Genomic DNA, 133,393 nt, shown 5'->3' on the forward strand with positions numbered 1-133,393 from the left:
ACAAGCACTTTTCCGGAGACTGGAATTTCCCCCGGTACAGAGAGGGGAACTCCAGCTGTCCCGGGAAAGGTCACCTCGGGGTCTGATATGCTCTCGGGCTCTGGAGGAGATACTGTGCAATAGCCAGATTTTCAGATGTGCCTGGGAAGCAAAATTCAGTCCCCATCCCCCTCACCCAGGATGCAAGCGGACTCCTGCTGCTCATCCTGCTGCTGCCTGAGCCAGAAACACGAAGTAGGACGGAGCCACCCGCAGGGCAGGACCCCCAGCCCCAGGCATGTCTTTGATAAAGGTGCCTGGGGTCCTGCTTCGGCTGCTCTGTGCCCTCCTCACTGCAGACCTGCCCTGGATTTCAAATTTCAATTTGCGTGACTTTATCTTTCAGCCCCAGTTCTCATTATTCCTCCCTCTGCCAAGTTAAAGAGCTCTTTAATACCCAGCAGTTTTCTCCCCAGGAAGATACTTGCATGCTGTAATCAAGTCACATCTCAGGCTCCTTCCTGATAAGTCGAACAGGCTGAGTGCTAAGTCCCACTAAACACCAGCCTGGGGAAAGGGCTGACCTGAGGCACTGCCAGGTGGAGGAGCCGGAGGTTTTCCAGCTGGTGCCTTGAGAGGGGAATCAGTGCTTTCTGACTGATCTGCACTGATGACAAATGAAATGAGCTGTGAAAAAATAAATTGCTGCATTGTCCTGACTCTGAGCACACCCGGCTGCCGGGGGGGTTCTGGGGCAGGAGGCCACAGGCACTCCTGGGCTGTGTGGAGGCAAACCCCTCCATGGTGTTTGTGCCAGCAGAACTTGCTGCAGCAGCTGTTTGCTGCGGGGCTAACGGTGCCCATCTCTGCTTACAGGCAGCGAGTCGTGATGGCCGGAGCATAAATGCTTTGTGGAGCTGAGATAAGCAAAGGTGCTTCGAGCCACGGACTTCTTCCAGCCTGGGGATTTGGCCACTGGAGGCCAGCTCTGAAGGATGCCAGTCCTGAAGGATGCTGGCTCAGAAGGATGCAGGCTCAGAAGGATGCCAGCCCTGAAGGACACCAACCAAGGTCGCAGCACCGATCACTGCAGCTCGGCTGCTCCCTGCCGCCAGGCCCAAGGTGACCGAGCCCCTGGGAAGGAGAAATCAGATGCAGCTGACGTTAAAGCAGGGAGGCAGAGGGAAGAACCAGCAGAGGCTGGATACAGACCCACTTGCAAAACCCACAGAGACTCACAGTGCTGTCCTGGTCCCATATCCCATAAAATCAGCTGCACCCCTCAAAAAGGGGCAAGTTTTGTTATAGAAATTCTAGTTTGGGGCACCCAAGCAGACAAAGAGATCTACCAGGGCTGGTGAGAGATTGCACCACCCAGTGCTGTGAGCACCCGCTGGGCTAACTCACAACGTGAATTCTCCGAGCATAAATCAGGGCAATTTGAGCTGAACAAAACCGTCTGGGGTCCCTGCGGGAGGGATCCTGCCTAGGGAGTGGGAGGAGAGGCCATCCCAGCCCACAAGGAGCTACAAATAACTCAAATAGCCTCATTACCCAGTTTCTGATGAACAGGAGTTTGGTTTCCCCGGGGCCTTCTCTACCTAAAAGTGTGCCTGACACTGCGGGAGCCTCTGGTACCAAAGTCAGGCAGGAGCAGGACTCTGGTCCCCTGTACGTGTCCTTGGCCTTCTGCAGCTCCCTGCCACTCACGGAGTCACTCGTTAGCCGCTGAGCATCCGCGCTGCTCACTGGTACGGGGGGTTCCCGGGCCAGCTCCAACTTGTGTGGCAGGATCCCGAGGGAAAGGGACACGCGTGGAGCAGCAGGTGCGAGTGCTGCATCCCCCTGTGCTGGCCAGATCCTCCCCCCGTTCTCCGGGCATCCTCGGCTCCCCCCGGATCATCCCCCGGTTCCTCGGGCATCCCCCGGTCCCCCCGGCTCGTTTCCCGATTTCCAGACATCCCCCGGTCCCCCGGATGGTTTCCCGATTTCCCGAACATCCCCCGGCTCCCCGAACATCCCCCGGTCCCCCCGGATCGGTTCCCGATTTCCTGAACATCCCCCGGTTCCCCGGGCATCCCCCGGTCCCCCCGGATCGTTTCCCGAACATCCCCCGGTTCCCCGGGCATTCCCCGGTCCCCCCGGATCCTTTCCCGATTTCCCGAACATCCCCCGGTTCCCCGGGCATCCCCCGGTTCCCCGGCTCGTTTCCCGAACATCTCCCGGTTCCCCGGGCATCCCCCGGTCCCCCCGGCTCGGTTCCCGGTTCCCGGAGCTCCCTCCAGCGGCCGCCGCCGGGGCAGCACGGGCAGACGCGCGGTCCGGGCCGCGCTCCCGGTACCGAACCCCCCGCCCCAAACCCGGCCCGATCCTGCCGCAAGCCCCGCGGCTGCCCCGCAGCTCGGACGCAAAAAATCCTTCCCAGAGCGCTCCCAGGTGGGACCGAGGGGATGCCTGGAGCCCCGTAGGGATCGCTGGGGCTGCCCCAGAGGGGTTCAGGCTCGTTCTGTGCCCCAGAAGGTGAGATGGGGTAAGGCTGGGGTAGCCTCACAGACTCCACTGCCCCCTGGAAAACCCCTGTTCTGCTGGCACAGGGTACAGTAGATTCTGCCTCCTGTGCCCAGCCAGCTCTTGCCACGAGTGACGCAGCCACCCTTCAGTCTAGCATGTATGTTTTTAATGGAGACCCATCGACTTCATGAATCGGAGTGGAGAAGCACTGGGCTATGTCCTGGACCCACAGAAACAGATGGTTCGCCTGGCAGGGTTGTGGAGGAGAAAGCAGCAGCATGGGGAGCAAGTTTAAGTGGTTTTCAATCCCAGCATTTCATCCTTTCTATGTGGGTGCAGCAAAGCTCTTTCAGCTTTGGGCTCCAGCTTGGGACATGCTGCTGGGGCTCAGAACAGCGAGGAAAAGAGGAGTGAGCTGCAGCTCTCTGTCCAAGGGTTGAGGAAGCCTCCCCTTTTTATGTAGCACCTTGAAAGTGTCCTGTGAATAGTTCTCTTCTGAACAGCGCCTGTGCTAGAAGGACAGGCCGTAAGTGTCAGAGCAGTACTCCACATAGTCAAACGCCTTGATAGGGAATGTCACAGAGCCCCACTTCTTGAATCTCCTCTTCTCTGATGGTGTCTCCACCACAAAGTTTTTGATGCAGAGGATAGGCAGCTTCACCTGCTGGTACAGCATCTCCATCCCCCAGTCCTGTGTGGGCAGAGGGGACAGTTACCCAACACACACACAGCGTCCCCAGGCTGCAGGGCACACACAGGGATGGGGCAGCTCCCAAGGCGTGTCCCTCCTTTGGAGACAGCCCACTCCATGTCCTGCAGCACACACATGACACAGGCATGTGCAGCTATGAGCTGGGGCACACGGCCCAGCCTTTCCTGTCCCTTCAGCTCTGACTGAGGGAATTGTGGTGCTCACCTGCCTGCAGGCTTTGCAGGAGATACGGCAGCCAGGCTCCCAGTCCTTGAAAGTCCGCGGGAACTGCATTTTCCCAGAAGAAACTCTGTAATACGACCTGCAAGGGACCACCAGACAGACAGTAAGGATGCTGATCCAGGGGACACCAACAGGGCAGCACAGGCGCTCCCATATTCAAAGTCCTTACAATCTCCCTGTACCAAGGCCCCTGAGAAAGAGCTGGCAACAGGCTGGCTCCACCCTTACCCAGCCCTGCCCCTGTGAGCCCCCTACCCAAACTCAGGGTTGATGTTGACGTGGTGCATGCCCTCCACGGTGCGGATGTCGCTGCCGCGGCACACGGCCGCGTTGTAGTTGACGCAAGTAGAGGCGAACGGCGGCCGGGTCGTGCAGCTGCCGCCGCTCGCTGATCCTGGTCTCCTTCATCAGCCAGCTGGTTACAGCCGCCTGCTGCAGCTCCTGGATCTGGGGGGGACATGGGTCAGCATAGGACTTCAGGCAAGGATGTTGGAAAAGATAAGGATTTGATAGGAAGGTCTCACTGATATGTATAACAGAAAGATCTTTGAATGTAGAAGCTGAAGAAGGAATAGAAATGACAGCAAGTTTTGATATAGAGGAAAAGAATTGCTGAGCCAGTCTTACTGGATAACTAAGAAGCCAATGAGCAACCGAGTTGGAAGGGGTTTTATGACTCTGAGCAAAGGATAAATCCACCTCAAACAAAAGATGTTTTTACCAAACAAAAAGATTTTCACAGGCAAAGAAAAATGCCATGTTGCAAGTGGAAAGAAAGATCTCAAAATTTTTCACTGGAAGAAAACTGAAAAACAATTTCTAGCTTAAACTGTAACATATAACTTTTTGTGATTGGAAAATAGTAACATGATTATGTTAATGTTAGTAGTTATGACATACTGTAGGTAATAGCAAAGGTACTGATTGGTTGTTATGCCTTAAGACTGAAAAGTATATATGCACTGTAACCAGAACTAGAGTTGGCTTCAGATGAACCTACAGCTGATGCTGAAAAAGCTGTGGTTTTGGCTTTGGTTACCCATGGCCAGTGTATTGCTGTATCATCTGGACACAACAAACAGCATTTTAAAGAGCCACCTGGAGCCCTGCATCCCTCATTTTGGCTCTTACACAAGGACAGATGGCAGATATGGCAAGATCCATGGCTACTGAGGGATGCATCATCCCAGGAGCACTAGCCACAGGGCAGGACAGGCAGGGCAGGATGGGCACATGCTGCCCCATGCCCCTCACACGACCCCAGCCCAGGATCCAGTGCTTCCCTGAGATGCCAAATGCAGGGTGCAGAGGGAGCCAAGAGCTGCCTGGCCCCGCCAGTGCCCACAGCAGCACCCAGTACCCACCTTTTGGCAGTACTCCTGCTCAGGCATGGCTTGCACTGCCTGAATCGCCCTCTTCATGAGGTCTACCAGGTCCTCATTGAGCAGCTCTCGGGTCACCTCTCTGCTGTTGGCTTTGGCAAGGACAGAGTAGACACTGTTCTCAGCACGGGCACGGCCCCGGGCCTGCAGGGCAAGGTCCAAATGTTGCAGTCAGTAGAGGAGGGACACAGCCAACCTTTCTGTGCTACCCTTTGAGGACAGAGCCACCTCCATCCTCCCCCACACCTTGCCAAGGGATGTTCTGCCAGGGGCTGGGCTCATCCCCAAGGAGCTGCCTGCAGGGAATGCAAGAGTCCCCATGTCCCACCCCCGTGGCTTTGGGGGATGCTGACAGGGCCAGAGGGAGCCTGGGCAGCACCTGCATCATGGAGATCTCATTGGTCATCAGCCCATAGCGCACCACGATGTTGCACTCAGGGATGTCCAGGCCCTCCTCGGCCACACTGGTGGAGAAGAGAAGGTTGAGGGCTCCCTCACGGAACTGCTTGATCACATTCTGCTGCTCGTTCTGGGTAGACAGGGGGGTGATGCTTCAGCAGCTTTGCAGGTCTCTGAGACCTGGGCAACAAAATGTGCAGAGTGGGGTTGATCCAGTTGCTGCCCACCCTCCACTCACCTGTGTCATGTGCCTGGTCTGGTTGCTGTAGCCAGCACCAGTGAGGACAGCAGCTCTGATGCGCTGCCTGCGGTGCGTGGCCGTGGTCTGCAGCCAGCTGAGCAGGCTGTGGGCACTCTGCCTTGTCTTGGTGAAGACAATGCCACGAGAAGTGCCCAGGGACTGAAAGTGCTCACGCAGGATCTCCTCCAGCTTGCCCAGCTTGGGGTTCTCATAGCGCTGGTCCTCAGCAAGCGCCTGCAGGCTCTCCCTGTTCTCTGCACAGGTGAGTGGGGTGTCAGGGACGCTCCCTGCACCCAAAATGCAGCCAGCATCACCCCCCTCTAGGCCCCTCTGTTACCCTCAAACGTGGCAGTGAGGAACTGTTCGGTGGGGTCCTTCTCATCCCTCTCAGTGCTGTAGAACTGCTGGAGGCACTGGAAGGCGTCCACCATCCGCACGGTGTCGTTGATCAGCAAAGCGTCGTTGTACTTGCGCAGGTGCAGGGCGCACACCCGTGTCTTGCGACAAAACATCTCTGTAGCTGGTGGGGCGAGGGGACAGCGCAGTCACAGCCTGTCCCTGTGGCTCAGCCCTGCCACACCCACACTGCTGCACCCTCACCTCTATTCTCCAGCTCCACAATGCGCTGCTCGTAAATCTGCGTGCCGAAGTCTCGCGGGAGATCTGGCTCGTCCATGAACTGCTGGATCTGCGCCATCATCTTCTTCAGTTGCTCACCAAAGGGGTCCTGGGAGCAGGGAGGGGCTCAGGACCCGGGAATTGTAGCTGCTTGCATGGTAGGACCCAGACAGTTGCAGGACCCCCCAGCACCAAAGCTCTGGGTCAACTGATTTTTCACTGACCTGAGCAAAAGGATGAAGGGACACAGCCCCTCACCCAGCAGGCCTTGGGGGTCTCATCTTCCACCCAGTGAGCAGCCCCATAGCTCCAAGGAGCCCTCCCTCACCTGCACTCTCTCCTGGCACAGGTCATATTGCTTCTTGGGTTGGGGGACATGGCTCTGCAGGTGCTGCACCTCGTCCTGCATCGATGTGATCTTCTCAGTGTCCAGGTTGGCACAGATCTGAGAGATAAAAACCCTGCTTCCACCCTGAGCCCAGCTGCCCAGGACAGTGGAGCACATGGTGCTCACTGGCAACCTCGAGAGGTTGGGGATGACTCCTCTGGGCTATCCAGCACCCACACATCTGGGCATCGACCCCCATCCCAAGGGAGACCCTGATGAACCCCAGGGGAAGCTGTGAGAAGCAGGACAGGGGCACAGGACGCACCTGCAGGATGTGCTCTACGGCCCTCTCAAAGGATGTTGCCCTCCCAGTGCCAGGGGATGCCGTCAGCCCCAGGACTTGTGGCAGGTTCTGCTTCCCACTGAGCTTGTGTTGAAGGTATCTCAGCATGATCTTGTTGTAGACGGCATCTTTGTGCGTGTGGTGGCACTCGTCTATCACCAGCAGTGAGAAATCTGCTCTGGGCAGGGAGGGGAGCAGGGTGAGATGGTTGCTTAGCTGGGGGCTCAGCAGCAGCTCTGGGGCCAGCAGGATATGCAGTCTAGTGCTCACCTGTCAGGTCCACGTGCATGTCCTCCTCCGTGCTGACCAGGGCGTTCTGCAGAATCTGCGCTGTGCAGATAACAACGTCGTTCTTCTTCACCAGGTCAGCGAAGAAAGTTTTGTGGCTGGTGTCCCCACTGATGGACGTCACCTTGAAAGCGTCCTGCAGTTGGTGGAACTCCTTCTCGGTGTGCTGGTCCACCAGGTGCACCTGCGCCCACAGGACCACACTCAGCACCGGCCGGGACCACCACCCGCGGCTCCTGCGGTCCTGGGGCAGGGCAGCACCTTGTTGACAAGCACGGCCACCTTTCCGCCCCGCCGGCTCTCCAGGTGCCGCCGGCACACGTGGACGGCCACGCGGGTTTTCCCGGCTCCCGTGGGCAGCCAGACGATGCTGTTGAGGCCGCGCAGGGCCGGGGCCGCCGCCTCCCGCTGGTACTCCCGGAGCTCCATTCCTCGTCGCTCGGGTCCCGAGGACGCAGCAAGCGGGAAACGAAACTGGAAGCGGCGCGACGGGACGGGACCGGCCCCGGCGGGCGGGGCATGGGGAGGGCCCAGCGAGGGGAGCCCAGCCGAGCCGAGCCGAGCCGAGCCGAGCCACCCGGGATACCCCGGCAACCCCGGCTGGGAATTGGAACCGAAACCTAAACGGAATGGAGCTCCCGCAGAACCCCTCCGTTCCCAGACGGCCCCGGCACCCCGATCTCTCCGGGACTCAGCGCAGCATCGTGCACCCCAACCAACCCTGCACCCCAGTTCTGCCCAGCGCACCCCAGCCCATCCACGGCGATCTTCACACTCTCCCCATCCCTGTTCCCGTCCCCAACAACCTCCCAGGTTGTCCTGCTGCCCACCACGCTGGGGTGAGCCCCAAGAAAGGAGCTGGGGCTGCACAAGGACATTTATTAAAAAACAAACCAAAACAAACAAACCAAACCAATGAAAACACCAGTAAGTGGAATGGGGGAGTGGGGAGCAGGGAAAGGGGTGGGGTGCACAAAGAGTGGGGAGCAAAGGGGGAAATGAGCAGAGGTGGCTGCCAGCCAGAGTGGAGCAGGGAGCAGACGCCAGCACAACACCGGGCAGCCACCCTCCCTGGCACTCAGAGGGGCAGGATGGGGCTGGCAGCCCCCCACCCCACAGCTGGCAGCAGAGGCAGGCAGGGAGGATGTACAGGCAGGGAAGGCAGACCTGCCCCGGAGGGAGGGAAGAGCTGACAGAGGCAGCAGGAGCTGGGTGTGCGGGGCAGAGCCCCCCACCCAGCAGGACCCCGGCCCAGGAGCAGCACCGCTGCGGGCAGCACAGGGCTGACCCCGCCGTACATTCAGAGTGAGGGGCAGGGGCTGCCTGCTTTTGGACGGAGCAGAAACCAAAGCACTTGTGTGCCCCTGCCCTGTCACAAGGAGTCAGGGCAGAAGGCACAATCCCAGGTAGGGGGGATGCACAGGGGGGTCAGGGGGCTCCCCCTCCCCAGGCAGAGGCAGGAGCTCAGTGCTGTCCCTGCTCTGGGCAGATCCTGATGAGGCAGCTCCAGCTTCACCCCCATTCCCTAGGAGAGGCAGCCACAGCACCTCAGGGATAAAAGCACCAGCCCTCCAGTCCCTGTGGCTTCCCAAGAAGGAAAGCCCAGCTCCCCAGGCTGCTCAGCAGCACCAATCCCTCCAGCAGCTCCTACCAACAGAGAGAGTGGGGCTGGATTCCACAGGAGCCCTGTCCCTCCCATGAGAGGCCACAGCAGGGTCTAGGCCAGCCCCCTCTACTTGTCGATGAGACCCCCCTCCTTGAGCTTGAAGTAGAAGAACTTCTCGAGGGTGTTGGCACACTTGCAGTAGTCACTGTCGGGCGGGTTGTACTCGCGGCAGTTGGTGATGATGCGCTGCAGGTCGGCGATGAAAAGCTTCTTGGTGACATAGTAGCGGTTCTTCAGCCGCTCCGTCATGGTCTTCAGGTCTGCAGGTGGGGAAGGGTCAGACCCTCCCCAGGCCTCTGCTTCCCCCAGCCACTGAGCTGGACACCAACCACAGGTCCCAACTCATCCCTCTCACACTCTGGGCTATGCTGAGGCTCCCACCACCCCAAACATGAGTCTCCAACACAGACCCCACCATTAATGTGGGGTCCTCAGCCCCCCATTCTGCAATCTTGTCCTGGGGGGCTGGACACAGCAACCTACCAATGGGGAAGCGGATGATTTCATAGTAGTCCGGTGCTTCTGACTTCTTCACTGGCTCCATGAAGGGCCACGCACTGGGGTGGGTCTGGGGAGATGTGGGGGCAGTTGGAGCAATGAACACACAACCCTTGTTCACTCCAGCACCCCGGGGTCCTGCTCCCCCCACACCTGGGTCACCCCAGCAGTCCCCAAGGGCAAAGCCCTGTACAGCCCGTCCCAAGGGAGGCAGCTCTGAGGGTTGTCAGGCAGACAAGCCCAGAGGGTCCTTTCCTTCCCACACCTTGATCTGGGCCAGGAGGTTCTTCAGCATGTTGTAGAGCTGGTCTGGGTCCTTCAGCTCCTTCCTGCAGGACAAAACCAGTGCCCATCAGCCTCTCTGCATTCCAGGGCCAGGAAAATGCCCAAGCTGAGCCCCCAGCCCTGCTGCTGCAGGCCTACCCCTACCCCCATGCAGCACTCACCCCTTCTCCTTCCCCAGTGGTTTCCATCCCGTTTCTCCTGGAAAACAAGTGTCATTGTCACCATGTCTGCGCTGCAGCCATGGGGAGGGAGGACAGAGCCTTTCTGCTAGATCCCCTGCCAGGACTCACGGATGCCAGGGACGCTCTCAATGGGGATCTGCCGCACACCCTCCTTGAAGCACGTCAGGCCTGGGTAGACTTTGCGGATCTGCGCCTGTTTCCTCTCAATCAGCTTCTTGATGATCTGCAGGGAAGGGGGTTGGAAGGGAGCAGATGAGTAGGACTGCAGGATGCTCCAGGGAGCCACACTGTGATGTGGGACCCCACAAACTCACTATGCAGGGCCAGAGACAACCCCAGCCAGTGTCAATGTCCTCTCGCTGCCCTGCAAGGCTGCTCTCAGGACCAGCACAGTCCCACACCTCTCCCCTACCTTCAGGGAGTGCTGGCAGCACTCACCTACTCTCCTGCCCACCCCTGGGCCTTACCTCCTTCTGCTTCTTGATGATGTGTGAAAGTTCAGTGTAGGGGATTCGGGGGTTCAGCTCACACTCCATCAGGGTTGCCCCCTCGTAGTCCTTGATGTATCCCAGGTAGCGGCTCTTGGGGACCTTGATGTCCTTGGAAAAGCCCTAGGAGAGAGGAGCAGGTGGGAGGGGATAGGTGGGAGGGGATAGGTGTGCAGCAGAGCTGGGGGCAGCTCCCAGGGAAAGGAGCCCACCTGCTTTTTGAAGTAGCCAATGGCGTACTCGTCTGCATAGGTGAGGAAGTAGAGGATGTTGTGCTTGATGTGGTACTCCTTCAGGTGGTTCATCAGGTGCGTCCCATAGCCCTTGGGGAAGTACCATAAGACAGGGATGCCCCCAGGCACCCACAGCTGGGATATAAACTCCCTCCCACCCATGGAAAGGGCAGCTGGAAGATGTCCTGGAGCAATTAACACTGCTTGGGCTGGCCAGTGCTAAGCAGGTCTGGCTACAGAAACCATCCTGCCCACGTCCTGCACACGTGTGCCTATCTCCCTTCTCCCTGCTCTCACCTTCACTTGCTCATTGGAGGTGACAGCACAGAAGACAATCTCCGTGAAGCCTTGGGTAGGGAACATGCGGAAGCAGATGCCCCCAATCACTCGTCCATCCTTGATCAGCGCCAGGGTCTTGTGCTTCCTGTGGGCAGCATGGCCGAGGGTGAGGGGAGCTCCCCACACCGGCCCCCCCACACCCCCCAGCCACGCACGGGTCAAAGACGAGGCGAGTGATGTACTCCTTGGGCATGCGGGGCAGCTGGTGCGAGAAGACATTCTGCAGCCCCACCAGCCACATCAGGATCTTCTTGTTGGATTTCTGTGAGAGCGAGTTGCCGATAACGTGGAACTCGATGATGCCGCGGCGCTCCTCCAGCCGCGCCGTCTCATCCCGCGCCGCGTTGGCCGACAGCAGGCTGGTCTGGGGGCATGGGGGGGTCACTGGCCCTGCACACCCTCTGTTGGGGGAGCTCCCCTCCACCCTGCCACACTGGGGAAGCAGCTCTGGAGAGGACCAGAGCCACCCCAGCATCTGCAGCCCATACCTCGGGGCCCAGCATGGCAGCAGGGTCGGTGATGGTCAGCATGACCTCGTTCACCAGCTCCATGGGGATGTCTCCCATGACACGGATCCGCTTGGCATCCTCCAGCGTCAGGCTCTCAGGGAGCTTCCGCTTCTCTCCTGGGATGGGAGCAGAGCACCACGTCCAGTGCTGGGAGGGACCATGGACAGTTCCAGCTTTCTGGCTGGGCTCATGTGACCTTACCTGGCAGGGGCTCTGGGGTGGTGGCATCCAGGCTGGCAGCTGAGCTGCTGCTGCTGAGCTTCTTGCTGAAGAGAGGAGTGGTGGGCACAGCAACAGTGCTGACTGCAGCTGCAACAGACCCATGGTGCCCATGACTGCTGGAAAATGCCTTGTCATGCCATGGCAGCCCAGCCACTGCCACTGCTCAGCCACACCTTGACCCTTTATCCCACAGCCTCCAAACAGGGGGAGCTGCTTCCTGAAATACCTGGGCGAGACACCAGTTGGGCACCCTCTGCAGCTGGCACTGTGAAATCAGCCTCCCAGATTGGAGAGTTCTCACCGTAGATCTCCTCCTCCAGCATGGAGAGGAACCTGGAAGGGAGCGGCACATCAGCATGCAAGCATCCCAAAGGAGGAGTCCCCTCAGTGCTCCAGCAGCCATCTCCACACTGGACACCTACTTGGGGAAGTGGGTGAGGATCAGTGTCCGTTTCTCTGGCACCAGCTTGTCCTTCTCCACACGGAACTTCTCCAGCAGCTGCCGGCGGGTCACCGTGAAGATGGACTTGAGGAGGCTGCGCCCGAAGACGTGGGTGGTCTCATAGCGGGGCAGGCTGTCACAGCTCTGGGGCACATGGCAGTAGCACAGCCACCTGTGGGACAGGAAAGGGCTCTGGTGACAGAGCTGGAAACAGAGATCCCAGAGAAACCATATCCTTCCTGGCACAATGCTACTGGGAGCAGAGGCAAGAAGAGCAAGTGGATGAAGAGCATGGCTGACATTTATAACATTAACCCCACTGGGTGCCTGCTCTCCTAGTGGACTGACAGTCTGGGAGAGCTGGGGTGAGTCCCAGGAGTTAGACCCCAGGGTGGCTGGCTCAGGAGCCCCCTGCCCTCACCTGGTGTAGTTGACCTTGTAAGTGGCCACATCGTCATTCTGGGAGCGCTGACGGAACTGGGACGGTGTCTCCAGCTTCCAGTAGTTGAGGCACAGCAGGAACATCTTGGAGAGCTCATACATGGTCTGGCGCTCCTTGGGCGGCAAGTGGCTGAACTTGTACTGCACAAAATTCAGGACTCCCTGGGGAGAGGATGGGACAGTGGGAGGGTGCCAGGGGCTGCTTTGGGTTCTTCCATGCTGCCTCATGGAGAGTGAGGGGACCATGAAAGAGCAGCAGAACACAGGACAAGTGATCAGGGCAGTGCATGAGCCTGACAGCAGCCTCACCTGCTCAATGTTTGGTTTCTCAAAGGGAGGGCTCCCCAGTGACCCCTCGACCACAGGCTGGCTCATCTGCAGGATGCACTTCCGCAGCAGCTACAAAGACACCATCAGACATGGTCAATACAGTCCCAGGAACTGGATGCTCCAGGAATGGTGGAGGTGGCTGAATGCTGCCATGGGGCTGCTCCAATTTCTGCAGCCAGGATGGCACCGGTGTTGCTGTGGGAGCACACCCATTCATCCCCTAGAAACTGCACCCCTAAGGAATTCAAAACCAGGAGAGCAGTCACTCCAGAAGAGGGTCAGCATTCCAGGTCTCTGGGCTGTGGGATGGTTCACAGCCCCAGCTGCAGTGTCAACTCCAACAGAGCATGAACAGTGGGACAGCAGCCCCCGCTCCCCCACGAAGACCAAAGACTCTGCACAAGTCCCCCCATGAGTGGGGCAGTGAGACATGCACAGCCCCAGACGCACCTTGAACAGGTAGAAATACACCTGCTTGGTGTCTGTGTCCTCCTCCTTGTGCACTGACATGAAGAGGTTCTCCACATCCACCACCATGCCCAGCAGACGGTTGATCTCTTCCTCCGAGACATTCTCCAGGTGGGACACATGGTCCGCTGTGCCAGAGAGAAAGCCACGGTGAGACTGTGGGATCAGCACCACTCACCCTGCCCAGAGGGTCCCACAGGAGTTACCCAGTGCATGGCCACAGCTCCGGCACGGCTCGCTCAGGTTGGTCACCGGCTGCTGCAGGTCCATTCGAGGGGCTGTGGGGGGGTTGGGGTTCTTCCAGCCATTGCACTTGCAGGCGTCGTTGGCCTGGGACAAGGGACAGGAGAGCTCGTTGCAGTAGCCCATACGCTGCCACATGCTGAGGCTTCTGCCTTGTGCGGTCAAAGGATTTCCCTGGCTCCCATCTACCCCTTTTCACCACGCCCAGCTTTTCTCAGCCCTCACCCTGCATCACCCACCATCCCAACACTCCCCCGTGCAGCCCCAAGACTGCAGCCCCTGCCCAGTGACATCCCTGCACCTTCCTTGGATAACTCAGCACTCTCCTCCTGCACAGAGCCCACCACCCCAGTCCTGCAACCATGTACATCCCAGCACCCAATCCTGCATCCTTTGTCCGTGTATTCCTTGCACTCACCCTCCTGCAGTTCCTAAATTCCTCTCGTGCACCCATAAATGTCCTTGCAGCTCCCTCCTGCATCTCCCACTCAGGTCAGCACCCTCGTCCTTCATCCCCCACCCTTGCTTAGCGCTAAACCCCCATTCCTGCATCCCCTGCACCGCCACCTGCACCCCACCCATGCCCGTCCTTGCATCTCCCATTTATGCACAGCCCTGAACCCCACCTCCTGCCCTCCCTGCCCCACTGCTCCCCACCTTGCAAGCCGAGAAGACCCCCAGCTTCTCCAGCTTCTTCCCGCGGGGGAACCCCCGCACCTGCGCCTTGCGCTGGCTCGCCCGCTGCTGCTGGCTCAGCCCGGGCCGTGCCGGGTCGCTGGATCCCGCTCCTCCAGCCGCTCCCCCGCTCGCTCCCGCTGCCCCCGCCGTTCCCGTCCCCGGGGCCGGCGGGGGCCGCCCGGGCTGCGCGGCCTCCGGCTCCGCCATGCCGGGCCCGGCGTGCGCCCCGCGCTCACTGCGCCTGCGCGCAGGGAATGCCGGGATCTGTAGTTCGCAGCGGCGGGGGAGGCGGGGCCGGCGCTCCCGGTGCGGCGCTCCCGGCGCGGCGCTCCCGGGGCCGGTTCACCTCACCCGCTGTCCCGAACGCGAGCAGAGCTCCCACTCGGGACTGCGGGTGGCGTGAACCGTCCAGAAAGGATTGAGGCCCGGTCATGACGCCCCACCGCGACCACCCCTCACGGGGCGATGCCGAGCCGTCGGTGCCCGGAGGAGCCCTCCCAACCCTCCGGTAACCGGTACCGCTCCCGGTCCGGCGGCGCACGGCGTGCTCCGCGGACTCCCGCAAATATGGAGCATGGCCACGCCTTCTTCTCCAAATGCGGTGTGTGACCACCCTCCGCCCTCCCGCAGCCGGCACGGGGCGCGGCCAAGCGCCCGGCGTGGAGCGTGGCCGCGCCTCCGGACCGGTACCAATGAACCGGCACCAATGAACCGGCACCAATGAACCGGCTCCGCCCGCACGGCCTTTGCTGAGAGGCCGCGCCCACTGTCACCGTGGGAGGCGGGCTTAGCGTCGGGCTGGTGCTCGGAGCTGCGGGAAGCGCCTGGAACGGGTCAGCAGTGGCGGGGCGGGGCGCGGGCACCGCACGGGAGAATTCCAGCACCATCCCAAAGATGGGAGCCAATTGTCCGAAGGCTACCCAGGGGGATGCTCCCGGGGATTCTCAGTGCTGCACATGGCCTGGAGCCCCTCGCCCAACCTCCTCTGCCAGGGCAGGTGCCAGGGACATGCCCGGTGCAAGCATAGCCCCGTTCCCCACCCTGCCATCGCGCTGCGTGGGCACGGGCAGGAGCAAAAGCAAAGGGCTGGGCAAGACCAGAAACACCGAAACCACACAAGTAAAAGTTAAGAATATTTATTACATATCAAAAAAGCCGCATGGTTTGGGCAGACACCACCCCCGGGCCATCGCGCAGTCCCAGCGCGGTCCCGCTCTGCGGCCAGCAGCTGCCCCCGTAGCCAGGCTCAGCCTGGTCCCTGTTGCTCCTCTTCACGCCTTGGCCCTCTCGGCTCCCTCCTCAGTGCTGCCAGCTGGCTGTGCCACCGCTGGCCCCATCTGGATGGGCACGTTCCTCTCGGGAGCGGCCGGCAGTGCCAGCTTGGGGGCCTCGATGCGGAGCTGCCCATCCTTGGACAGGGAGCAGGTCAGCGCTTCGGCATCCACCTCCTCAGGCACGTCCCACTCCCGCTTCAGCACCTCGTACTTGTAGGAGAACGAGCCCTTCTCGTCTGTGCTCTGCGTCTCCTTCTGCCCCACCAGCACCACCTTCCTGCCCACCACCTTCACCGACAGCTGCTCGGGCGCAAAGTCCTTCACGTCCTGGCAGACAGAGAAGCCGTCCCCGGAGCCCTGGGTCAGGGCTGCGCTGGTGCTGGACGCGCGGTCCGTGGTGATGCCGAGCCTCCCGGGGATGCTCCCACTGGTCAGGTACTGCTCCACGCTGCTCATGAACTCCCGAGCCCTCTCCATTTCCAGCCGCATCTCCCGCTCCAGCTCTGCGAAGAGGGTGCCTGGATGTGGCCAGAGGGTGCGGACGGGTCCCAGCCACGGGAACAGCGAGCTGGACATGGGCGGCATAAAGTGCAGGCGGCAAAGCATCTCTGCTCCCAGCGAGTGCTCCTGGCTGTGCTGCAGCTCTGCTCGGTGCTGGGCTGGGGCAGGGGAGCAGCGGATTTTATTCTCCCCTGTCCAGGGGTGTGTCCCTTCCAGAACGCTCTCTCCCCACGCACCCTCCTGGAGCCATCGCCTATTTTTGAGAGGCTGATTATCCACCAGCCAAAATAGCAGCGCCTGTTTCTGGGGACAAGTCACATGCCACAAATAGGGAGCCGCAGTCAGTGCTGGGAGCTCAGGTTTCTGCAGAGCCATCGTGATGCAGCAGGGCCCATGGGGCCATGGCCAGGGGGCTGCACAGCCCTTCCCTGGTCCCCCCTTCCGGGGGCTCAGTTGTGCCAGGAGCTCATCAATTCTGCCAGTACACGGACTAGTCCCACCCCTAAAGCACACGTCCCATTCAGCTGCTGCCAGGCACTTCCTGCACTTTCTGGAGCCCCTCTCCCTGTTGGCCACCTCCAGCCTGTCCTGACCCCTCAGCACCCCACCTGGGCACGGTGATTTCTGGTCTCACCTGAGGAGACCTCCCTGGGCACAGATGGGGGGAAATGGACCACAGCTGAGGGTGGGGGGAACCAGGGAGGAGACGAGCCCACACTCACTCCATGCCTGGGAAATGCAAAGGGCACAGATTTTTGGCAAGGGTGGCTCAGACATCCCGCTCGGAGGCTGAGGTGATGCTGCTAATTATAAGCCAGGAGAGCAGAGCTGTAAGAGTCAGGGCGAAGGTATGCCGGGCACGACGTCAGCCCTGCCGCTCCTCACGGGTGAGTAACAAGAATGAGCTGGAACGGGCTGGAAAGAGCTGAGCGCTTCTCCCGAGGGTGACGTAATGTGCGGGACAAGGCCACGCCTCCAGAGAACGGCTATAAAAACCTCCTTGGGCAGCGGCGGGGCAGAACGCTTCCAACCCACTGGAAACGGGATACAGCAGCAGCAGCAGCAGCAGCACCAACAACAACAGCCGCAGCGATGCTTTGCCGGATGCACCTCGCACCATTCGCCTCCAGCTCCCTGGCCAGCCGGCTGGGCACAGTGAGGACCCTCTGGCCACACGCAGAGACCATCTTCACCGAGCTGCAGCAGGAGATGGAGAAAGCTCGGGAGTTCATGAGCAGCTTCGAGCAGCTCCTGAGCAACCACGGGGCCATCACTGCAGAGACAACCCCGAGCACCAGCATGACCCTGGCCCAGAACTCCGGGGACGGCTTCTCTGTCTGCCAGGACGTGAAGAACTTCGCTCCCGAGCAGCTGTCGGTGAAGGTGGTGGGCAGGAAGGTGGTGCTGGTGGGGCAGAAGGAGACGCAGAATGTCGATGAGAAGGGCTCGTTCTCCTACAAGTACGAGGTGCTGAAGCGGGAGTGGGACGTGCCTGAGGAGGTGGATGCCGAAGCGCTGACCTGCTCCCTGTCCAAGGATGGGCAGCTCCGCATCGAGGCCCCCAAGCTGGCACTGCCAGCCGCTCCCGAGAGGAACGTGCCCATCCAGGTCAGCCCTGCTGCCCCACAGACCGGACCAGCCTCTGAAGATGGAGCCACCAACAAAGCCCAGGTGTAACAGGATGGGACCAGATGGCCACGGCAGGACCGGAGCAGAGAGGAGCAAGTCCCGGGTTTAAGCCCAGACAAGCTTCGTCAACAATGATGTCATTTTTTTCACTAAACTGGAATGTTTTTGTATCCAATAAAAATACTTTTGCATTGAATCTTCTTGTGTTCTCTGGGTGGTGATTGATGGGGAGGCTGCGCCCTACTCTTGGTGCCAGAGGAATGGGGTGCACAGAGAGGGAAGAACCTCTCTTGCTTCTCAGGGCAGTACAAAATGGGGCCAGACAGCAGACCCAGAGGATTCTGAGAGGGAGGGGATTTGGGAGCACTGTGCTGCTAAGGGAGGGGAGGCAGGCAGGAAGGGCAATCCCACTCACCTGTACAGGACCAGCAATTGTGCCCTGGCCCCTTCCTCACACTGCTGTCAGCAACATCCCCAGCTCCTCATCCTCAGCCAAAACCCATCCCCACAGAATAGGGAGGGAACCACATTGGGCTGTCTGGCTGGGTGGGGTGTGGGGCTGTTGTACCCACTCTTCCCCCTTCCCAGCTTGGCAAGGGTCTGCTGGAGTCCACCCTGAGCTCCCAGCAGCAGGGAGGGAAAAGCCCAACCCCGGGTGCGGTGCGTAACCACCACAAATACCCGTGCTCAGGCCCAGGCAGGCAGCAGGTGTGTGGGCAAGCAGCAGGTATGCAGGCAGGCACGCCTGTTTGTGCTAAAGCTGCCCTGAGATCAGACAGCCCATTGCCCAGACACACCAGGAACAGCAGCAGGGCCCCAGCCTCAATACTGAGCACCTGCTCTGGCAAGCAGCAAGACCCTTCTTAGGGTATCACAGATGACTTCAGAGACTCCAAGAAAGAAAGAAAGAAACCAGGCACCCAGGGAGAGGAGCCAGCAGATGGCAACAGCAGTGCACACAGTGCCCACTGAATTATTCTGAGTGGGATCAGGGAATCTCTACTCCAAACTGGTCCAGCTCTGGCTGCCTGGGGAAACCCCCAGCATCAGTCCACCCCACACTGTGAGCACTGGCTGGTCCCACAGAGATCCTGGGCACCTCCAGCAGCTAAGTAGTGCAGGCACAAACAGCATCACACAAATGAGGCCACTGAAGCCCACACCCTACAGGCAGCCCAGGCTCAAGCATGATCCCAGGCACTCCATCAACAAACCACTCCAGACCCTTCCTGCTTCCAGGATTTTAAGGAAATCCACCATGAGGAAGAGGCACTGAGACCTTGGATAGCAGATGAAGGACACACAAGCCAAGGCTGTTCATACAACTCTATTCACAGCTCTCCTGTGACTGAGCCTCTCACAGCTCCTCAGCTGAGGGCAGCAGTGGGTTCCAAACGCAGCACATCTCCATCCTCAGCCTCTCCTGAGCATGAATGGTGCTGCCAGCAGCACACATGGTAGGATGGAGCTGCAAGGGGCTGCTCCTTCTTCCCAAGGGTGTTGGGGTTCCATGCAGCAATGACAGGAGAGCAGCAGCATCTTCCAAGGCCATCGTGCTCCACAGAAAGAAGCACCGTGTTCATGAATTCTGGAGCACCATCCCAAGCCTATCCCAATGTATCCCCACCTCTGCCCAACTTGTTACTTCTACCATGCAAGTAACAATTCCCACAATTTCCCTCAAGCTTTCTTGAGCACACTGGAGCCAAGTGAACACCAGCAGCATCACTGTGAGGAGAGCAGCCGTGCAGGAGCAGCCCCACAGCCCAAGCTCAGGAGCCCCATTTCTCCCTCCTCAGGAAGAGCAGGCCCCATTTCCCTACCAAGGTGTGGGATATACCAGAAGCAGCCCTGCACAGCTCAGCCTCCACCAGAACTGCTGTGCTCGGGTCCAGTCCCTGCTGCATTAAGAAACATGAACATTGTTGTTATGATAGGTTTATAAAAATTTTGTTTTAATCACACAAAACTGAAGTTTGTGATGAAGACTAAGTCAACAGTTCCTCTTAAATACCAGGATGCATAAGACACTGCATTAGGCACTAGGCAGCAGCCAACATCAGTTAGAGTCTGGCAACAGAAGCCATTTAATACCTCCCTTCATTCTTTGTGAAATTACAGGCTTTTGCAATACATGTAATTCCCACCGACAGGTTACCCAAGGCTTCCCCCACCCCACCTCTGTACATCAGTAAACCTTGTGTATTCCCACCAGAGCAGGGTTAACAATATTAGTGGCATCACAACCATCAAGAAAAGGACAAATTTCTATACAAGATTTTTTTTGCAAAAGTTGCAACAGGATTAGTGCATTACGACAGAACCAAGAGAAAAGAAGAGTTGGCATGCTGGAGTCCAACACAAAGAAAGACAACAGGCAGCTCGTTGGATGTACTATATTGACAAGATACTGATTGGTTACATGGAGAAACATACAATACAAAATACAGAAGAAACCAGTTTTGCTTCCCTCTGCCCCACCCCAAATACTCATCATTGATTTGGTCAATAAGTGGCTCAAGAGCCGGAGTTTGTCTCTAATGCTACAGTTTAGTGGTTGTTCTGGGCACATCGTACGGGATCAGCCTCAGCTCTTACAGACAGGGAACTTTAAACACGTGTCCCAATATCCCTTTGTTTCCCATAGTGAACTACAGTGCTGTGGGACCTGGGTGCTGCTGGCCTCACCCGCGGGACGGCCACGCTGGCTGGGCAGACACCAGGTCCTGCATCCACCACCACCAGGAAGAGGGAAGAGCAGAAGTTCATATATTAAAAAAGTGACTTAAGACTTAGAATTGAATTAGTATTTGTACAGAAAGGTGCAGGTGGAAGAACTCCCTCCAGCCTATGATCAGAAAGGGATGGAGAATCACAGCGGCGCCGGCAGCAGCCGCCCTACGGTAAGTGCGATCGTTAGCGTGGGTTCCAGTCACGTCCTCCAAGGGCTCGCGGGCCGCAGCAGCTGCTCAGTTGCTGCAGCACTGGCTTCTGCTGGGCTGGCTGCTCTCCTGAAGGTCCACCACCCGATTCCTGCCTGGGCCACCAGGAGCACTCTGGGGTTCATTTTTTGGCAGTTTCTTGGCTAGAAAGAAACAGGGTGTTAGCAGGGTCCTCCAGAGAGGCCGACCTCCTCCCACTGCACAGCCCAGGCTGGGGTCAGCCTGCTCCAGCCTGAGTCCTCACCAACAACAGAGCTTGGGACAGGACAAATATGCAGTTTGCACTGCATGCCAAACCAACCCCTCCTCAGCTCTGGCTGGCATCAGACCTGCTCCCATCTCCATCACCACCCCAGACACAGGGAACCAGCTTTGCAAGGCTAAGGCTCCACACACTCAGGGAATGACCAATCACACCAGTGTAGCAAACTGGACACCTGTCCCAGTAGGAGCCACCAGCCCTGGCTGACACAGGACCCTCTTGGGCTGCAGTGTTGCCACTCAGAGCTCCCCCAGCCCTATACACAGGCTGTACCTATTGCCATGAAGATTTCATTCACATTCATCGCTGTCTTCGCTGACGTCTCCATGAACAGCAAGCTGTTGTCATCTGCATATGTTTGTGCATCCTACAAACAATCACATCAGTGTGCTAAGGGCAGCCTGCCAGGAGGCCCAAGCAGACTTCATGCACTTCACTTGTCAACGCACTAACGGTTGGAGAAACACTCTGTCCCACCTTGGGCCAGAAACTCCCTTCCCTGTCCCTGCCCCCACCTGGAGGGGGTCTGGACAATCCAGGGACGGCCAGTGTCCCACAGCTGAGCTGGGGCACAGCCTGAGACACACACACACAGAGCATATGGGATCTGGGTCAGCTGGGAGTGTGTCACCCGTTAAAAGGGCACCACAAGCAATCCTGTGCGAGGGCTGGGTAAGAACCTCTCCTGAGCACTCGCCTCAGATGAGGTAAGAGCTGTGAAGAGCAGAGAACAAGCTAGGAATGATTCCTCATGTGTCTCGTACCCAGAAGATGCTGTTTCACACCCTGCAGACATCCCACGTGAGTAAGGCAGCAAAAAGGAGGTTGAGGACAGAAGCTTATGCTCTGTGGGCCTCCTCCACATTCACCAGGACTTTCACCAGCCAGGGCAACATGTGCTATGACAGAAGCAAGGGAAGGGCAGGGCACAATGGCATCCTGCAGTCCTCAGCACAAAACCTCACTTTCATTCTCCCTCAAAGCATATTTTACATAGCTGCCATCTCTCTCACTTAAGCACAAAGATGCTTTTCTGACCTGTTTGGGTAACAATGTCTCTGGATTCCCACTCACCTGGAAGTCCACAGCTCTCTTGTTAGCAAGGTCTGCCTTGTTTCCTGCTAGTGCAATTACAATATTGGGGCTAGCCTGCCTCTGCAACTCTTTCACCCAGTTCTTGGCTCGTACAAATGTGTCCTGGAAGCAAACAGGAGGCAGCAGTCAGGAAGGGCAGCCATGTAGGAATCCACAGGGCAGATATGATTAGAACAAGGCTTTCCTGTGAGAAGCATTCTGCCTCTGCAGCACTTGGCAGCAGGATCCTTTATCAGCTCACAGCCTTGGCCAGAGCCGAGGAAGAGGCCATGAGCAGTTCTCAAGAACTTGGCACCCACAGCCAGGTACCTGCAAGGCTCTGACCCAGACATGCTCCCAAGGGCACTGGGAGCCTCCTGGCAGCCCCCCAGCCCTGCCCACACTCACTGTGTTGGTGATGTCGTAGACCACGATGGCTGCCTGAGCCCCCCGGTAGTACATGGGGGCCAGGCTGTGGTATCGCTCCTGCCCCGCCGTGTCCCAGATCTCAAACTTCACTGTTGTGTCATCCAGACACACTGTCTGTGTTAGGAAGGCAGCTGCAAGAGAAGGGGGTTTGCCTCAGCTCCAGCACGACAGGGCCCAGAGCCAGCACACAGGAGCTGCTCCACATGGGAGCAGGCTGAGCCCTGGAGAGCCCAGTGCCACTTGCTGTGGCAGCTGCAGCTCTGCTGTACCACATTCCTCTGCTCACAGGAACCATCACACAGCGACAGGAAGGCGGCCCAGACAGCAGCTGGCCCCAGACCATCACACTGCCAGACCCTCCCAGCAGCCCCTGACAGGATCACACAGTTCAACTGTGGCACCACCACGATCAGACCTGGGGAGCACCAATAACAGCACCAAACTCAGCCCACTTACACCACACTCCTCAGTTTAGTAACTGGTTGTTTTCTTGTCCCAGTGGGTCTAACACTCTGTGTTACACCCAGCACAAAGGCACAAGTGTCAGATACAGACTGAGGCAGAGCACAGTCCCTACAGAGGAGCATTAGGCCCTGATGGCCAGTAAGCCTGCACAGGTCACAGAGGAACAACTCAACCCTATTCTCAGGAAATTCCCCACTATTGCTGCTCAGACACTCATGTGCCAATCAGCCTTTGGTAGATTAGTGACACCATACTAACAACTTCAAGCTAATAAACTACCAGACCTGAAAGCACTGTGAAAATAGTTAGCAGTATCAGACTAGAAACAGCCCAAAAATCCCAGGTCATGGTCTGAAAAGATAATTAAGGGCTATAAACCAAGCTGAAGGCCTCAGTTCCAATTAGAAGCTGGAGCTGAGGCACTGGAAACAAAGCCTCAGAGGCAAAGTGCAGGGTTGCCATAGTGTTATTCTCTGCTGTGCTGATCACTGCACCAACAAATTGTGAACCAAGAGTTAAAGCATTAACTGTTTGCCTCTATTTATAGCAAAAATCCCAGACCAGACCAAAATAGCCAGTCTTGCCTCTGACACCCCAGCAAGGTCAGCACCTCCTGGCCACAGGCATCTGGAGCTGGCACTCACCTCCAATTGTGCTCTCCTGGTACTCGTGGAACTGCCCCTTCACAAAGCGCAGGACCAGGCTGGACTTCCCCACCGCGGACTCGCCCAAGAGAACAAGTTTAAACTGGCAGATTTTGTTCCCAGCAGCTGGTCCATTCGGTCGGGCAGCTCCACCTCGACCTGCCATTGTGGTCTAAGTGCAGGAGTGCCGAGAGTTAAGGATGCTGCAGGTTCTGTACTGGGATCCACCTGTAGGCAGGTTGCAACTGGAAGAGGAGGTCAGAGTTAGTGACATGCTCAGGGACCAGCTGTACCAGTTCTAGAGGGTGGTTTGATCTGCAGCCACCATCAGCACAGACCGGTGGTGGTTCCTTCCACAGTGGAAAGTTATCAGCTGTGAGCACCACAGAGCAGTTCCTGCAGCAGGATCTCAGCCTGCAGAGCCTCCCTGGAAAAAAGGTAATGGTAATACAAGCTCTCCTCCCCACCAGTGGGCCCTCCAGCACTTCCACCCTGTGGAAGTGGATGGATGTTACACACACCTTGCTGGGGTGAGGCAGCTAAGGAGCACCCAGCACACAATGGGTGTTACTAGAGCTTTGTCTATTCAAACAGCAATTACTCAGTTCACAGAGGGAACTGAGCTTGACCTTTAGCTCCCTCCTCCTTTCCCGAGTTCACAAGGAAACTTCAGATTACCAACTCTACACAGAGCCACCCCAGAGCCACAGTGGCAGGAGGCAGCTCTGCAGGTCAGGAGGCATTTGGACAAAAGGAATTTCTAGAGCTGTCTTTTCATCCTGTGGCGCTTACACCACAACATTCTGCACCTCCCAGTAGGCCCAAGGACAGCCCTGGAGCCAGGAAGGTGATCTGGTACCTGGGGCACCTGAGGAGGTGAAAGGCACCTGACAGCAGCTGCTCTCTGGGCATACATAGGCTGTCCCCTCAGAAGCTGACAGCAGCTCCCCTCTCCCATTCCTGCTGCACACCAGGAATCACCACCCAGCCTGATCCAAACAGAGGCAGTAATGCTTCCCACACCCATCCTGCTGCCTCAGCACCCTTATCCCACAGCATTCCAGGTCATCAGGCTACTGGCCACGTTCCTCACATGGGATCAGCATCCACTGGGATCAGCACTGCCAACTACTCCCCAGCACCAATCTCCTGAGAGGTGCAGAAGCACAAAATCATGGCAGGAACAGCAGGACAAGCTGATTTGCATCCAGAGTTACCCACAAGTGAATCCCAGGGCCTCCCTAAGCACTAAGCTCTGCTGCCTACAGAGAACAGGAATGCTTTCCAAGTACACAGTTACAGATTTAGGCACATTTCCTGTACCCTTCACAACTCCCACTTCCCTGTGGATGATAAATGCTACAGCTGATTGCATCTGCTCTGGATCACCACTTTCCCTTCTACTCTCCTAACATAGGCTGTTTGTTGAAAGAAAATGCCCCAAAAGTCAATTGCTCCTCATCCTGAGAGTATCCCCAAGAAGCTCTGTGTATGTTCTGCATTTTCCCAGTCAATATTAGATATCCATTTATAAGAAGTTTAAAACAGTCAAACTGGTGCAGAATGTCCTGTGAATAAAGCTCAAGCCTCCTCAGCACAGAGGAAAGTTTCAAGAGCAAGGGCAAGGCCAGTCCAGCTGTGACTGCTTGAGGTTACTTTAACTATGCCTCAAGTTTAAACAATCCAACATTTGACAGCTTTGACAGGGAACCTCCAGCCATTTCAGAGCTACTCTGGAGCCTGTGAGTGCCAGCAGCTGAAGAACCTCAGCAGCTTACACAACACAAAGCACTTGAGTATACACTGACCTAGAGACATCTCACCTCAAATTGCTCTGACCAGGAGGCAGTCAGACACCAGCTGTTAAGCCAGTACCACTCACTGGAACTGGCAGGTAGGACAGAAACTGAGGAGTAAAACTTCTGAGTGCTGTGAGATGTTTTAGGAGCCAGAGCTGTGAAGCCATTGCCTGAGTCTAATCAGGTTGAGCAATGAAGATATTGCAATTCAGAGCCGTGTCCTTGCAAGCAGCATGGTCAGAACTCCCCTCCCTCTCCTGAGGAAGGGCAAACAGCGTTTGACAGGATGAGAAAGCTTGATATGAAACAAACCAACAACTGCCTTTGCTGGATGGTGAGGAAGCAGTGCTGGTTGCTCTGGCCAGGAGCAGCTTGGTCACTGCAGGTTCAAGAGGCTCAGCAGCAGCTCTGCATCCCTACCAGCCCCAAGAGGCTTCCACCTTTCAGAGTTTCCTCTCTAAACAGAGCTTGCAAGGGAACAGCTTTGGTTTAACCTTGTATTTATAACTCCCTGGGCAGTCTATCAGCTCCACTGCTGCTCCAGACCAACATTCTGCACAAACACTGTGTGAATCACAGTGTGTTTGAGTTACGGCCTCCCGAAATCTGATAGCAGTGAATCCCAGAGCAAAACAAGGATATGAGCTTGTTGACATCCTCCAGTCTTAGCCTGACCTATATTTCACAGATCCTGATGCATTTTGCCATCAGCTTGTGCTACATGAACTCCAATGGAATTAGGTGAGCACATCTATGTTGATCTCACCGTGGACAGCCACTGGTCAGTGCAGGCAGGGCAGCAGCCAGAGCCTTGATTGCTCCAATTATGGAGAACCAGATCATCATCTAAGGATAGTTTGGGGCTTGGATATAAGTTTATATGGCTTCATGTTCACATGAGAAGTTGTCATATCTTTAGGATGCTCAAGTGGAATTTAGAGACCCTAAGTGGCCACTGATGGCCTTGGGCTAAGGACACGCCCAAGACCTGGATGACCAGCTAATGGTCACAGGAAGAACCAAATAACTGAAGGAAGTGCCCACCAATGCTGCAGACAGCGAGCACACTCTGTGGCAGGACAGGCACTTTCTGTTAATGCCAACATGTTTGAGGATTCCAGCCAGACAGAACTCAGCTCTGCAGAGGGAACAGGAGCTGAACTACACAGCCTGAACCTGTGCTAATCAGCCTACACCCACCACTGGACACTGACCTGAGGAACAGGGACTGCTTCCTGCTTTTCCTGCTGTATGAAGCCATTCCTGGTGCTTGGGGAGCTGTTCATTCTCCCACCTCTTCCAGCTGAGAACTGGGCATTCACCCCTCCCTGCTCCTCATGAGAACCCCAGCACTGACACTCGAGCCACAGGTCAGGCAGACCAAAATAACCACAGCAATACCACACAAACAGGGAAAGCAGCTGAAGGCCCAGCTTGTCCTGCCATGCTAATTCAAGCCATCAAGGCCATGAAAACAAAGAGCATGGTGGGGTACTCATGTAATTAAGACTAACAAGCATTAATTTTCCTTCTAGTTTCTTTTAACCAGTGAAACCCAGCACTTGGGAGATCACAAGACCCATGAAAAGGCTCGTGCTGGTTTGTTTACCTGCCCTACCCACCTCCTGCTCACTGAAGCACACACAGGAGCTCTGCATCCCACAGCAAAAGCACTGATATTTTTATTGTGAAATCTTAACATAGTTTCTTTTTTACTTTGAGATCAAAGTTAAGTACAATTCCTGATGCTGTCTCATAAGTGAGAGCTCCAGGTCTATAACTTCTGCAGTTTGTACCCCTCCAACCCCTCCTCTGCCTGCCAGGGTTTGCTGGAGGGGGCTGTACACAGCCAGGAATATTAAATTCAAGAATCTGAGTGCCCTAAATGAAAAGCACTCCCTGCCTGCCCAAGTGCAGAACCATTCTCCACAGCCCTCAGGATGTTGGGGAATAGCACTAGAGACCATTTCAAACAAACCTACCCAGGACAAGAACACAAATCTTCACAGGGAAATTACTGTCAGATCCCCATGTTAACCTCTGCAGGAGACCCCTCCTCAGGGAAGCTGCTCATTTAAAGTGTCAGAAGTTAGAGAATCTGATATTTTTGCCCTGTGTTCACCCAGTAGCAAGGACTACTCTGAAAGCTGAGGATATTTAGAAACCCAATCCTGAAGACTCTGGTTACCCAAAGGACTGCTGCTGCTCTCAGCTATGCAAGGAGTTGCTTCACTGGGGATTTGTTGGCTTAGAACCAAAATACTCAAGACAAAAGCCCCAGTGAAGTATTTATCTCATTAAATAGCTGACAGCGTTACATGAATTCCTTGGCAAAGGAAGCCCTGAAGTTACCCAGTGGTTTTGCTTCACCTCACACTGCATGGGCAGCTGGCCCAGGGCTGCACAGTCAGCTCCAGGACAGGTCAGCTTCACTGAGTCAGGAGCAGCTTCCACGAGCAGCAGAAAGTGTGTGTGTCCCACCAGAAGCACACACCGACCACACCAGCCCAGGCTAGCAGAGCATGGAATGTCAACCTAATATTCCAACTCATCAATATGATTAATAAGAATGAACTTCCTGAGCCTGACTGCAGGAGGGTCCAGGCTGCAGAGACAAGAGGAACAGACCCAGCTGCTGCAGAGGAGATGAACCAGGAAACACTCAACTCACAGACCTCATCCCATCAAGTCTTACATGTTTCAATACTCTACCTTTCCACAGACAATACTCTACCTTCCTGCCTTTTCCCTCCCCAAAGAATGAGCCCTGCCTTCAGCAAGGAGCAGTCTGGAGCTCAGGAACTGCTCTGAACTGGGCCACTCTCCACTTCAGCTGGTGGGAACTGCACTACAGTCCTAAAGCACAGATTCACAGACCCAAATCAGCTCAGACAGCCGTTTCAGCAGCACTCCCATGGCTGTGACTAACTTATGATAGGGTAACAACTTCTCTGTGCAGTCCATGCCCAAGATTCACAAAGACCTGGACACACTCATCTTAATTTAGAGGTAAATAGGATTTCCATTCCAAAGTTGATCTACTGATTCAGTTACAGACCTGAACTAGTACCAGCTCCTTCTCATGCTGTTGACACACACACATCTGTTTCCTGACACTTGCACATCCATGGCCTCTGGAGCAGCCCCAGCAGCCAGCTGTTTTCCAAAGCAGCTTTTCCAAAACAACTCTATCCTCAGAGATTTCAAGGCCACCACCCTGCTGTGACAATCCCTCCAGCACAGACCTCTGTGGAAGAGTTCTGTATCACCTTCATCTCCCATTAACTGCCCACTAGCTCCCTGTCCCACAGTAGCTCCCTCTCAAAGCCCTCACCCACTCTCAGTTATCCTTAGTACAGCAATGCTGGAGGATCAACTCATGGATGCAGCCTGGACTGACTCAAATGGAACAAAAGCATCAAGGTTTAAATTCTTCAGCCAAGGTTGTTTAACTCCTATTGCTGACACTGACTCCTGTTCAGATACCCTCAACAGACACAGCTTCACTTTGACCAAACACTCAGCAACACATCCCTTGGATAGCACCCACCAATGAACCAGCAAGAAGGCAGCACCAGCAATGCAAAGCAGCAAACTGCCACCTGCACTGCAAAGAATCTGTGACCTTCAGAATATCTTTCCCAGACTGCACAAAGATCTCCTGCCTTAAGCAGCTCCTTATTTGGAGTGCTACCAAACCAAAGCAAACATGAAAACCAGTGTTTTCTTATCTGTTTATGCAGAGTTGCTCCAGCAGCTCATTCCTGTGCTCCAGGGGAGGACAGCATTCTCCTCAGACCTCAGATGAATTTTATATCTCCCCAATACTGTCACATCCAGGAAGGTTCCCTGTTTCTGGCTGGCATCTGGAGTGTTTTCAATGTTATTCCGACAACTTCTCAGACTTGCATAAGAGGCTGCAAACTTTATACCCCAAGGGAAGAAAACAGCTGACTCCAACATTTCTACATTCTATCCTCTTTTAAGTCTGCTGACAGGAATACTCTGGGCTACACCCACTTCATTAGAAGTGTTCCCATTTCATTTCCTGTGTCTGAAAGTACTTGGCATTCCTTTCCCCTCCCACTTCAGGGAGATGCCATGACCACCATCCACTAACTGTGCAGCAGCTGAAAAAGTTTGGATCCAGAACTGATGACTGGCAGGGCCTAGAGCAACTCCTGAGCTGATCCCTGCTGAGATGCAGAAGAGCTTTGCTGTGATGGAGATAATCCCATGTCTCAGCTCAACAATTAGGTTTGGCCAAGCACACACACATCACCAGCCAGTTCCTTTACACACTGCCCAATGCATCACTGGTTTCACAGGAAAGCAAAGTGTACTCTATTAATGCAGAACTAGATAAATGTTTTCTCTTACTATATTCATATCCATATGCCAACCAGCTTTCCCTCACGCTCTCCAGTAACTCAAACCCTTTCCAGGAGTCTACCTTACCTTGCCTGGGGTGTAGCATCACCTGAAGAAGCATCAGCACCTACTTACAGAGCCTGCACAACCCACAACCAAGTGTCAGCTAAATCAGCCAGAGCATCTTAGGAGACATCACTCCAGAAGCAGATTTTTGGTGTGAAGGTACTGACTGTTCCAGCAAACAATTGTGACTCATGAGGGGCCTTAGGTGATTTCAACACTGACATGCAGTTATGACCCCAAACATCCCTGTTCTTGACCTCCCAGATCCAACCAGGCTCACGCTTCACCAGCTCACCTCAGTCTAAGAGTGCATCAAGATCAACATTGTCTTGTAGCTGCCTACAGGTACTATCCTGAATTCTTAGCCCTTTTTGGACATAGTTCTTTCACCTTATTATCCAGGTGAGCAGAAAAGAAATGTATAAGACTTTCAGAGTCAAGGCAGTAGTGGGCATTTCCCACTACTCAGGCTCACTCAGGCTGCATGGCACGTCAAGAAAACTGGACTGAGTTCGCTTTTTAGTCCCCAGCCAAGGCTCAAAGCTGGTTCAGGAGCCTCAGTAGAGCACAGGCCCAATGTCAGGCTGTAAACAGGGTAGCTCAAGTGTGCTGACCCTCCACACAAAAAGCTAAGAATAGCAGATGCAAGTTGTTCCACACCAGACTTAAAATAGTCCCTCGACATATTCTCCTCTCCAACTTCCTTACAGGATTGAAAACAGCCAAGGTCAGAGCTCCAACAGCCACATCCGAGGGCAGCAGCTAAAGGTCAGCTGGGCTGGGGTCAGAGCTGGGCTGGGCTCCCTGCAGGTCCCAGCACCACTCACAGCTCCTGCCCAGCCCCAGCAGCTCTTGAGCATCACCAGGAACAAGGTCCAAGCAGTGCCCCAGGATTTAGCAGGGCAAACTGGTTGCTCACAACTCACACCTGCACTCCTGGTGCAATCCCACCATGATCCCACATCAATCCTGCTCACACACCAGAATCTCCTGCTGTGACAGAGATCCAAGGACAGCCTTGCTCGAGGTTCCCTTACAGACAAGCCACAAAACGTCCTTGCAGTCCGTGGGCCTTGCTCAGAGCCCTACAGCACCATGGGTCTCCCTTCACAAGGGTCCTCAAGGGGCACAAGGCTGTGCTTGGCACCAGCAGTGACCCAGGACAGTCTCTCCTGGAGCCCATTTACAGGAAATCAAGTCACCTCCTTCATTTCAGCAGTTCCCGGGAACCCAGCCAGGCTTTCCAGCTCCTGGAGTTTCTATTCCCACCTCAGAGGATGAGCAACTACTACAAAATATGATCCCACCATTAAACCCCCTTCTGTCCTGGCACCACACATTCCCCAATTGCCTTCAACTGCCAGTCAGTCACGGCTGTGAGAGGAGGGAGCCGGGGCACAGCTGCCAGGCAAACACACGGTACCGGGGGCAGGCGCTCGTTCCCGCTGTCCCGCGAGCCGCTCCTGCTCACAGCCAGCCCAGAGGAGCCTGACCCGAGAACCCACAGCGCCGCCGGGACTCTGCCCTGAGCCGTCCGCGGCCGCGCCGCTCCCCCCACCCAGCGTGGCTCCTCTCCCGTTACCGCTCACCACACGCCGGTACCACCAGGCCGGAGCTGCCGGTGCCCCGCGGTAGCGCCGCTCCCTCGCCTCGTAAGACACGCAGGACCCCGCTAGGCCGGCGCACGGAGAGAGAGGAAGACACCCGGCCGACCACAGCCCCCGCCCCGCCGGCGGCGCCCGTCCGGTCCAGCCCCAGCATCGCCCCACCCGGCTCAGCGGCGCCACCGAGCCCCCGCTCCACTCCCGCCACGGGGCCCCCAAAGCGGCGGGGCCCGGCCGCCGCCCTCGGCAGGGCGAGATCCCGAGGAACGGGTCCACACCCTCGGGGCGAGTCGGGTCACCTCAGGACGAAAGGAGCGGTCGCGACCACACTCACCGCCCGCAGCGCCGCTCCCGCCGGTGCGTCTCGCAGGCCCCGGCCCTCACTTCCGCCTTTACCCGTTCCGCTTCCGGACCCGACCACCTTTTCCGCCCCCCACTCGCCGGCCACAGGCAGACACAGCTGTCAATCAACTATCCCCGCCCACCATGCCCCGCCCCCTGTGACGCTCCGCCCCCAGGGCTCTGGGTGTGACGTCATGGCAGCCGCACCGCGCGGGGACTGCTGGGAGTTGTGGTCGGGGGCGTCCCGGTGCAACCGGCCCCGTGGGGACTCTGAGGGGGAGGCCCGGACAGGGCGGGGCGGCCGCGGGCAGAGACTCAGCGGAGCCGGGGCTGGAAAAATAGAGCCTTTATTTCTCGGTGTTGCGGGGAGCGTGGGAGAGCCGGGGCGGAACAACACGAACTACAACCGCGGAGGGGCGGTAGCGGCCGTGACCTCCGGGCAAGCCGGAGACCCCACCGGAGATCCCTACGGATCCCCCCCGGCGCCCCCCGCCGGATCCCGGCCCCGTGGGGCTGCGCTGCCCCGCCACGTCCCACGGCCCGGGCGGGGCTGCAGGGCCCGCCCGAGCTGTAGAAAAAGCCCCGTGGACGAAGAGTATAAAACCGTATCAAAATCCCTGCGAGTGTTCCGAGCGCGGCGGCCTGGGGGGCTCCGGGGGCAGCGCCCCCCCGGGCAGGGTCACCCGGAGCGGAGACCCCGGTGCGGGTCCGCCGGTGCCCGCGGGGTCAGTGGGAGCTGGTGGAGCCGGTTCGCGGCTGCGGGCGGCCCCGACACCAAGCCCCGGCCGAGCAGCCGGGGAAAGAACGGGCGGAGCGGGACGGCAGCGGGGGCGGCTGCGAGTCCGAGCCCCGGCGGGGGTCGGGGCCGGGGGTGTCCCCCCGCGGCGGGCGCGGCCCCTCGGCCCCCACCCAGGGGTGCAGGGCAGCGGCGTGGGCAGAGCGGCTGCGGACCGGGCAGCGTTTGGCCCGGGGGCTGGCGGAGGGGGAGCTGAGGGAGCTGGGGGGCACCGGGGATGAGGGGGGCACCGAGGCAGCGGGCGGCGACGGCCGGGGAGGCAGCGAGACGGTCGCGGGCAGACGGCAGAGACAGGCCGGGGGCTGTGGGGTGCCCAAGTGACCCTTGAGCAGCTCCATCATGCTCTGCATCTCCCGGCTGAGGTGCGAAACCTCCTGGTTGAGGTGGTTGATCTGGAAAAGGACAGACAGCAGTGAGCACCGGCCGACGTTCCCGGGGTTTTCAGGGACATGCACCCACCTCTGGTCCCCACCACACCTCCTGGTTGAGCCTGCCGATGTTCTGCTTTATCTCCTCTGCCTCTGTCACCAGGGCTGGGCCGCCTGCGTCGGTCCCTGCTGGGGAGGACACAGACAGCGATGGAATGCCCTGCCAAGCCTCCCGGCCCCAGGACCAGCATTCCGGCCTTGCCCGGCAGCTGCTGGCAGTACCTGAGGTGGGAGAGTCCCTTGCACTCGGCAGCGGGTCCACGTTGAAACAGAAGGTTTGTGACTCTGAAGTCCCTCCGTTGTCTTCAATCCCATCCACGATTCTGGAGCAAGAGGGGGTGAGGGTTGCCCCGCGTCACCCCCTCACCTCTCTGCCCCCAGGGCCCCTCGCAGCCTGGCTGGCACGAACCCGCAGCAGCGGGATAAGCCACCGGCACATCCCAGCGTACCTGGGACTGAGGTCGGGCGAGCCGTGAGCGTGCAGGGAGTGGATGAGGAGCTTGGCCGACTTCCTGCCCACACCACCATTCCTGTCCAGGAGCCGGCTGTCCCGCCGGCACTGCGGAGAGGGGCTGCGGCCGCGGCTGCCGCGGGCTGGGGAGGGGCTGTTGTGCCGCGGGGCTGGGACCTGGCACAGCTCATCGCCCAGGAGGCTGCTCCGGGAGCCACGGCGCACCGAGCTGCTCAGCGAGGGCAGCAGCAGCTTGCGGCGGGAGGTGCTGGCAGGAGACTGCTGGAAAACGTCTTCGGGTTCCTCCTCATCCTCCACAATGGAAGGAAGGGGCTTCTCCGGGGCAGCACCGCTCTCCGGACGAGGCTGCAGGTGGGCAGGAGGTCAGGACTGGTCCCAGCCACAGCCATCCCTGCCCCGTCCGCCCCCATCGCCTCGGCAAGGGACGAACCTGTGGTGCCAGTGACAGCCTCGGGGACCGGGAGTAGCGGCAGAGCCCCTGCGGGGAGAGCAGACGGTACCGGCTCAGCAGCGGGAGGGAGCCCCTGCACAGCTCCACAGGACCAGTCACGGGCCCACAGCCCCCCAGCCTCTCAGTGCCCCTTTGGACAGGCAAGCCTTGACCAGCCCCATACATCAGCCTCAGTACCGGCCTCCACAACCCCTCACCCACTCTCCTTCCTCTGCTGCTGCCATGCCAATGATGAGCTGCCCAACTTCAGCCTGAGTGTCCTGAGCCAAAGCCGAGGCTGCACCCCAAATCCCAGCCCCAGCTCAGCCATCAGAGCACCAGCTCTGTCTGGAGTGTGCAGCCAGCTGGGGAGGCTGACGCAGGTGCAGAACCTGGTGCACACTCCTGGCGTTCTCTGCTCTTGGTTTGTTTACACCCCTCCTGTGTTATGGTAGCCCCTTGGTAGGGCTGTTTGATACCTAGAGATTGACCTCCTGCACCACCTCCATCAGGCTTGAGGGGAAATCGGGTACCAGGGAGACACTCCAGAGGAGCTCCGAGCCTCTCCCAGCAGAGCCGGGGGAGGAAAAGTGCAGCAGAGTCATTTCTGCAGCAGAACATCCCCCCAGATGCTGGAGCCGTCAGCATGACTAAACCCACAGACCCCAGCTGCATGCAGCACTGCAGGGGGCTTTGCCCTGGCTGTCTTTCCTGCAATAACCCCCCCAGTTCTCACCAACCCCATTTCAAAGCCTTCCATTTACCTCACCCTTCCTGCATTGCAAATGCTCTTTCTGCCAATTCCCCGGGCTGCACAGAACCAGGACAGGACATACCTGCATGCTGGGGTGGCAGAGCTGCAGCCCCTGCCCCAGCCTTGGAGCCAGGGGACTGCGAGCAGGGAGCGCACAGACTCCTCTTCCATGGCCATGCACAGCCCCAGCCCCAGGGCCATGAGGACAGGAAGGGGCCTGAGCAGGAGGACACGCACCCACCTCCATCTTGCTGCCCTCCCGCAGGTTGAAGGTCAGGTCCTGGTGGATGTCAGCTGTGAACTTGCTGGCGTACTCAGGATAGAGCTGCAGCACTTCACAGAGCCCCCGCAGCCCGATGTGCTGAAGGTCACAGTAGGTCAGCGCCTTCACGTCCGCATTGGTCTTGATCACCTGGTCTGTGCTGCACAGGTCGGCTCCAATCAAATCCCCTTTGCCTGCAGGAGGGGACCAGGGGTGGGCTAGCGACACAAGCCCTGACCCCCTCACCCTGCCAGGCAGCAGGAAGGGCTGGGGCAGAGCCCACGCCGCCTGCCCTCACCCAGGATGGCCAGGACCACGTTGTCCTTCAGCACCTCGAGGGAGCCGGAGCAGACAAAGTAGTTTGCCTGCAAAGCATCGCCCTGGCGCAGCAGATACTCCCCCGGGGCACAGAATGAAGTCTTGATGTGGAGCGAGAGGGAGCGGAGGCAGCCCCGGCTGGCCGTCTCAAAGATGGGCAGCTGCAGGATGTCCTTGTTGAGGTGCATGGCCACATCCGCACGCAGCTCATCGGGGAAGTCGTGGAGCAGCTGGGGAGAGAGGAGCCGGGGCTCTGGGCACAAAGGTGCAGGGAGCAGCTTTCCTGCAGCCTGGCAGCCCAGGGGACAGGTCCCCGTTCAGAGTGGGGAATCTCACTGCTGAGCTGCCCTGGTGTCTCAGCAGTGCTCAGCAGTTCCTGTGGCAGAGGCAGGCCCTGTGTTAATCAGCTGCTTCTGCTGCACATGCCTGTCCCACTCCCCATGCTGGCCGGAATCTGCCCCAGACCTGGTCCCTCCAGCACCACCCTGAGCTGGCCCTGCCAGCCCCATCACTCCCCTGCTGGTGCAAGCTGGGGCTGGACGGGGCTGCTCAAGCCACCACCAACACCTCCTACCTCATTAGTATCAATGCCGTTGTTCACCGACCAGGTGGTCTGGAAGTACTCCAGCAACCTCTGCTTGAGCTGCTGGGGCAGGTGATGGACGCGGATGAAGTCCTTGAGGTCCTTCATGCGGGTGTGGTAGAGCGAGCGGCGGGAGTACATGCGCTGGATGATGGCCGTGACATTGCCAAAGACCACGGCGTGCATCAGCGCTGGGGGCAGGACGGCAGTGTCAGGCACAGCGAGGGCAGCTGGGGGCACAGCACGGGGGGACTGCTCCCCAAACCCAGCCCAGGGCTGTCCCACAGGGAATACACACCCATCACCTCCCCCAGCACCCCGCCTAGTGCTCTGGCAGCCCGAGGGGAGTGCCCTGCCCAGCCCCACTGCTCGCCTCACCCCCAATGAGCATGGTGCAGATGGAGAAGATCTTCTCGGTGTCGGTGTTGGCGCAGACGTTGCCGAAGCCCACGCTGGTCAGGCTGCTGAGGGTGAAGTAGAGGGAGGCGATGTAGGCGCTGCGGATGGAGGGGCCCCCCAACGAATTGTTGATGTAGGGAGCCTCCATCCTCTTGCCCAGCTCGTTCAGCCAGCCTGCCAAGCACAGCCCGGGATTAGCACTGTGAGGGCTGCACCCCCGGCACTGCTGCCCCACAGTGCACAGGAGGGATCCCAGTGCTCTGAGCATTCCTCCACCCCTCACTCACCGATGTCCCAGGTGCGGGGGTCGTCGCTCTCCAGCTCCTTGCGGCCGATGACGTACCAGATGCAGGCCATCCAGTGTGCCAGCAGTGCAAACATGGACATGAGCAGCGTGAGCACCATGGCGCTGTACTGCGAGTACCGGTCCAGCTTCTGCAGCAGCCGCAGCAGCCGCAGCAGCCGCACTGTCTTCAGCAGGTGAACCAGCGAGGTCTAGGGGGCAGGCAGGAAGGTGAACCCAGTGTAGCTGCAGGCAGGGACAAGAAGGGACCCCAACGCTGCCCCCGGGGCAGGAACCCTTTGCCACCCCACAGCTTTCAGGAGGGTCATGGCTTACATGGGAAAGCCAGAGGCAGCTCATCCCCAATCAGCCTTGCACCCCTGTGCCCAACACCCAGCAGGCAGCCAGGGTTGTGGCTTGTTAGGTCACCAAATATCCCCCAGATGTGGGTGTTGGGAGGTGGCAATGGTTTGCTGTCGAAGGCTGTGTTTGTGCCAGCAGCACTCACCACAGTCACATTGAAGATGTAGAGCAGATCGAAGGGCAGAGCAGCGATCAGATCCACGAAGAACCAGGTGGCCACGTAATGGATGCAGATGGAGCGAGGGTCATACACAACCTGGCCCGACTGGCTCACGTACGTTGTCCGGAAATTCAGGATGATATCTGCCCCAGGAGAGCAGCACCAGCCCTTACCACCCCTCCTGTGGCTGGCAGAGCTGAGCCAGCATGCACAGCCAACATTGCTCTCACTTCTGGTGTGCCCAGGACCAACAGCAGGGGCACAGCAATCCCAGCTCCTCTCTCCATCCCCCCTCACTCCTGCCCCACCATGTCCTCTGTCCTGGATCAGTGCTCAGCCCCAGACACAGACCTACCCAGGATGAAGAGCATCTCCACGGCAATGTCGCTGACAATGGTGCTGCGGGCAGCTGACAGACTGTCCTCTGTGCCCGTGAAGCAGACATTGTAGGGGACGGTGATAGCCACATAGAAGGTGGCCAGCAGGATCAGCCAGTCCCAGAGTGCCTTGAAGATGCTGTAGTGGAGCAGGATGAAACGGGACTGCTGTATCGAGGCCACCTTGTACTCGGGGATGGATGGTTTGTTCTCGAACATGTTCTGCAGGAGCAAACGTGGGGTGGTACAGGGATGGTGCAGGGGACATCCCACACGAGGGGTGAAGGCCACCACAGCCAGACCTTCTCCTGAATACTGCCAACCAGCTGGCATCCCCTGATGCCAGGGTGATGACACCCTTTTCCTGCACTGTGGTTACCCTCAGAGGTGGGCACAGAATGCCCAATTACAGCACATCAATTAACACGATTGCCATTAACAGTAATCCCCTGGCAATGCCAGCTGCTGCCTGGAACCATCTCAGGTGCCAATTCACATGCTGGGGCAGAGGAGGGGAGAGGTGAGGGCAGAGCCAGGGCCATCCCACCCAAATCCCCAAAATTCAAGGCTGGTGCACTGATATCCTTTGTCTGCTCATCAGCTCTGGGACCCAGCAGCTCTCAGACCCTCTTTCTGGCCCCACAACTGCAGTTGATGCTCTGTACTGGGCACAGCAGTTGTGCAAAGGGGCTGACTCTGCTCCCTGCCCCATCTGGCAGCTCCACAGCTCTGGCTCCCTGGTAACAGCACTCCCCAGAGCCAGCAAGGCTGAGCTCAGAGCCAGCACTGGGGTTTCCTGACAGTGAGTGTCTGAGGAGAGACACAGCTCTGCCAGAGCTGCCAGGTCTGCTGTCTCGAGCTCTGGGCACACACTGGGTTCTCCTGTTGCCAACCAAACACAAGTGCAGCCTGGCTACAGCGTGGCTGACAGAGCTGGGGGACATTTTGGTACTTGGCAGGCCAGGGAGGGATGTGCATGGGAACAGCATCCCATCGAGCCTGGGCTCTGCTGGGGGCTGCTCTCAGGAGAGCTTCTGCACTGCCAGTTCACAGCCCCAGCATGAGAGGCACTGGGCAAAACTGAGGCTCCCCCAGGTCCTTACATGGTTCATTTTCATCTCGCCATGGTCCCTCCGGACAAACTGGCTGCTGAGCTGGAACAGGATGGTCCGGCCCTGCCGCCGTGCAGCCCTCAGGTGGGGGTTCCCTGGCTTCTTGCTTCTCTGCTTCTCACTCCTCTGCTTCTCTGCAGTGGACGAGGCATGCTGAGTTAGTGAGAGTGCTGTGCCATGGTGTGTTCCCCACCAGGGAACAGGGAACCCCTTTGCCACAAGCTCCCTGAATCCCATCCCCACTCCACAGCCATGGCTCACCCCCCTTCTTGTCACCAGGGTAGCTCTTGCGTCGGCTCTCTGTGATGTCCTTGAAGGAGAAGAGGAAGAGCACCACCTCCCCCTTTTCATTCTTGATGGGCATGATGTCCAGCAGACACCAGAAGGCAGCTCCTGGGTGGAGGAGAGAGTTGGTGAAGGCAGGACAGCTCCCCCACTGCTCAGCAGCTTTCCCCCAGGGCCATGAGGCCACGATGGGGCCAAATCCCAGCTGGAGCTGTGGCCAGAAACCCAGCCCCATGTGCCACTCACCACCCTTCTTGTAGAAGCAGACCTCAGTCTGATACTCCTGCCTGCTTTCCAGTGCCTTCTCCATGCTCTGCAGGGTGGGCTCGCTGGTCTCAGCCCCGCAGAGGAAGCGGCAGCTGCAGTTCTTCTGCATGACCTCGGTGCGGGCAAAGCCGGTGAGGTCGCAGAAGCCATCAGAGCAGTAGACGATGGGGAAGCCACAGCGGCCCTGCGCGTTTGCCAGGATGAAGTTGCTGTCTGAAAGGAGACACAGCTGCCCCCGAGGCCTTGGGGCCACCTCAGAGGGCGTGAACAGCAGCCCAGCCCTCCTGGACCCCCATGTGTCCCTCTGGAAAGCGAAGCCAGATCTCCGTCTGGCTGCTGGCTGTCCCTAGATGCTCCCAGAGCTTGCTCATCCCCTGTCCTGCTGCCCCCAAGGCCCCAGCCCTGCAGGACCCCAGCCCCATGTACTGGAAGGGGAAGGAGCCCAGATCCATCTCCCGGTCCCCATCGCCTGCGCAAGGCAGCTCACGCCTCCCCCTCACCATCTGCTGCTCCAGCTCCGCAGGGGCTCAGGGAGCTTAGTGGAAGCAGCAGCTCCCAGCTGGGCGTATCCAGCCCAGGGGTGCCCAGCTGTGGTGCTGAGATCCCCAGAGGTGTGGAGTGCTGGAGCACCAGCTGAGAGGGTGGGAGAGAAGCCCACGGGAAGTCAAGGGCCAGTGCCCAGGTGCCATGAGCCAGAGGTGAACTACAGCATCCTCAGCCTCTCAGCACACAGAGCCCCCCCAGCATCACCCAGCCCTAGCAGCAGGAGGTGGCACCAGCCACAGTAAAGTCCTCACCAGCCCCGTGCCCTGCCCAATCACAGAACAGCCCCCAGCCATAGGCCCTGCCCCACAGCACCAGCAGGACAGATGGGCTCCTGTTAGCAGGGTGCCAAGGAGGCAGGTGTGCAGCTGGCATGGGCTGTGGTGGAACTCAGCACGGGCAGAGCAGGATATTCCCAGCCCCAAAATGGTCTCCAGTGATGGCTGCCCAGCACAGGACCCTTGCAGCACACAGCCAGTATCAGGTACATGTGCTCTGCCCCCTCTCACAGAAGAAAGGAGTCCTCAGTGATGCCAGCATCCACACACCATGGGCAGAGTGGTGCCAGGGGGAGGCAAATGCAGCAAGAGAGGCTGCAGGAGGAAACCACAGGCAGCCCTGGCTGGTGGGAGTGTCGTGGGGCCAGCACAGCTCAGCTCAGCCCAGGATTAGCTCGGAGAAGCAAAAATAGCCTGAAGCTGTGACTAAGGCCAGATTTTGGCTCTGGGAAGCCGGGATTATGGTGATATCCAGGATGTGTTATTAAACAGAAAACAAGGGTTTGCATTTGGGAGTGGCTCACTGAGCTGGGGGACGTAGCCCTGGCAGGCTTGGCAGACCCCAGCCATGGTGGCCACTGTGCCTGGCCGGGTGCCCCAGGGCCCAGAGCAGTGGCTGCCAGGGAGAGGCAGGGTTAACTCCCCATGGAGTATCACTGCACTAAACCCCTCTCCATGGCAGATAAAGCCGATAAGAGGCACATCAAACCCGCAAAGCCCCACACTGTTTAAAAGTGCCCAGGGGTGGTTGGGCAGCTTTGGACGGGCACTGGAGGCTAAGCCAGACTCGCCGAGGCAAATTTCCAGTGCTTTGGTCATGGTGTTGCAGGCAGCTTCCCCGGGGGCTCTTCCCTTGCAGAGCTCTGCCCCTCCGGGATCACCTTCTTGAGGCACGTGTGGCTTTGCCCTGTCAGCTCCAGGCGCAGCTCAGGCAGTCAGGAAAGAGAGATTTCTCACATACTGCAGCCCCGAGGGTAACATCCCAAATTTCAGCTTCCCTGGGCCAATGTCCCACCAGGCTGCGCCACCAGGGCTGCCCCGTGTCACTCCAGACCAGGAGACGACTCGGCATCGCAGCAAACACATGCTCCAGGGTGCTCCAAGTGCCTCGATGGTGCCCTTGGAGGTGGCTGCAGGCTCCCAGTGCCATCTTCACACCAGCAAGGGAGGCAGCTGGCCCGGGAGACTCATGCTCCAGGTGTTTTGAGGGGAAGCTGAGGCCCGTCCCCAGATAACTCCATGGTGCCAGCTGACATGTGGCACCCGGGCATCACCCATCCCGAATTCAATCCATCCCAGCCACGGCACATGGACACGGAGGGGAACTCAGCGCCGGGGACACGGGCACCACTCGGGCACGGGACGGGGCAGAGCGGGGCAGCCCGAGTGTATCGAGACCAACCGTGTCCTCCCCGGATCTCGCCCGCCGTTCCCGGGGCCCCGCCAGTCCCTCCCGTAGACACCGGGATCTGTCCCTGGTGCTGAGCGCGGCTGCGGCGGCACCGGCAGCGGGAGCGGGGAGAGCATCGCGGGGGCGGCTTTGGGAGGGGGCACTCGGAGTACCGGAGCACCGAGCCCAGGTACGGGACGGTCCCGGTACAGCGCGTGGGTGGCCACACCCGGCCGAGCAACCGAGTCTGCGGGGCCGGGCCGAGCCCTGTCCCGTTCGCCTTCTCCTGCGGGGTTCCCCCACCCGGTTTCCCCCCACGGCCCCTCCCCGCTCCCGTCCCAGCCCTACGTGTGCCATCGAAGCGGTTGGCGATGGTGTCCAGGAAGGTGTTCTGCGGCGCCAGCAGCCCCTTCATCACCGGCATCGTCCCGCCCGACCGGCCGGCCGCCGCGGGGCCCCGGGCCCCTCCGCAGCGCCGCTGGCTGATCCCGGCCCGCCCGGGGCTCCCGCCCCGCCCCCGCCCCGCCCCGGCACCGGGAGGGGCCTCGGCGCCGTCGAGCACCGTTCCCCGCCCGCGGGTAGGGCGAGCTGGCCCGGGGGAGCTCTGGGTTCGTCGCGCCGCTCGGCACCGGAGCTGCCGTACCGGGAGGCACCGGGACCCGCTTGGCACCGGCAGCCGCTCACCCCCAGCCCTCCCGGGGGCTGCAGAAGGAGCGGGAGGTGCCGCACCTCGCAGCTGGTGCCGCGCACGCCCCAGTCCAAGCACCGCGGAGGAGCGCGCTTGCTCCGGCAGCTGCCCCGGCGCTGAGCTGCGCCCTCCCCAGAGACACAACAGAGCCGGGTGACATCAGGCTACCATTTATTGTAAAAGGCCGCGGTGCCCGCGGTGCCCTGAGCTGACTGGGCCAGGGCCAGGGCTGGGAGGAGGTATCTAAAAGTGGTATTTACACTGAGCTCCGGCTGTGTGCCCGCGGAGTCCATCCTGCCAGGGATCTCCTCTCTGTCCCGCTGCCCCCATCCCATTCAGTAAAAGCTCCTTGCAGCTCCCTGGGCCTGGCTCGTGCTCAGGTCCTTCCCTGAGTGTCCCTGGCACTCCCTGGGGCCGTGAGGGCTGGTGTCAGCACCCCGAGGCTCCGCTGTCGGCTGGGCGACCGTGCCCGCAGGGCAGCCCAACGCGTCGTGGCAGGTGGTGCCAAGGCGCTGCCCGCGCTTGCCCATTGTGAGGATGCCCGCAGCGTGGTTGCCGGAGCCGTGGAGCAGGCGGTAGAGCCGGCTCTGGAAGGCCAGGGGGACGCTCTTCCTCTTGCCCAGCGTGAGGATGCCGGCGGCGTGGTTGCCCATGCCGTGCAGGAGGTCGTAGACACGGCAGGAGCAGGTCTTCTGCCGGCAGCAGTGGGGCAGGCTCTGCCGGGCGGCAGCCAGGGAGCAGAAGAGGAGCAGGAGCAGGAGGCAGGCAGCTCGCCGGGGCTGCCGGAGCAACGGGCAGCGTTAGTTCAGGGCGGCGGCACGGCAGAGAGGGAGGGACTGCACAGCCCCAGGGTCACCCCCCTGCCGTGCTCACTGTGTTTCAACTCCCCGCTGCCCTGGTTGTTTTCCAGCCCCACACCCGAGAGTGCACCTGGAGCGTCACCTTTCACTGCCCTGGGGCACGGCTAGCACCCTCACCTGTGTTCCAACAAGCAGCCAGATGTGGGTGTCCTTACCACACCCCTGCCCTGCTCCAGCACACAGCAGCTGTGGCAAACACCCTCCTCTTGCTGTCCAGTGCACGGGACAAGCAGTGAAAGCACCCATGCTGCAGGCATTGCATGCCCAGCTCCTTCCCAAGCAGTCCCCTCATCAACTGCTGGCTAGTCAGGCAGTCCTGGGGATTTGCTGCACACTCGGAGCTTCCCAAGAAATCAGCCAGGCCCTCCCACATCCCCCCAGCCCTACATTCTGACCTCCCACCCATCGCTGTTCTCTTTTCCCCAGGGGCTGCAGCACCCCAGCCCCACCTTGGTGTTGGGCACCTCCATCCTTCCTGGGCTCTTCAGGTGGCCGAGCGGCTCTGGGGCATGTCCCATCGGGCAGCCGACAGCGCAGCACCCTGCACTGCCACTGCCACTTTATAGGGCCCAGCACAATAGTGCTGCCAAAAATACCGCTGGGGCAGTGGGGGCAACTGGTCTCTGGGAGACGTGGGAGCGCTGTGGCCGGTAGCCCGGAGACCATCCAGGCCTTTCCCCTCATTTGCAGCTCCCCATTGTGAGGGTACTCACTGGACGGGGCTCCTGGCACTAATGAGGCCATAATTGCCCACGGGCTGAGCTGCTGGGCTGGCACAAAGATGCTGAAGGTCAGCTCTGGCCGGCTCCGACAGCAGCGCAGTGCGCGGGGCCGCTGCTCAGAGCCCCATTAGGCTAATTAACCCCCTGAACAAAGGAGTGCCAGCAGCTCTGAGCTCCCTGACTGACGTGAGGAGCCGTCACTCTGTGCTTGGCTGGTGCCAGGGAGGGATAGTGCCACCAGGGTCCTGTACCCAGTGCCACCCTCCATCCCCCTTGGTGGCACCATCCCATCCTGGTCCTGTGCCTGGAACAGAGGGAGTCACAGGGCACCAGGAAGGGTCTTGCACTCTTTATAACATTCCACAGCCCCAACCCGACCCCAGATCACCTCCAGCCTTTGCTTGTGCTAAACTCCCTTGCCCTAGGGAATGAACCCAAACATTTCCCTGATGCCAGAAGCCACATTTTCTGTTCAGGGAAACGCTGGTCCCACATCTGCTGCACCAGAGAGCCTCCCAGCCCCTCTGTATAGTAGGGACCCCAGGGATGCTATGGAGGTGACAGGACCAGCCAGCATCCTTCCTGCCAGCCAGGTATTCCCCAGGGCTGGTGAAGGCCAAACCTGCAGCCCTGGAGAGGATGGGCAGGAACCCAGACCTGGGGCTGCTTTTCCAAGCACAGCAGGCTGGGGTACATGCACATGGACACTGGAGTATCAGCATCCCCACTGGCCTCCTGGAAGCGTACTGGCTCCAGAAGCAGATGGAGGAGCTGAATGAGTCCTCTGGGAGCTTGGCAGGGCAAGAGGGAGCACGGACATCTCTCCTCAACCTCTCCACTGAATTCTGGTGGAAGCCCCTCAACACAGCAGAGCACAGACACCCAGGCTCACACACATTCCCCAGGCAGGCTGGGGCTCCCTGCTCCCGGCCCCTGCAGCCAGGAGTGCTCAGTCCGGGCCCCGAGCCCCAGACCGGGGTCAGCAGGACGCTGTGTCGCCACCTCCATCTGTCTCAGGGATGGGCTCCAGCGGGGCTTGCAGCCGAGAGGGCTCTGGTGAGGCGGATCCGTTCCTGCCGATGCCGCAGGACTGTCCAGCATTGTGGATCTGCCACAGGTTGTCCAGTGCCTCCGCCTTGGCGTGCTTGAGGAGATCAGCCTGGCCCTGCAGGGAGGAGACGGCCGGGGGATGTGTTAGGCTGGAGGCAGGAGGGTGACAGGGCAGGGCAGGGCAGGGCAGGGCAGGGCAGGGCAGGTGTGTCCGTGCAGCCCTTGCCCCTCACCTTGAGGACAGTGATGTTCCAGGCGAAGCTCTCCAGCGCCTTCTGCAGCTTGCGGCCCCGCAGCCCTTCCTTGGTCTCGATGCGGTGCAGCTCCTTGTGGAAATCCATCCCTGCATTGACGGGAGAGGCGCTCAGTGGGTGCAGGGATGTTGGCACAGGGACAGCCACCACCCACGACCAACAGGCACCAAACCAGAGGGACACCCTTTGCCCACCATGGGGTTGCAGGCTGGGTGGGCTCCCCACTGCCTCGAATGACGGGCCAAGGGAACCCCAAACATCCCAGCACCATGGTCAGCTGTAGCCTGTGGCCATTCTGGACCCAGAGACCACGAGATCTGGAAGGGCAGTGGAAACCCTGGGCAGAGGCACAACTCTCGCACTCCATGGCTCATCTGGGGGGAGTCAGAGCAGGTCCCCCAGAGCCCCCACGGGAGCGCAGGCCCCGTCACGGTGCCCCATGTGACATCCCCGTGAGTGGGTGCTATATTTACCCCTCCTGACGCAGCAGCGGCTCTGGGCCCACGCGAGAGCTCCCACACAGCTCAGCCGCCCTCGCGCTGCCAATCAGCAACACCCACAGCCCCACACCCCCACCGCAGCTCCCCGGACCCCCCGCTCCTGCCAGCCAGGTACCGGCTATGCTGGCACCACAGGGGCTTGTCCACAGCACGGCCAGGGTGAAAGCAGGGACAGGCAGCACCAGGGTACAGGGGTGGCGGCTGCAGCTGCCAAATTGCTGCCTACCACCCCCCCATCGAGTGGCTGCTCACCCCAGAATTATTCTGCTCTGCAGCACCTCAGTGCAGCAGCCAGAACAGCACAGGAGGGCACAGCACCAATCTGTGCCCTGCAGCTTGTGCCCCACTGCTCCACTCCCCCAGCGCTCGCAGCAGCGGCAGAGCTGAGCCAAGAGCTTGGGGAGATTTCCGTCTGCCGCGTAGGCAGGGAACAAACACGGCTGCTGGCAGCAAGGCTGGCATGGCGGGGACAGCAGAGCAGAGCCTTCTCCTTCTTCCACAGCCCCTCCAGCTCCTGACACACTCCCAGCCCCACAGGGAAAGCCTCTGGAGCTGATGGGGTTATCCCTGTAGGGTCCCAGACAACAGAGAAACCACGCAGCCATCAGGGCCTGGAATGGGGCCAGAGGTCCAGGCAGCTGCCCCAGAGTGGGGGCACCTGTGAAGAGGACCAGGGCAGGCAGCAGCAGCACCTGCCTGTGTGGGTTCTGCCATGTGTTTGGGAAGTCTTAACACTCAGTTGCCATTTCTGCCGTCAGCCCCAGTCTGTTATTTCTGGCACTAATTATGTTCTGGCGTTTGACAGCTAATGACTCTTCCTCGCTTCCTCATCAGCCTCCCCCACTCTGCTTGCTCCCTGCCACACAGCTCTGCAGCCCACCCACCCACACCCTGCCCCAGTGCAGGAAGCCCAGAGCCCCAGCATCCCAGGACACGCCTGGGTCTACAGCCAGAGGCACAGCAGAGTTGGGGCTGCCCTCCAGGACCCACCTGCCTGCTGTGCCTGGATGAGCTTCCCATACACGGCGTCGGCAGACTCGATCAGCGTCCGGCTGGTCTGGATCATCTAGGGAGAGGGGCAGCATGAGGAGCTGGGCAGCCCTGGCCCCGTGCCCCCCAGCCACGTGGATGGGAAGACAGGGCTCGTTAGGGGCTGCCCCCTGCACCAGCACAGTGCCCAGGGTCTGGCCCTTCCCACCTCACCACACACGGCCGGGTATGGTGTGACCAGCATCTGGCCAATGGCCAGGTTCCCTTCAACACAAAAGAAGGAAGCAGCTCTGGCTGTGGCTACTAACGGGATTTCTTCCACCTAGTGGGACCACAGCAGGGGACAGGCAATGCAGACACAGGGTAGGGGCCTGTGCCTTGGCAAGACTCCTCCCTGGGCAGCCCTCATGCAGCCCCCTGGTCACCCACCTTCCCCTGCCCCAGGATGGGTGTAGTGAGTTCAGGGCTCCTCATCCCTGAACCTTCTGATCCATCCCACAAAACCTGCCCAGGCTCATCCCACAAAAACTGCCCAGGTTCATCCCATAAAACCTGCACCACCGCTGGGTGCTGGTCCCAGTGCCACTGATCCCAGAGAGCCTCCCCAAGGAGCTAAGCCCCAGCAGGATGGCACTTACCGTCTCGTAGGCAGTGAGGACCTTGCGCAGCAGGTCGGGGATGGGGCCCTGGGCCTCCATGGGGGGGTACTGCTCTGCCAGGTTGAGGGTGACGCTGGGTGCGCTGTCACTGTGCAGCAGCCATGTGGACACCGTCAGGATGCACTGCTTCATATTGGCAGCGGGTGTCAGCCCACACAGCTCCTTGAAGGAGACCAACGCATTCTGCAGAGACCAGTGTCCAGTGTCAGGAATTCAGCTGGAAGGACCCCCAGGAGCCCCCCAACACATGAACACCCCCATTTCCCACAGCTCTCTGCTCCAGGTAAGGCTCCTCACTCAAGTCCCCCAGGAAAAGGGGGACAGCCTGGCTCCCCACCACTCTGAGTCCAGCCCCATCCTCCCCTGCAGAAACCAGGTCCCCAGGTGCCTCTGCAGGGTCCATACCTGTACATTCTCCCGCAGGTCAGTGGCCTCCCGCAGCGGCTGGGTAGCCGTCCGGAAGACTTCATCGATGGCTTTGATGCCAGTGGCCTTGGTGGAAGTGTACTCCCGCACCCGGCGGCCCCGGCGCCCTGCCAGCCCCCGGCGGTGCCCCTTGCCCCCGCCACGGCGGTCAGTGATGGCCACGTGCACAAAGAGGGTGGCGTGGGGCAGGGGCTCCCCAGCCAGCGACTGGAGGGGGACATGGCGGTAGCCGGGCTGCAGGCACTCAAAAGGGATGGTGTACTGGGCAATGAACTCGTCCCCGATGTAGTCATCGTCCAGCACGACGAAGCGCAGGACGGCCAGCTCCGGCAGGTTGATCTGGAACTCCAGGCTCTCGTCGAAGATGGGGTTGTCCCCGCTCTGCAGGGCTGTCTTGGTGCGGTGCTCAGCGCAGTCAGCCGGAATGCCGTGGATTTCAGCACAGACATAGGGCTCCACAACCTCCCCCTTGGCCCCCGAGCCCTTGGGCTTGGGCAGGTTCTGCCCGCTGATGACCTTGAGGTGGAGGAGCTGGGCAGGCACCCCGGGCAGGGAGTCCTTGGCGTTGGCACTGAAGTAGGAGACCTCCTCCCGCATGATGGCCGGGCGGAGCACATAGCCACAGGCCCCGTTCTGCCGGAACCAGCCCGCATTCAGGTCCATCATGAGCCCTGGCGTCTGGTAGTTCATAGCCACCATCTGGCAGCCGCACTTCCAGAAATCCTGGGGGTTCATGTTGCTGGCATCGATGCGCATGGGGCTCGGGTAGATGCGGGAGAGGAACCGCTTGTTGTAGCTGACCAGCTCAGCCGGGCACTCGTTGGCGAAGCGTCCCGCCTCCACCTCGCTGAAGGAGCACATCTCCCAGTAGCGTTGCCCACGTCTCGAGCTCTCAAAGTCCTGGAAGGGGACTGCCTGGCAGAGGCTCACCAGCTCGGAGAGCTCACGGCTGAGGCGCACCCGCCGCAGGCCACCTCCCTCCGGTGCCTCCCGGTCCTCCTGGCCCAGTCGCCGCGCCAGCTCCCAGCCTTCCTCCTCATCTGACACCTCCCCCTCGCTGTCCTCGCAGGTGGGCGGCAGCTTCTTGCCCTTGATGAGGATGCGGCCCTTGAGCTCCTCCGGGGAGGGCAGGTAGGATGCCACAGGGTTGGGGGGCTCCAGGTACAGCTTCTCCCCCAGCGTCTTGCGTAGGCACTGGGCAGCCAGTCGCTGCTGGGGGGCTGAGCAGCGCACCACCAGGCAGAGGATGAGGGGGTAGGCGGAGGCAGTGAAGGCGTGCTGGTCAATCAGGCCCACCACGGCACGGAAGGGCACACAGGAGGCAGCTGAGGGGCTGGTGTAGACCACGGGCTCGCCCTCAGGGCCATCCCACAGCACCAGCTCGATGCTGCGGCAGCCCAGGCCCAGGGCACTGATGTAGCCGCTGATGTCTGAGCGGCCCCAGAAGTTGTCCTCCAGCAGGCAGGTGCTGTGGGCAGAGCTAATGTAGTAGTGGGAGAGGGGTTGTGCCATGTCCTGGCAGACCTTGCGGTGCTGCGGGTCAAAGATGGAGCAGTCAGCAGAGAGCAGGTAGCGCGTGAAGCCGTCGATGGCCAGGTAGCCTTTCTCCCGGCCCTCCTTGGAGGGTTCATACTTGCTGACAATCTCCAAGCACTTCTCCTCTGTCACCCCCTCCATGCCCTGCTCTACCTCCAGGAACATCAGCAGGTCCTTCACACCCAGGTATTCCTTGTTGCTGGAGAACTGGACCAGCAGGAAAAAGATCTCAGGGCGGGTGCAGAGCTCGCAGTATGCCTCCACGAAGAGGTCACAGGCCACCTCCGTGCCAGGACGCTCACTGGCCTTCTGCAGTTCCTTGAACTTCAGCTCGATGGTGGAGGTCTTCATGCCAGGGTTGAGTGCTTTGATCAACTGCACAGCCCGGGACACAGGGATGTGACCAGACTTCTCCAGGTCAGCAAGGTCGAAGACAGAGGAGATCCAGGACGTCCGGAGGCTGGGGTGGCCAGTCCCGGGTGCCTCAGGGCTGTGTTTTCCATAGGACACCAGATAACGCAGCCCCATCACCCAGGCACTCACCACATCTGCTGAGCTGGCCACCAGGTCCAGGGACTCGTAGTTGTCTCCATAGATGATGGAGAAGGCGCACTCGTCCGGGAACTGGTCAGAGAGGCCATTGCTGCGCAGGACAGGCGTCTTCTTGCCCACACGCACCTCTTTGACTGATTTGATCTCAATCTTGGCCTTCTCAGAGTCCTTCTTGGAGGGCTCCCAGCGCACGGAGCGCATGTCGGCATCCAGCATGAAGAAGCGGCTGTACATGCGGGAGTTGGAGCGCACCTTCTTCAGCTCACAGCCCTCCAGCATGAGGGAGATGCAGGCAGCTGTGCTGTTGATCTTGCGGTCATTGGGCATGGAGCTGAAGGACACTGTCTTCTTCTTCTGTGGTGGCCGCTGCCGGGAGCCATCCTGCCGGGGTGGGAAAGGGGCAGAGCCATCAGGAACAGCCAGACAGCACACGCCCCACCAGTCCCCGACATCCTCCTGCCCCATGGTTCCCCTGCCCCAGCCCAAAGCACTGCCCCAGGGTGCCCCAGCACCACGCTAAGCCCAGTCCCCGCCAGTCTGCCCCTCTCCTGGGGGCTGGGAGCCAGCTCCAGCCCTGGCTTCCCTCACAGCTCACTGCCTGGCTTATTTTAACTCTGCTTTCCTTCCTTCCTTCCTGCTCCTGGCCCTGAGCTGGATCCTTCCCCGCTGCTTGCTCACCCTCACAGGCACAGCCATGCGCCAGCAGCACAGCACAGCCCCTGTCTCCTTGGCCTGGGGACACCAGAGGAAAAGAGACACCCAGCATGTGATGCATGAGCAGAGCTGCTTCAGGGGAGCCCAAGAGGGACCCCCCACTCTTCTGCAAGAAGCAGAGCAGGTCAGACCCTGCCAATGCCACATCCTGGGGACAACCACGGCCATGGCCCTGTCCCACAGAGCTCAGGGTCATGAGAGCATGGGATGTTTGCTGCCAGACCTCATGCCCACACTCTGCCCTGCCTCACTACAGGGAGGGGGGACCCAGCTGCCACGGGGCTGGCAGGGTCAGGGGATAAGGGGGAACAGCAGGGCCAGGAGTATATTATGGGATGGATTTCATTAAGTAGCACAGTAGGAGGAGATTTAATCCACTTCTTCAAGATTATGGTGAGTCACCTCTAATCTGGTGGTGTCTCTGTCAGAGGCGGGTTCTGCTCAGCTGCCCAGGTTGGAGGTGTTGCTCCCCTCCAGTGCCCTGAGAGCTTCCACAGCTCCTGCATGGGGCTGCACCTGGGCAAGCACATCCCTGACCTGTGCCTGATCCTGGAGGGTCGGGACCTGACCCATGGGGTCAGGCAGCCACAGCCAAGGGCAGTCGGGATAAATCACACAAATGGATGTACACTTTCCCCAGGGAATGGGGAATCCTCCAGGGATGCCCGGGACATAACGGACCAAGGAAAGAGGAACCAGCACCAGCTCTCAGCCCCGTGTTACAGCCAGGCATATCCTACTGTCCTGGAGCTCGGATGTGGTGGCTGTTTGCATCCTCCTGCTGCCAGATTGCTCCAGGGAGCTGGCAGAGCTCCAAGACCCTGCCTCGGTGCCAGCCATCCCGGGTCGGCAGGCGCTCAGCGGCAGGTCACGCCATCGGCCAGCCCTGCGGGAAAGGACTCGACGCCGGATGCTTCCTTCGTGCTGCAATCTGAGCACCCCACTGACAGGCAGCCCCAGCCCCCAGCTCGCCGCGGGATGGGCACCGAGGGCCGCCCCTCCTGTTCCCGGCAGGACCCCCCGCCTGTTTGCGGACCCGCTCCCCGCCCGGCGCACCCACCCCGCGGCTCCGCACCGGGCCCCACAGCTGAAAACAGGAAATCCATCCGGAAAGGAAACACGGGCGGGGGGCCTGCGTGCACCCAGCGCCAGGGACCTGCTTCCAGCTGTGCCCGCTGCAGGCAGCCCGATGCACCCCTGCACCCCCGACCAGCCCGAACCCCTCCCTGCAGACCCCCACCCTCCCGGGCTTAGACAGGGAAGGGGGTGCTCGCTGCAGCACTTTGGGGTGCAGATGTGTGGCACAGACCCAAGAGCGCCTTGCAGCACAGAGCTCTGCTTCTCCCTCTGCACGGGCGAGCAGGGGATGCGAGGAGTCTCCCGTCCTGCAGCTGCCCTGCGCTCCTCAGTGCGGCCTGGGGACCGGCAGGGAAGAGCCTCTGCTCCCTGGAAGCCCCTTCTCAGGCTGTTCCAGATGGTTTTCAACCCGGGGAACAGCCCACGAAGCGCTGGGCGAGGCGCGGCAGGGCAGGTGGCGAGTAAGGCAGTAGAGAAGCCGGGAAGACACGGTGCCCATGGCCGTGACGGCGTGGAACATCCCCAGACAGAGGGAGAGCTCCGGTCGGAGCAGGGATCCCGCTCCCTGTGCCACCGAGCTGGCAGGGTAGGCAGGGCTACCCACCCACAGAGCAAAGCACAGTGGTGATGCCAGTGGTGAGCGTGGGCTCGCACGGAGGGCACGTTCCAGCCCAGCTGCTTGCTCTGCCCAGCTCTGCAGCGTGTGTTAAGCACCTCTTCAGCCAATTATCTCCTGCATTAGTGCCCTGGTGAGTGCTGATGTCCTAATCTCAGCCTCCACGTGATGGCCACTGTTACCGGCCATGTAACCCACTCTCAAAGCACGGGATGGAGAAGGGCCCATCAGCCGTTCCTCCCTTCCCTTTATCCTCCAGCCTGGCCGTGACGTGACTCATCTGCAGGTGAATTCCTCCGGTCCCGGGTTTCCCCACTACCCCTATCCCAGGCTGGGCAGCGTGGGCAGGGGTGCAGCAGCCCTGGAGCTGAGGCAGTGGGAAACCAGGCACAGTCAGGGCTTTTCTGCCGTCGTTTGTTCCCTGCCAAGAAGAGAGCGACTGACACATCCACTCCCCGCGGCACCAGCTGCCACTCCCCGGCGAGGGGCTGTGGAGTCAGATCCCAGCAGAGGCACCACACAGCTCCTGGGGCTGGCACACGATGGGAAGGAGGCTCAGGGGACAGAACAGCAAAATTCTAGGGAAGGGACATCTCCTGCAGCAGGGAAGAACAGATCTAATACCCCTAAGTCCCTCTCCAGCATCCTCCCAGCCCACGGGACAACCAGCCCTCTCCACTTTCAGCCTGGGAAGAAAGGAGCAGGAAAAGAAAAAAGAAAAGAAGGGAGCAGGTCATCCAGCCAGGGCACGGGGACACTGCAGGGGACAGCTCTGGACCCCGCTGCCCCAGGACCCCCTGCCTCCACACAGTCCACACAGCTAGTGAGTCGTACTTTCATATTCACTCTTCCAGCCTTTTCTGGAAATCCCAAAAAATAACAGAGCTGGCAGCTCTTTCCACATGTGCCTCCACTGTCGCTCAGGCCCCGGATGGACTCGGAGATGCACAACGGATCAGCACAAGCTGGGGACACCGTCCGGGTCTGACCTCCCACCGGGCCAGCGTCCTCCCCCGCCAGCCTTGGCCCTGGGCCACCTGACCTTCACGTGAGGCCAAATCCCGTGGTGACGCAGGTGGTGACAGGGATGTGCTCACCCGGGCGCAAGCGAGAGATTCACCACTCCCAGCCCGCGGTGCCCACGGATGGTCCGTGGGCAAGGAAAGATGCTGGTCCGTCCCGGGGGGAGGGGGAGATCCCGGCAAGGTCCCCAAGGAAACCGGGCACAGACGGCGCACTGGCACCAGCCTCTGGTTGCACGGGAGCACCGGCAGGTCTCCGTGCCGTCACCGCGTGGGCACAGCCCCGCCGCCCCCGCAACAGTTTGCAGCGAGAGCTCGGGCGGGAGCGGGCAGGGACTCCGGGTCCTGACACCGCTGTCCAGAAAACCAGATCCTGGGGACAGAGGAGCGGGGCTGGGGCACCACGGAAACAGCCCCCTCACGGGGTATTAATAGCACCGGAGCAATTCCAGCTTAAAATAGGCTGCCGGGAGCAGGGAGGAGAGTCCCGGGCGGACGTGACCTATTGTGTCAGCGAGTACCGCTAGCATCAGCACAATCAGGGGGGTTCATTTAGGAAAGCACACGTGTGATCCGCTGCCCACCCAGGTGGGAGACCTCCGAGACCCTCCCCGGAGCCCAGCCCCATCACGGCCCGGCACCACCGACACCAGGTGCTGGGAGCAGACTGCAAGCTGGTCAGGCCAGGCCCAAGGCTCGGTGCTTGTCAGGAGAGAGCACGGGAGAGCAGAAGCTGCTCGAGGGGCGGGCGTCTGCTCACGGAAACCCAGGGGTGTCCTGAGCAGGACCGGGTGATGCTGCACCCTGGCCATGAGACTTGACGAGGCGACCCACGGACACTCCACAGAGCCAGCCCGGGCCAGATTGTGCTCTTGGGGACCCTGGGTCCGGGCAGGGCGCAGGGACGCCGTGTCAGTCCCGGTGTGACCAGCACCGCGGGCAGGTGGCGACCCTCGGTAGCTCGGGGATGCGGCTGCTCTGCAGCTCCTCGGAGCCGCTCCACGGGCACAGGGGGAGCGAGGAGCGGCGGACAGAGCCGGCGCGGGCGGACGCGGCTGCTCTGCAGCTCCTCGGGTCCGCTCCACGGGCACAGGGAGAACCGAGAGCCGGTGCGGGGGTACGCGGGGGGACACGGCGCGGCACCCCAGCGCTGCGAAGGTGCCGGGCCCGGGGCGCGGGGGGGGCCGGCTCGGTGCGTTGCCGGTGCGGGGCTCTCACCTTCATGATGCTGGCCCGGGGCGCGGCGGGCGCGGGGCTCCGCTCCGCCGAGTCCTCGCGGCTGCTGCTGCCTGAGCCCGAGCCGGGGCTGCCGCCGCCGCCACCGCGGGGCCCGTTGGGCAGCGGCGCGGCGGGGCGGGGCGAGCCCGGCGGCGGGGCGCCCCGGGGCCCCTCCGCCATCCCCCGCGGCCTCAGGGCAGCGGCCGCCGCGGGGCCCCGGGGCGCCCGGAGCCTGCGCCCGCCGCCGCCGCCGCTGCGGGCTCAGTGGCGGAGCGGGAGGGAGGCGGCGCGGCCGGGAGGAGGGGACGGGCCGGGCGGGGGCGGGGACGCGGCGGGGATGGGGATGGGGATGGGGACGGCGCGGCCCCCTCGCCTCGGGCTGCGGGGAGGGCGGACGAGCACCGGGACCTTTCACCGCCGGGGCATCCCCGGTCTCCGCCCAGCACCGCAGCGCCCGGGTCCGGCAGCCGCCCCATCCCGGTGGGACCCGGGCCGAGCCAGCTCCCTGCAGCCAGGCACGCAAACCCACCCCAGCACCCTTCAGCCGGGCACCCGCACCCTCTAGCCTTGGCACCAGCAGCACAAACGAGCCTGCACCCAAAACAAGCTGCACCTTGCAGCCGGGCACTCAAATCGACCTTGCACCCTGCAGCCTGGCATCCAAACCCAGCCGGGCACTCAGCAGCCCGGCCCTGCCCAGCGGTACCACCCCACGAACCTGCCCTCCCACCGGGGTGGTACCCGGGCATGGCAGTGCAAGCAGGGCTCTGTGCAGCCCTGGCCTCACACGGCTCCGCCAGACAGGTGGCTCAGTCCTTTTGTTGCAGGGTGCTCCCAGCTCAAGGCAAAGCTTCTCCCTGCCTGACCCGGAGCAGAAATTTTGCTCCAGTGTTTTTTCAGCAGGGATGGGAAGTAGGCCTCAGCCAGGTTTATCTCTGGCGGGGGTCTCGGCTGTGCTGGGGGATGCTTTGCTTTATGTGAGCCTCGTTCAAGACATCATCTCCTACCCACAGCCCGGCTGCCCACCAGCAGCAGCTGCGGCACAGCAGGTGCCCAACACGCCCTTGCCAGCCCTTGAAATAACCCTTAATGAGCAGGAGAGGAAATGACCAGTCCCTCCCGATGGTACACATGTGCCTCAAAGGCACAAAGAGCCTGGTGCCCCCAGAGCACAGAGGCTGCTCAGCTGGTTAAATATTCATGGCCTCCCCTTCCCCAGGACCCCCGAGAACAGCAGCAACTCCTCAGCCCGCAGAGCAGTCAGATTGCTTGAGCAATCTCTTTAATGAAGATTAAAAATAATAGTCTAAAAAATCAATCCCAGAGTGCAGTCCTTTATTTATTTTTAAAAGATAATCCTCCTTTATTTTGCATTTGGTTTTTAAAACATTAAAAGCAGCCCTCAACTGGAGCTTATTCTTAAACCAGTGGACATGCGCTGAAGCCCAGCTGGGGCTGCTCTGTGGCACCAGCCACCTGAACCCTGCCTGCAGTGTCCCTGCCAGGGGACAATATGCCACAGGACCCCAGTGATGAGCCACAGCTCTCCAGCTCCTCCTGCTCCCGCAGAGGTTTCCACTGAGCCCTCTGCCTCAGCCATGGGCTGTGGTGCACAGTGTGTCCCTTGGGAAAGGCAAGGGGAGCCTCCACTGTGGCTGTAGGGGCTGCCAAGGCACTGAGTGAGGGGGTCCTGCAGCTGCAGGATCCCACTGCCCTGTGATGCTCCCAAGCTCTTGCTCCATCCCCACGGCAGCACTGAGCGGTGCCCAGCAGCCCTGCTGCTGCCACGGATCATGGTCAAGCTCACTGTCTCCATTTTCTCCACTCAGCCAAATCCTTGGGGCTGGGCACCCTTGTCCCCAAACCATCCCGCCCCAGGGACATGGCCCCTCCTCAGAGGGAGCATGCCAAGTGAATCCCAGGGTGGAAGGGCTGCAGGACCCCTAGGCTGCCCTAGGAGATGACTGATCCCTGGACGAGCTGCAGCAGCTGCTCTTCGTGCAGGACCCTGGGCATGGGCTTGGGGGAGCCCAGCGCTTCCCGCAGCCGGGTGAAGGTCCCGGGCTTCACCAGGTGCAGGCGCAGGGGCCCAATGCTGCCCTTGAAGCGGAAGGATTTGTAGATGGGGAAATCCTCCTGGAGACACTGGTCCAGCTGCAAAGAGAGGGCAGCTGCCTGTGCTGGCCCCACACTGCCATACCAGTGTCCTTCAGCCACCCCACGCAGACCCAGAGCAGCACCCGTGTCCTGCTCACCTTGTAGCGCTGCCCCTCTGACAGGTCCCGCAGGCCCTGCAGCTCCATGAACACCTCGTAGTGGGGGGCACAGGGCCCTGAAAAGTCACCTGGAGCAGTACCACAAGAATGTTAGAGCTGCTACAGCCCCCAGCACTCTAAACACAGCAGGGCTGCAATGCCAGCTACACTTTTGGGGAGACTTGGGCAGCTCAGGGGAGCTCACCCAGCAGGCTGCTCTCCACACAGACGTAGTCAATCAGGCGAGCTCCTGGCAATGTCCTCAGGGTGCGGCACAGGCTCTGGTAGAACTGCTCCTCAGAGATGCTCTCCCCTCGCACGCTCAGTGTCTGGCTCTCCCTGGAGTGCAGGGTCACAGGGTGGGTCACTGGCACCCTCCTGTTAACACCCTGCCAGTACATGACCCCAGCTGCCTAAGGTGAGGGACAGGGGTGTCCTCACCTGCGCACAGGTTCCACCACTGGACACTGCTTGTGGCAGCCAGTCACCTTCAGCACCTCCCCAGTACGGCACCTGCACGGGCAGGGAGAGTGTGAGGGGGAGATGGGTGCATGGGGCTGGGGCAGGCAGCCCCCCCAGGACTACACAGCAGGGAGGAGGCACCTGTACTCTCCTGGCTGGGCTGTCACAACCAGCCCATACTCGCGTCCCTCCCAGAGCTCATCCAGCAGCACCGTCCGTGGCTCCTTGTCGGCCAGGCAGGGCAGGAACTCGCAGAAAGCCCAGTCAGGGCTCAGCAGGAATCGGGGCGCTGGCTCTCCTGGCCACAGGTTTATACCAAGCAGGGCTGGGTAGACGCAGCATGCACCAACGTGAGCTCCTCAGACCACCCCCATCCTTGCCCACAGAAGCCTCCCCTTCCCCAAGAGGTAGAATTTTGCTGGTGCTAGGACTGAGATGTTTTCAGGTTGCAGGAAGGGAACGCAGCACAGAGATGCACCAGCATCTGCTGGGGCAGGGAGGTCTGTGCTGCCATATGGCAACAGTTCCCTGTGGGCACCCAGCGCAGCCACGGGGACACACCAGTGTGGGGGACACTCACCTCCTGCTGCCTGGTAGAAGGGGCAGTAGAAGGGCAGCCCCTGGCACTCAGCCTGGCAGAGGGAGTTGCAGTAGAGCCGCTCTGCGCCGTGCGCCGTCCTCACCACCACCACCTCCAGCTGTGGCCACAGACGCAGCAGAATGCCCTCGAAGCCACGGGTGCACTCAGCACGGAGCTCGGCTGCCCGGGCAGCATCAGGGCTCAGCAGTGCCTGCAGCTGGTCCCGCAGCCCCTCGGGCAGCCCGGGCTGGGGGCTCAGCCTGCCCAGCGCCAGCTCCTGGGCCAGCTGGGGCCATTCACTGCGCAGGGCCACCAGCGCATCGTGCAGCTCGGCTGCCAGCCCTGCCTCCAGCACATGCAGCGCACGCTGCCGCAAGGCAAAGAGCAGCTGCAGCCGCAGCGCAGCGGCCCGCGAGGGCAGGGTGCTCGCTGCGGCCGGGGTGCAGTACAGGGTGGGCAGCGGCCACCCCGCCGGGGCGTGGGGACAGCCAGGGGTCCAGTGCAGCAGGGCCGTGCCCCGGCGGGCCAGTGCCCGTGGAAAGGCGGTGCCGAGGGCATCCAGGTACAGCAGGGACCCCTGCAGGGGAGGGGAGGGTCAGGAGGGCAGACGGGGATCCGCGCCCACCCCGCCCGCCGCCCCTCGTACCTGCAGCCGAGGGTCGCTGCCCCAGCAGCCGAGGAGCAGAGCCCAGAGACGCAGCGGGGGAACCGCATCCCCCGGCGCTTCGTCCTGACAGGGCTGCCCCAGGGGATGCCGCTTCTGGAACTCTTCCGAGCCTGCCGGGAGAGGCATAAGCTAAGAAGGGCCGACCCCTTCCCGCCCCCTCTGCCCGCAGCCCCGCGCTCACCGCGGGCCGTCCCGGTGCCGGTGCCGGTGCCCAGGAGGCGCCGCAGCCGCCGCTCCTGGCTCAGCCGCACGCCGCTGCCCAGAGCCTCCAGCCGCCGTCGGTACCGGGCCCCGGCGCGGCGCAGCGCGGAACGGAGCAGGCGGTGCCGCAGCGCGGGGACAGCCACGGCCACGGCCACGGCCACGGCCACGGCCACGGCCACGGCCACGGCCACCACCGCCGCGACCGCCACCGCCGGCAGCATCGCGGAATGCGGACACCGCCCCAGGGCAGGGACCCGGTCCCGGACCCCCCTGGCCCCCCCGGCTATTCCGCCTCCGGCAGAAATGACGGAGAATTATCGCGCCCGGCGCCGCCCCCCCCTCCCCGCTTTACTTTTATTTTCATTTTCGCCTTTGCACAGCACACCCGGAGCCCCCCGCTCCGCGAGGAGTTCAACCGCAATTGAACCCCGAGTACCAGCGCCCTCTACCCCTCCATCAAGAGCAAGCTTCTTCTTGGGAAAAACAGGGCAATTGATCCGGTTTGCCTTGCTTTTTGCCCGGAAAAACGGCCTCAGCACAGCCCCTGCCCAGGGTAGCCTCTCTCCCGGACAGAGCCCCCCGGCCCCTCCCAGCTTGTGCCAAACGCCCCCGCCCTCGGGGATAGGAGCCCCGAGCACCGGGCCCAGCCCCAGCATTCATCTGGTGCACCCGAGATGAGGACATCCCCACAAGGACCCTCCTCTGTCCCAAGACACACGTGGCACCCAGAACTTTTGTGTTACAAAAATATTCCGTGCTTTATTTACTCTGTGATAGAAAAATAACATGGCCAGGACCCCAGAGTTTCCCGCCCAGGCGAGGGGAGAGACAGGGGGCAGAGGGCTTCGCTTCCCCACACCCCCTGCCCACCCGCCTGCCCTCGCTGGGTGCCCTTGCACCCTGCCACCCTCCTGCTGCACCGGCTCCAGAGGGGACACCGAGGCCGGGAGCCAGAGGGGCTCCTGCATCCTTGGGGGCAGAGGAGAAGATGAGATCCAGGGACCCTGCCACTGTGGAGCAGAGCACCAGCACAGGCTGGGGGAGCCTGGCAGAGCCCCTCCTCTGCCCTCCGCCCTCACGCAGCCCTGGGAACGGAGCCGCGGGGGAGAACAAGAAGGCGACATGTACATTCTTAGTGACGACTGCGAAAGCGAACCTGAGGCCGGGCTGGTGGCCCCCGCCCCGGCAGCCCCACGGGGGGATGGGGGCTGCAGGGCCAGCGCTGGCAGAAGCGGAAAGCCGAAGCTGGGCCTCTTAAAAGGAACATACAGGAAAACCATGCGACAAATCCGCTGCTGTTTATACAAGGGCATAAACACCGAAGAGCTGGACGCCAGCCTGTGTTTCGGGGCACAGAGCAAATCCTGGGGGCAGGGCCCACCCGCTGTACCCTGGCACAGAGACACGAACACAGCACAGTCCCCGCAGCACCAGGGCCAGGGGCAAGGGACCAGGCGCCTGCCTGTCACGACTGGGCGTGGGGGATCCACTGACTGTCCACGGGGCGCCGCAGCAGCTCCTCCACGTGCCTCGCCACATCCATCGTGTCTTCCAGGTCAAAATCACCCTCGGGGTCCAGCACAGGGTCAGGGCTGTGGGAGGCAGGCAGTGAGGGGAGGAGCAGCTGCAGCAGTACAGGGATAGGAGTGTGATACTTACTTCTGGGTGTACATATTGTAATGAGGCTGGGAGCAGACGGCAGGCGAGGGTGCCTGGTCCATGTAGGTGGCCCCTCCAGGGGCAGAATCTCCTGATGCATTAACAAACCTGTGGGGATGGGTCTCATGAGCACTGGCACGGGACAGGATGAGTGTCCCGCAGGTGAAGTTGCCAAGATGTCTCACAAGGCTCAGCACCAATGTGGCCATTGGTGAAGGACCTGAGCTCCTCAGTGCCCCGAGTTGCCACCCAACCCAGCCATTTCAGCACTGGGAACCCATGGCAACCACTGCCCAGGATCTGCCTTCATGGTCACACTTACTCTGGCACCACTTGCTTGATCTGTGGCTTCACATATCCATCCACAGCTTTAGCTAGAGAGAAGGAGGCAGCATTGAGGCCCCAAGCTCCAGCACATGCCACGAGCCCAGGCAGTGCTGGGGGCTCACACGTGGCCAGATGCCCCCTGTGGGGCCCATGGGGCAGGGGAATGCTGAGAACACCAGCTCCATCCAGACTGGATGCACAAAGGAGGGGACACACAGAGGGGTGGAGGGACAGCGCTACCTGGCGTGGACTCACAGAGAACCGGCGTGTAGTACTTGGAGAACACCTCGTCCTTGGGCCGGTCGGGGAACACGTAGATGAGGTAACTGAGATCCCCGAGGCGGTCAGCCAAGGACCGGATGGAGAAGTCCCTGGTGGTGAAAGGCATCAGGTTCCAGAACATCCTCTCAGCTGCAAGACAAGCGTGACGATCATGGTGACTCCCAGAGCTTGCAGCAGCTCCCGGCCACGCTCTGGACACGGGCTGCAAGGTCACATCAAGCAGCAAACAGCATGTCCCACACTGCATCCCTCCCCCAACAACAGCTGAGGACAAGCACAGGTCACCAGAAAATGGGATAAGGTAGGAGGCACAGCGAAGCCAAGGCAAGTCTGGCCTCATCCTGACACATGGGGAGCTGGTTCCCCAACCATGGGGCTCTGAGGTGCTTCTCAGCCATGTGACCCTCCAAAGGGTGCTCTTGCAAACAGCAACAGGCCACCCCTGACAACCCCTGCACTGAACACCATAGAGTAACTAGATTTCATACAGACATCATCAGTCCTCAGGGCTGGGTTGGAGGGTTCAGCCTGGTCCCTCCTCCCTGCTGCTGCCAGCATTCGGGCCTGACACAGCCATGACTGCAGTGAGGGAGGGCAGTGTCACTCCCCATGGACAGCCAAGGCACTCTGGGGGCTCTGATGCTCGCCTCCTTCCTGAGGCTCCAGCATGCCTGCTCTGGCAGTGCCAGTACCCCATGGGCATGAGATGCCCTGGCTGGGGTCAGGGATACTTGGCCCAGGGGATGCCAGTGCCTGGCACACACTCACAGGAGTCGAACTTCCAGGCAATGGTGATGCCACCGATCTCTGAGTCGCTGAAGCGCAGAAGGAAGGTCCCGTCGGGCTTGTTGATGAGCAGGTCGTGCGCCTGCTGCTTGTTGACGAAGCCCAGGATGGCCCTAGGCAGAGTAGGGCGTCAGGGCTTGGGGCTCGGGCCAGGCAGCACAGGGCAGGGCGGCTCTTACCCGTCATTCCAGTGCGGCTTCAAATGCTTCTTCAGCACCTCCATGACCCCGTCAAACCACTGCCAGAAGGTGTAATTCCTCCCAGGCAGGTTTTCCTGTTGAAATCCCCAGAAAATGAGCGCTCCTGTCAGCAGCCTCTGCGCCTCTGTTACACAGCACAGACATTGGGCACAGCAGTGGAGACTCGGGGACCCCCAGGTGGGTACACCCCCAGCCAGCCCCACAAGTACAAACACTGGGGGGGCTCTGCACAGAGCCCAGGCCACTTACCCTGTTGAACTGCGACCAGGACACTGTGGTGCTGCTGTAGTCTTCCAGGTGGGAGCTGGTGCTGTTGAAGAGCTTTTGTGCCAGAAATACCAGGTTCTCCTTGGTCAGCCCACGGCTGCTCTGCACCTCTGCCTTGAACTTCATGTTGAGTGCCTCGCAGAGCTGTGGCCACTGCACCTTGTCAGGCACAGCGAAGGGCACACGGCCCTGGGGGCAGAGAGCATGGTCAGCACCAGCTCTGCCTGCTGCCTCCAGGTATGTCCCACCAGGAGGCTGAGCCCTACTCCCACACCCGCTCAGGGCAGATGGGGCCTGTCCCACCCCATGGAACTCACAGGCTCAGCAAAAGCATTGTCCCAAAGCACAGTGGCTGTGGCATTGTTGTCCTGGCTCCCGTGCACAATCACCACCACAGGCAAGGACAGTGTCTGCCGAGAGGAAGGAGACCGGAATGGGCTGTGGGGCAAGGGAGCATCAACCCATGGGCACCCCTGCGGCCCCAGCCCAGCCCCACTCCTGTGGGCACAGTGCCCATGGCGTGCCTAGGGCCAGCAGAAGGGACACAGTGGCTTTACCTTCACCTGGAAGACCAGCTCATTCCCACCGACACTGAACTGTGACTCAAAGAGGATGGTGAACTTCTCCTCTGTCACTGACTCAGCCCCGCGGCGATCCGAGCGCTTGATTCGCTTCAGGGACTGCAGGGACACAAGGCGTGAGCACAGAGGAATAGATGGGGACAATAGGGTGAACACAGAGGGACACAAGGGGACAGGACAGGGAACCAGGGGCACTCACCATGTTGCGGAAGTGGGCGCTGAGTGTCCCGGTGGCCTGGTGATACTCCATCACACAGCAGTTGTTGAGGATCTCCCCGCTGCTCTCACTGCCACGGGAATGCACAGAGTCAGGGCACCACCAGGACTGGGAGCTGTGCAAAGTGCAGCCCTTCTCCCCACCGCCACTGCCTCAGCAGCCCCAGCCACACACGCCCAGCCCCCGGCATTACTTGCGGGTGCTCTCGTTCTTCAGCAGGGCCTTGGCTTGCTGCTCGCTGATGATGGTGGCCTTCACTTGGGGGGGGTTCATGTGCACATTCAGCTTCCCCCCCACCAGGAGCCGCACGGTGGCTGCAAACTTGGTCTGTGTCTTCAGTACTTGGGGGGGCTGCTTCTCGATGATGAAGGTGCTGGGGGGGTAGGGGGGTCAGGGGGGCTGGGAAGGCAGCAGGGCCAACCTGGCCCCACACCCATCTGAGCCCAACTTGTACCTGGTGACCAGGGCAGAGATGATGTCGGTGATGGTGCTGTTCAGCTCTGACAGCATCTCCTCCACTGGGCCTGGGATTGGCAGCTGCTGGCACAGGTGCTCGGCACGGCGGATCTGCTGCCGGTTCTGCCAGATGATCTCTGCCAGCTTCTCACACCTGGGGGAAGCAGGGCTCAGTATGCACTGGAGGTCAGCACCTTGCCCCATCCCACCCCACCAGGCACTTACCAGGTCTGCAGCACATCCAAGGTGCCTTCGGGTGGGCCCCCATTCCCTGCCAGCTGCTGCCGACGCTTCCACTGGATCAGCTCATCATCCAGGATGGTTGTTTGCTGCTTGCGCAGCAGCTGCAGCGTCTTCTGGTGCTTCTCAGCCAGGTCCTGCAAGGTGGGACAGCATCAGGGGTGCAGGGACAGTGTCACAGGGCACCACGGGGACAGGATCACAGGGAGCAGAGGACAGCATCACTCACCACGCGGTACTGCTGTAGTGTCTGGGCCTCACGGTGCAGCCAGGCCTCCAGCGATGCCTTTTTCTGCTGCAGCGTCGTCTCCCGTGACATGCGCTCCTGGGGGCCCAGCTGGGAGAGCTGGGAGAACTGGGCTGGGGGACAGGGCACGGTGTTAGAGGCTGGCTGTGCCAGCACCCCAGGCCCATGGCCCTCGGCCCTCCACCCACCTTGGAGTCGCATGTTCTCCTGGTACTGGATGATGAAGTATTCCTGTGTCTGCTGCAGTTTTTTGAGCTCGTTCTCTGAGTCCTGCGTGATGAGCCGCAGCTCCTCAAAGGTCTGGTTGATCTGCAGGTGCTTCTGGGACATGGCGTCCACCAGGGAGCCAGACGGAGAAGGGCTCTGCACGGGGCACAGGGTGCGCTCAGCATAGCGAGGGGACCCTCCCCATTCCCTGCTCCCAGTGCTATCCCCTGAGCATCCCTCCAACCCTGCAGAACCCTCTCCCTCACCCCTCCCAGCGCACACTCACGTTGTTCGCCTCCCGCACCAGCCGCTGCTCGTGGTAGAGGATGTGCCGGATGCAGCGCACCAGCTCCATGGGGCATCGGTCATACGTGTTCTGTGGGGAGAGCACAGTCTGAGCCAGGCACAGGGCAGGGACCCCCCCTGGCCTTGCACCCCTGCCCACAGCCCCTCACTCGCCTGCAGCTGCGTGGCGTAGTGCCCCAGCTTGATCTTCAGCAGGAAGCCGTCCTCACCCACTTGGTGGTCTGCCTTCTTCTGCAGCTCCTGGATCAGTCCCTCCAGAAGCTGTGTCGCCTTCACATTCTCCTGGGGGTTGTCGAGGTCGATGGAGTCCCTGTGTGCAGCGCAGAGCAGTGTCAGGGCAGCCTGGTGGTGAGGAGCACCCACCTGTACCCCGGGGCAGTGCTGCCAAGTTCAGCATCCCCAGGAAGGGAACCCCTGACCTACCATGCCTGGCTCTCGATCCACTGCGACAGATAGTGCCGCACCTCGATGGGGAAGTGCTGCCCATAGAGCGCCTGCATCTGCCGCAGGGCTTCTCCCTGGAGCTGCTGGGCCTGGATCCACACGGCCATGGTTCAGCACCTGCGGGAGATGTGCTGTCAGGGCACCAGTGGGAGACAGGCAGACACTGTGCTGCACGGGGTCTGGCCCTGGCTGTCCCCACACTCTCCACAGGAGTGTCCCGAGCCTCTGGTGCTGCCAGCGCTGTCTCCAGCTGCTGAAAGGAAGGGCATGCGGGGGCAGAGGACCCTGGTTCTGAGTCACCCCCTCTTTTCTAGGAACAGCCCTGGGGGTGCCCAGGGCCAGGGACGCGCCTCTGCATGGCCTCTCCACATGGTTCTCATTTCCCCTCACTGCACCACGGGATCGCAGCCATTGCTGGCCACGCAAATGAGGAAACAGGCCAGGGGGAGGAAGGGTTGGCCAGAAATCCAGGGTGACGCAGAGCACAGGCCCCCCCTGCATTCACCCCGCTCCTGCCCACACCCTGGCAGCGCCAGCAGGCAGGAGCAATTCCAGCCCCAAGAGCCCACGTGGCACCACAGTCCCTGACAAGTCCCCAGGAGACTGTATGCCTCATATCCTGGTGGAGACACATGGACCTTCCCAGAACAGTTATGGGGCGGCTCTGGCTTCATGCAGGGATTCCATCCACCACACAGCTTTGGCTCTCCCAGAGGCAGGCAGGGATGAGATGGTGGTGACAGCACCTCTGGTAAAATCCAGTGTGCCCCCTGGGTCACCTGTGGCTCAAGGGGTCTGGAGACACAACCTGCAGTTGAGTGTGTGAGTGTGATATGATGGTGAGTGACACAGGAGGGCCTGGGGGGCTCAGGTGAGCAGGCAGCACTAAACAGCATTTAGATACACTCACACCCAAACCACCTGGGATTTGGCACCACACAGAGGGGCCAGACAGGGGTGCAGGGCCTTGGACAGCCAGTGAGGGCTGTGCCTCCCCCTGTCCCCAAAGCATTTTGTTTGGCCCAGTGGCCCACAGAGCTCCAAAAGAGCTGTGCTGTCATATGGTCAGGGGGCACATGCTGGGGGACAGGGGCAGCAGGTCTGAGTGGAGCAGCCACAGCCAGAGCCCCCGAGCCAGGCACACCCGCCCCTGAACAGGAAGAGGAACAATAACCCAGAGTTGGCTAAAAATGAATTTTTCCCCTATAAAAAGGGAGGAACATTTCCACATTCACAGAAATCACCAAGCTGGAAATGCTGCTGGCAAGGAGGGGCCTGGGGAGGCAGAAGAACAGTGGCAAGGAGGAAAGGGAAGGTGGGATGGCCGACACCAGGACATGCTGCTGTTGGAAATTGCGGACGCTTGATAAGGAGCAGAGCCAAGAACAGCCATGCCAGTGCCACTGCACCACAAAGTGACCGAAGTCCCCAGTACTGTGGGGACATCTGCACGGACACAGAGCAAACAGACACTGCCCTGCCTGTTGATAAAATGGTGATCTCTTCCCATCTCACAGTGACAAAACACTTCCTACTCCACTCCAGCATGTTGTTAAGCAACGAGTCTCTGGCTGCTCTGTGGTGAGCTGGCAGGCACCGCATTTGGCCAGTGCCAGCTTGGGAGCAGGAACACCAGTGTCACATCTGCCTCTACAAGGGGCTGAGCAGTGGCTGATGGTGGCAGAGCTCACCTGGTGTGTGCCCCAAAACACCATTTGCACCAGGCTCGAGCACAACCTCCACAGACACTGTCAGTGCAGAGGGACATACAATTTCTTCTAGGGGAAATTAATTTTTATCTATGTCTCACCTGTGGAAAAGCCAAACCTCCCCATGGGGCGCAGGGTACCCTGACCATCCCAGCACAACCAACCATGCCCCCTGCCGTGGGCAGACCTTTGGCCCTCAGCATTGCTGGGGCAGCAACTCTGTTTCAGCATAAGCTGCAGCACCACTGGAGCTGCCACTGCCAGCCTTTCCAGGCAGCCCTGCCTCCTGCATCTGGCTTGGACCATGCCTTTCACTTCCATGCCTTTTCACTTTCCAGCATCACATTCCTCGGTGGCACCATCAGCTGCCTGAGGGATGGGAGCCCAGGGATGGACTCACCCCCATGTCCAGGGACATTCACCCATCCCAGTGCCACCTGCAGCCCACCAGCCCCAACAGGGCCACTGCAGCCTCAAGCACTGCCATGGGTCAGCCATGCACAGCAGCCAGCGGTCCCATGCGCACTCCAACAACTGCAAGAGGCAGATAATTGTAGTGGTTTAGGCTACTTTGCATTTACTCGCTGGCAGCGAGCTGGAACCCACCCGTCACTGCAGCTCGGTTAACCAGCAGCACTCAACAAGCCACAGCGACGTTCTCACCAGACTTATTGCCTGTGAAGCAGCACAGGCAGCAGCTTCCCGGGGTAGTACCACTGCTGAGGACATAGACCCCAAAGCTGAGGGGAGGGACCCCAGCACCACGGGACTGAGCAGAGAGAGGGAGATATGCTAGCAGTCATCATTTCTGTCTCTTACAGCCTCACTGCCCACTGCTGACGAGGAAGCACTGCCAAACCCAATGCAAAACAGGAGAAACCCATTCAAAAAGGGCGCTCAGAAGACCAGAGGCAGTAGCGAGGAGAGGGGTTAGATGGGGAACGTGGCAGCTCTGCTGAGGTTGTGGCAACCCGGGGACTGACGTGACCACACTGGGGAAGGGTCGCAGACACAGCGGCAGCAGGCACCAGCAAGTCGCAAGCTGCAGGAGAGCCAGAGCACATCCGTGGGCCGACAAAAGGAGGGAAATGCCTCACAGGGCGAGGCTGGCAGTAGCAGCTTCCCACGTGCCACGGGCACGGTAAAATCCAAACACAGGCAGCAGCCACCCCGGGGCCGGAGCACGCTCTGCACGGGATGCTCACTGCAATCTGCCGAGGGACTCTCCGTGCACAGAGCCAGCCCCAACACCTCCCCGTGAGCAGGACACCCCTGCCCTGGCGCTGGCACAGCGCTGCCAACAGTTCTTGCCCAAACCCATGCCATGAAGGGGCCAAGGGTGAGGCAAAGCCTGGGGGGAACACACAAAGGGCTCTCTAGGTGTAACCCCCCGCCCCACTCCCTCGACCCACGCAGTCCCTCTGCCGCGCTCCCGCACTGCCCTGGGCCCGGCGAGGCGCAGCCCGGCGAGGCGCAGCCCGGGCTCTCCGCAGCGCGGTGCCGGGGCCGGGGCGCGGCGCTGGGCTCGGCGGAGGGCCCTGCGCCCGCCGCAGTAAACACGGACACGTGGTTTCCCGGCACCTCCGGGAACCCGCGATCGCTTCCAGGTCAGAGCCGGCCTCGCCTGTGGCCGCAGGGCCGGACCCTGCACCCCACGGCGGTGCCGCCGAGGGGCTCCGCTGCTGGCCCAGCCAGCGCTGCCCCCGCCCCCGGCAGGCCCGGCGGGAAGGTTCCTGCAGCCCTCCAATGTGGGCAAAGTCCCTCCAGGGCAAGATCCGGCCCCCAGACGGGCCCCGGGCACGGTGGAGGTGACAGCCGGGAGCTCGGCACAGCCGAGGGCTCCGGTTACCCCAGCACAGACCCACCCCGGCGCCCGCAGCGGCCCCGTGTCCGCCCCAGCTCAGCGCGGGGCCCCGCCGGAGCCCGGAGCGGAGCGCCCGGCCCCGCACCGCACTCACCGCGCTCTGCCCCCGCTGTGCCCCGCTCCGCTCTGGCGTCCGGCCCCAGGACAGCGCGGCTGCGGCTCTGGGCGGGCACAGCCGGCACGGCCGGGCTCCCGAGCGGCCGTTTCGCTGGCTGCGCACTACAGGAAGGAGCAGAGAGCAGCTATTTCCTTCCAAAATGTCAGGTGCCTGCGCGGGACAGCCTGCCCCCGAGTGCTGGCAGCCTCCTCTGCCAAGGCTGCCTGCGGCCGGGCAGCGGGGCCGGCACACTCTGCCCTCGGCCCCTCGCACCTCCCCGGTGCCAGGGCAGGCACAGCCTCTGTCCTCAGCACTCAGTGGCACTGAGCCCCCGTGGCTGGCTGACAGCCTGGGACCCCAGGGATCCATGCAGGAGTTCGGCATGGGGGGAGATGGGAACCACTCACCCGCACCCCCAGCTTCACTCACAGCCCCCAGCACAGGGCTGGGGCAGAGCCCGCAGAGGGAACAGCGGGTGCTGGTGAGCAGCCTCCAGCCCTGCTCAGAGCTGTGGCACACTGTGGAGCTGGCACAAAGGGCCAAGGGCTGCTGGTGTGTTTTACACCGGCCTGTGGTTTCCAGCTCTGGCTGGGAGGCAGCAGCGCCCACCAGCACAGGAGCGAGCTCCTTCTAGAAGCTCCGTGCTTTGATGGGGTTTGTTTGTCTCCCACAGAAAGTGGCAGCAACTGATGGCTTCGCCCTCGTGGCACGGAGAGGAGGCAGCCGAACCACTCAGCCCACACTGGAAACATCTGGGTCCAGGTACCGTGACACTCATGAAAGAGGCATGGCTGGTTCTAGTAATCAAACGTGCCCCCCAAGAGCAGAGGCAACAGGCCCCACAGCCAGCAGGCACAGCTGGAACTAGTAGCACCAGGACTGTCCAGGTGTCCCAGCAAGTCTGGGAGCCAAAAGCAGAGAATTCCCATCCTTACAGGAACAAGGAAACCACATGCATGACCAGATGGGACACCAGCCCCACACAGGCAGAGATGCCCCAGCTGGGGACTGGTACCAGGGGCAGCAGTGCTGGGTGCTGCTGACAGCTCATCTCATGCCACGAGCCAGGCTCTCTGCCTGCCAGCACTTGCCACCCTTGGGAAAGATTTTTCTCCTCTCTTCAGATTTCTTCCAATCAGAGAGGCGCAGAAACCTGCGTCAAACCAAAACCACCAAAATACCCAGCAAAATCCCTTGAATCCAATGGCTGGAACTTGAGAAAACCACAGTGCACCAAGAGCCACCCTGGGGCAGCCACAGCCAGATACAGGCACTGCCCTGGCACCAGTGGGATTCCTTCAGACACTGAGCATGCAGCAGGACCAGCACTGGTGGGCAGGACACATGGTGCAGCCACATCAACAGAGCCCAGTGCCCAACCAGCCCCATGGGCACAAGTCCAGTGTGGCTCCTGCAGGAGCCCAGTCCCTGCCAGCACTGGTACTGCCCCCACCATAAACCCCCAGACAGGATTAGAGAGGCTGGGCAGAGCTTTAATTACTCCTGGCTCCCTGCAGCCAAGCAGCCGAATTAACTAGCTTTGAGTCTGGCACAGCAGGGAGTTGCCAGCTCAGGGTTATGGAGCCTCCCCTGGCTTGGTGGGGAAATCCCAGGGCAGGCACAAAGCCACTGACCACTTGCAGCATCCCAGCTTGGGCAGACTCTGGCCCTTGCCCGGGCAGGGATGTGCAGCTGCCCCATGCCAGGACACTCAAGGAAGGGATTTTCCCTCCACATTAATAATGACCAATCCCAAGTCCCTGTAACGCCAAGATGAGGGCACAGCCCTGGGGTCCCACAGGTTCTGTGCCAGCCTCCTGCACCAAGGCCAAATCCATCACAGCCCCTGGCTGGCTGCTAATCCCTGCTCAGACCTGCGCCAGCCCAGGAGGGACAGGCTGGGAGAAGGACCTGAGGATTAAGCTCATTTCAGCATCGAATTAGTCCCGATTGGGGTCTAGAGACACAATTTCATTTTCTCTGCCATGCTCCAGTGAGCGCTCACAGTGGCACTAATCCAGCCACAGCCAGACTGGATTTGCTGGGCAGGACCCAGGTGGGCTGGGGAAGATGTGGGCAGCACAGGCACCAACAGCACTGCTCTGGCTGCATCCATCCCCTCAGATCGATGCCATGCTCCAGCTCTCCTTGGGGCTGGTGACACGGTGCAGGAGCCTCCTCATCCCTGGCATGCCCGTTCTACAGAGCCAGTCCAGCTGGCACAGCACAGGTTTTTGGATGTCTGGTGAGCAGAGAGAGCCAGAGGGACACCAAAGCATCTCCTGCATCCCCCACTGCACTCCCAGAGTTCATCCCCAGCAGCTGCAGCAGCTCTGCACACAGAGATGCTCCTGCACCAAGTCAGCAGAGCAGGATGGAGGAGGGTAAAGCCTTGCCTTTGGAAGAGGAGATACACAGGAGATCCAGGGATGCTGGCAGGAAGAGGGGATTAGTCAGACAGAATAAAACAACCAAAATACCAGTGGTTTGTGCAACAAATTTTTCAGTCAACACACGTATGTCCAGGTGGGTTTTGGCTTTCCTGGCCCTGGGATGGGCTTTCCAGCCCCTGAAGCAGCAGCAAAGCCCCTGCACCTGAGCTGCACCGTAAGCCTCACCACTCCATCTCCACAAGCAGGGCCAGAGAAGCTGCACCCCTGGGCCCACAGCCCAAAAGCAGCAGGGTCGGGTGTTCACACCGGGGAGGACAAAGATCATTTTACAGAGGTTCTAGCTGGTGCAAGGGCTCAGAAAGAGCAGCCTCTTTCTCTGCTAAAGGTTTTGCACAGCCATTAAGTGATAGGGATGAGAGGCCAGACAGAATGAGCACCCCACATGTGGTGAGCAGGGCTGGGTTGATGCTGCTCTGGCTCCTTGAGGCAGTGGCTCTCCAGCACCAGCCTTTTCCCCAGTTCCCTTCCCAGCAGAGCTATGCTATAAACCAGCTCATAACACAAAGTTACACTGAAAGTGGAGATTGCAAAACTCAACAATGACTGTTTGAACCAGGAATGGGTTGTGACTGTGCTGTGGGTTCAGCTATGCCCCTGTGGCTGTCCCAGCCTGGTAACACATTGATACAGTGGGGAGCAGGACCCAGCACTCAGGGAAGCACTGGGCATGAAGCAGATGTGACTAGCCCGTGTTCCTGGCCCCTCTGGTGCAGCCAGATGGGTGGATTCTGCTTTATCAGCAAGTCAGCTCAGCCCTATCGGCCAGGAAGCCGTGTTCATAGTGTGCCTCCCCCTCGACGTTTCCCAACGCCGCGGGAGCAGCGGCGTGCAGCAGCCTACCTTTTATCAGCCAGCAGATGTTGCTAGAACTGTTGCTGCATGTGAAATTCAGGCATGCCCAGCACCACTTGGATCCCTGCACCAGCCATGCGGTGCCAGGGTAAACACCCCCGCCCCCTTCCTCCCGGGATCAAAACACTTGGGGGTTGCAAAATAGACACCCCATGAAAGGAAAGGCATGCCACAGAAACATTACAGCTGTCGAGGCTACTTCTCCTGGAGCGTGCCGGAGCCCCGGAGCCAGCACAGCCTCCCAGGCTGGAGCTGCCTGTATGGCCACAGAGCTGAGTCCTGACCTGTCCTGGCAAGTGGGGACCCTAACCCTAGCCATGTCCTGGCTTCCCTGCAGTGGCTACTTTGTGTGGGACACTGGGAGTCACCGCAGCTGGGCAGGCAGAGGGATGCAGCCTCCAGCACAGGTATCCAGGGGATGCCGATGGCAGGGAGGTCCCATTCATCCTGTCTGCCATCTCACTGTGCCTGGGCTCCTGCTGGCTCCCCAGGGCTGCTGTGAAGCCTGTCAAGTGCATCCTAGCTTACAGTCATTCCTTGCAAACTACAAAGTAATTTCCCAGCTGATGGGGCCGCTTCACTGTACTCGGCACAACACAGTCGCCACTCACCGCCCACGACACAGAGGGCAGGGAGCAGGGATTTTTTGCAAGCAGAGTATCTGAGTTTTGCTATCACTCGAGAGAGAGCTGGGAAACCCCATGGCAAAGCCTTCGCAGTCACTTTGGAGTCAGCACTTCCCCTGCAGCAAGAGGGGAAGGTCCCTCCAGAGGCTCTGTGTGCCCTGTGCTAAGCATCCCCAACTGTACAGTGAGAGCATCCCTAAGCCTGTCCCAAAGCATTGGCCTTGGCACAAGGCAGGTGCAGTGGACCCGGTGAGGTGGCTCTAGTGACAACTGTCGGGGCCCAACATCCCCAAATCAGGGCACTGTCAAAATGCCACAAAACACAGAGTGGGTGACAGCCACCCGTCACGCCCTGCTCCCAGCCCAGCCCTTCCATGTCCATGCACACAGGCTGTTGGCACCTCTCACCCCATACCAGAGCTCCTCCTCCTCCTCATGCTGCACCCACAGCACAGCAGGGCACAGCACAGCCCTCTCCAGCCCCAGGGATGGGCAGCTCCCCCGGAACAGTTATAAAACCCAGGGAGACAGTCTCCATCCTCACATCCAGCACTTTGGAACTGCATCAGGTCAGGTTGCAATCCTGATGGCTTCAGGAGCATAAGGACCTGGGCCAGGAGTCAGGACCCAGAGGGGAGAGCTCCCACCGTGGAGGGCTGGCTCCTGGTGCCCATGGCAGTGGTCAGGCTCTGTGGAGCACCTCATTGTGCCCCCTCGCATGTCACTGCTGGGGCTCACACTGCTCTGGGCACAGGCACGAGCACTGCAGGCAGCCAGTACAGTGAGCCAGCTCACAGCAGGAATGTCCTGCTCTAACCAAGCACCTCGCACCACAGGGACATCGTGTGCCATGTCCCTGCTATGGGTAAACCACGTGGAGCCACCCTGAGCCCAGCCCTGTGTCCCCTGCACAACGCGCCCCAGACGCTGTCATCAAACTGCCGCAGGTCACCGTCTGTCCCCGGCCCTGTGCCACGGGGTGCTCAGCACGGCGCACCGAGAACCGAACGAGCCAACAGCCCCGGCCCATCGGTGGTGTCCCCGCAGCTCAGCAGCTCGCACAGCTGAGCACGGGAGCCCCGGAGCCGCTCGGCAGGAGCTGCCGGGGGCCGGCCTGGCAGGAGCCCGGGGCTGGCCGGGCACGGAGCCCTGACAGCTCCGTAACCCGCGGGACAGGTGGCCGCGGCTCCCGCGTAGTCACCGGCCGCGCCCGAGCTGGGTGAAAGGCCAGCGGGCACCGCGGTCCCGGTGCTGTCGCCGCTCCCGCCAGGGAACGATCCCACCCGCCCCGCGGCGCGGAGCCGCGTGTCCCACCGACAGCAACGGGGCTCGCACTCCCGCCACCCCGGTTCGGTGCGCTGCCTGCAGCGGGACCCGCCGGCACTGCACGGGACGCCCCGCGCTGTCCTGGATCCTCCCCTCGGCCCGGGACCGGCACTCGGAGCCGCCCTCGGCGGCCGCCGCTCCGGCGGGGCCCGCGTGCGAAAACCGGCCCCGCTCCGCCGGGCGAGCAGCGCCCCCGCCCCGGGATGCGCCGCGGCACCAGGACGGGCCCGGGACGCACCCGCCGCCCCCTCGGAGTGGCCCCACTCGTCGCCTCCGCCCGCCCAGGGGCCCACGGGCCCAGCCGGGCCCCCGCCGAGCCCCGCGCCCGGCCCAGCTGCGCCCGCCCGGGGTTACGAAACACCCACAGCGCAAACCGGACCGGACCGGAGCACCCCGAGCCCCAGCGCCGACCCCGCCGCACCCCGCTCGGCCCTGCTGCGGAAGGCGGACGGGGTCCGGGCCCCGCTCGGTCCGGCCCGGTCCGGTCCGGTCCGGTCCCAGCGGCGATGGCGGCTCCGCGCCCGCGCCCACCTGCGGCCGCGGCGGCGGCTGCGGCTCCGCTGCTCCCGCGGCTCCCGGCAGCTCGCGGCGGCTCCCGGCGCTCGGCTCCGCCGCCGCTCTGCCCCCGCCGCGCCCCGGCCCGGCCCGCGCGGCCCCGCCCCCGCCCGGCTCCGCCCCCGCCTGCCCCCGCCAGCACCGGGCACGGCACCGGGTAACGGGAGCGGTACCAGCCATGGGCAACGGCACCGGGTAATGGCACTGAGTGACGGCACTGGGCATCGGGCACCGGCTAACAGTACCGGTACCGGGCACGGGATAATGGCATCAGGCAGTGGCGCTGGATGAGGGTACCAGGCACATATTAACGACACCAGTGCCAGCGCCAGGTAATGGCACAGGGTGTCATAAGTGAGTAGTGGCACTAGCACCAGGTACGGGCAGAATCCAAAACAGCTTCAGGCTTCAACACCAGCAGCTCTGGCAGGACACAAACCAGCACCAGGATTTGGCAGTAAGTACCGGGGAAGCCCAAAGCAACAAGCCTTGGTTCTGGGAGCAGGAATGACCAAATCAGTACCAGGTCGCCACAGGCACGGCTGCAGGGCTGCCTGGTGCTGACACTGGGCCCTCTGCGTGGAGCAGCTGTGCCTGCACCGGGCTCGTTTCCACCACAGGCCTGGCTGACACTTTGCAGCCACAGCCAAAGTCCCCAGCGCTGCCACAGCCTCAGGCACCTGCTGGGACAAGACACTGCATCCCCTTCTTCCAAGCTGCCAAGGCCCCTGCAAGCCGTGAGAAGATCCAAGGCACTGCCAGCTCCTCTGCTGTTGCTGTTGACAGCCGCCATATGAAAACCATCCTGAGGAGCTCTTGCACAGCTGCCGCCCACAGCAGACTCCTCGTGGCAGCACTGGCACCCCAGGGCATGAGGTACCCCGGGTGATGGGCACCCCGGGGTGCGGCTGCCGTGCGGTGATGGGCAGAGGCGGCGGCAGGAAGCAATACTGGGTGTGCTCGTTCTGCCCCAGCGCTCGCACCCGCCGCATGGGATCTCCCGGGCTTTCACTTTCGTTACCAGCTCATCTTCTGTAGCCTGAAGAAACTCCAGAGGGAAATTCAGCAAACGCAGGTCCCTCTCCTGCTCTGGGCTGGTAGAAGCACGGGTGACCCTACCCCGGTGGGAATCCAGGAAGGAGGGGCTGGTCTCTCCTTGTGACAGAGCTGGAACAGGATCGCTCTCAGACAGCTGATGCACCAGTAATTGCGAATCACTTGGCCACTGTGTCAGAGCACGGCCCCAAGTTCCTGCATCTCTCTTTTTATCTGTTGCTCTTGTAGTGAAGTCCTCTGGTTCCAGCTTGGGCTCCTCACTGCCTCATCCAGCTCCACACTTCCAAAAGATAAATACCTGTGGGCTGGGCAGGCATCAGCCCAGCACCTACTCCGTGCAAACACCAAACACAAAACGGTGCTTTCCAACTGCCCAGCCTCACTCTGTGCCTGGAGCAGCCCTGGTGAATGACTGAATGAGCGGCTCCAGCCCGAACAGCCTCCAGCTCCCACCAAATGTTTTGCTGCCTGCGCTCACCCGCTCGGGAGAATCTCACGCACAGAGACTGACACATCGCTGCTGAGCCACTGCCAGCAGAGCCCTGGCTGCAGTTCCCAGTGCTCCAGGAGCACTCCAGACCTCACGGAGAGGTGAGCTGAGACCCCGGCAAGCAGGGACAGGCACCCAACGCGAAGCCAGTAGCTCCCACACTGTCTGTATTCAATGAGACAAAAGAAAAGGAACAGAGAATGCGGCGCAGGGCCCTGGTGCCTGCCCACCCTGCTCGGCTGGGACGCTCTTGCTCTGGTGAGTTGCATCACGCGGACACGCGGCTTTCACAATCCCTGGCCCACATAACCCATTGGCACAGTCAGCCAGGCGGGCACTGGCTGCTCAGGCCAGAGAATCAAGGTCACACACAATGTCTGTGGCTGCTGGGGCTCTGTCTGGGCACCACAGAGCCAGGGGTATCTGGAGGATCCTGGGGATGCGGTGCTTCCTGTGCCAGAGACCTGCACAGCCACATGTGCTTGGGAGAGCTGGAAGATGTACACAAAACACTCTCCGTGTCCTCTTGCTTCCCTCCTTTCTCCCTTCCCTTTCTGGTATGAAAGGGGAAAAAAGGAAAAATAAATTAGTGATGGGAGAGAAAAGTGGAGAGTGCTCCATGCTGAGAGGGCAAATGGAATCCAATAAAATCCACAATTTGTTTTTCCAGGAGAAATTCTTCTTTTCCAGAGGAAAAGAACAGAGGAAGACTGACTGCAGCAGTGACCTATGGAGAGACTGCCCCTGGATCTGCCCTGGAACTGCCACAGCTCTACCCAAGCGATGCCCTGAAGCAGCCCTAGCTCTGTTCTCGCTCTCTTCGGTCCTCAGAAATTCTCGGGAAGCCTCTGGGAAGGTGAGCGTTATTCAGGCTGAGCCGCAGCCGGACGCATGGCCACCTCGCATGAGCTCAGCAGGATGCCGAATGACGCCGTGCATTCCGGGGACAGAGGGAGCCTGGAGCTTCGTAATGGATTTCCGAGAAAATTGCCTCTGTGTTTGGAGCAGGAGCGCAAAGAGTGCAGGCGGAACAGCCTTCGTCTCTAAGTGGCATCTCAAGGGTCTTAATTATTTCTCAGGAGTGGAAACATTTATTTAGGCGGCTCTGGAGAGGTCCTGACGCTTTTGGCTACTGCCCTCCGGGCACATCTTGTATGCGAGGCTCCTCTGCAATCCTGCCTGCTGCTCCCGGGATGTGCAGGGTGCTTGGGCAAAGCACAAACACCCAACCACGTCACCTGCGGGCAGGACACAGCCTCGGCTCCATCCCTTCCTGCTTACTGGGAACCAGGACGTCTCATGGGGGAGCCCAGCCCCATCCCATCCCTGCTTTGTCTCCCTCGCACTCCCAGGTCTGTGCTGAGACCACAAAACCCTGTTGTGATAATCCAGCCCAGCTAATGTGAAACAGATGAATCCCCACATTAGTCACAGATCCACGTTTTCCCACAAAGGTCCCGTTGGAGAACCAGTCTGGATGGGCCCTGCAGGGTTCCAGAGCTGGTGCAAGAGGCAGCCTGTGAAGAGTGAGGCCAGCAGCTGAGGGGACAGGGCAGCAGCACAGACTCTGCCAGAACCTGGCCAGCCCACGGGCAGCATGACTTGGAGCCATGGGCAGGGAGATGTGGCGGCACCAGAGAAGTTTGTCGCTGGCACAGGCTCAGCTCGCTGGTGCCTAGTGCCAGTATGAGGGGATGATCAGCTGCAGCAAAAAACGGAAATGACATTTTGTCCAAGGAGGAATTTCCACAGGAAAACTCTAAATATGGCTGAGAACAGCCCAGCAAACACTTGGCCTCAGCAGCCAAGCAGTGCCATTGCTTGGGCAAAGACTCTGTTTCCTCCATCGTTCCTCCAGCTAGGAAAGAACATCCAGTTTGTGCTACTGAGATACTCAGAACAGGAGAGAGCCCTCCTGGGTCTGCAGAGGGCACCAGAACCCCCCCATCAGCTCGGTGAGTATCTCTACACCTGAGAGGGCACAGGGGGGGCCTTCAGCACCCACAGCCCAGCTGGCACCAAAGACACAATCAGCTCATGCTCACCCCAGTGCCAGGGCTGCCTGGGGGCATCAGGAGCACATGCACCAGGACTGCATTGGCCCCCACCCCATGCTGGTGCATCCCTGCACATCCCCATGCATCCCTGCCCTCTCCCTGCATCCCTACTTTCCCTTGCAGAGCTCAGGTTGCCACAGTAACCGCTCAGTCCCCGCAGCTCCTGCTACAAACTGTGCTGCCACAGGTCAGCCCAGTCCAGCGGCTGCACCAGGGCCAGGGCCCTTCACCCCTGTCAGGGTGAGCAGAGCCCTCAGTGCTGCTGCCACCACAGCCAAACACTGCATTCTGAGCCAGGATGGGACACCTGCAGAGAAGCAGGCAGGTTGTGTCCTCCTGGAACGGCTGGGAGGTGGTGTTTTTGGAGATCACGCTGTGCTGGAGCTCTGGGTCTGACCTCTGCCACATGTGGCAGTGGAAGCCACCACTGCTTGGCTCTGCTTTGCTGTGTATTAATCTGAGTGTGATGCAATATTTGACTGTTGCGTTCTGAGCAGTGGAAGCAGGGATTGGGATGGCTCTTGGCTTGGGCAGCAGTGGCATGTGTTCTGCAGCTCAGCGTGTGTTGCTGTGGGAAGATCCTACCCAACACCGAGCAGGGCAGAGACCCTCAGGCCAGTCCTTGGGCAGGTGGCAGCTGAGTCTTGGGGGTCTCTGCCTCCCCCCCTCACTGCAGCCCTGCTCATTCAGTTGCTTGGCCCTGGGGATGGGGCTGGAGCCACAGATAAAATGGGGCCTCTCTAATCCCTGTCTGCTGTTTTATTCCCAAGGAGCTGTCAATATTGCACAGCTCAGACACCCCAGGTACCAGTAGGACCCTACATGAGTGCCTGCTCTGGACTGCCCCTGGTCCAGGGCTGCCCTGGCAGGTGGCTGCCCATCCCCACGGGGCCGCCCGGTGCCCGTCACGCAAGTGTCCGCATCCCAAGCGGATTATCTGCATTTGGAAACCCCTAATCCGTTTGCACGCTTGGCTCAGACACCATCCCCACTCCTCCCCACTGTGCTGCGGCCCTGGGCAAGGAGCAAAGCCACCCCGTGACCTCCTTTTGGAGCCACAAACAACCTTATTTCCCAGCACAGGCAGAAAGCAAGGGCTGCAGCCCCGTGGGGCTGACTGGGGCAGGAGGGGAAGAGGATGTTGGCAAGTGTCCCTTGCCCCAGTTGCTGCAGGGGTTTCACCAGCCCAGCACAGGGACCGTCCCTGGGCACTTTCTGCTGCTGCACATCAGGCTCCAGGAGTCCCCAGAGCATTGACAGCAGGAAACCTGAGCTGGGAGAGGTGCCCCCCTTGACCCCATTACTCAGGGCTGGCCCCTGGCTGAGCAGGGCAGGTGCCAACAAGGCTGCGGTGGGCCCAGGGAGATAAGGAACCCCTGGATCTGCAGGAATAGGGAATGAGACACCATGTTCTTGACACCACATGGTTGTGGCAACCAGGAGTTGCAGAGTGCTCAGTCCTGAGTTCTCAACTCCATCTTGCAGCTGCCACCAACCAGGGCAGAAGGGTATCCCTGCCAAAGTGCTGGGCCTCATTCCTTTGTGAGCTGCCCCCCACCCACAGCACCCTGGGCTGCACCACGGAGACAGGCGATGATCCAACACAGCTGCCTTGGGAGCAGGAATGAGTCTGTGGGGTCTGGGCAGAGCCCTGGTTTGGTTTGACAGTGAAATGGAGGGGTCCTGGAGTGGGGCTGGTGTCCAAAGAAGGAAACGGTCAGCTCAGACCTGAGCAGGATGCTCCAGGGCACACAGAGGGCAGAGAAGGCTCCAGGGCACCTCCAGTGCCTCAAACCATCCAGCACAGCCAGTTCCACATGACCTGCACGAACAATCCCCCTAATCCTGCTCTGACAGAGGAATAATCTCTCTCTCTCTCTTGGCCTCACCAGAGCACAAACCCTGGAATGATCCTCTTCTCCGTGGTATTGCAGAGGGCTAGGGGTGCAAGTGCTGAGGTGGAATCCATGGGGCCCTGTGGGCAATGCATGGCACTGTCACCAGCCAGTGCTCCCAGCCTCATACACCCATCCAGTCCATGCCCTGCAGAGCCTGGGAGCTGCAGCCCCAGCCCCAGCCCCAGCTCCAGCCCAGCCACCTCCACCCAGAGCCCCTCAACCCCCAGGGCTGAAGCACTCACAGGGGCCCCAGTGCAGCCCCAGATACCCCAGGCTGAGAGCAGCCAGAGCAGGGCCCCAGTGCAGCCGTGTCCTCCCACGCTGGCACCGGCATTTCCTCTACACAAGTGGAGGAGACCCAGGCACGTCTCCGGGGCACAGAAAGCAACCACGGGCTGGGGCACAGCAGCTGCCCCCCACATGCCCTGGGAAGGGCCCTGCAGGTCGTGATAAGGGGCAGCTGCCCACGCGTGCCGGGCAGGCGCTGGCAGTGCTGGAGCTGCTTCTCACTGAGCAAACCGCAGCCACGGCACCGGGGCCGCGTTTCGCTGACGGAGGCCCCAGTTCCCGGAGCAGGGTCAGGCGGGGGCCGCAGGCAGAGCCAAGCTCACACCCCAGAGCACGTCTCTTCAGGGCCTTTATTTTGGAGAAAGTTAAAGCCTGTAGATACAGCAATAAAATATACAAAAAAATAAAATTTTTTACAGTATTGAATGCTGCCCTGGGCTCCAGGGACTGTGGCTGGAGGCAGCTATGGTGAGCGAGCAGAGGGACAAAAGGCCCTCATCGCCCCTGAACATCCTCAGGTCCAACCACAGACCCCCCCATCCTGCTCCCACACAGCCTGGAGGGGCTTGCCCAGACCCCACAGCCATGGGGATCCTCCCCCCTGCCCTCTGGTTGCCTGCTGTGATGCAGGTTGGAAGCAGCAGCTCTGCCACTGCCTCCCCCACCCCTCCACTGCTCATCTGTGTCTGTTTGCCCACTGCATGGAAAAGACAGGAGGGCTCTTCCAATTTTGGTAAATGCAGGACCACAACCACCAACTCCCCAGAAGTCAGGACATCTGCTTTCACAACACCCATAACACTGTCCTGCACTGCCCCACAGCAGGTTCCTCTCCTCACCTCCACCTGCTCCCTTCAACTTCTGCCCCTTTCCATTTTAACTGTGAGGATCAACCTCCAAAAGAAATGCCACAGGAAGCTCCCGAGAAGCTGCAGATCCCATGCCTGGCCCCTCACAACTCAGAGGAAAAGGGACAGGTGCCCCACTGTCAGCCGTGCTGGTTCCCCCAATTCCCCAGGGTCCAACTGGTCTAACTCAGCACAGTGCTGGAAACAAGACCATGCTCCCTGCACCAGCCTGGCCACAGGGAAGCCAGGGCAGCCCCTGTGGCTTCACCCAGCTCCCAAAATGGGCCACAGCTGCAAATGCTGTTTACACATAGGTGCCATTACTGGGCAGCAGCTCTGCCCTACCTCAGGGACACCAGCCATCCCAAAAGGAGCCCGGGCTGCTGGCATTGGCCAGATTACTGTGCCCATGAAGCAGGAAGCTGGGGACAAACACAAGCACCTCCCAAACCTCTGGGCTCCCAGTAGACCCAGGCTGAGTCCACTAAGGGCAGTGCCTGCTGAGTCCAAGGTGAGGGCATCTGGATACATCCACCTGCAGCTCTGAGCCCTGTACTGGTCATCCTGGCTGGCCAAAACCAGAGCCAGGTGGGTGCAGACAGGACTCAGCCCAGCACCCTGCAAGCTCTAGGAGGTGCTGGGAGCAGCAGGGCAGACCCTGCCATATGGCCAATCCCCCTCTGCAATTCCAGATTTTTAGGGTCTTGTGGGTTTGGGTGCAGGCAGTCAGGGCAGCAGCTTCCAGCAGTGGGACCAGGGCTGTGGAAGCGTTTGTAGGAACTGTGGCTGCAATCGGAGGCAAATAGGCACTTGAATGAGCAAAAATAATAGAAAACTGTTATGGAAGGAAATAGAAAAAGGTTCATCCCCCTCCCCCAGAGATGAGTAGCACCACCCCAGAGAGAGGCTGCTCTGTTGGGTCAGGTGAGGATCTGACCCATTCAGGGACTCTGCCCCCAGCTGTTCCCGAGGGCAGGCCCGGAGCAGCTGCAGCCGAGCGGGACAAATCCAGGGGAGCGCTCTGGAGGTGGGAAGGCTGAGCCCAGGGAGGGCCCCGTGCGCCGGCGCAGCCCCTCACATGGGCGAGGACGCACACTCAGGGGTCAGCTCCATGTCGAAGGTCAGCGACTCTGCGGGCAGACACAGCCAGGGTTACGGGGCCCGCGCGTGGTCGCAGCCGGGGCCCCCTGGAGCCCCCCCCGACTCACCGAACTGCCCACCCGCGTTGCTCTCCGCGCCCTCGCTGCTGTTGCCGAACTGCATGAGCGAGTCCAGGGTGCGCGGGGACATGGGCAGGTCGATGGTGTTGCTGAAGGAGGTGCTGTCCGAGGGAGAAGAAGCACAGAAAGCTCCGGAGTCAGAGCCTGGCCAGAGCTCTCTAACACTCCCCTCTACCCGCTGAGGGGCCCCTGGGCATGGCCCAGTGGCCCCCAGAGCTCTCCAGAGGAAAGGGGCCCCGGAGGGGAAGAACAGGGCTGTGGTTTGGGCAGCAGCCGGAGCCTGGCTCAGCCCCCACCGTCAACCCAGGCTGGGAACCCCAGAGTAACCAAGTAAAGCTCAGACAGAGGTGGAAAGAAAGGAAGGAAACCTTTCCCTCAAGCACACAAATACCCCCCCAAGCACTGACAGACAACCCTCAGGAACACTCACGGGGTGACACAGATGAATTTGGTCTTCAGGTATGGAGCAGCACCTGCAAGGAGGGAGAAGCTTCGTCATCAGCCACCCAAGGATGAATGTTTCTCTCCACCCCCCAGAACACAGGCAGTGCCCGCCCTCTGCCCATACCCAATGGGACCCCGTGGCTGATCCCACACCGTGGCTGTGCCCTCCAGGGATGGCACAAGGTCCTGGCTGGTGACACCCAGTGCTATCCCCAGAGCCTCCCTGTGACAAAGGAGCCACAGAAAGTCAACGACTACCTGAGTCCGTCGCTTCCGAGTGCTCCTGGCTCTCAGAGCGGCAGTACTTTCCAAAAGCCTCCTCCTTGGGGATGTCTGGGTACAGGTACACCAGCGGGGACACCAGGATGTTGGTGGCATCCATGATTTTGTAGCCCATGATGATCTCCGCAAATGACATGTTGTTCAGCTGCTGCTTGGTGTAAGGCTCCACCGACTGGATCTGCGTCTTCCCTGTGCAAGGAAGGAGAATTTTGGCACAGAACAAAATTCACAGAACAGGGCTGCCTTCAGACACCCCAGAGCAGGAGGGACAAGATGGGCCTGGAGCTGCATTTAGCCCTGCCAAGCACACAGCATGGGGCAGGACTGGGACCTGACTGTGCTCAGTGCTATAGAAAACTGTGCCCATGGGCAGCACACTCAGAGGGCAAAGACCAGCAAAGGGTGGCCAGGCTCAGGAGTTAACCCATGCAAACAGCTTGTTGGGACAAGGACAAAGGACAAGTGCTTCTCAGGGCATCCAAGCCCCCTCTGGAACATGGAATGCCAAGCCAGGTAGCAGGGTAGAGCTCGTACCACTGATATCCTTCTCCACCCACGTGAAGGTGATGCCACCTTCCTTGCTGCTCTCACTGAAGCGCAGCAGAAAGGTCCCTGGGGGCTTGGTGCTCAGGATGGCTCGCTCCCGCTCCTTGCTGATGAACCCCATGATGTACCTGGGCAGGAGGAAGCAAGAACAGATGTGAGTCAGGGCACAGGAGCAGCTCCTCCAGGATGTAAGCCCTGCCAGCTCTGCTACACAGCAGAACTTGGCCTGGCCACTGACATTTTATGGATTCCCAGGTGAGTTTTCACTCTGAACCAGCAAAAAGTTTCCCAAGACAGCACACCTGCACATGGACAAGGCATCCCATGCCCTCAGGATGGAACCTGTGGGACCCCTTCCAAGTTCCAACCAAACCACAGGCTCTGGGCTGGCACTCACCCTTCATTCCACAGTGCCAGGATGTACTTCTTCACCAAGTCAATGATGTTGTCCAGCCAGACCCAGAAGGAGAAGCCTTTGCCAGCCATGTTCTCCTGAGGAAAAGGAAGAGAGGCTGCTAGCACAGCTTGGAGGAAGGGAACAGCCAAGGGAAGGTGCTCAGGGAAGAGAGAAAATTGTACCTTGCAGAACTTGGCCCAGGTGATCTGACAGCCAGAGTAATTCACACCTGGTCCTGGCAGAGAAAAAAGAACACAACCATTTAAATAGAGTTATCCTTCCAAAGACACCATTTCCAGGGTTTGTGCCATTTGGGAGACAACCAAGCAATTGAAAATTACTCAGGCCATGTCACCCTGCACTTACCCAGCAGTTTTTCTGCCAGCGTGGTCAGCTGCTCGATGCTGAGACCACGCTTGGTGGTGGAGGAGAACTGCCAGCTCAGCACTTCTGCCACCTGGTCCCAGGTCCCAATGGGCGGCTTAGTGAAGAAGTTCACGTTCTGCATGAGGGAACACAGAGTCCTGAGTGGGACATGGGACAGGAGCAGGGCCAGGTACTGCCTCAGCCTCGCTGCCCATCCTCAATGTCCCTCTCTCACTGTGACACCCCCATCCTGACACCTGCCCTGCTGCCTTCCCACACCTGCACTACCTTGGGGTTGTTGGTCAGCATGTTGTACCACAGGATGGACGCCCAGGCATTGGGCATCTGGCAGATGTTGGAGATGACCACCACAGGCAGCGAGTGGGTCTGCAAAGAGAGGATGTGACCATGGATGGGGACAACTCCCAGGGCTCCAACCAGGCCCTTGGCAGTGGAAGGCAGTGACCCATGCCTCACCTCCAGGTCGATCTTCAGCCCCTGGTGATACACCTCTGTCTCAAAAGTGATGAGGTGAAGCTCCTCAGTGACTATCAGCGAGGCCTGGGGCAGAAAGGGACACCATGAGCACCACAAGACATCCACCCTCAGCCCAACACTTGACCACCAGACCCAGCACAGCTGCTCAGGGCTGGCCTGGCAAGCTGCCAATGTGCCAGCCCAGCCTCAGGGCAAGGCTCCTGCATCCCCTCCCAGCTCAGCTGCCCCTGTCCATTGCCAGTCCCCCTCCCAGGGCCCCTGACACTCACATCACAGTTGGCTCGGCCTCCATTCCCACACCGCTGCTCCCGCAGGGTCTGCAGAGAGAGGGACAGGCTGCAGCAGCACCACAATGACACACGGCCATACAGGAGCAGCCCAGCAGCTCATGGTACCCACCAGGTGTTTGAACTCTGCTGAGAGGCTGCCATTGTTCGACTCCTCCATGTTCATGACCTTGGTGTTGGTCCCCAGGATGTTAAACTTCCGGGACCTGGGAAAAGGAAAGTGTGGCTGACAGGGCTGGAGTGAATGAGTGGTAGGATGTTTGCCAGGAATAAAAGCAAAAACAGGAAAAAAGGACCAAAGCAAGCGGAGCACTTACCCCCGAAGTGCTGCAACATCCCCAGAATCCCTAGAAAGGGGGAAAGAGACACCAGGTTATGGTAGTGGCCTTCCTACCCTGATGCAGACAAGCCGTGCCAGCTGCATCCCAGCATTCCCCCCATGTGGGGGAACCCTTAGGACTCAGTGCCACCCTGCACCATCCCCTTCAACTGGAGGTCACACTGGCCCTCATTGTGGGGATCAAGCCCAATCCAAGGGCAGCAGGAGTCAGACCCATCCCAGTAAGCACACCCAGTGCCACTGGAAGGGAAGCCCAGGACTCACTTGTCAATGCAGACTTTGATTTTCAGCTGGTAGTTCAGCTCAGGAAACTTGACCAACAACCTGCAAGAGTCAGCAGACACAGAGCATGAACATCCTGTGCATAGGAACTGCTCCTGTTCCACAGGAGCTGGCACAGCCAGCAGAATGGACCAGCTCCTCCAGCAGCCCTGGGCACACCTTCACACCTGGGACATGTTAGCCCTGGCACCTGTCCCCAGAACCAGGGAGGTGCTGATGCTCCCCTGAGCATCCTGAGGAGCTTGTTTGGGTTGCTGACTGCCCACACCAGGTTCTGAACAAACATCCTCCACACTACTCCGGGCCAGAGGCTGCCATGGAGGCACAGGTGGGAAACAAGGAAGAAGCTCCATGGAGGCTGGCAGGGAACGTGGCCCAGCTGAGCAGCAGCTGGCCAGGGATGTGCTGATGCTTCCCACCCCCGCAGTGGGATTTACCAGAACCCAGCTGCCTCCAGGAACAAGGCAGATCCCCAGCCAGCCCTGCACTGAGTCATGTGGGCAGCACTCCAGCCCACTGGGATCATCCCTCTGGGATCCATCCCTTCCCAGCACTAGTGCTCCCCAGGTAAGCTGGGGGCTGCATCTGCAGCAGCATCTTCAGAGAGTGATCCCAAGCTGCCCTCCCTGCTCAGCTCCCCTCCCTCACCTGCATGGGGGGTGACCCACCTGACTTTGGTGGTGAACTGCACACCTGTCTTGATGACAAGGGGCCGGTCTGGGTGCATGGGCATGCAGGGCTGCCTCTCCACAACAAAAGCACTGCAGGAACAGCACAGAGAGACCACAGTCAGACCTCACTGCCCACTCTCCACCCATGGCCATGACTGGGATTGCCTGTGGCTCCTGCCTGCCTTCAGCACCTTTTCATCAGGTTCCTGAACAGCTCCACAATCCGCTCCTCCAGCATGGGCCGGTGCTGGACAATTGGGTCACCCTTGTAGGATACTTTCTGCTGCAATTCTTCCAACTTCTTGATCTGCTGCCGGGTCTGTAGCTGTGATTCGGCGAGAGAGGTTATCCTAGAGGAGCAGGGAGAACCAGCATTAACTCTGGCTACCAAGCCTGCACCATCCAGCCTGCAGAGGCCTCCTCTTCCCATGCAAGAATAAACTCTCCATGCCAAACCAGTCAAGAACTGACTGTGGCTCCAAGCCCCGTGTATTTTTCTAGGCCATGCATTACAAACAAAACCTGCACATGCCCAGGTGACTCCAGGGCCAGAAACTTTTCAGCAGCCTCAGAACTGCCCAGCATGGAGCTGGGGACAGTGGGACACCTTTCCAGCACTGTGCTCACCATCACAGCTCAATCTAAGCTGCAGGCTACAGTCAAGCACCAGAAACCATCTTGCAAGGACATTTCCAGACACCAAGAGCTCATTTCCACAGCAGGTGTATGAGTGCCACTGCTCTGGGGACTGAAAAACAGTTCCAGCCAGCTCTCACCAGTTCTCAAGGCGGTCCAGGCAGATATTGGGTGGGCCACCAATGCAGGCAATCTGCTGTCGTCTCTTCCAATCTGCCAGTTCCTCATCTGCCAGCATCTTCTGCACATATTCCATGGCTGACAACAGCCCAGCCAGCTCGCTCACTATGCCCTGCCATGAGAGAAAGCAGAACCTTCAGCACGCTGTGACTTCCCCCATGGACCCACAAGTTTCACATTCACAGGCAAGGAAGAAGTCACTCAGGGCTCTGCTTGCTGCACTGCTCCTGGTTCTGGCCATGCAGGAACTACCAAAATCTGACCCTGAAGAAGGGAGATCTGCACCCAGGGGAATCTGGAGGGCCAGTTGCCCCCCACTTACCCTGCGCATCTGGTCCAGCGCTGTCAGCATTTGCTCCAGCTGCTGCATCTTCTGCCGGGTCACTGACTGGCTGTTCCCGTTCAGGTCCTGCATGTCTGTGCAGAGGTTAGAAGCTTCAGCCTCACACATGGGCTTTTCCCACCTTCTCAAGTGCCACAACAACACAACACTCCCACAGCAAAGTGCAGGCACCCTATAGGCAAGCAGGAACCTGACACAGCCTCTCTCACACTCCGTGCCTCTCTCACACTCACAGAGGTCAATCCCTCCCCATCCCGCTGCTGTGCTTACAGCAAAGCTCAGTTCAGCTCCCTCAAGGGCAGCATCAGTGGCAGAAACAGAAGACCAGATTTCCCCAATTGCCATGCAAATGCCCTGAGCCTGAGCACATTGCCGCTGGGAGGGGAGGTGGAATACCTCTCCAGCAAGTTTCCTTGCCGGAACACACTGTGGTTTGCAGATGCTAATGAGCTGTCATTACCTCCTTGGCTTTTCAAAGTCTTGTAGTTAAAATCAAAGTCATCCTGGAGATTCTCCACCACTTTCATCTTCTGCTCCAGATCCTACAAGGCAAGAGACGCGATTTCATTCAAAGCACTCCACAACTGTGGTGGGGAGAGCAGAAGGTGGCCAGGCAGACACATACCTGCACCCTCTTCCTGACATCCTGCAGGTGCTGCTCCAGCATCTGCTGCTTCTCTGTCACTACAGCTGCTGTTGGATGTGTTGCCTGTCCCCCTTGCTGCAGAGGGTACAAGAAGGACATAAGGACAGGGCTGTAACCTGGGGATGCTCCCTCCCAGCCTGAAGAGGTTCTGCAGGGTCTTCAGCCCACCCCTAACACACACTGGCAGCTGGCTGTTCACTTCAGCATCAGCTCCAGCACGGCAGAGGATCAGGGAGAAGAGAGGAGAGATGGGGGCACCCAGCTCACTACATCCAGCCAGAACACCCAGGCTGTGTCCTGGCTGTCAGGAACCAGGATAGGAGCCCTGGGATAGCTGCCCACTGACCTGGGCTGCGGTGGCAGCTGTCTGCAGGAGGCGGGACTCTTCCCAGAGGCAGCGAGCCACGATGCGGGCTATTTCCATTGGCTTCTCTAGGTATCTGCTCTGTAAAGGGTCAAACACCCCACGGTCAGCAGGCACAAGGCAACCCACAGGATCTCCACATGCTTGAGGGCTGTGCCAAGGAATCACTAGGTCTCTCACCAGCTCACCACCATGCCTACCCCTGTCAAGCTGGCACTTCCCACCTCACCTGCAGGAACTGCTTGATGCGGCGCAGGTTGTGCTGGTACAGGACGTTGGACTCCTGCAGAAAGCGGCTGTACTGCTGGTCGATCTCCCCCAGCAGGTTGTGGAACACCAGCGTGGCGTGTGACTCCTTGCTGGCAGCATATGCCCTGTACAAGGGAGGGAGAGCCCTGAGGGCCTGGCATGGGGCAAAGGGCAAAGCAGGGGGCCATGCAGGGGGGCTCTGCTCACACCCACCATCCCCTGTGCAACTTACAGACTCATTTAGGTAGGAAAAGACCTCTAAGATCGAGTCCAACTTGTGACTAATCACCATCTGGTCAAGTAGACCAGAGCACCAGGCAGACAGTGCACAGCAGCACCTGATGTCTGTGAGCACGTCCCACATGCTCATGGACAGGATCCAGGGATCAGTGCTCTGTGTCAGCCCCCTTCACAACAGAGGTCAGTGTTAGCCAGCCCTGGATGGGGACATCCCCCTGCTTCAGAGCTACCTCTTCTCCAGGTCCAGGGTCTAACACGGTGCACAAAGTCCCACTCCATGCATTGCCCTGCTTCCCTCGATGCCACATGAGCCCCAGGGTTAGAGGCCAGTCCCACCCCACCAGGGGCCCAGGGAAAATGACAGAGCTCCTCCAGGCCACTTGAGGGTGGGTGTTACAAGCAAAGTCCCCTCAGTGACATTTCAAAAGGCCTTACCAGTCCTGGCTTTCAATCCACGGGGCCAGGAACTGCCGGAGCTCCATGGGGAAGCTGTCACTGTAGAGCTGGTGGAGCTGCTCCAGGTACCGCGTGTCGAGCTGCTGTAGCTGGTTCCACTGCGCCATCCTGGCCAGCTCCGGAGACCTGAGGGATGGGCACACAGCTGGCTCAGAGCTGGCTCCCAGTGGGCTCCTGGCCAGGACCCAGCTGTGACAACTGCAATGCCCTGAAAAGGGTTCAGGGTTCTCTCTGGCCAGAGCCAGAGACAGTCAGGGCACAAGCCTGGGGAACACTGCTCCAGGACAGCTGGCACGGACAGGCTGGTCACTGGCAACAGGTAGGAATGAGGCTTTAATTTGGTCCTGAAGGCACCCCTGGTCAGCCCTGCCGGGAGGCAGGGAAGTGGCTGTGGAGCTTACAGTAAGTGCAGAAGGCGGAGACTGCCAGGAAACTACAGAAACAAGGAAGGAGCAATTTTCAAGTTCACGACTTGTATCAATGGAAATCAAACTGACGCTAACAAGGGAACTCCAGCTGTGCTGGCAAATGAATGCAGAGCTCTGCATGACAGCAGCAGTCACTTCCCTGCAGAAAGTGGTTTGCTTTTCCCAAACGTCCCTGTGCTGAGTGATGCAGCATCACTGCATGGCCTGCTCTCCTGAGGTACTCTTTCCCCATTTGTCTGGGTGTGAAGAAAGTGAAAACATCCTCTGTGGGCTGAGGCACCAGGAGGGAAAAAACATTGGCACTGACATGGGAGTTAGAGAGGTTTTTAGTACTTCACAGCACTGAACAGCCCCAAAGGCAGGAGCAGCAACATTAACCTTGAACTACAACCCTCTGGTGCAATCCTCAGAGATGTCCACATGTACCAAATCTGCTTTCAGTGGAGCAACAAGTGAACACAAAAGAAGAGAGCCAGTGGCCGTGCAAGGTCCTGCAGACAGGCCCTCCTACAGCCCTGGAGTCAGAGCTGGCTGATGTGACAGAGCCTCTGTGATGCTGCAGACCAAGGGCTGGGCTGTGAGCCATGGGCCAGAGCTGCGTGTGGAGCAGCACAGCAGAGCCCTCATTCCACACGGGGTTCAGCCCTTTGTGGCCAGTTCTCAGCTGCAGCAGCTCGGGGAATGCTCCCTCTGCCCCAGTAGCAGCAGGGCTCCAGCCCTTCCACTCAGGCCTGGAGGCCACTCCTGCAGCACGAGTGGTGAAGGCTGGAGGGAAAACCCAACAAATGCACAGGCCAGGCAAGAACGAAAGCCCACCAGCCCCGCAGAGATTGCCCCGCCTGGATGGTGAGCTCAGCCGCCTCGCTTCCTATTGCGCCATGCACCGCGGGCGGGGGGGCTGCACCAGCCCCTCCGGAAACAGCAGCAGCCGCTGCCCCAGCCCAGCTCCTGCCTGAGCCGTGTTCCCAGCTCTGAGGAGAGTGGTGCTGTGGGAGCATGCCACAGGAGGCGGTTACCTGGGCAGCCCCTCCAGCGCCCGGTGCCAAGTGGCTTTACAGGCAGACCACCCCATCAGGCTGCAGGAACTGAACCAGATGACACATCCGGACCCATGATCCAAACAGATGTTCCACCTGAAAGCCACAATCTCGGCATTTCAGAGCAGTGCTGGAGCCCCAATCTGAGAGCAACAAAAGGCCAAGAGCAAAGCTTCCAGGCTGCCACACAGCAGCTGCACTTGGACAGGACTCAGCCACTTCCCACTGCCACAACAGCTGCAGGACAAGCCAGCTTGCAGTACTAAACTCCAGCTCCTCCTGGCATCCACACTAGGCACTCTGACATTCCCAGAGGAAAAGGGTCCCTAAGACACTCCTTATGGCATCAGCCACCACTGTCAGGGAAGTTCTGACCCCATCAGCCCTGGAATACCACATGAAGGAGCCTCTGCCTGGCCAGCCCCACCAACGGGAAGCCATCCTTGCCTGGGTTAAAGATCTGAGGTTTGAACCATTCTGATTCCACCAGGCTCGCCCATCTCTGTGGTTTGCCTCTCCTCCATCGCTGGAAATGAGCCAGAGAGCAGCCAACATGGCCAGGACCAACACAGCATGATGCAAGCTCGGGGGTAAACATGCTGTCCAGAGCTCAGAGCAGAGCTGCTAAAAGTAGCTCAAGAGCTAAAGTTCATCTTTCTTTATCTCCCTGCAAGGGCAGAGCACAAGAGAGGCCCAGCTTCACACTGTCACCCACAGGCTCTGGGATAGTTCTGCACACTGCAACCACCCCATTCAAAACAGGGCTGTCCTGGATGCAACCCTGCAACTGCTGCCTGTCTGCCTTCTCATCTCTGGGACACACTTGGGAACACCCTGCACGTGTGCCCTCACAACAAACAATGAGCCCTAGGGCAATGTGTATGGCGGAGTCGCTGGAAAGGGCCTTAGAAGGGCCCAAGGACTCCACATCCCCTGCAGTGACATGAGTAGGATGAAGCTCAGTCACTAACAGTGTTGCACAGGCCACATCATCACAGTGCCATCACAGGGTCGTGACAAATGCCATCAACAACACTTCACAGAGTCCCTGCACCAGGCACCCTGCACCAGGCACCTGCTGCCCCCTCTTCTGCACAACCATCAGCAGCCTGATGGAGGGAACACTGTTTGACACAGTGGCCAGTCGCCCTGGCAGCACAAGAGCCAGTTTGGAAAGGCTGCTAGAAGAATTTGGCTCTGCTCCTCTGGAGCGATTTCAAAGCCAGCCTTGGAGGTGGAAAACAGTGATGCAGAGATTTGCAACAGGAGGAGGGAGATGGGCAACCTCACAGCTGCAGCATGAGATCTGACCACCACACAAGCCACGGCCTGCTGTTCCTCATCACACTTCTCCAAGATCTATCCCAGCAGAACTCCCACTGCAGCAGCTGCGAGTGACACTGTCACCACCCACCCCAGGGCAGGGGACACCCAGCCCACTCCCCTCCTGTACTACACCACCGCTGCTCCAACAGATGCACAGGAAGCAGAAGCCCGGGGGAGTGACAGTGACAGCGATCACCACCAGGGTGGCAGCAGGTGCGCACAGCAGCCAGGCCAGACCCCGCAGGTGCAAAGGGGGCGGGCCCGGGGCAGCCCAACCTCCCAGGTCCACCCACAGGTGCTGTGTCCCTCCCCACAGTGCCAGTCCCGTGCTGCGTCCCTCCCACAGGAGCGCGGGGCTGTCCCGTGGCACAGCAGCCACCCGCACACCGGCAGTGCCCGGAGCCGGGGCGGCAGGAGCGGCGGGCAGCGCTGCCAGCCCCCGCAGAGCTCTCGGGCGGCTCCTCCCGAGCTGCCTGTTCTGCTCGTCACAGCCAGCACGCCCGGGACAGTAACCGGGGCAGGGCCCGGTGCAGGCCCGGAGGCCCCGAGCTGCTGCTGCAGTTGTAGGAGGCATGTGGCAGCACTGAGCTCGCAGCTCCACAGATCCCAGCCGGGCCTGTCAGCCCCGCTGAGCCCAGACCACCCTTTCGGTTTCCAGTCCTGGCTCTGAGTCCTGCCCTCAATACAATGCTACCAGCGCCAGGACAAGCCGCAGCAGCCCGTGCCTCGCTCCGCACGGGAGCCCCGGAGCCGTGTCAGCCCCGGCCGAGCCGGGCGGGCCGCACTCCTCTGGCCCTGCCGGTCCCGACGCTTTTCGCCCGCCGAGAAGCCGGTTCGGGCTCTGCCCCTGTGCCGGACCGTGTGCGGTGCCCGGAAGATCGGCCCGGGCCGCACAGACCGACCCCGCTCCGCACCGGGGCGCGGCCCTCTAATGACGGGGGAGTCGGGACAGGCCCCCCCCGCAAATATCCCGCTACGCCGGCCCCGCTCCCGCCCCGGCCCGCCCGCGGGGCGGCCCCAGCCCCAAACCGGCCCGGGGGACACCGGCTCGCGGCGACGAGCAGCGCCCGCGCGCCTCCCGCGCTCACCGGCGGTCCCGGCGGGCGGGGCGGCGGCTCCCGGTGACGGCGGCGATCGCGTCCGGCTGCGCCGAGGGACCGGACCTCCTGCGGCCCGACCCCACCCCGCCGTGACGTCACCATCATACTGCCAATGGCGACTCGGTGCTCCCGCGGCCCCGCCCCGGCCGGCCTCGGACAGCCAATCAGCGAGGCCATCGCCTGGTGCGTCACGGCGCGAGGCGAGGGGCTGCCCCCCCCGGCTATTCCCGGATGGCACCGCCTCCCGCCGCAGGGCTTCGCTAGGCAGAGGCGGTGCAGGGACCGAGGGGGGAGCGGCTGCCGGGAACAGCCGTGCGGGAAACCCAGCTGAGTTCCGGGCAGCGCCGTGACGTCACGCGGTTGCCGTCGCCACCGCCGCTGCCTCTTAAAGGGACCGCACTGTTCCGGGCTGCTGGGAGCAGCGCCCCCGCGTGGGGAAACGGAGATCGGCCCTATGGGGCCAACGGGAATAGATCCCTGTGGTGCTGTGGGGATCAGCCCTATAGAGCTGTGGGGATTGGTCCCTGTGGAGCTGTGGGTATGGATCCCTGTGGTGCTGTAGGAATCAGCCTTATGGGGAATCGATCCCTGTGGTGCTGTGGGGATCAGTCCCTGTGGTGGTCGATCCCTGTGGGGCTGTAGGGATCAGTCCCTGTGGGGATCGATCCCTGTGGTGCTGTGGGGATCAGCCCTATGGGGATCAATCCCTGTGGGGCTGTGGGGATAAGCCTTATTGGGATCGATCCCTGTGGGGCTGTGGGTATGGATCCCTGTGGGGCTGTGGGGATCAGCCCTGTAGGGATCGATCCCTGTGGGGCTTTGGGGATCAGCCCTGTGGGGGTCGATCCCTGTGGGGCTGTGGGGATTATCTCCGTGGTTCTGTGGGAACCAGCCTTGTACAACTGTGGGGATGGATCCCTTTGAAGCTCTGGGGATGGATCCCTGTGGGGCTCTGAGTGTCAGTCCCACTGTGGGGATCAGCCCCTCCCCAGCGCCCAGTGCCACGGACAGGCTGCACACTGGTGGTTTACAAAAGATATTTTATTGTTGTGCTGCTGCCTGGGCACAGCCAGGGACAGGCGAGGATCACCCGGGCTTCTGCTGCCCTGGCCCTGCTGTTCTGGCCCCTGCTCAGAGAAAACGCGCATGAAAACTGCCTGAGGGCCAGCAAGAGACTCCGTGAGGGCCCACGCTGGGCTGGGGACCACCAGCAGCCAAGAGCCAGTGCCCAGTGCCTTCCCACACTGGCAGCCTCGGGGCCGCCGGTGTCTCAGGGCTGCCTGCAGCCGGCACACGGAACCGACCGGTCACACCTTCTGTGGGGAGGGAAGCTGTGGCAGGACCCCGAGCCCGGGACAGCACTGGACAATTTGAAGGAAAATAATTCTTAAAGGAAAAGCAAGTTTATATATTGGGCTATGTGAACAGCAGCAGGCTCGTGCTGGGGGGAGCAGGATGGGGAATGTGGGGCTGGAGCTTGCAGCGGGGGCTGAGTGTGTAAGAGCCAAGCGGGGCTGAGCCAGGCAGAGCCACCAACCCACCATGTGCTGCTTTCGTGCTGCCTCACTCGGGGCAGGGAGTGAAGCTGCAGAAAGCAGGACACACGGAGGAAAGCAGAGGACGTGGGCATGGGCATGAGCCTGAGCTGTGCCAGGACCCCTGCAGAAAGCAGATGCTCAGAAATGCTCAAGGTCCGGTGCTGAACAGCTGTCAAGGCCTCCTTCTGATGGTCTGGAGCCTCACATGGCAGCAGTGCATCCCATATCCCTCTGGAAACAAGCTGTAAGGGCTGCTCTGGCATTGCTGCCTGGGTGTCCCTCTCCCCCAGGACAACAAGTGTGAACCTCACTGCCTCACCACCTCTGTGTGGGTGAGGAGGGAGCAGATCGAGCATCCCACCTCCATGCTGCTCCTTGCCTCTGGGACTCGCCATGGACCCTGGATCCCTGGCAGCCAGATCTGTGACCTGTGCAGGAAGCCTGGAGCTTGCACTGTTCCTGCCATGGGCACAGCGGGGAGGAGCAGCGGGCCCCAGCTGTGTGACAGCCTGCAGGCACCCATGGCAGGTCCAGCTGCAGGGTGGCTTTGTGCAAAGGTCACCCAGTCCTTGGGAGGGCAGAGAGGAGCAGCCCCACCTGTCCCATGCCAGCTCAGCTTTGCCATGCACTTCCCATCAACAGGACTTTCTGTTCAGCTCTTCCCTCCCACGCACCAGCTGCATCCCAGTTCCTCTGGTCCCCCGAAGGAGCAGCTGGTTTGGGTGCTGGGAGTCTTCTTCCCTGTGGGGTAGCTGTGCAGCCTGGCACACATGGGTGGTGGGGGCTGGTGGGCTACTTGCAGGAAGCTTTCTTGACATCGGGTTTATCTTATGGAGGACTCTTGAATTTTCAGCTGTACAGCCATTGTCTTGGGATCAGCACTCTCCAGCTCAGTCAGGGCCCTGTCACTCAAAGCCTATCTTCAGGTGTGGGGCAAGAAGGCTGCAGCAGGAATGGTCTCCAAGGGTGATTTAGTAGTGTAAGAAAATCAGTTCCATGTTCCTAATGTTTATGCGCTAAAACTAAAATATAAAATACACCTTGTACAAGCAGGCAGGGGATCAGCGTGGGCTCTGCAGGGTAAGAAGGATACATCGTGTACACTTCCCTGGGGCTCCAGGGCAGGGAGAGCTCGAAATGTGAGTGATAATGTGTTCAGCTGTCATCCACCAACCCTTGTGTTCTGCAGTCTGTCCTACTCGCTGTCACTCTTGTCCACCAGTACCGCGTCAGTCTCCTCCGTGATCTCCAGCAGCGTGTGCATGTCGGGGCTCTCCCCACGCATCAGATCTGAATTTTCTCCTTCCTCTCCACCAACCTCCACCAGCTCTGTGGCTTTCACCTCCACCTCACCCTCTCTTATTTTCTTGACATGGAAAGTGAAGGGTGGCACTTTGTAGACAGCTGTCTTGGACCTGGCATAGATGGTGTGGTCAGGGGTGAAAGACTTCCTCAGTTTGTCCCGAGAGCTCTTCATCTTCTCTCTCCTTTCGTTAGTCACAATTTTAGTGCCCAGTTTGTTCATCCTCTTCTCCAGGTTGTGGCGGGTCTTCTCCAAGTTGTGGCGGGTCTTCTCCAGGTTTTCCTTGGTCTTTAGCTTAGTCTTTTCCATCTTCTCCTTTGAGAATGCCTTCTTAAAGTCATCCACCCTTTTCATGCCGCTCCTTTTGATGCGTTCTGCCCGTGACTCTTCAATAATCTCCTCAATCTCCACCTCCTCATCTGAGGAGAGCTGGACATGGTCCTCCTCTGCATGGTCCTCACCCACAGGGACCTCCTCACCCTCACCTTCCTTCTCCAGCTTTTCACCTTCCTTTAGGGACTTGCTAATGCTCAGTTTAGATGGGAGCTTCACTTCGTCCTGCAAGACACAGAGCGGAGCCAGTGAGACACAGACACCAGGAACCCTGGAGCCAGCCCATCCTCCCTCCCGTGGTGCTGCAGAGACATCAGCCTCCACCCAGCTAATCACACCCAGGTACCTCAGCTCCCTTATGGCAGCTGATAAGTTATTGTGAAGAGGATCTGCTTAGTCCCCTACCAGGACTCAGGCATGAGCTCTGCTCAGCCTAGGCTGGCTCCAAACTCATCTGTGACACCTGAAGTAAAGGAAAGGCAGCCCACCACTGAAATTGGAGCCTCTTCCCTTCTTCCTCTGCCCATGCCACAGACCTGTGCCCTCTGGTTTTATCTTTCTCCAAGGACCTGGCCATTGCAGCCCCTCACTCCTGGCCACAGGACAGTGGTTTTCAGGTCTCCAGCCCAGCCAGGTCCAGCTGTGACCTCAGGCACAGTGCAGGACTGCAGAGGCACTGCCAGAATTGCATCTGGCCACAGCACCAGCATGCACACGCTGTCCTGGCCACCCCCAGGCTGCACTCAGACTTTCCCAAGACCTCAGGATCCAGATGTGGGGTTGGGACATCTCTTGGGATGCAGCAGGCTGCCCTGTTTTTTCTGTTTCTCCACTGGGGAATAAGTCAGAGAATTTGCCCAAGTCCATATCTGGAGATGGTGGAAACAGTGGTCTCAACTCACACAGCCTGGTCTGCAAGGATACACAGCTCTGCTTGGGACAGGGCTGGGTTCATTCAGCTTCTCCACTAACCTAAGGCAGCCGAGTTTCTGATCCCAGTGGCAGAGGACAAGCATGTGCCTGGGAGAGGGGCACAGGTCTGGAGCAGGATTGGTTTTCATCTGAGCAGCACATAGCATGCATCCCTGCTGCAGTGATTCACGTCTCTGTTCCCAGGACAGGCTGGAAATAGCCCATCACTGTACAGGGCGTCACAGCTGCAGGGCTGCAGCTCACGCTCGGAAATTTATTGCTCAAGCAGTTTTAATCTACAGAGATGGGTGGGAGAGGTGGGAGCTGCCAGGACCAGTGCTGTCAGAAATCCAGCAGCAGCCAAAGGGCAATGTGTGGAACGGGCACACAGAGCTGCTGGGCTGAGGTTTGGAGAAGAGCCTGGGCAGCAGGACAGCCAGGTGCCATTCTGAGCCCTGGGGCAGGCAGCAGCAGAACGGAACAAGGACAGAATTCCAGTCCTGGACAAGCAGGAACTGGGCCCAGGGAAATCAAGGGGCAGCTCCTGGTGTACCTCAAGTGCTTGAAGTGCATGGCAAACCCTGGAACACCGGCGGTGATTTGTGTGCCTCCGGCTTGGGGAGGTGCCCTGGGACCCAGGAGGGTGAATTTACTGTGACACCTCCCATGCTCTGCATGTCACAGCAGCTGCCACTGCTCCACTGCAGCCATGCACCAACAAGCTGCACAGGTGCCAAGAGCCAGGACACTGGGGATGGACATTCCATCAAGCATGAGGAGGGCTGTTCCTGGCGCTGTCGTGGGACAGAACATCCCGGTCCCTGCTCAGCGTCAGAAGGGACGGCGTGTGTGCACACCCTCACCCTGCGTGCACGCCACTGCCCTGGCTGACCAAGGTCACTGCCACTCTGTGGCTCTGGACTGAGCTCCTGGACAGAGGCAGGAGGAGATGCCCTCCCTGCAGACACAGCCTTCTGTGCTGTCATCAGCCCTGTTTTCCCTTGCACCCCTGGAGCAGTGACTCAACTCATTGAGTACGTGACTTCAGCACAGCTTCACCTGGGTGAAATCCAGATGCTCTCAGCTGCTTTCTCATTTTTTTTCCCCAAGCACAGGTACTGTTCCTTGGGCCAGATGAAGTTCTGGAAGCACAAGGGTATCTGCAGAATCTTTTGTGAGCAGTGAAAAGCCAGCTCCATGGAGCACTGGGCTCAGTGAGGATGGCATGGGCTGCAGTGTCTGTGGTGAAAACACAGAGCCTGCTGGGGCAGAGCTTTCATTCTGGGTTTTCTTCAGAGCAGAGAACTGTGCTGGGTGAAGCTCTTCACCTTCCAGACCACAGGTCAGGTCTCAGACACTTTGTGGTGATTAGGGGGTGAAGTGGCCAACATGTGTTTTCTTCATTTGATGAGCCACTTCAGCAGAAAACAATACACACGTTCTCCAGGGGGCCAGGTCGGTCCAGGGCAAGCCCACATCACGGGGAAGGCTTCTCCACAACAACACCTGCCAGAGCAATCCCAGAAACTTCCAGGGACCCTGCCCAGCCCGCAGAACATCAGGAACTCCAGCCACTTCCTTCCCTCTGAGGCAACACAATGAGCCAGAACAAAGGCATTCCCCTCTCCCCTGGCAGGGTTGTCCCTGGAAATGGGCCATATCCTGCAAGCCCTGATCCTATCAGCCCCTTGTGAGCTCCAGAATATGTGTTTGCAGAAAGAAATACCACCTCAAAAACTCCACATACATGGACTTTATGCCTGTCACATCAATAGCAACCTTTCCTCAATGCTACACCAGTATATTCAGCTCTTGACTGAATTTTCTGATGTGATGGGATGGGCTGCACCAGCAAATGCTCACATCCAGCCTCAGCACCATCCTGCAGCTCTTCCCTCACGAAGACACGGCCAGCAGCAGCTTTGGATACATGGGACAGTGGGAGTGAACCCTGTTGAGGTGCCTGCAGCTCTCCCTAATCCAGCACTTCACCCAGAGAGCAGCAGCTGCCCAGCTGATCCCATGGGCTGCATTCAGGCACTTCTCCCACTTCTGCCAGTCCCCACAGCCCAACCCCAGCCCTGCAGCGCTCACAGCTCTGCTCTTGCCTCTGTTGGGAGGCACCTCATGGATCAGACCCAGAGGCACAGAGGGAGCACAGTCCTTTCTATGTGTGAGAATCCCAGCCTTCCCCCTTGGGACTGTTTCCAAGAGCTTTTCTCCAACTGTGCTTGGGAAACCCTTTGAGTCCAGCTCCTGGCCTTTCTCTCTCTCATAGGCATGGTATAATTCCTGCATTTCCCACCCCCAGCCATCTCTTCCTCACTGATTGCTGATCTGACCAGCTGGGGATAGCTGGAGGATTTTCAGCAGTGTGCTAAGGGACAGTCCCCAGAGTTCAAGCTCACCTGCATTCAGGGAGCATTCCTGTGGGATCAGGCACAGCACAGCTCAATGCTCTGTTCAGAACAGTCACAGCTCTGGCACATCTTAATGGGGACGAGCATGTCCTGCTGAGCATCCCTTGCATGTACCTCTCTCCTGCACCCAGGCACTCCCAGAAACCACCAAGAGTCTCTTCCTTCCTGCCTGGTGGGTTTCTCCAGTGGGGAAGGGGAGCTGTCTGGTGTGGGCAGAACATGCCTGCAGACACGGGCATGGAGGATAATGGGACATGACTGGAACAATCAAGAACCATCCCAGACCCACGGGTTGCTGCTGCACAAATCCTTGCTCTGAGCAAGCCACTATGCTCTCTGCACTTAATTTCACTCATGACTCATCCAGTTGAGCCACATTTTTAACATCAGGCATTCTATTTTTATTTGGAAAACACTGATCCTGAAGTGAGTGAGTCCAAAATCCTGGGTCTTGGCATCCCTGCCTGTTGGGGTGCTCAAAACCTGGCTCCCAATCAGCAGAGACAAACCAGTTCTGTCCTCTCTGCTTGGATCCAACTGGCACAAGGACAGGGGGTAAACAACATTTTTCAGAAGATTTTGCTATCAGCAGCAGCAGCAGCAGCAAACTCTGTCCCTGCTCTGTGTTCAGTGCAGAGCTGCACCCAGCAGCAGGACAGGGACAGGGAGCCTGCGTTGTCCCTGCAGCACAGACCTCCCGGGATGAGCTGTGCTTTGGGAAGCTCTCTGGCACTGGGCCTGTCCATCTGTGGACTTTGTGGGCACCCAGAGGGGCCCCAGTGCCCACAGCCAGCCCCAAAGGCAGCTGGCTGCCAGCTGCTCTGTGTCCTCCTACTTCAAACAATTCCGGAGCTGTTGGATCCACAGCAGTCTCTCCCCAGCTCCCCTGAGTGGGCTTTTATCTGACATTGTTTTCGAGTTCCCTGGCAGTGAGTCACCCTCAGCCCACGGCCATGGACACCCGCCTGGTTGCTACAACACACGTAAACACTTCCCCTGGCGTATAAAAGGCCAAGGAGACACAGAGCTGAGCTGCATTCCCAGTCAGTGTGTAAGAAACAGAGTCCCAGCACTCCCAGCAACTCCAGTCTCTCTCGGAAGGTTTAATGGAAGGCTCTCACATGCACATGCAAATCACATCTGCAATTCATTTCACTCCGTTATTTTTACACAACTGCAGCAGCACAAACAGTGAGTTGGGTTGACATTTGCAGCCATAACGTGCAGGAAATGACCAGCTCACATTCCTGGGCTCCACTAACACCAAATTGGGCTGATGCCAATCCTAGGTGAGCTGGAAACTGCAGCCCCTCCTGCACCCCAATCCTCTCTCTGCCCACCCTGGGCAGCACAGCCCGGCCCTGGCCCCAGGAAGGATCAGGAGCTTCAGCAGCAAACAGCCTCTAGGTCAGGTCAAACCGTGCCAGAGGAGAACAAGTTCTGCTCTCCTGTTGCCATGAAAACCACTCTGCTCTGCCAGGCCTCAGAGGACACTGTTTTGCACTGATCTTCCAGCAGTGTCATGGGAAGGAGGATTCAGCTATTCCTGAGTAACAGCAGCATGCCTGAGAAGCACCCTGAGCCTAGCAGGGCTCAGGAGTGTCCAGATACCCTGCTCAGAGGGGGCTGTGCTCTCCTCTCCAGTGCTTTGGTGGAACAGACCTTTTCTGTGAGGACTGAAATTGCTAGATTGCTAGGTTTATTTTTTCCTAGACCACAAAAAAATGGGATTTCTTACATCTGACACTCTCCTTGAAAAGAAGTTTTTCCTGGCAGCTTTGCCCAGAGACCACAATTCCTGGACTTGGTTCATCCTCACCTGGCTTTTGGAATAGTCCTGTCCACCCAGGTGACCATTCCCACTGGACAGTGCTGCACACGCTGCTGGGTCACCCCCAAAGGGCAGCTGGAGCCTGGGGCGTTTTGTCCAGTAGCTGCACAATGACAGTGGCCTCTGTGGCCTTAAATGTTCTATGAACAGCACTCCAGTGTGGGGCTGACTCCAAGCAAGCAGCACCAGGGGCTGTGGCCAGACAGAAATGAGAGATGCTGCAGGGGTTGCATGAGGTATTGGAAGTTTATGTCACAGTTTGTGCTCTCTGCCTGTTTTACCTGTTTAAAACAACAACTTCAAACCATTTCACAATCACAAACTAATGCTCACAAGAAGCCTGAGGAGGTGGGTGTTTCAGGGCTCTGTTTCAGGGCTGTGTTTCAGAGGGAGAAATGGTAGCCCAAAGAACAGGTGGGATTTGCCCAGTCACAGCAGAGCCAGCAGAGCCAACTGTCCCTGGCCACTTGCCCTTCATGCAAGCCACACAGCAGCTCCTCCCTCCCAGATGGCCTGAGGGAAAATCCCAGCTCCTCACACCCACGCTCATGCAGCAAGCACATTAGTCAGCAGCAGGATCAGCCTTGCAGGTCTGAGAGCCTGAGGCAGCCCCAAGCAGGCGAGAAGCAAAGGCTCAGAATCAGCAGCTCCCAGAGCTTCAGAAGAGGTTCAGAGTGATCTTCAGGGGATGCTGCTGACGAGGCCCTAAATTGCTGCCTCCTGGAGTGTCTTCTGCTGCCCTGGGCCTGTCTCCACGGGCTGGGCTCACAGGGCAGTCCCTGGCGAAGACTCAAGGCACACGCGCGGCATCTTCTCAGGCTAAGATGAGGAAAACTGCGTTTCAATGGCCGGGGAAAGGAAGCACAATGGAAACACTTACCTGTTCCAGCCGGGAATCTGATTAGGAACACGGCAACAGTGATCCAGGTTAGCATGAGAACAGGCAGAGAGAAAAGGCACAGGGGTATGTTTTAGTAAAGGGAGAAGCCAGGAAGCAGAATTTGACAGAAAAGAGTCAGCAAAGATCTGTGAGATGCAAGAGTGTCTGTCTCTGATTCAGAAGGTCCCAGGAGACACAGGATCCCTTCTGTGGGTTCAGGCACATTCTCACTGACACTGCTCAGACAGGGCCAGACTCCTCACGGTCACAGGGATTCAGTGTCGCCTGTTGGGGACATGTCTCCCTTTGCTGTGGTGCAGCTGAACTCAGAGTTTGCTTGTAAGTATAAGATCATGAATAAAAAGGTGGTGATTTTAAACCCTGTGTTTATTGATTCAAGTGCAGAGGCTGCAGAGATTGAAACAGGTGGGTGCAACTCCAGAACTCTATCCGCTGGTTTTGTCACGTACAGACCTTACCCTAAACCAGTGCCAGATAATTCCCAGCAGCTCCCAGATCTCTGCACCCAGTGACACAGCAAAGTCAGGCATGGCCTTGACTCTGGGTTCCAAGGGTTGGACAAACTTTGTCTCCAATAGTGCCAAGAGGTTAATGAAAAGAAAAACCTCAAGCCTTAGAGCCGAGACTTTTGAGTCCTGCAGTAAGAAGTCACCAAAGAATACTGCTGAGAGAAAAAGATCTAAAATATGGGGAGAGAAAGCAAATCAGGTTGGGATTAGGTGAATGTTAGAGAGATAAATAGGTCATTCTCAACTAGCATCTCCCTGACTAGCAGAGCCCTCCCAGCCTCTGTAATTCTGAGTGTTGTGCAATCTGCCTGGCACTTCTTTCTGTCAGGCACATCCAGTTCCCCTGTGTCCTGGAAGCTGTGTCTGAAAAGCTGGATCTGCTTCATGAGCTGTGAGAAACAGCAGCCTGGTACAGGCACCAGAGCTGGTGCAAAGGAAGGGAGGGAGGGTGGGAAGGAGGAGGAGGCTGTGCTTGGAAAAATGCTTTTGCCTTTAGTGAGTCAGAAGAGAGGCAGGGCTGTAGGAAGCAGAGAAGTAAATAGATTCGGAGTGAAAAAGAGCTTTTTTCCCCTCTGACAGCTTAAAATTTTTTGATGCCATTATCAGTCTGTTTGTACCACTGGCTTTGCTCTCAGATCTCCTCCTCCCGGATAAATCTGTCTGAGGTGATTGATGACTCCGGAGCTGCTTCTGAACAGCAAAGCAGCAAAGATGGGGTTTGTATTACAGATCACTTGCAGACACTGACATTTGCATCCTCGCATAAAGCTGGAGACTAAACATCCTGAGACTTTTTGTTCTAAATATTTGATTTTCCTTTACTGATACTGCACATTTTGTTTCGGCTCTTTGTCTATCTAACAGCTGGACCCACAATTCTCCAGATGCCCTGTAAGTTGTAGGAGATCTTTCAGAATTGAGAGGACAATCCCAAATGGGATAAGAGAGGGCTAAGCCTGTTGCTGAATATGAGTCATTGCTGTGCCTTCTGGGTTGTACACATGAAAGGCTTGAGGGAGGAATATGTGATCAGGAGGGATATTACCTTGGGCTTGTGTTCATGAGCCACTACTCATCCAATCTAACCCCATCCCAATGGCTGGGCAGCCTCTGGCCCTTTGCTCTGAGACAATTTATGGCTGCACAGCTCAGTCTGGAACCATAATGCTGAAAGGATTTTAGCAAAGCAAACAGTTCTGGCACCAACTGCTTATAAATAATAGCTGAGCAATGAAATATTAATGCAGTTTATACTAGACTGCAAGAGAGAAATCCATGCTCCAGAGTTGTCTACTGGTAGACTGATAATCTGCACTAAAAAAAAATCCTAAGAGTCAGAGTTATTAACATCCTGACTTTTTTTTAAGGCTCAGTCTCCTCTGAATTATTATCCTGAGACTCTTATAGTTCCGTAATATGCAAAGAATATGCAAGATTTTTGTACATTGAGATGATCATGTGATCCCCCTGCTATGGATGCAGCACTAACAGGAGCTGCTTTAGACTGGATTTGGAGTGAAAGTAAAACCTGCTTTTCACTTAAAAATATTATCAGAAAATAAACACAGTGGCTGCTGCAATGCAAATCCCTGCTGTGACCCACCGGGACGAGGGCTGGATGTTCCAGCACGTGGAACCAACTGATCTTGCAGGAAAAGCACCCCATGGGTACCTGGTGCTGGTGTCTATCCCAGTGCTGTCACCCAAATTACTTTGGAAATTCCTATTTACTTTTGATGCTGATAGCAGGGAGAGCTCCACTGAACTGCAGACACGTCACCCACCCAGGCTGTCCTTCAGGCCTGTGGATCTTGCTGGCTCTTGTCAGTGCTCCACTGCCATTAAACTCATCATGAATGAGTTTCTGAATGATTAATTTGAAACAAAATCATAGCTCAGGGCAGCTGCCATTCTGTTTGGGCAGTGGAGAAAGGCTGTAGCCCGGGGGCAGTGGGTTTGTATGCCCTGGGTTCCCTGCCCTGTGCTTCTCCTCAGCCCCCTGAGCTCATGTCCTTTTCAACTCTCTCTTTTGAGGAGCACAGACCCAAAACCAAGGCAGTTCAGGACTGGCCTCTGAATCTGTCACATTAATGTGTGGGTTTAAAATCTGCCCCTCCTTCTCTGGATGTACAGCCTCGCTGCTCCCGTCCGTATAAGGCCCACGCCAGCACAAAGCCAGGCTGGGCTATTTATATTTCCTTGCCCAGCCTTACCCACCCAACACTTCATGGCTGGGATCCAGGTCCCACCCTGCTCTCCCAACAGCACAGCTCTTCCCACAGAAACTCCCATCTCACACAGCTCAGAGCAGCCACCAAAGTCCCCTGAAGAGCAGATGAACCCCACTGGAGCCTCCGAACAGCACAGCGTGGGGAGCACGCACTCACACCCCTCAGACAAAGGCTGCTCTTCCCTACAAAAACACTGCACATCCTGAGCCAGAGCTCCCAGAGCTCGGCGCCCACACAAGCCTCAAAATAAAGGACCGGCACGCTTCAGAAATTCAATATTCCCTGTGCGTGCCGAGTGCTGCAAGGGTTTGTCCGGTTGTAACAAAATCAGCCCTTGGCATTTGCAGGAAAAAGTTTAATTGTCAAAAAATGTTTGGAGGAAAATGCCAAGCTTACATAAACTGCCACGTGCCACTCTCCAGCTGAACATGGCACAAAGTCTGTTTTCAGAGCAGTAGCTGCTTGCACAGGACATCCATTATTTAACCATGAACTGCAGTAACCAGCCCCACGTTCAGGATCCTAAAACCAGGAGATTTGGGATGAAGTCACTTTAGTTTGTTTTTATTAGTAACCACTCTCACGGAATTTTTTTGGTGTCCTGATTTCTCTGAAAGACAGGAGCCCAGGACAGAGGCACAAAGGAAGCTCTGAGCTCTGTTCCCAGGGCTGCTGGGCAGTGCAGGCACTCACTGACATCAGACTTTTTAGGAAGGTAACGTCTGTGTACACAGTGGCCTGTCAAAGCTGTCACCTCTGCTTTGGCTCAGCAAGTTTTCAAAAGAGAAAGATGGGGCAATTTGGAGGGGTATGGTTCTTTTTGAGTTTTATCCTAAAGAATTGATCTAGTTCTTTACATTAAGTCTATACAAAAACTCTTAACTTGGAGAAATCAGACCAGCTCCTGGCAAAATCAGCTCAAAGAGGGTAAGCAAGGAAGAAATCACAAGCATGGACGGGACTGCGAGTGATGCCTGTAAATGTTCTGCTCTCAGCCAGGACGTAGGAGTGATATTCAGCCCTGCATTTTCTCCCCCAGATTTTGAAACTACCCCGGCAGATGTGCTCAGGATCATGCCATAGGTCAGGCTTTCCCTGATAAAAATTTGGTTTTCATCTCTTCCTAATCTACAGCAAGCAAAACACAATTCTCACAGTCAATCTGATTTCTCTCCAAAGTGCAAAAAGTCTTATTTGCACTCCTGAATGGCTGAAGCCTCAGGACTCAATGCTGAGTGAATAATCAAACATCAAGAACCAGCAAAGAGCTCATTTATCTTTACATTTCTTCCAACTGCAGAGCTGTGCAATACTGAACCCTACAGAGCATGACTCTTGCTCTGCTCAGATCTCTCACCCGAAAACAGCCACTGCTGGGATTATGGAATATTTTACGTCTCTTAGGATGAGTTTGTCTCTTGTTGTCCAAAAGAAAAGACCAATAAATCTTTGGACTTTTTGCCACAGCAACTGAAAACACACAGGAGTCACCCCCAGTTTGGGAAAGCCGCTTTCCCTGAGTCAGAGAGGAGTGATAATGTGCTCAGCACCGCAGAATTAATTACGCGACCAGTAACTACCCAACAGAAACTTTGGTAGGTGGGGGGGGTCTGAGAAGTGAGACACTGAATCAGATGAGAGTTATTTTGTAATTACTTGGTTTTAACTGTAGACACCCTTCGGAAAGCAGAGTGAATTCCTCAGTTAACCCCCAGGGTGGACCCCAGAGCCGGACGCTCTCCTGCTGGGGCTGGGTCTGCTCCGCTCCCACCGAAGTGCCAGCATGTCCATGAGGGCACAAACTGCTCTGTTTCACATGCTGCAAACCTGGAGAATTCCTCACCTGTGCTCTGTGACACGCAAATCACACTAAATTCCATGCTGGGAAATTATCCCAAATCTCAAATAATTTCTTCCCCTAATACCTCCATGATTCCTCAAGTCCCTGGCACAGCCCCTGGCCAAACAACTGTCTCTGAGGCTGCTCTGTCCTCACCACAGCAGCAAGGGCAGGCCCCAAGCCTTTAGAACCAGGATTGCTTTTTCATATTAAAAACAAACTCTGCTCAATATCAATCACCCACAGCAAACCAACACAAATTGCTCATGAAACACTAACCTGCAGATGTTTGGGATGCTTCCCAAGGACCTTGAACCTTGCCAACTTCCTACCTATTTCCGTAACTGACATGGAATGTTATGTTTAAACAATTCCTTTCACTCCTCTCATTTTGTAGTGGTTGTTGCTTCTACTTTATTTTTCCGTGGAGAGACAGACACAAAAAGCTCGTAATAAATCCATACACATGTATCTGTCTATAACTGGTTGTGTTTCCTGTGTTTCCTGAACAGGCTCAAGTATTTCAGCCTTTCAGCTGTGATAAAACAACAAACGCTCAAGCTCTGAATCAAGGAGACCCACAGGCCCTGTGTGTATCTGACCCCTGAGCCTGTCATGAGCCACTCGCCCTCAAACCTCACAGTAAGGACCATTCTCCCTTTTATTCTGTTTTTCTTCTTTCTCTTCCCATGATCAGCACTCGAAGCTTCTCCATTTGTTCCTAGTGCTGGCTATTATTAACCCAGAGGCTTTCAACTGTAGCATTAACTGTTTCGCTCACTTTTCCCCCATGGCCCAATAGAAGAGTTTGCTCTGATGCAGAAAACAAACTCCAGGCAGGAAACTTGACAGAATCACGTTTCTCTCCTTGTTTTCTCTTGTTTAATGTTGAAAACTCCAAAACTTAATGCAGGGGGTGAACATCAAGCAAACCAAAGCCGCTATTGAGACCAAACAACAAGGAGGTTCAAGGCTTGCAGGATGCAGAAGAAAGAAGATGAGAATTGTACAAGCCCTCAGCAAAGGCCACCCCAAGCACTGCCAAGCTCAGAGGGCTGGGCTGGATTTTCTCTGACAGCTCTATCTGCCCTGCCTGGACAGATTAACCCTGAGGCTGGGGTTACTATCACTTGTTACCAGATGCATGTCACAAATCTGAAATATTATCAGTCTCCACGTAGCCATACATATGGTATCTCTTGGTATAAGAGACATTGGCAGATGTCTCAGCCCTTTCAACTGCTCCTACAACAGCCCCTTCCAGATCCCTGGGCGCTCTTGGTTTTTGTTGAGCTAAGCAGTAAAATCGGCTTATTTTCATAATTTTGGCCCATTGCAGTGAATTCTTAGGGCCTTGTTCCCTATCTGCATTAAAATTCCTGTTAAATGTGACAACTCTGTCAAACTTTGTCTTAGGACACACAGAAAATGTTAAACCACAAACGAGAGTGACGGGGGACCCGCCTCGGTTTGGACTGCCAAACAATCTGGGGAGTTTGGGAGAGGGCTGGGCCGAACATGCAGCGTGACAGGACCCTCAGCAAAGAAAACACCCACTAACAGGATGTAAACACACAGTGAAACTGCTCCTTACCTGATAGATCATGACTTTAAAGTTCCTGCGTTTCAGGAGCTCCGCTTCGTTGGCCTCCAGCTTTTTGATCTGCCCGGCTTGCTTCTCCAGGTTCTGCCGCACCGTTTTCACGTTGACGCTCACCTTGCGCACCTTCTCCAGCATTTTGTTGACGGTGTTGCTGGTGGTGGTGTGTGCCTTGGTCAGCTTGGTCAGCTCTCCCTGGATGCTGGTCACTGCGCTATCCATCTCTTGCTGTCTCTCCTCCAGCTGTGTTTGGGTCAGCTGGATCTGATCCACAGCTCCGATGATCTTGTCCAGAAGGGTCAGCACCATCACGCCGTTGATCTGGTCTGCTTTGATGGGCTCCTCGGGCGCCTGCTCCTCCGAGGTCTCAGAAACAGTGGGGGGCTCGATGATTTGCAAGGTGGTGTCCTCCATGGTCGCTCGGGAGTCCTGGCTCACGGAGCCCGGAGGAGCTGTCACTGCAGGGAGAGAGCAGGGAAAACTGAGCCCGAGCCTCAGCTAAACTCCGCACTGGGAGACACGCCAGGAATGGGGAGCGCAGTGAGTGAGTGTCTGTGCTGAAATTCAAATGGCACAGCTCCGCACAGCCGTCCAGTGGAACTGCCCTGCAAAATTTTCCAGGCTTGCAGGTCATTGGCTGACTCCACCTCAGCTATAGAAAAGGAGCCGCTGCCAAATGCCTGCTGACCCACCCTTTTGAAATGATTAAAATAGTTGGAGGGGAGACGATGGCTCTGCATGCAAACACAAGCACAGCTCAGCCAGGAATGCAAAGCTCTGGAACTGCAGCCACCCCTTCTTTAGCCTCAGTCTAAAGGCACTGAAGTAACAGGAGGAAAAAACAAAATCCTTTAGTAAGCGGCTCGGGAAGCTGCTGGGAAGAGAGTGGGAAGCAAGCAGCCCCATCTGGACACAGCTGTGTGCACTGAAGGCTGGGTTAAACAACTGCACATGCTGAAGTTCAGCTGGAAGTTCAGACCTTTTGCCAATATTTAGGTTTGGGGTTTTATCTAGGACTACAAGAGCCTGATTTTCAGTATTTTAAAGAAATGCTCCAATTTGAATTCAGTAGTTACAGCACGAAAACGTCTGTATCTTAGGAATGCCCCCTCCCATGTAAGTGAATGCACAAGAGGCACACATGGCACATGCAGGGTGCAACACGTCTCCACACAGATTTAACACAGAGAAGGATAATTCACTCCTGAAGTGAATTATCTGGGCACTCCCCCTAAAGGAGCTCTCCCAGTTCCACAATCCTCGAGCCTTGTACAGATCCAGTCACCAGACTTTAAATGAGGGACAAGCTGTTGTGTTCACTGCTTGTAAACAAAGCCCAAATTCAGTGGGGTACTTTTGGATTTAGCGGTAAAAACCCGAAATTATTCAAAACAGGGAGACATGTGGGAGGTGCCACCACAGACTTTGCAACAACCCAGCTGGAACATGCCAAGAATGTGGAGAAGGAAAATTCAGATCTTGGGAGTGACCCTGGGCCAGACCTGAGCCAGACCCTTCAGTGTTTCTGGGGTTGGCTCAGCCAGAGGGAACCAAGTGTCCATGGACAGAGCTGCCACTTGGGAAGGCTGTGGGCACACTGGAAAGGTGGGAGCTTCCCCTCAGCTTTGACAACTGTTATTCATCCTCAGCACCTCCTGCCTCCTGCCAGGCCAAGTCTGCTCTCAGCCTTTGCCACTGGCTGGCAAATACCAGGAATGCCCAGGAGCCCTGGGCTCCTCCCAGCTCAGCTGCCTCAGGACAGACTGGGGGAAATGATCCATCCCAGCTACGACCTGGTCCCACAGATGCAGAGGGACGTTGTTCAATCACAATGCTCCCAGCAGTCAGCACTTTCCCTGCCACGTCCCTGCCCCGTGACTGCTCGCTGTCCCCACTGACCTGGGCCTGGTGGCTCTGTGATCACAGCATCACCCTGTGCCCCCACAACAGCCATTATGTCACACAGTGAAAACAAGCTGCTTTCTGTACACTGTTCTTTCCTGGAGGGAACTTTTTCCAGAGCATTATTTCCAGTGTTTGCTGCTGCTGAGAGTTGCATGAATAAAACCCCTCACTGTAGGTAGCCAGTGCAGGGCCCCAGAGCTGTTTGTCCCCAAGGTCACCTGCTCTAGGGTGGGTTTCCACAGATAAATGTGTAGGGATTCAGGTATAGGACAGGACACATGCACAGCAGAACTCCTTGAATTTGTCTTCAGAAATTCTGAATTTCTGAATTCAGCCTTTAAAGCGTTATGTGGAAGGTCATCAGGATCATAATACAAATTCCACTGAAGTAACAGATTAATTAAATTAATTGAGCATTTGATCAAAGCCTGAAGCTCAGAGTTCAGTTGTAGAGCAAAGCTGATATTTAAAGTCTTCGATATCCATTCTTTGTGTGACTCCAATGAACCTCTGTGCTTTTGTATGTCCATTTGGGAATGATAAAAAAAAAGCCATAGTAGGTTAGTCTGGATAGAGCAGATCAACACACAGGACAGGACAGGGATGTCCATCTGCTCCTGAGGCTCAGGGAGCTGAAGTGCCCCACTCGGTGCCTCTGTGCCCACAGCAGTTGCCCAGGGCTGGAATTCCCACAGGCTGGAATGCCACGAGTCATTTTCTATGTCTGGATTAATTCCAGTTCAGCCCCTTTTCTGCTGCGGAGACACACCAGGAACAGCCAGTGGCTGGGAATTTGCAGCCTCCCCTCTGGAGCCTGTCTGGAGTCGAACTCTTGCAGTGGGAACAAGGGCTGGATCTGGGGCTGCTCCTCGCTCACACTGTGCCTCGGATGTCACCGCCTCGGGCCGCACACGGGGCCGCACCCGCGGCCTCACCGCCACCAGGCTGAGAGGCCTACCACACGCTCCCCGTGACGTCACCGCTGCGTCACGGCGTCGCGCGTGACGTCACTGACAGGGCGCTGGGCCCTGCCACCACTTCCGGGGCGGGGCCGCGCGTTGTCGCCAGGAGACGCGCGCGTGACACCGCCCCGCGCGGACGGTGACGCCGCGGACGGGAGCCGGCTCGGGTCAGGCGGCGGCGGCGGCGGCGGCGGCAGTGACAGCAGCAGCGGCAGCGGCCGGTAATGGCGGAGAGCGGAACGGAACGGGGCTGGTGTGATGGGGACAGGATAGGATGGGGTGGAACGCTGCGCCGGGCCGGGCTGGGGTGGGGTCCAGGTGCAGCCGGGCTGTGAGGGGGCGGCGGAGGTGGGAAGGCCTCGGTTCCAGCCCCCGGCCCGGCTCTCACGGCCCTTCTCCGCAGAGGCCGCGGCGGGAGCGGCGCCGCCATGGGGGAGCTGTTCCGCAGCGAGGAGATGACCCTGGCCCAGCTCTTCCTGCAGTCCGAGGCGGCGTACTGCTGTGTCAGCGAGCTGGGCGAGCTGGGCAAGGTCCAGTTCCGCGACGTGAGTGTTCCCTGCGCGGTACCGGCGCGATCGCGGCGTCGGGAGCCCCGGCCGGCCCCGGTGGGGCCCGGCCCAGCCGCATCGGCCCCGGGGCTGGGGGTTTGCTGAGTCCCGTGTCTCTCCCTGCAGCTGAACCCCGACGTGAACGTGTTCCACCGTAAATTCGTCAATGAAGTCCGGAGGTGCGAGGAGATGGACCGAAAGCTCCGTAGGTTCACGCTGCGGTTGATGTGGCTCTGACTCTGCAGGTTTTGCTTAAAAAAAAAATAAAAGTCAAGGCAAGCTGAAGCTGCAGGGCAGCGTTTGGAGCAGAGCAGAGGGGTGAGGGCACAGGCAGGGCTCGCTGCCTCCAGGAATTCACTCCCCCCTTAAAAGATAACTCAGGTCAGACAATCTTGGAATAGGAGGTGAAAGAATCTGCTGCTGCTGGGGCCAGGTGCAGGTTGGGGTAACTGTTTGGCACTGAAATGTCTGTAATTAACACTCCTGATGCTGTCTCGGCAGGATTTGTGGAGAAGGAGATTAAAAAGGCAAATATTCCTATCATGGACACTGGCGAAAACCCAGAGGTGCCTTTTCCACGTGACATGATTGACCTGGAGGTAATGATGTGTTAAGGCTTAAACTAGTGTTTGACTCTTGATGGTAGCAGGGAAAATTGTCTCTGTTGGTGAATGCTTGCAGAATTTAGTGAGGGGGGCATTAGCTCAGTCTCCAGCTGTCCCTGCAGTCAGTTCTGCCAGCTCACATGGTGGTGTTTGTCCAAATACAGAAGTGAGAGTACTCAAAAGGAATATCACCTCTGAAATGAGCCAAAAACTGCTGGAACGCATGATTTATGGTGGTGGGTCATAAAGTTTATCACAGTTTTATTGATTTGAAGAAACTGTCAACCCAGTCCATAAAAGTCTGGCTGAGTGTGAGAATTCTCCACTTGCCTGCAGATGTGACAGATCTGGATTTGTGCTACAGCAGGCTGGAGATGCACCTGTAAATCCATGGGAATTGGGTGTGGATGTGAAGCATCTTGCCTCTGTGTATTGACAGGCTGAACAGCACCTAATTATAGAATTGCTTTAAACCCTTTTTCTTTCTTCTTTTCACATCTTCCAGGCAAACTTTGAGAAAATTGAAAACGAGCTTAAGGAAATCAACACCAACCAGGAGGCTCTGAAGAGAAACTTCTTGGAGCTGACAGAATTAAAATTTATACTGCGTAAAACTCAGCAGTTTTTTGATGAGGTCAGAATATTGGTGGGGTTTAACACTTGGGGAGCTGATTCTTCTCATAGAAATTACCATTTTTATTCTCAAAGATATTTTATTTGCTGTTTTGGACAGCAAGATCATTTTATGCTTTGTTTGAGGAAGCTGCATAAGTTGTTTTCCATTTTTCATGCAGTACACATAGCTATCCATGATTTACCTCCTACAATGCCAATTTGGGCTTTTAAAGTTAAGCAGTGGTTTGTCTAAAAACTGTGTGAAATAATTAAGATGTGAGTAGTTTTGAAAGTTTTTAACAGTCCCAAAATTTGGTGCTACATTGAGCACTGCCCCTAGTAGGTAAGAGTCTCTTTGGTGCACATGCAGAGGACTTTATGATCCATAAAGCTGAATTTTTCTTCAGCCTTTAAAGTGTTATGTGGAGACTCATCAGGGTTACAGTACAAAGTCCAATTAAGTAATAGATAAATTAATTAATTGAGCCTTTGATCAAACCCTGAAGCTTTCAGAGGTCAGTTGTGGAGCAAAGCTGACATTTAAAGTCTTCAACATTCTTCTTGCCAGGCACTGGCAACTTCCACTGGACCTGAGAGCAGCTTCTCCAATGTCGTTCATGGCACTGACATAAATCCCGCTTGGGAGAAGATATAACCCTTCCTTGTAAAGCTGAAGTATCTCAAGAGTCTTGGCAGTTCTCTCAAAGAGCTCCTGTATGTTTTTCAGGACATGTTTTTGCTGAGTAGATGTCCTGTTTCCTCTAATCTCAGGATTTGATCAAAGAATTATTAACGGAAATGGCTCCTGGTATTTACAAGGGCTATTGTCAAGTGGAGCTGGACTCCTGCACACTTCAGGCCGTTTATCTAACGGTTTGTTTTTTGTTGTTTTGGCACAAGGTGTTGCCTCTTCAGGCACCAAGGTTGGTCCTGTGCCAGTCATAGTCACTGCTGACACAGATACTGCTGCTGGTGTGAGGGCTGCTGGGTTGTGGGGTTGATTTCAGTACAAAAAAACCCTTGTCTTCGAGTGTTGAATGTTCACTTACAAATGTCCCTTGGACAAACAGGATTAACCTGATAATCCATTGCTTTGCTGAGTTAAAGTAGCACTGCCTGTTCTGAGTGTCATGTAAAACCAAGTGCTGAGCACTTCTGTGCTGAGAATGAATCCCAGACTGGTTTGGGTTGGGAAGGACCTTAAAACTCATCCCATGGGCAGGGACGTTTTCTACTAGATCAGGTTGCTCCAAGCCCTGCCCAACCTGGCTTTCTTAATTACTGTCCTCTCTGCCTACTGCTCTTCTTCAACTGCAGTGGGATCAAACAAAATTTAAAGATCAAAATCTATTTTCTAGACAGTTCATGGCAGGTCACCCACAGCTTTACACAAACCAGCCACAGAAAGCTTAGATTTGTTCTGCTTCTCTTTCATAACTGGTGGCTGTAGTAATAAAACAAAATACACCAAATAACATGTACTGCTCTATGTAAAAGCAAACAGAACAGCTTACAGGTGATGTTCAGTAAAATGTAAGTGTGCACAGTTTAAACCTGTCTCAGCTTTCTGTGCTCAGCAAACAGCTGGGTAGAGCCCCAAGCAGCCCAGAGCTGCCTCTGCTCACCATCCTGGAGTGGTTAACACTCCCTTCCTCCTTGCTGCCATTGCACAGCACTTTCAACACTTGAAGACTAGAATAACTTGTAATTAAGAGTGTGTTATTCATAGTAATGAGTGGCACAAGAAATGGCTGACTCTCAATTCCTTCATACTTGGTGTTTGCTCTCCAGAGCTTGAACACGGTGGGAGGGAGGGTGGCAAAATGTCCCCTTTTTCTTCTGTGACCATTCCAGCCCAAGCAGCCATTTCTTGTTCCAACACACCATGTTGATGATTATGCTCCTTTTCTCAGTCTTCTTGTCCTTGCTTATGAAGAGCACTATGAGCTGGAGAGATTTCTCTGAGAGCTTTGCCTAGAGTGTGAGCGTAAAAGAAGACTGGAAAAGTAACGGTTAATGGCATGCAGTCCCTTCTTCCTCCCTCTGACTCTTCTGCCATCTGCTTTTCTCTGTTTGCTTTGCATCTGTCACTTCTGTCTGGCTCTGGGTTAATAGATGGTGACATGAATCCTTTTTAGTTCTTGTGAACATTGAATTTTGTCCTGTTTGTGACCTGGAAGGGGCTTGAATTGTATGGGCTTGCACTGGGTGTCCAGAACCATCACAGGGCAGGACTGGAATCATTAGTGGAAAAAATGAACCTTTTCTGAGATTAAAGGTGCTGATCTGGATGTGGATCAGGGGATCAATAAGCAATTTAATCATGTTTAATAATGAAAGCTCTTATATTAGACTTCTTGATTACTGTCATGGAAATGCTTGGGGGATTCCAATCCTGAACGACCTCATCTAGTAAAAAATACTGCACAATAATGCTGACATTTCACTCACTGCTGGCAAAAACTCATTCAGAGTAGATCTCTCAGATCCTGTTTTCCTGCACTGGAACTGGATAACTCTTCCATTTCCACGTAGTCTCAATTTTTTATTTCTATAAAATCTCCCAACAGTGCTTTAGTTATCCTTCCGGGTGCAGAGCTGCTGCTGCTGTGCCATTTGCTTTTTAGAAAGGGTGTGCCCATCAAATCAGTTGTTGAGAAATGAATTTAAGGAACATGGAATTTGTAATTGCTGGAGAACGTTTTCTTTTAGTTAAACTGGTCTAATCCACATTTATTCTAAACTGTTTTGCTTTGTAATTCCACTCCCTCAAGGCAGGATTTGTCCTGAATAAAGGACACATAAGCCCAAATGGGCCAAGCTAATATTAACCATATATAACAATTTCTCTCTCAGGTGAGGCAAATCCAAAGGTGTCACCCGTGCTGTCCTTCCTTTTTCATGAACCATCTGCTAAAATGTGCTGCACATCACAAAAATTATTGCAAACAGTATCTCCATTACTGGAAATACAATACAAGCCTCTAACAATTGTAGCTTACTGTTCTTCAACATCCTGAAATCAAGATGTCAAACAGTTGTTGGGATGTGTGGTCTGTGTTTTGTTTTCAGGTACCAAACTTTACCGTTTTAGTTGTGTTCTCTATGAACTGAATTTTCATTCAGTTTTTGATGTTGCAACAAGTCGCCTTAAAGTTGAAAGGATCAGGAATTCCCTGTGTTGCCTTTCCAAGGGCTCCCTCCCTCATGTAACAAAGCTGCAGCAAGTGTGTGTACCAACAGCTGAGCTGCAGTGTCAGCCTTGCAAAAACTCTCTTGTATATGGCAAACACTTTCATTTGACAAGCAGGTAAAGTGTTGGAGAGATTTTCACTCTGACAGAGCCATTTCCCAGATACAGAGACTGGGGCTGAGTTACTGCTCTTGCCACGGATTTTGCAAGGCTGTGCTCTGTGTGTGTGTGTGGATATGACATGTCCTTGGGTCAAACTCTGCCTTCCAGTGTGATTTAGCAAGTTCCCTTGATGGCTTTGTGGGAAAGACCTCCTGCATACCACAGAGGGAAGACTTTGGCCCTCTGGTTGTGCTCAGGAGCTGTAATCTTTGGCATTTCATTTTGTAAGCTGCAAAGGTAGAGCTGAGTGTGAGGCGGGATTGAAGAAGTGTGAAGATGGTGCACAAGAGGATATGATTTGAGCATTCTTGACCTGAATTTCTGACGCTTACAAGCCATATTCCTAAGAATTTTAGCCTGCAAATGAGTTGCAAAGAAGGATGGTGTAAAACTGTCCTGTTTTAGTGCCTGGCTGGGCAAGAGATGAACCATGTTGCCAGCCTGCTCTAAGCGGTGTTTGTGTCTGATGGGGAACCATACAGTGAATAAGGATAAATTAATTTAATATCTGGGGAAATGCGTGAGTCAAGTGTGTTTCTCTGGTTTGTGCCATTAAAAATGGTTCTTGGGAACATCACTTGTGTTTAAAACATGATTTTTTTTTTTTAATTCTGCCTCTCTTCAGACTTATATATATCCCAGCCCCTTTGTTGCAACAATCTTCAAGCCTTTCTTGTATGGAAGCCCTGCTGAGCCATTCCATTTTTCCTCTTGTTTTTCTCCTTCCATGTGTGATTCTTGCTGTCTTTTCTGTCATCTCTTTCCTCTTTTTGCTGTCTTATGTTTGCTCTTCCTTTTCTTTTCTTTCCTTTCTTCTTTTCTTTCTTTGTCTCCCACAACTATCTCCTGGCTCCTCATTCCCTGCATGCCACTAACTGGTTTCATTAGATATTAATTGATTTGTGAATTCAGGCTGAATTGCATCATCAGCAGATGGCGGATCCAGACCTGTTGGAGGAATCCTCTTCACTGCTGGAGCCGAGCGAGATGGGAAGGGGTGCCCCGCTCCGACTCGGGTAATTGCAGTTCAGGAGTGCTGGATTAGGGATTATCACCCTGTGGAAGCAGCAATTATTTCAGCACAGTTGTGGAACTTTCCACACCAAGCAAATGAAAGCTGATCTAAAACTGGCTGTTGCCCTCTGCTCTTTTCCTGCCCATGTTAACTTCCCAGTTCGTGTTTGTGCTTCACAAATTTCTCTCTGCACCAAACAATTAACCCAGTTTGTTCCATGTAAGCCTGGTTGTTTCCTCAGATATTCTGAGATCTCAGAGCTTTGTTGAAAGTTTTAACAAATAACTGTATAGTTCTACATCCTCTTTATCAGCTGCTTCCAGGCTTCCTTGTGTAAAACTTTATCTGGACATGGGGGTTTGGTCCAGTGAGGCCTAAGTATGAGCCCAGGACACAGTCGCTGGCAGACATGGCTGCTGTAACCCTTGCAGCCAATGTACCAGGGCTGTAGGGAATTGAAAGCTAGAAACTTTATATCTAAATGCATTTGTTTCTCCTATAAGCAGTGATTTATATATTTTAAAAGATTGTTACATTCTGTTAAAAAACAGAGCCTGTGCTGTAGTGCAGTTGTTTTGTTGTTACCTTCCATTTTGGAAGTTACAACGAGATTTTTACAGCTTTTGCTGCAGCACCTGTTGTGTGCTGGGTGTGAGGCTCTGGGGTGGCTCAGGTGCAGCCCCTCAGGCTGTGCTGTCCCCTCAGGCTGTGCTGTCCCCTCAGGCTGTGCTGTCCCCTCAGGCTGTGCTGTCCCCTTGCAGGTTCGTGGCTGGTGTGATTAACCGCGAGCGCATCCCCACGTTCGAGCGGATGCTGTGGCGCGTGTGCCGCGGGAACGTGTTCCTGCGCCAGGCCGAGATCGAGAACCCGCTGGAGGACCCCGTCACGGTACAGCAACTCTTGGCTACAACCTCTGCCCCTCAGTGAGGTCCATCCCAGCACCTGCTGCAGCCTCTGAGCTTCATCAACAAATGTTTTTCCGTTTAATTAAAACAAAAATAGGAGGAAGAGGGAAACCAATTCAGGGCGTAGGGATTTCTCTGTCCCAAACTGCAAGTGCAGTTCTGAATGAGTAGTGACCCTCCGTAGAAGATGCTCATTGGGACATGGGCAGTGTGTAGTATCGGAGGTTCATTTATCTGAACTTGAACTTTTCGGTTTTTTTCTTAATTCAATAATCAATAATTTAAACATCCACCTTAGCATCGTTTGCACTAGTATAGAGATAAATAGTCGATGTTGTGGTTGGGGCTGGTTTTACATCCAGTGTCTTCTGTGCTCAAACCAGTGGGCACTGCTCAAACTTGGGGCACCCTTGCTCTTTACCTAGTAAAGAGCACAGATTCAGGAGGTGAAGCTCAGTGACAGCCTCTCTTTCTCAAGTGAGACTGATGTGTTCCACCAGCCACCAGTAGCTGACCTGTGGAATCATCTGTCTGCTAGGAGAGACTTTGTTCTTATTGTGCAGAACTTCCTTAAATTGAGGTTACACCTCGTGTAATTATTCTCGAAACATTATGTTAAAATTTCCTAAGTAAGGTAGAACAATAACTTGTCAACAAATGCAGGAAGGGGGCCCTGACTGCCCCCAAGGACACAGCTGTGCAAGGAATGTGCCTCTGGCTTCCCTGGGAACCACACTGGTTAAACTCCACTTTTTTAAAATCTTCATTCACTCTTTTGGCTTGATTCTGTAGGTGAGCTGACTGCATTAAGTGCTGATAAATACTTAATTGCATCTTCATTATTTTTGGAGATCTTTCCAGATCTCCATGTAGTGCATAGAATCAATAATGGATAACCTGGGGCATTTTGCTTCAGTAAACACAAATACAGTGCAGGTCCTCTGTACTGAGACTGAGAAAATTGCTCTCCTTGTGACAGTGTTACTCAGGTACATTCTTGACCTGCTGTGCATATCTGAGCTCTGCTGGACAGACTCAGCAAAAGGAAAAGTAAAACTCTGGTAATTATCTAATGCTAATTTCTACAATTCTTTTCTTTGTTCTAGGGGGATTATGTGCACAAGTCTGTATTTATCATCTTCTTCCAAGGTGACCAGCTGAAGAATAGAGTCAAGAAGATCTGTGAAGGGTATGAAAGTCTGACAGCTGGGCAACTCTCAGTTATTTGAAACACACTGATATGACTTAATATCAGTATTTCTCAACTCCCTGTTTCGCAGTGCTGCAGGAGCACATACTTAGACAGCAAATGAAATGTGCCATAAGTAACTGAAACACATTTTACTGTCAGAGTCACCACTCCCCAGCCTGTAATGTTCAAAGTACACAACTGATGTGCTAGGGAATGCAAAACACCAAGGCAGTGTTGATTTCTGGGGCAGGCCTGATGGGATATCAGTGGAGACAACAGTGAGTGCTTCTATCAGCAGTTGCACTGGTATGACAGCATCCCCCCTCAGCTGGATGGCTGAGCAGCCTCGTGACTGTGCCTGGAGACACTGGCAGCACAGGGAGCAGAGGATTCTCTCCCACTTCTGTTTTCTTTGCCACTCAGCTTCTGCTTTGGCCTAAAGCAAACTTCTGCATCCCTTTGATGTAGAGGCTGGAGCTCTGCTTGGCAGTCTCTGCTGATCAGAAACTTCTCTCAAGGTACCTCTGGCTCACCCCTGGCTGATTGATCTTCTTTCCATCTCTGTCACTGAGGTGCTTCCCTGTCTTCCAGGTTCCGGGCCTCCCTCTACCCATGCCCAGAAACACCTCAGGAGCGGAAGGAAATGGCTTCTGGTGTCAATACCAGAATTGATGATCTTCAGATGGTAAAATAACTGTGGCCAATGACCTTTCTTTGGCTTTTTTCTTTAATAATATGGTTGAAAACTATATTTGGAAACTTTGGATCCTGTTAAAACAGGAGGATTTTTGCCCCTATTAAATGACCATATTTTCACCTTCGTGTAGCTTGAGACCAGCAGTGCAAGAGAGGTGTTTTGACACTGCTCAGTTGTTTCTGTGTCAGGATGGGCTGGGTGGTTTGGACTTTCTGGAGGGCTAAGCAATTCATTATGTACAAATAAGTACAGAGAACTCCATACCAGGGAGGAAAGAGGAACTTGTGTAGGGAGATCCCCTAGGTTTTGACTCTGAGAGCATGTTGTGTAACTCTGTTTCATCTGCAAGTACTTTGAAAACATTAAAACTTTTTTCCAAGCTAACATAACAATGCTAACATTAACTTAGCTCTTCCTTTTTCTGCCTGTCTTTATATTTTCATCTTGTGCTGTCCTGAAGAGCTTCTACTTTACAACTAATCACTTGTGCAGCAGCCTGAGTGTTGGTAAAAAGCAATTAGCACCCAAATCTCATGGGTGCCACCTCTGAAATACCTGGTGCTTGCTTCAAGGAAGAAAGGCAGTATGTGATAATGTAGAAAGATTTAAGGGATTTGAGACAAAAATCGAGAAAAGGTTCAGAAACTAAATGGATAAAGGTTGAATTTGACCTACTTATTTGATACAGAAACTGTCTCAAGCTGAGAGTTGTGCAGTGTAGCTCAAAAGATATTTTAAAGTAGACAGGAGCTCAGAAGCAGTGTAACTGCTGTAAGCTGCATGTGTCCTCACTTTCCCTACAATCTAATACTTTCCACTTTGGAAATCTGACTTGGCCTGAGTTTGATATGTTCCAGTTGGAAAACACCCTCAGTAGGAAACACTTTCTCCTTTTCCCTTCAGTAAACAAATTTTTCAGAGTAATGTGTGTTTTCAGCAAACCTTTCACTTGCAGAACTCTTCTCTGCTCTTTTAACCTGGGTGGAGGTAAAACTGTTCCCTGTGATCTTGGCACAGTTTGTTGTTTGAATTAACCACTGACATTGGAACTGGAGGAGGAAAGTAATCAGAAATTGTCCCTGGAAAAAGCCCTTAAGCCTTTCAGCAGAACTAACTGATATGGGGGTACATCATAGACTGCAGGCATGGGGCAGCCTGTGCCTGGGGTGGGGGAGCAGGCTGGTTGTTCATCCTCTGTGGGAAAGGCTTGTCTTGTTGGTGCACCTTGAGCTTTGCTGCATGATTGGGCCTCATCTTTCTCCTGCTTCTCTGAAAGGTGCTGAACCAAACTGAGGATCATCGCCAGAGGGTTTTGCAGGCAGCTGCTAAAAACATCCGTGTGTGGTTCATCAAAGTGAGGAAGATGAAGGCGATTTACCACACCCTGAACCTGTGCAACATTGATGTGACACAGAAGTGCTTGATTGCTGAAGTGTGGTGTCCTGTTGCTGACCTCGATTCCATCCAGTTTGCTCTCAGGAGAGGCACTGTGAGTAGATTCTGTGCCAGTACCACATGGATTCTTTGCCCTTTTTGTATTCTGAGCCTCTGAACCCATCCCCTTGGGCTGTTGGAATCAGCCCTCACAGAGGACAGCTCATTTAGTATGCAGGAATGATGACTTAGAGATAAAAGAAGTAACAAATGTATTGTGTGGACCTTAAAGTTCAGATGGATGCTGGAATGCTGAGGATTTTACCATGTGTGAGTCCTTTGGTGTGCTTAGTTACCCTGGCTGGGCTCTGTAGTCCTGTGTCTGGATAAGGAGCTCTCCAGGATGTTGGCAAACTCACCCTCTGCTCAGATAGTCAAGAGAGTTGGGTTTCTTTAAGTCCTTCCACTTGCTTTTTGGTTTCTTATCTGTCCTGTGCAGACAATGTTCACCTTTACTCCTGCTGCACAGAGCAGGGAGCAGTGGAATCCTGGCAGCCTTCCTCAGCTGCTCAGTGTCTCATTGTGCAAGCACACTGCAAACACTCAACATTGCAGTTTTCCAAATGCCAATGGGACAGCTGTGTTGGAATTCATCCTCCAGTGCTCCCAGGGTGGGTTTGCTGATATTCCCTTTGTTTTTCTCAAACAGGAGCACAGCGGATCCACTGTCCCATCTATTTTAAACAGGATGCAAACCAATCAGACCCCACCCACATACAACAAAACAAACAAGTTTACTTCTGGCTTTCAAAACATTGTTGATGCTTATGGCATTGGGACATATCGGGAAATAAATCCAGGTAAATTCAGACTTGGAAAAGTCCAAGACTTCTGTCTCAAATTTTTTAGTCATGATGTTTGTCTGTGTTGCCTGTCTCTAATAGAGAATTCTAGTAGAGACTCATGAGCTTTCAGTAACAGAGGGGAAGCTGGGGAATTATATTTGCTAAATTGCCTGAAGTGTACCATGGTGAATCTGGGCTGACTAACACAGCATGATGTTGTCTTTTCCCTTACAGCACCCTATACCATCATCACCTTCCCATTCCTGTTTGCTGTCATGTTTGGGGATTTTGGCCATGGAATCCTGATGACTCTGATTGCTGTCTGGATGGTGGTGAGGGAAAGCCGGATTCTGTCCCAGAAGAGTGACAATGAGGTAACGTGGCAGATCATGCTGAGCTTTGCATTTCAAACAAAGAGTTGCAGCTTAGTTTACTCCCATCCTTTTCCCCTTGATTTGACAATGCCCATTAGTCCTACTTTGGAATTTTTGAAGTGCATGTACAGGCTGGGAAGCCTGAAGACACACATACACAGAGTAGTGTAGTTTCATGATAGCATTGAGTTCCCTTGGCTTTCCTTTTGTATATTTATAGGAAATTATTAATTTCAGTTGTCGGAAGGAAATTTTCAAATGTAGTAGGTAAGTTGGCATAAAAAAATCACCCCAAATGTAGCTGGATCATAGTGGGGTTTAGCCACTGCAAAACTCCAGTTCCGTATGTGTATGTCTCATCCCCAGCATTTTTCCTATGTGTTCCCATTTGGTTTTGCTGGCTCAGGGCTGACAGGAGCTGGACCAGGGTTAAGATACACTGGCAGAGCTGGAGGAGGCTAACAGGGTCTGTGCTCCTGTTCCAAACTCATGCTGCCTGCTGGGAGTTGCATCAGGCTGTGCAGTGCAGTTTGTCCTCTCCAGCTACACCCAGGTCCCCTGTGGAGATCCACACTGCCTCTTTATCCTGATTATCTGTGCTGCTGTGCTCCCTCTTGCACCCTTAATCTCTGCAAGGGGAAATAGAGATTTTGGCCTCTCAGTTCACGTGGCCAATGTTTGTCCAAATGACGCCTAGAGGAGCTGGAACAGAGGCTAGACAGAGTTAAGAGGAATAAAGTGGATATTTATTAAGGGGCCTTCAAAGGCCACACCTTGGGAGCACCAATGCCACAGTCATGGCCCTGCCCAGGTGGCTCCAAGATGGAAGCAAAAGAGAGCTTGGTCATGAGATCTCACATTTTTGTAGGTTTTAGTCCATTTGCATACAGAAATCAACTGTAATTAATAGCCTCAAATCATTAAGTTGCATTGTCCTTGCTTCCTTGCTTGCCCATCCTCCTCTTTTCATGTTGTTTATGCTTAGGGCCTGATGTTTGAAGAGATTGTCCTTGAGTCTCCAGCTGGGATAGGACTGTTTTGTCTTCACTACCCTGTGAAAAGATCCTAGTAACCCTTAATATAAAACTAAAAGCTGCACACCAAAGCAGAACAGAAAAACTTTAAAACTTAAGGCATCACTACAACAAACTGATTTCCCTGATTTGGCTTTAGGAGGTACCTTCCCTGTTCTCATGGACTTTCTTTGTTCCTTTTGGGTTTTTACACCAGATGTTCAACATGGTGTTCAGTGGGAGATACATCATCCTGCTGATGGGGCTGTTCTCCACCTACACTGGCCTCATCTACAATGACTGCTTCTCCAAGTCCCTCAACATGTTTGGTTCCTCCTGGAGCGTCCGGCCAATGTTCAATAAAGCCAACTGGTCGTGAGTAAACCCTTGGTAACTTTGTAGAGACAGTGAGAGGCAGGTGACTTGTCCTTCCCCATTGTCCTTCAGCTCAGGAAAACAAAAATTTCTGACCTCTGTCTCAGGTCAGATTTGGAGGAGGGTTGTAAATGGGATTATGTGTGCCAAGATTCAAAACAGCTTTATTTTTTCCCATAAAATTTACAAAGATGCAGTTTCTCACCTATTTCCCCATGGACATTTCAAGATTCCTGTCCCCTGCACCTGTCTTCCTTGTGACACTGAGTAAAAGCTCAAGAAACAAGGTTTTATTCATTTGGGAAAATCTCTAGAACCATCCAGGTTCTACAGCCTTGAAGTTCTCTCAGTTTAAGCTATTCCTTGCTCTCACAAGGGAAGAGTGTTGCTAGCTTTTACAGAAGGAGAGTGGCATTGCTCTTGTTAATGTTTGTATAATCTTATTCCCAAACAGAGATGCTTTGCTGGAGACCACTCCCTTGCTGCAGCTGGATCCTGCTGTCCCAGGGGTGTTTGGTGGGCCCTACCCATTTGGCATTGACCCAGTAAGAGCTCATCCTTCCTCTGCAATCTTTTGGGAAAAACCCTCTGTATCAGCAGAAAGAAAAAGCTGTTCACTGTTTTGTGAAAGATTCCCCAGCCCAGCCATTCCCTTAGCAAGTCCATCAGTGGTGGGAATACTCCTGAATGATAGAATTCCTACTGAGATGCCAGATTTGGGATAGAGACCTTTGTTCTGAGGTCCATTAAAAGCTACTTTCTCACCCCTTCTAACCTGCACTGCTTTAATCAAAACTGATTAGCCTTGAAAATCACTTTCAGAAGTTACTTTTTTACCTTGTGGAAAGTTGTTAATTGCTTTTTTCAGTCACCCTTAGAAATGTACATTTCCCAGTTTGTGCCTACCTGCATCAACACCTCTGCTCTTCACTCTGCTTGTAATATATGACAAACCTTGTGTGGGTTCCACATGAAGAGGAAGTGCAGGAAATCAGAGCTGTGTCTAATTGTTCCTTTAAATGGATAATCATACTCTTTCTGTTAAGGATACAGCCTCTTTTCTCCTGCATTTTTGAGGTACCATGAAAACAGGTTTGATTTGCTGAGTGATGGGCTCAGTTACTGTCAGATTGTTCCTAGCTGAAAGTTTGTCTGCTCATTTCCCCAAAAGATACCCGTAGGACAAACACATCTTTAAAAACCTGCTCTTTCAGCCTCACACTTCCTGACTTAAAGGGAGTGTTTTCCTTCTCCTGTTTTCCTTTCCCTGCTATCTGACTAGGTGTTGTTGTTCACAGATCTGGAATATTGCCAGCAATAAGCTGGCTTTCCTCAATTCCTTTAAGATGAAGATGTCTGTGATTCTTGGCATTTTCCAGATGCTCTTTGGTGTCGCCTTGAGTCTCCTCAACCACATGTAAGTGCTTTGCTCTGGTTTTCTTGTGGTGGGGGGAATGAAGTGTCTTTGGGTGTTTTGTGGTTTAAGATGCCTGCCAGCCCTCACCTCCTGATGGAAGGTGCAGTGCAGTTGTCTCTGGCTGTTTGTGGAGCTGTGCCTGTCAGGCAGTTCCTGTGCTCCAGGCCCAGCTGTTGTTGAGCTGTGTTCCAAAGACTCTTTTCATCCTCTTATTAAAAGCTTTTGCCCTAATTCTAATCAAATCTAATATAAACTTTCTTTTTTTTTTTTCTTCCACATAGCTATTTTAAGAAGCCACTGAACATATACCTTGGATTTATCCCAGAAATGATTTTCATGTCCTCCCTCTTTGGATACCTTGTTATTCTCATCTTTTACAAGTGGACAGCCTATGATGCTCACACATCCAAGGAAGCACCCAGCCTCTTAATACACTTTATCAACATGTTTCTGTTCTCCTATGAGGATACCAGTAATAAGATGCTTTATAGTGGGCAGGTGCGTGCTCTTGCTAGAACAGAATCAGAGATACATCATGATACTGGAGTGTTTCACTGATCTTGTCATAATTGCAAAATCAAGCATGAAACATCTTTCCACTGTGACAGAGCATTTCTGAAGACTGATACTGTGTAATGTTGCAGAAGGAAGAAATAATCCCTATTTCAGGAATTTTTATTTCACCATAAGTCAACTGTGGCTTCAGAACACGTGGATCCTGATTAATAGTGGAAAGCAATTAGGAATATTGTCCCATGTCTGCAGTGTGATATCTCACAGCTTAGCTCAGACACCAACAGTTTCCTCCCAGCAGTATCAGACATCTGCCAAATTCTCATTCCCTGCAGGACCTTTCAGATTTTTCCCCAGTCTCAGCATTAAATGCTGAGCTTAGTCAGAGGTGATAGCTGCAGGCACTAAGTTCTTAATTGCTGTTCCCAGAAAAGAGAGAGGTAGTGGAGTATCCACATACTGGAAATTCAGCCGTTCTTGCTGGGTTCTGTGTGTATTTGAGCAGGGGCTGCAGCTGAATTACCTGAGACTTGTTTCTTTTGCAGAAAGGGCTCCAGTGCTTCCTCGTGGTGGTGGCTTTGCTGTGTGTGCCGTGGATGCTGGTAGCCAAACCCCTGGTCCTTCGCCAGCAGTATTTAAGGAGAAAACACTTGGTGGGTGACTCCCTTTTACATTTTACATATGAAAACTGGTTTTGGTTGGAAAGGTGTGTTTTCCATCCTGAGCTTGGATTGATGGGTTCTCTGCATTGAAACTTGTAGTGTTTTTTCATACTCCTGGGCATACCAGCTGGTGGGTGTTACTGGAGACAGAGTGTTACCTGCCTGCTTCCCAGATTTGGATCCAGCATCAAACCTGCTTTTAAAAACCACTTATGTTGGTAGTGATCAGAACAGTGTCTCTGGCTTGGGCTTTGGTAGCTGGTTTAGGAACAGTCTCACTGGCTGCTGGATGCACTTCTGCAGCTGGGCTGGGCTGGCAGTGGGAAACAGAGATGGAAACGGCTGGCAGAATTCTTAGCTATCTTTGTTAAAGCAGCTTGGATGGTAAATAAAAACAATTAAAAGGAAAAAGTGACTTAGAGAGTGATGTGAGAGGTTGTCTGCTGGGGTGCTGTGTAGGTTTCCAGCTGCACTGTGTGTGAGGTGCAGGAGCAGGGCACACGTGCACTGCGGAGACGTGCGAGTGCTCCCTGCACGTGAGGATGTGCAGCGAGTCACAGATCAGCTCAGTTACAGACACTCCCTCTCCCTTCTCTGACCACCTTTCATCCTCCCATGTCCCCTCCATTCGTCTCCCTTTCTCTTTTTGTTTTCTTCCTCCTCCCTCTCTCTTCTTCCCTCCACCCCCAGGAAGGGCAGCCCGAGGAGGCCCAGGGCAGCACGAACGCGCAGGCGCTCGAGGCAGCAGCGGCTGCAACAGTGAGTGCACTTCAAACTCGCCTGATGCCTTACAGATGGGAGCTGGCTTTGTGTCTGGTTATCGAGGGAGCATGGAATGTATCTGAGTTTCATAAGGGAATGGCAAGTGCACCTTTAGGGTGGAAAACACTTTCTCTTGGAAAGAGCAAAGTTTAGCCAAATTGATACATTCTGGATGAACACCCAGGCTGGAGGATGGTAGTTGTGTGTGCACAGAGACACTTCTTGCAGGAGTGCTGCTGAATCCAACCTGCAGAGCAGCACAGGATTTCCTGCTATGACATCTTTCCCCCTCCCTGTTAAAGTCTCTTTTTTTCTTCTGCTTGTGTGTTTGTTTGAGATAGATTAGGATTCTTCTCAGTGCAGCATTTCTGTTTGCATTATATGTTCCCAAACACACAAGTGATGTGATGGCCTCCAGCAATTCCATGTCAGTAATCATTAAATTTGTGACACATCTGTCCTGTACACACTTTGACCTGAAATTATTATAAAATGGTTGTGCACAAGCAAGCTTCTTGGTGGTGGTTGTTTTGACTTACCTGTTTCTATGCCTACAGATGGCCCTTTGCTGACAGTGCTTTCTGCTGAGCATTGTGGCAGCCCCAGAACTTAGTCCCTTCCCCAGTGCTGCCTATTTCAGCTACATTTTAGTTCTGAATCTGCCTGGCTGACTAGGAGGTGTGAATCTCACTGATTGTGTGGAGAACTTCGTGTTCTCCAGGTGCCAGAGGTGCTGGGAGGGACGTATCAGCTGGTTCTCTTGTGACATTTTAGTCTCCTCACAGAAATGTCAGAAATGAAAATGGATCTTTTGTGCAGGATCCATCGAGCGTGTGAAGTGCATCTCCATTGGGAAGCTGCAAGAGGAGGTCTTGTGTGAAGTGTGCTTAGAAGGATCAAGTAAACAATTGGAGCTGTGTTTAGGTTGGCTGGTTTACAGGGAATGGATATGAGTTGAGTGCAGGGAAAGGCTGCTCAAGTGCAAGTTCACACAGGCTAGAAATACATAAATAGAATATTGTCAGGAGTTATCAGTGACTTGTGGTGTTTCAGAGATGCTGAAAATCCTAATAAAAACTTTGTCTTAGTTATGAATATGGAGGGTTTGTAAATTTTATTTTTGTTTTCAGAGCATAAACGCCTACCTAATTTGTTTTTAGAAACCTGACAAAGTCTGTAATTCATATCTGGCATTTTGGCATATTTATAATTCAGCCTAAAATAAAAGCAGGCTTCTAAGGACAAAGGAGGTAGAGGAACTCAGAGCAGCTGTTCTGCTGGTCTGTGCAAGCACCAGGTCATGGGACCTGCAGTCTCCTTTGTCTGCATGGGCATCCCTGGACTTCTGCAGTCTGGATGTGGCAAGTCAGGTCACATCCTGTGTCACAGGCGACCCAGGACAGTGCTGAAGCTGGGCACAGGGTTTATTTCTATTTATGGTGTTGTAGTTTGCCTCTCTAGGGGTCAGACTCAGGGGTTGGGTGGGAACTGCTCCCAATTTCAGCATTTCAGCTCAGTCTCTTGTTGTTCTTTCCCCTTTGGAGCCCTGGAGGTGCAGGTGAGAGTCAGATGCTGAATGTCAGAACAAAAGTCTCTAAAAGGACGTGCTTGCACAACGTAGAGTTTCCAAGCAGGGGAAGATCTGGTTTTCCATGCAGTGTTGGTGTGCCTGAGGCTGGTGGCAGCTGATGTGTGTGTTTGTGTTAGCTCCATGACCTGCTCTGGTAGCCAGCAGTGGTGTGTCCATGCCTGTCCAGCTGTGCTGGGCAGGATGTGGGGCTGTTGCATGTCAGAGCCAGCAAATGTCCTCTGAGAGGTGTGCCTTTATTGTCCTCATGGTTGCTGTTACCCTGTAGAAATGTACCAAGGATTCACTCAGACAGACTTTTTTTTTTTTCCCCAGCCCCAGCAGGAATCAGCACCTTTCCCATCCAAGCTGGGAAATAGAATTGTACCTGCCTTAATCTGGGCCTTACTATTTAATATTTTGTTTTCCTCTGTGAGCTGCTGCTGCACATGGAGTCATGAGAAACCTGCACTTTTGCACTAAAACCCAAACAACACTTTGCTCTTTCTTTTCTGCATGTGTCAGGGCACGCACAACTTTGGTGGGATCCGGGTGGGCAATGGCCCAACGGAGGAGGATGCTGAGATCATTCAACATGACCAGTTATCTACCCATTCTGAGGAGGGGGAAGAGGTAAGCACCTGAGCATCCTCGCTCTCAGGGCACTGCACTCGGCAGCAGGATGAGCTCACTGGGACTGTAGTTACTCATTTGCAGGCTGTTTAAACAGCAGCATTCCCAGTGAAGTGTGTTCCTAGCAGTTTTCTCACTCACTGTCTCTTGATCACTCCCAGGACTCCAGAAAAAGCAGCATAATTTGCGTATCCTGGGAGATGTGGCTCTGTTTGTCCCCCAAGAGCCACCATCTCAGGGGTGCACAGCACTCCCAGGTGCCACATGTTATCTGCTTCTCCCATGCCAATGGAAATTCAGGGGCTGTATTTCTGCAGCACTGAAATTTTGTTTATATATTCATTTTGAATGCTGGGGGTAATATTAATTACTTCCCTTTCCTCTGGGAGAAGAGAAAAACAGTCAATCTCAGGTAGTTGGGGAGTTTTCTGATGCCTCTGAACAACTGCAGCAGATCCTGCCTCTGTAGTGCATGGGATGTGTTACTGCTTTCCGTGGCGTGTGTAGGAGGGAATTGCTGAATGTGTTCATGATTAATGTGATCAAAACACTGCACTAAATGTAAATTTATGTTTTCAAGCCTACAGAGGACGAGGTGGTAAGAGCACAGCAGCTTTGCCTTCATGTGTACCTGGGCCATTTCCCATTGGTGTAAAACGTGCTGAATGGAATTTGTTACGTCACAGCATCTTGTTTTCCAAAAGATCTTGCTGTTTTCATGTTACAGGCCATTTTAAATTCATACACACATACATCAACAGACTTTTATACTTCATCTGTACAACTTGTCTGTCTGATCCCTTGTCTAGAGATTGTTCCCAGTTACCTGGGAAACTGTTCAGCTGGAGGTCTGAAACAAAAAAGTTTTCACTTCTGAGCTTCCAGAGAAGTCTCATTTTTTTTTTAAGTTGTGCTTTCTTAGTTTTGTGCTGCAGCAAACTGTTTAAGAGATTTCTTCACACAAACTACCTGCCCTGTTAAGGATGATGCTGGTTAACCCAGAGAACAAATGCAGCACAACCAGTCCAGTTTCATGTAGTTCAAGAACTGAACTGGCCAGAGGCTTTGTGTAAAAAGGAAGCTTTGTTCTGAGAAACTGCTCATCCAAAAGTACTTGTAACAAGTATTAAAAATATGAGGGTTTTAATACCTGGTGCAGGATTGAGTGTAGGTTTCAGCACTATCAGGTTACCAGTTTCACTACAAAAAATACAAATGGCATGAAATCAGAACAGCTTGACCAGGGCACTGCTGCTGAAAAATGTGCTGAGAGTGGTTTGCTCAGAGCTCTGCTGTGCACAGGCCTGTGTGGAATGGGGGGCAGGGGAGGGGCACGGGGTTCCTGTTCTGGTGTACCTGATGTCTCACTGAACCTGGGGAAAATGTGTCAACCCACAAGGACTGTGCTACAGCAATCCCCATGCTCCCACTCCTGCCTCAGTGGTTGCTCTCTCTGGCAGTTGCACTCAGCTTTGAAAGGTCATTGTTTAAACATTTCCCACATTCTCTTCTGCTGGTGGCTGGTGTGTCCAGAGCTGGAATTGTTGGCTAGGACAGCCTTTAGTGAAGAACTTCACAGCTCACATTCTGTAGAGAAAGGATTAGGATTTTGACAGCTAATTTAACTGAATTGTTTGAAATATTTATTGCCTTGGATATACTAGGGGAGAATTAAGAATATAAATAGCTTTGTGTGCATGCCTAGAGCATTAGTCACTGGATGTATTTAAAACATCGTGTTCACTTAAATTGGAGCAGTTTCTGAAGCATGGATTAAATACAAACTACAGGGAATGCTTTCCCAAGCTGCAAGATAAGAAACTGCCCTACATGGCAGACTTATTATTGCAGAAAATTACTGAGACACGGAGGCTTTGCCAGTAAATGGTACACAGATGTGACTTTTTCAGGGTAGCTTAATGCATTATATTTGCTTTCAAAAAGGGCAGGTTCATGTCTTGCAAAATGCTCCTGTTGCTCCTGTAGCAAAGGCACACACAGTATGGCTTGGGGCACTGCCTCCTTCCCCAGCAGCACCTCTGGGTTACCAGGGAGTGCACACCAGCACCACCTTCTGCTGAACAGTCTTTTCCTGGCTAAGCCCATGGATGAATTTGGAATATCTTGACTTTCACGTGCCAGAATGAGAAAACAATATCCACATCACAGCATTTGTCATTCTGCAAAACCTGTCAAGACAAGATTCACTTTCTGTTTGTGGCGCTGTCGTGCTGAACCAGGAGAAGACAGTGTCAGTGTGCAGTGTCACACACAGTGTCCCTGGTGATAGCAGCAGTCCCCTGCCCATGTCCCCACCCAGCCAGCCCACACCACGCTCCCAGCTCCCCTCATCCTCTGTTCCCTTTGCAGTTTGACTTTGGGGACACCGTGGTGTACCAGGCCATCCACACCATCGAGTACTGCCTGGGCTGCATCTCCAACACCGCGTCCTACCTGCGCCTCTGGGCGCTCAGCCTGGCCCACGCACGTGAGTGTCCCTGGGGGAGCTGAGCTCTGGGCCCTGTATTGTAGCACAATAGTTTGTAAGTGTAGAATAGTTTGTAAGGTTAGTGCAGAAGGCAGTCTCTCCCAGTGAATTACTGAATAAAAACAGCCTTGCCTGCCCAGTGAGGTTGGGTGTTATGAAAGAGTGGACTAGTTGCTAGTTGGAGCTTGAGAGCCAAAGTCTGGCACAGTTTGGGATGGAGTGTGCTGGCTGTGGTGTGAGGAGGTAAGGGACATGCAGTCATGCAAGGAACAGATAGGGTAAGAGGATGTTGTGTGAGGGACAGACAGGGTTAGGTGGCTGAGTAAGGGACAGGTTTGGGTTTAGCCAGTCATACAGAAGGAATAAGGAAGCTTGCAGAGAGGAGAGAAGGAGCCAGTGCTGTGTGGAGCTGCCTGTAAGAAAAGGAGGCAGTACTGTGTGAAGCAGTTAAATGAGGAAAGGAGAAAGTGCTGTGAGGAGCTGCCTATGAGGAAAGGAGTCAGAGTTGCCTAAAAGAAGTCCACTGAGAGAAGGCATGAAAAGTTTTTAATAAAAGACTGGTGTTGGTGCCAGTCATGTCCATCTTGACATAATTGCAACTGGAGGCAGCAGCACAAGAGGCCTCTTGGTGCTCAGCTGGCACAGGACAGTGCTGCCTGTGCATTACCTGGGAGCAGTGAGCTCCACACACCAGGGTCAGCTCTGCTGAATGGGAGGAATGGAGTTAAAATCACAGAATAAAGCAGAGCTGCTGAGCAAGGACTCTGCCCTGCCCTGTGTGACAGCTGGAGGCAATGTCCTGACACACTTGGCTGCAAAATCTCTTGTCCCTCTTCAGTTTCCACCTCATTGTAGCAGGGGTTTGCTTGACTTTAGTTTTTGCTTTAGCAGTAAACCACCCCCTGTTCTGCTGACTGAGTCTTCTCCCCTTTCTCTCGGCAGAGCTCTCGGAGGTGCTCTGGACCATGGTGATCCACATTGGCCTCAGTGTCAGGAGCCTTGGGGGAGGCTTGGGCCTCTTCTTCATCTTTGCTGCTTTTGCCACGCTGACTGTGGCCATTCTGCTGGTCATGGAGGGGCTCTCAGCCTTCCTCCACGCTCTGCGCTTGCACTGGTGAGTTACTGAAACATCCAGGAACTTGGAGAGCTCTTCACAACAAGAAAAATTGATGTCACCTGGACTGTGCAGAAATGCCATCATCTAGGAGGCAGAAAGTCTTAAAAAGGGTCAGAGATTTCAATCCTGTTTGTAGTAAAACACCTCCCCCCAAATGTTGTTTGAAGTTGTGGAGCTGTGCTTAGAAACAAGCACTAAAAGACTAAAGCTTTAGGGCCAAAGCTTTGAGATCAGGGACTGGGGAGGCTGTGCTGGCTGGAGCTTTGTGGCTTTCAGCAGGACTTTCTCATTCCATCTCTTGGTCTTTTCCCTGGTTCCTGTGGTTTTTGTCCTTTGTGTGCAATAGCTGCTGACTGCAG

At 56.7% G+C, this 133,393-nt stretch overlaps 13 protein-coding genes across 26 annotated transcripts in view; 2 read left to right on the forward strand and 11 right to left on the reverse strand.

Moving 5' to 3' along the window:
* Nucleotides 1-2,639: 2,639 nt before the first annotated feature.
* Nucleotides 2,640-7,525, reverse strand: DHX58 (DExH-box helicase 58). Its single transcript, XM_033079271.2, is given in 13 exon segments — nt 2,640-3,181; nt 3,407-3,503; nt 3,680-3,768; nt 3,770-3,871; nt 4,789-4,950; nt 5,186-5,335; nt 5,444-5,700; nt 5,784-5,966; nt 6,047-6,173; nt 6,393-6,509; nt 6,718-6,908; nt 7,006-7,207; nt 7,285-7,525. Coding segments are annotated over 13 exon segments (2,025 nt in total). The 5' UTR covers nt 7,453-7,525; the 3' UTR covers nt 2,640-3,001.
* Nucleotides 7,526-7,888: 363 nt separating this feature from the next.
* KAT2A (lysine acetyltransferase 2A) lies at nt 7,889-14,277 on the reverse strand. Its single transcript, XM_033079121.1, has 18 exons — nt 14,027-14,277; nt 13,333-13,456; nt 13,109-13,254; nt 12,638-12,727; nt 12,309-12,490; nt 11,868-12,059; nt 11,672-11,778; nt 11,425-11,532; nt 11,203-11,339; nt 10,870-11,078; nt 10,673-10,799; nt 10,355-10,465; nt 10,122-10,265; nt 9,763-9,877; nt 9,634-9,670; nt 9,453-9,516; nt 9,173-9,257; nt 7,889-8,949 (listed from the first exon to the last, which is right to left on the reverse strand). Exons 1-18 carry the CDS (start codon nt 14,252-14,254, stop codon nt 8,756-8,758), a joined length of 2,400 nt encoding a protein of 799 aa, XP_032935012.1. The 5' UTR covers nt 14,255-14,277; the 3' UTR covers nt 7,889-8,755.
* Nucleotides 14,278-14,823: 546 nt separating this feature from the next.
* Nucleotides 14,824-16,205, reverse strand: LOC117006592 (heat shock protein 30C-like). Its single transcript, XM_033079122.2, has one exon. It carries the CDS (start codon nt 16,195-16,197, stop codon nt 15,319-15,321), a length of 879 nt encoding a protein of 292 aa, XP_032935013.1. The 5' UTR covers nt 16,198-16,205; the 3' UTR covers nt 14,824-15,318.
* A 621-nt stretch (nt 16,206-16,826) lies between these two features.
* LOC117006593 (heat shock protein 30C-like) lies at nt 16,827-17,647 on the forward strand. The gene has a single exon (XM_033079123.2). It carries the CDS (start codon nt 16,915-16,917, stop codon nt 17,497-17,499), a length of 585 nt encoding a protein of 194 aa, XP_032935014.1. The 5' UTR covers nt 16,827-16,914; the 3' UTR covers nt 17,500-17,647.
* Nucleotides 17,648-19,833: 2,186 nt separating this feature from the next.
* RAB5C (RAB5C, member RAS oncogene family) lies at nt 19,834-31,580 on the reverse strand. Its single transcript, XM_033079063.2, has 6 exons — nt 31,442-31,580; nt 23,268-23,512; nt 22,138-22,289; nt 21,730-21,852; nt 20,929-21,022; nt 19,834-20,536 (listed from the first exon to the last, which is right to left on the reverse strand). Exons 2-6 carry the CDS (start codon nt 23,431-23,433, stop codon nt 20,421-20,423), a joined length of 651 nt encoding a protein of 216 aa, XP_032934954.1. The 5' UTR covers nt 23,434-23,512; nt 31,442-31,580; the 3' UTR covers nt 19,834-20,420.
* A 1,765-nt stretch (nt 31,581-33,345) lies between these two features.
* On the reverse strand, nt 33,346-41,405 carry KCNH4 (potassium voltage-gated channel subfamily H member 4). Of its 3 annotated transcripts, XM_033079236.1 has the most exons (13): nt 41,298-41,405; nt 38,718-38,951; nt 38,448-38,579; nt 38,178-38,320; nt 37,053-37,296; nt 36,683-36,840; nt 36,179-36,386; nt 35,871-36,065; nt 35,484-35,683; nt 34,890-35,139; nt 34,567-34,785; nt 33,576-33,623; nt 33,346-33,490 (listed from the first exon to the last, which is right to left on the reverse strand). In XM_033079236.1, the coding sequence occupies exons 1-13, from the start codon at nt 41,371-41,373 to the stop codon at nt 33,432-33,434; spliced, it is 2,166 nt and encodes a 721-aa protein (XP_032935127.1). In that variant the 5' UTR covers nt 41,374-41,405; the 3' UTR covers nt 33,346-33,431. The 3 variants fall into 3 exon arrangements, with proteins under 3 accessions (XP_032935127.1, XP_032935126.1, XP_032935128.1); XM_033079235.2 differs by lacking the exons at nt 33,346-33,490; nt 33,576-33,623 and having other exon boundaries at nt 33,768-34,785; XM_033079237.2 differs by lacking the exons at nt 33,346-33,490; nt 33,576-33,623 and having other exon boundaries at nt 34,650-34,751.
* Nucleotides 41,406-41,791: 386 nt separating this feature from the next.
* Nucleotides 41,792-43,452, reverse strand: HCRT (hypocretin neuropeptide precursor). Its single transcript, XM_033079065.2, has 2 exons — nt 42,947-43,452; nt 41,792-42,416 (listed from the first exon to the last, which is right to left on the reverse strand). Exons 1-2 carry the CDS (start codon nt 43,013-43,015, stop codon nt 41,973-41,975), a joined length of 513 nt encoding a protein of 170 aa, XP_032934956.1. The 5' UTR covers nt 43,016-43,452; the 3' UTR covers nt 41,792-41,972.
* Nucleotides 43,453-43,553: 101 nt separating this feature from the next.
* Nucleotides 43,554-54,013, reverse strand: LOC117006540 (inactive phospholipase C-like protein 2). Its single transcript, XM_033079064.2, has 6 exons — nt 53,834-54,013; nt 47,078-49,567; nt 46,652-46,855; nt 46,014-46,089; nt 44,503-44,612; nt 43,554-44,384 (listed from the first exon to the last, which is right to left on the reverse strand). Exons 1-6 carry the CDS (start codon nt 54,011-54,013, stop codon nt 44,199-44,201), a joined length of 3,246 nt encoding a protein of 1,081 aa, XP_032934955.1. The 3' UTR covers nt 43,554-44,198.
* A 1,145-nt stretch (nt 54,014-55,158) lies between these two features.
* GHDC (GH3 domain containing) lies at nt 55,159-58,222 on the reverse strand. Its single transcript, XM_033078881.1, has 8 exons — nt 57,979-58,222; nt 57,777-57,907; nt 57,131-57,707; nt 56,692-56,875; nt 56,530-56,601; nt 56,294-56,427; nt 56,089-56,177; nt 55,159-55,987 (listed from the first exon to the last, which is right to left on the reverse strand). Exons 1-8 carry the CDS (start codon nt 58,220-58,222, stop codon nt 55,787-55,789), a joined length of 1,632 nt encoding a protein of 543 aa, XP_032934772.1. The 3' UTR covers nt 55,159-55,786.
* Nucleotides 58,223-58,733: 511 nt separating this feature from the next.
* On the reverse strand, nt 58,734-73,735 carry LOC117006552 (signal transducer and activator of transcription 5B). 4 transcript variants are annotated; one of them, XM_033079080.1, is made up of 19 exons: nt 73,679-73,735; nt 64,200-64,337; nt 63,930-64,086; nt 63,757-63,846; nt 63,452-63,626; nt 63,246-63,376; nt 63,002-63,153; nt 62,775-62,930; nt 62,514-62,693; nt 62,303-62,390; nt 62,080-62,202; nt 61,840-61,932; nt 61,505-61,711; nt 61,235-61,329; nt 61,038-61,168; nt 60,243-60,398; nt 59,983-60,034; nt 59,661-59,768; nt 58,734-59,593 (listed from the first exon to the last, which is right to left on the reverse strand). In XM_033079080.1, exons 2-19 carry the CDS (start codon nt 64,325-64,327, stop codon nt 59,467-59,469), a joined length of 2,349 nt encoding a protein of 782 aa, XP_032934971.1. In that variant the 5' UTR covers nt 64,328-64,337; nt 73,679-73,735; the 3' UTR covers nt 58,734-59,466. The 4 variants fall into 4 exon arrangements, with proteins under 4 accessions (XP_032934971.1, XP_032934967.1, XP_032934970.1 ...); XM_033079076.1 differs by having other exon boundaries at nt 60,228-60,398; XM_033079079.1 differs by lacking the exon at nt 73,679-73,735 and adding an exon at nt 67,888-67,970 and having other exon boundaries at nt 60,228-60,398.
* A 6,092-nt stretch (nt 73,736-79,827) lies between these two features.
* Nucleotides 79,828-92,762, reverse strand: STAT3 (signal transducer and activator of transcription 3). Of its 2 annotated transcripts, none has more exons than XM_033078899.2 (24): nt 92,666-92,762; nt 88,766-88,912; nt 88,071-88,215; nt 87,824-87,922; nt 87,457-87,552; nt 87,292-87,373; nt 86,811-86,905; nt 86,449-86,600; nt 85,864-86,022; nt 85,670-85,762; nt 84,984-85,043; nt 84,697-84,726; nt 84,492-84,585; nt 84,362-84,409; nt 84,072-84,155; nt 83,883-83,981; nt 83,595-83,730; nt 83,411-83,463; nt 83,229-83,323; nt 82,820-82,959; nt 82,262-82,474; nt 81,990-82,032; nt 81,548-81,660; nt 79,828-81,469 (listed from the first exon to the last, which is right to left on the reverse strand). In XM_033078899.2, exons 2-24 carry the CDS (start codon nt 88,891-88,893, stop codon nt 81,414-81,416), a joined length of 2,313 nt encoding a protein of 770 aa, XP_032934790.1. In that variant the 5' UTR covers nt 88,894-88,912; nt 92,666-92,762; the 3' UTR covers nt 79,828-81,413. The 2 variants fall into 2 exon arrangements, with proteins under 2 accessions (XP_032934790.1, XP_032934789.1); XM_033078898.2 differs by having other exon boundaries at nt 82,259-82,474.
* A 2,285-nt stretch (nt 92,763-95,047) lies between these two features.
* Nucleotides 95,048-108,693, reverse strand: CAVIN1 (caveolae associated protein 1). Its single transcript, XM_033079100.2, has 2 exons — nt 108,090-108,693; nt 95,048-96,076 (listed from the first exon to the last, which is right to left on the reverse strand). The coding sequence occupies exons 1-2, from the start codon at nt 108,507-108,509 to the stop codon at nt 95,411-95,413; spliced, it is 1,086 nt and encodes a 361-aa protein (XP_032934991.1). The 5' UTR covers nt 108,510-108,693; the 3' UTR covers nt 95,048-95,410.
* Nucleotides 108,694-111,145: 2,452 nt separating this feature from the next.
* Nucleotides 111,146-133,393, forward strand: part of ATP6V0A1 (ATPase H+ transporting V0 subunit a1) — a 27,730-nt gene continuing 5,482 nt past the window's right edge. The window contains exons 1-22 of one of the 8 annotated variants that reach the window (XM_033078759.2): nt 111,146-111,183; nt 111,366-111,507; nt 111,637-111,715; nt 112,012-112,109; nt 112,621-112,749; nt 116,998-117,101; nt 117,862-117,988; nt 119,112-119,194; nt 119,789-119,882; nt 121,171-121,383; nt 121,978-122,128; nt 122,348-122,487; nt 123,718-123,875; nt 124,330-124,420; nt 125,174-125,292; nt 125,574-125,790; nt 126,351-126,458; nt 127,158-127,226; nt 129,322-129,429; nt 130,010-130,027; nt 131,800-131,917; nt 132,860-133,031. In XM_033078759.2, the coding sequence (XP_032934650.1) occupies nt 111,391-111,507; nt 111,637-111,715; nt 112,012-112,109; nt 112,621-112,749; nt 116,998-117,101; nt 117,862-117,988; nt 119,112-119,194; nt 119,789-119,882; nt 121,171-121,383; nt 121,978-122,128; nt 122,348-122,487; nt 123,718-123,875; nt 124,330-124,420; nt 125,174-125,292; nt 125,574-125,790; nt 126,351-126,458; nt 127,158-127,226; nt 129,322-129,429; nt 130,010-130,027; nt 131,800-131,917; nt 132,860-133,031 (2,513 nt within the window). In that variant the 5' untranslated portion in view covers nt 111,146-111,183; nt 111,366-111,390. The remainder of the gene's footprint in view (nt 111,184-111,365; nt 111,508-111,636; nt 111,716-112,011; nt 112,110-112,620; nt 112,750-116,997; nt 117,102-117,861; nt 117,989-119,111; nt 119,195-119,788; nt 119,883-121,170; nt 121,384-121,977; nt 122,129-122,347; nt 122,488-123,717; nt 123,876-124,329; nt 124,421-125,173; nt 125,293-125,573; nt 125,791-126,350; nt 126,459-127,157; nt 127,227-129,321; nt 129,430-130,009; nt 130,028-131,799; nt 131,918-132,859; nt 133,032-133,393) is intronic. The other 7 variants (XM_033078761.2, XM_033078760.2, XM_033078767.2 and 4 more) reach the window with 7 other exon arrangements.

This window comes from Catharus ustulatus, chromosome 23 (genome assembly GCF_009819885.2).
Source record: "Catharus ustulatus isolate bCatUst1 chromosome 23, bCatUst1.pri.v2, whole genome shotgun sequence".
Classification (NCBI taxonomy): domain Eukaryota; kingdom Metazoa; phylum Chordata; class Aves; order Passeriformes; family Turdidae; genus Catharus; species Catharus ustulatus.

Coding starts and splice junctions, on each gene's coding strand:
- KAT2A (XM_033079121.1), bottom strand. CDS start 14,254: ATGGCGGAGCCGGAGGCCGCGCAGCCCGGGCGGCCCCCGCCGGCCCCG. Junction 9,878..10,121: donor TCATCAAGAAGCAGAAGGAG/GTAAGGCCCAGG, acceptor CCTTCCCTGCAG/ATCATCAAGAAGCTGATTGA. Junction 9,671..9,762: donor TGAGAGCGTCCCTGGCATCC/GTGAGTCCTGGC, acceptor CTTGTTTTCCAG/GAGAAACGGGATGGAAACCA.
- LOC117006592 (XM_033079122.2), bottom strand. CDS start 16,197: ATGGCTCTGCAGAAACCTGAGCTCCCAGCACTGACTGCGGCTCCCTAT.
- LOC117006593 (XM_033079123.2), top strand. CDS start 16,915: ATGCTTTGCCGGATGCACCTCGCACCATTCGCCTCCAGCTCCCTGGCC.
- RAB5C (XM_033079063.2), bottom strand. CDS start 23,433: ATGGCAGGTCGAGGTGGAGCTGCCCGACCGAATGGACCAGCTGCTGGG. Junction 22,290..23,267: donor CCAGGAGAGCACAATTGGAG/GTGAGTGCCAGC, acceptor CTTCTCTTGCAG/CTGCCTTCCTAACACAGACA. Junction 21,853..22,137: donor TCTACGACATCACCAACACA/GTGAGTGTGGGC, acceptor GTTTGCTTCCAG/GACACATTTGTACGAGCCAA.
- KCNH4 (XM_033079235.2), bottom strand. CDS start 41,373: ATGCCGGTGATGAAGGGGCTGCTGGCGCCGCAGAACACCTTCCTGGAC. Junction 38,321..38,447: donor CCCTGGTGACAAGAAGGGGG/GTGAGCCATGGC, acceptor CGTCCACTGCAG/AGAAGCAGAGGAGTGAGAAG. Junction 35,684..35,870: donor CTGCACCATGCTCATTGGGG/GTGAGGCGAGCA, acceptor TCCTGCCCCCAG/CGCTGATGCACGCCGTGGTC.
- HCRT (XM_033079065.2), bottom strand. CDS start 43,015: ATGGGACATGCCCCAGAGCCGCTCGGCCACCTGAAGAGCCCAGGAAGG. Junction 42,417..42,946: donor TGGAGGTGCCCAACACCAAG/GTGGGGCTGGGG, acceptor TTGCTCCGGCAG/CCCCGGCGAGCTGCCTGCCT.
- LOC117006540 (XM_033079064.2), bottom strand. CDS start 54,013: ATGGCGGAGGGGCCCCGGGGCGCCCCGCCGCCGGGCTCGCCCCGCCCC. Junction 46,090..46,651: donor TCCTCACTGCCTACGAGACG/GTAAGTGCCATC, acceptor CCCTCTCCCTAG/ATGATCCAGACCAGCCGGAC. Junction 44,385..44,502: donor GGAACATCACTGTCCTCAAG/GTGAGGGGCAAG, acceptor TCCTCCCTGCAG/GGCCAGGCTGATCTCCTCAA.
- GHDC (XM_033078881.1), bottom strand. CDS start 58,222: ATGCTGCCGGCGGTGGCGGTCGCGGCGGTGGTGGCCGTGGCCGTGGCC. Junction 57,908..57,978: donor CGGCACCGGGACGGCCCGCG/GTGAGCGCGGGG, acceptor CTCTCCCGGCAG/GCTCGGAAGAGTTCCAGAAG. Junction 56,428..56,529: donor GTGGTGGAACCTGTGCGCAG/GTGAGGACACCC, acceptor CCTGCACTCCAG/GGAGAGCCAGACACTGAGCG.
- LOC117006552 (XM_033079076.1), bottom strand. CDS start 64,327: ATGGCCGTGTGGATCCAGGCCCAGCAGCTCCAGGGAGAAGCCCTGCGG. Junction 62,391..62,513: donor AAGAACGAGAGCACCCGCAA/GTAATGCCGGGG, acceptor TTCCCGTGGCAG/TGAGAGCAGCGGGGAGATCC. Junction 61,712..61,839: donor ACAATGCTTTTGCTGAGCCT/GTGAGTTCCATG, acceptor CTCTGCCCCCAG/GGCCGTGTGCCCTTCGCTGT.
- STAT3 (XM_033078898.2), bottom strand. CDS start 88,893: ATGGCGCAGTGGAACCAGCTACAGCAGCTCGACACGCGGTACCTGGAG. Junction 86,601..86,810: donor CGCTGGACCAGATGCGCAGG/GTAAGTGGGGGG, acceptor CTCTCATGGCAG/GGCATAGTGAGCGAGCTGGC. Junction 85,763..85,863: donor TTCAGGAACCTGATGAAAAG/GTGCTGAAGGCA, acceptor CTGTTCCTGCAG/TGCTTTTGTTGTGGAGAGGC.
- CAVIN1 (XM_033079100.2), bottom strand. CDS start 108,509: ATGGAGGACACCACCTTGCAAATCATCGAGCCCCCCACTGTTTCTGAG. Junction 96,077..108,089: donor TTAAAGTCATGATCTATCAG/GTAAGGAGCAGT, acceptor TGTGTCTTGCAG/GACGAAGTGAAGCTCCCATC.